This window comes from Quercus lobata, chromosome 9 (genome assembly GCF_001633185.2).
Source record: "Quercus lobata isolate SW786 chromosome 9, ValleyOak3.0 Primary Assembly, whole genome shotgun sequence".
Lineage (NCBI taxonomy): Eukaryota > Viridiplantae > Streptophyta > Magnoliopsida > Fagales > Fagaceae > Quercus > Quercus lobata.
In genome coordinates this window covers 16,677,177-16,797,120 of record NC_044912.1, presented here as the reverse complement: position 1 = coordinate 16,797,120, position 119,944 = coordinate 16,677,177, and the positions used below count along the sequence as shown (strand labels likewise).

Below are 119,944 nucleotides of genomic sequence, written 5' to 3'. Positions count from 1 at the left end.
AACCTGACAGGATTTGGGATGGGTTGGTGCTTTTGGTATTAGGAACCCTAACATGATCCGACTAAATAATGTGATTACTAATGTTTCTAATACTAACAATATTTACAGAAATCCTAGGGTCCCTATAACCCTTAACTGCCAAATTTTTCCTCTTTTTTGTTAGCCAAGACTTTCTCTTCATGACCTTACCCTTGTGTATTATAAAAATCTATGTAATCTAAGATAGTTTGAATCTTATTTGGGGCCTTTATTAGTATTGTTAGATGGTTTAAGTATAACTAGTTATGGTGTTATTTGGTTGACATGGTATTTGATGAAGTGTCATGTGAATTGAATGATTATACTGTTGAATTTATGTTAAAATAAAATACAATAATCTTCTAATATTTTATTGCTTAATGTTGAGTAAATATTAGATCAATCCCATCAAATACATAAAATAAACATATTGGTTTGGGATGAGTTTGACGTGTATATTCTTAACCATTTCAAGTTTGTAAATGCTTAGCCTAAATTTGACCCGTTGCAAGTTCTATGCTACAAAGAATTTGTGACAATTGAAGATTTGCTTGTGATTTGTTACCGTATATGATAATTGATAGTATTAGTTGCACTGACTTGGGGGCCTGGTTAATAGGTAAAGTTATTTTTTAACTTTAAGGGTTTGTTTGACTACCGCTTATTGCTAAAAATTAAAAAATTATTGTTGAAAACACTGTAGTAAAATAATTTTTAATTGGCAAAAACACGGTAGCAAAAACTCTTCACGCGTTTTTAGTGTTTGGTTGGTCCATGAAAAGTGCCATGGACCAGTCAAATGCAAACGCAAACGCAGAATCATTACAAAAAAAATGCACACTAAATACTCCTCTTTTTTTAAGTAAACATCAACAAATTGAAAACAATAACAAAACGATTCTAGTACAAACTCTATTAGAGCAGTTTGAATTCAAATGAGAAATAACATAATCAAGGGGAAATATGTGCAACCCATCTTAGCAAGCGTGTCTGCACAGTAATTGCTCCCTCAGTAGATGTGTTGCAATGCTTCGTGTTTGATTGTTTTGTGGTGGACTTCTATTGGTTGGTTGCTGATAATAATGTGATATTTGATTGTCAATGATGACTCTACAAATAGTGATAGGCAATTTATCTTTAGTGAGACTCGAATTAGTAGGGGATGGGCGACAGATCATTGGATTCGACCCACGTGTCTGACCTGCCATTGCTTTGGTCAGTAGCGGGTTCTTTGAGGAGAAACCTGATAATTAGTTCTTTTGCCTCTTTCCCTACAATAGCCAGTGGAATTTGCAGCAGTGGGAGAGGCATTCAATGCTGGTTAGGTTGTTATTTTGCAAGGGATGGCTAGATATAATCTTGGAGGTTGAGATCTGGCAGTGACGATCTTGGAGGTCAAGATTTCCCTCGCCTTTCGTCATTTCCCCCCTTACCTATCGATGCATTTGCTGTCGCCGTTAACTCACCAACCAAAAATCCGACAGATCTGACCGTCAAACTCTTTGACTAGTTCGGTCAATTACTCGGTGATGATTGGCTGGTAAAGGTTTGTTTCCTTTCGAACTTGACGTGATCGGATTGAGTGACAGGTTTAGGATCAACCCAAATCCAACCTACTTGTGATCAACCCGACGTGTTATGGTCTCTCTTTCATTTTTTATATTTTAGTATTACTGTCACAACCTCTTGGCCATATCATTTGTGATAAATATGCACAATGAACCGCTATAGTGCTATACACAAACCATAATGGTGTAAAAAAAAAGCTCATGTAATGTGACCTCAAAGTAAAGAGCAGCTCTCCAACCCAAAAGATAATGGTGGGAGAAGCTCCAAAACAGCCAAAGAACTTTGTGAAAATTAGCAGATCCTTTATTGAAATGATTCAATGTTACTATTCCATGGGCATTTTTCTTTGGACATAGATAAGCTAGCAAATAGGACATAATCGAATATCCCCGTCTAAGATTTCCACATGCAATCCAAATTTGGAGCATTCCGGCCCTAATAAACAAATGGATCCAAGTAAACTGGAGAAATGCTTACATTTCAAATTGCAAATGTATATTACGGTATATCCTACTAGCAAAAATTAAAAAATTAAACTTTTACGTCATAAGGAGAGTGCAAGAGCAACTCCTTTTTCTGCTTGAAAATTTTCTTTTTAGAAAATAACAGCCAAGATCTCTGTCACGGAGAATAGAACTGTAGTTAAAATTAGCAAAGACGAAGCGCAGAAAATGATTCCAATTACTCCCAAGTAGAAACATTATTGACAAATAATTGCAGTCCATACTAGCACCAAGTAGTACTTTGTGTCCCCAAGCTCGAGTTCCATCGCTTCCCTTGTAATTTCCTATACAATATATAGGTCATATTCTTACATGGATTAAATAAAAATTATATGTTAATAAAAAAATTTCTACTATTATCGTAGAAACTATTTCAATGATTAACGAGTCGCTCAAAATTTGAGAAATAGAGTTTAAACCACATATTAAAATATGGGAAAAGTTAATGGATGTCTTAAGGACATTGGTTTAGGGAATATTTTTAGAAACTTATGATAATAAACTATAAGGCTCTGGGCAGGTTGTAGAGTTTAATCTAAAATAAGTTATCTTAATATTTAATATGAATGTAGACACTTGTCATAAAGAGAAGATAGTCATTTACTCATTTGATACAATCATGCTTTTTAGAACCCAATTTTTGTAATAGTAAGTATAGGATGGGTTGGTATATTTCAATATTAAAATAATTAAAATTAAAATTAATTAATGGGTATTGCCTAAGTTTTAGCTAAGAATAATTATCTAATTAAATGGGAAGAAGTGAAGGTTAGGTTAGAGTCCTTATTAGTTCAAGTGCACTTTGAGTTAACCGATGGAAAGATACCTTGAAGTCCTTGTTAATGAGCATCCCTACGGTGCAGAAAAGAGTTGCAAAAAACCACATCACCATCTGAATCTCCATCACAATATTAGTGGGACGCCGCAATTGCCATTTGCCTATACATAATAGGATGCAACTTAGTATGAAAAGTACTTTCATGCTTGGGTTATTTTGAAGCTTGAGCTCTAACAGGTCCTTGTGACACACACACTCTTTCTCTTCTTTGCGTGGATCTTTGTGGGTCTTTGTATGTGTGATAATTGATAACTGATAACTGATTACTAGTAATTAATACACCTCTAAAAAGTCTCTGTCTTTAATTTTAGGGTAGTGTCTCTTATACACATTTGGTTGCATATACTATACACACAATTATATTTTTTGAGTTGAAATTGTGTCTTGAAATCACAATTTTAGTTCAAAAAGTTTTGAATTGAAATCGTGACTTTAAAACATGATTTCAGTTCAAAAACTGAATTGTGTATTTTGTGTGTTAGGGTAGTGTTTAATAGACCTGATCATTAATTATTAATGGAGGGTTGGATTGAAACCATTAGGAAAATACTAAAACTAATAAATTGGCTTTAAGAATGCCACAAATGCCTTGTAGGCAGTGGTTAAGGTGTATTTAATGTTTTATTAAATAAAAATTTTGTAACTTTTTTTCAAAAACAAAGTTAAACTTTACACATATATCCAAAAAAAGCACACAAAATTTGTGGTTGTAAGCCAATGAATAATTAACAAGTTTATTTTATTTCTCAAAAAAATGTGCATTACAACACATAATTTAGCATTTATAACTAATTAATATTTGAATTGTCTTTTGTGATGGGTGACATATTTGTTTATAAACTCTACGTAGTATTCCTGAGTCCAGACATTGCTCAAAAGTCAAAGCAATTAAAATGGGTGGTTAAGATTTTAGCAGTTAAACTTATGGTACCCAAAAAAAGGTTGTTGAAGATGATAGGGGGCAATTCAATGAAGAAAATCTCAGCCGTGTGAACCCCTTACAATTGTTGAATACACTTAATGCAAGAGGTACTTCTAAGCTATATTTGATAGTATATATGTTTTTTTTTTTTTTTTTAAATAATTGTATTGAGTGTTTCTTGTTTTCACTACATTTTCATTTTACGATTAAGATTTTATTTTATTTTTAATTAACTTTCATACCTTTGAATTTGTAATATTTAAGATAAATCATGAAATGAATCTACATGAAATTGAGAGAATACAAAACTTTTAGGAGAGACAATGTTGAGCAATTTACAATTAACTACCAATAGTAATACTTGTTGAACACAAACAGTTTTACACAGTATTATGCGGTTCAAAAAACAACTAAGATCATGACTTTTTAAAGTCATGGTTTCTAACTTGGAAATCATGAATTTAATTCACTGTCTAAGGGTTTTTTATTTTATTTATTTATTTATTTATTTTTTACAATATAGAAATTCTACTTTAACCTAATCTAAATGTATACGTGTGTGAAACTTCCTTCTGAAGATTTGAACCCCAACTCTTGTCTCCCACAACTACAAGCACTTATATTTGTGGAGTGACCATCGTACTAAGAATATGCGGTGGTCCACGGTCTAAGTTATTTGTTGGGTTGTGCATAAAACTGTGTAAATATACTGTATAATACACGTCCCTTCTAATAGACAGTATACAGGCCAACTTGTAACATACTTCCAATGCAAATGCCAGCATTCAATTACAAGCGATTCCAATGCAAATGCAAATGTCGTTTTGAATTCACCGACATGTCATGGAATGAAATTAAAATTGTAGTATTTTATAACGCATATAAGCCACATAAATAATTTCTGCCACCAATTAGCATCTTACAAAATATCATTAATGGCCTTGTATGAAACATTTTTGGTTCCTTCGTGCCATTATCACTAGGGGTGCATACTGGTCCCACTATTCAATAAGTTTTGCCAATACATGAAAATAATTTGTGTCTTAAAAAGCAGGAGAACCTTTGACAGGGGAAAGCTTCTGCTTAGTACTATAGTAAACTGGACGAATATGAGGCCGACACTATACTTGGTCATCATCGGTCGAGTCCGCATTGGAGTACTGGATGCAAGCAAAGCAAAAACTACTTAATTAAGGTTACCACTTCTCAAATACTAAAAAAATATTGAATGGTTGTCCATTTTTATTTTTTTTTAAAAAAGTTTTTATAATTATTGAGAGGTTTACTCATGCTGTTGTTTTCATTGTTATTGTTATTATTATTAGGATTTGAACCAATGTCATATCTTTACAAATTGAGTTAACTTGAACTCAATTCTATAAAAATAAAATAAAATGAATATGTTAATTTGAACTCAGGCATTCAAGCTCAATTTATGACCAGAGAACTCATAACAATTAGAGCATTCACAATAGCCTCACAGCCCCTGCTACACTTTTAAGTGAAATTTGGTCATATTTGTTACTTTCACTAATTTACTATTAACAGATGGACAAAACTTAAGTATAGTCCTTTAGATGTTGTTCCTTAGTTTCCAATCTTAAGATTCAACTATGTGGCTATTTAACTAAAAAATACACTTTCATTTCATGAAAAAAAAAAAAATCTACATGACAAAATCTTAAGAGGGGAACTTAAGAAATAGTACATAAGTATTGTACCTAGGTTTTGCCATTAATAGATAACTATATCGGTCTCAATACTCTATTCCTAACTCATTTAAATATTATTTTTTTCTCTTACTAAAAATCAATCTAAATCCAAATCAACCACCACACCCACCTCACAAATCAAACCAAATATCAACACAAACCCACAAAAAAAAAAAAAAAAAAAAAAACCTTTAAACACCCAAATTTGCCACTACAAAAACCAAACCAAGCTAGTCTATTTTATTGAATCGTTGAATCGGATCAAGAATCGTGAGATTCTACTTTTATTGGAAAAAAAAAAAAGAGTATAGACAATGTATATCAAATAATCATTTAAAAAATATTTGATCATAGTTGCACTCAATTCTCTTTGTCCACTTTTTGATTGTCAAAGTTCAAGATTATCCACAATCTTTAAAAGTTCAGCAAAGTCATCGAATGCAAGGGTAATACCCCAAAATATAGCACCACCTTTGACCTATATATATATATATATATATGCATAGGATAATAAGAATTGTATACATGGAAGAGTCCAGTGTGATTGTCGTCCTTCCCACAACTAAGCTACCATTTTGTTATCTCTAAACTAACACATAGTGCTTTCCTCGTTTTACAATTGTGTCAAGCAACCCCAAGAGTGGTAAAGAAATTCTATACTCTATATAGGAAAATTTGAATGTTTATGTTTATGTTTATATAGTTTTTAACTCTCAAAAAAATTGTTTATAAAGTTTTTATTTTAAATATTGTATTTAAAAATTGGTTCTTCATTTTTACCTTAAAAAAAAAAAAATCTAGAAAAGCTTACAAAAGAGTTGATTAAAAAATACAGTGGTTAATTGGCATTTTAGTTGCCAACTTGGCTAGGTGGCTAACATTACTAATTACAACCCTTGGGACATGCATAAAGTGATGGACTAAGTCAGAGTTGACTAAGTTAGACCAATCTTCCAACAAAACTCTCTTCTGCCAGTTGGGTGTACATTTTCTGTTGGATACAAAAACTGATCTTCTACTATCACTGAGAAACAAAAGGAAGTTGTATCCCAAGTCTCTAGCCTTGATGGCAGCTTCAAGTATAGCTTCCTGGATTGTGATTGAATCTTAACCCTTTAATATTTTTAAAATGGTATATGAAAAGTGAACATGATTGTTAGAATTAATTAAGCATCTAATGATAAAAGACAACAGCAAAACATTTAAATATTGAAAAATAAAATGCCATTAAGCACAAACCTAAATAATAATAAAATTATACTTATATAATTTTTATATATGTATATATATAAGCTAACTTTGTCAATAATTGAGATTTAAATAAAAATAATTACCTTATTTTGTATTTTTGATAGCTAAAAAATTAAGTATAGTTTTTATATTTATTTTCTTCTCGTAGGGAGTTCAGCCTCTTAGGGGGTGTTTGATACCACAACTTAAATAATAGTTTTCAGTTTTTAAATAATATTACACGTATTTCCACATACTTTTTCACCCACATGTATTTTCAAAAAAATAAACAACGTTGCTAGAACAACATTACCAAACGGGCCCTTAATATTCTTGAAATAGTATTCAGTTGTGGTGATTAATTCATAACAAATTCCCATACACTCCTAAAGAAGTATGAAAAATAATCTAAATTTTTCATTCTTTCATAACACGGAGTTGTACAATACTATAAATGTCCATTTCAAAAAATATTTATTATTAATTTTTTTAAATTTTTTTATGGAAGAATTAAAAAAAAAAAATCATAACTACATTGTTCTTGGCACTTAACAACAACCACAACAAAAATTAATAGGAGGAATAAATGATTGAAATTAAAACAAGATGATTAAACTGACTGAAATTAAAGTCATTGAATTCATTTCAATTTTAGCATAAATTAAATGGGTAATTTGTAATTTAGCATATAAAATTATTATGTTTATGTTTATGAACTTTTTTATTTAAATGTTGTATTTAAAACAAATTGTTAATTTTCTCATTCACGATCAAAATGCTAAACAAAAATTTCACATTATTTGAACCCATGAACTTCCTATTGTCGTTTTCCATGTATAAAACTGTGAACTAACAAACTTTTTTCCAAACTACAAGCACATAAAACTACTGAAAGATAATTATGCTTGGATTAAGCATGAGATTTGGCATTTCTTCTTATTGTGTTATAATTTCATGCTTTGTGTAATATCCCCTATTGAAATGATCAATGGATGATTTGCTAAACAAAATTTTTCTCCTTATTTAAACCTAGATTATATGCGGGCCAACTACTAAATAGTAATGAGATCAAAATGGTTGATATATGAGCTGGCATATGAGGATGCAAGTATGTATGGATGGATATGAGTTGTTGTTTTCTTATAAAAATCAACCTTTAAATACCCAAATTTGCCACCGCAAAAACCAAACCAAGCTAGTCTCTAATATGAAAGTTGGTGGCAGTAAGATAGAAAACTCAAATCTCCGATATGCGACCTCCAAGCGTGGCAATTTGTGACAGCGACAAGCACCACTAGATTGTGACTAATTCCACCACCACCACCACCAAGATGGAGCCTGAACTTTGGATTTGGGGAAGCTAGCATACAATGAGGGAGCCAAAAAATTTTCACAAAGGACTAAATTAAATTTAAAAAATTCTTTAAAAAAAAAAATTCATGATAAAATTCTTAATTAACATGAAATTCCCATATTGTGTTAATCAATATCACACATTTCTAAAGAAATGTAAAAGGAGTTACATCAAGTGATTGAGCATGGTAGGAAGTTCATTATGCCATTTCCTGTCCTGTCTATGGAATTACATAGTGCAAATATTGCCTAAGAGCTTTATTGATAGATCTAGACTTCGAGGCCCAATAAATGGATTGGAATGCTTCCTTATCGGAACCTACTTCTTCAAAAATGTGATCCAGTGGAGAGAGACACGGGGAGGTGGACATGGACAAGAAGTGTTTGAGGATGTATTGTTGGACCCCTTTAGTGTAACATCTGTCATTCCATACGATGTGCCAAATTCCAACCCACAACGCACGCTTACTATTTGTTGCTCTTCATCAATACTTGCTCTCCCTCTCAAGAAAATCTATCATGTTTTTGTTACATGTATCTACATTCTCACATAGGATGGGTCAATCTCCTACTACATTTGACTACAAGTAAGGCGCCCTTTGCATCTCACAACACGTTCAAATTCCAAACAATCAATTCATTTGGGAAGGGCCCAAATGAAATTTAATAAGAGTGGATTAATTTGTTTGGTAGTTCTTTTTTTTTTTTTTTTTTTTTTTTTTTTTCCTTCAAAATCTTAGGGTTTTGGTAAGTATGTTTACATACATTTAAAAAAAAAATCTTATTAGCATTATAAAACAAGGATTTTATAAAGCACACGCCAAAAGATGTAAATTGAGTACTTCTTTTGGAACAAAGTGTCTCTGGCTAGGAAGCAGATTAATTTCTTAATTTCTAGATCAAGGACTTGGGGTTTCTCTAAGAAAATTAATTCCATGCAAATTAGTGAAAGTGTTTGCAAGAATACATAATGGTTGGAAATTGAATACAAAAATTAGGGACATAAGCTTGTGCAAAGGGCAAAGTGGGTTAATCACTAGTAACTAGTAAGCCATTAAGATAATGTTTGAAGCTTCTCTTTAAGTTGGGCCCTTGCCTTTGATGTTCCCTCATTATCCTATAATGGTCTTTAAGAGCATTCCTTAGCACCCCAAATACTAAAAAAAGATCTACATCTTGTGAGCCATAACTACATTTGCTTTTACTTGTTACTACACTAAACATTAAAAAATTGTTCTTAATTCAATTTTCTTCCTCTTCCATGCATAAAGAAATACTAATAAAGAATTTTTTAAAAAAAAGAATATTTAAATGAAGTGGTATAAGAATAGGATATGGGATGTAAGCTATATTGTTAAGTGGTATATTAAAATAAATAAAGTAGTTTTTTGGTATGCTAAATACTAACTTATTTAGCAAACCGTGCTAAATTTTTAGCAGAATGGATGTGAATACTCTTGCTCCATATTGTTGCTTCCCTAGTAGGAATCCTCATTGATTATTATGTTATAATTTTTTTGGTGTATGTAACATTTTTGAAAATATAAATCAAACTAGCCTTTTGTCACATATTTAGTATAAAAGTTACCAAAAACTATATCTTTTTATTAAAATAAATAATGCAAATAAGATACTAAAAATTATAAAATACATAAACAGGTAGCGTTGAGTCAATTTTGTTGCCACTGCTAGCACCATAATATTTCATTACTTAGTAACGTCTCAATTGTAGCTTGCATGGGTGATTGTAAACTAAAGTACACTTAGAATTGTTTTCATTCTGGCCATTTATGTTTTAAAATTTTATTTTGGTCTTTAGTGTTTGATTCTACTTTTCTTGCAGTCCATTTATGTTCATAACATGCTCATCCATAATATGATTTTCTCATTACAATAATGAAATTATTGCATTTCACAACATTTTAGTGGTATTATTTTTTGAAAGAGTTAAACATGAAAGGCACTTATCGACTAATGAAAATGCCAAGTGCCTTATAGTTGTGGGATGCAAAAGTCTATTATAGGATGCAAAAGGCACCCTACTTGTAGTCGAATGAGAATGTACCGAATGAGAATGTAGTAGGAGATGAACCTATCCAATGTGAAAGGGTGGATACATATAATGGAAACATGATAGCTCAATTAATTAACACTTCTTAATCTTTCCAAGACCTTCATGGTTTAAAAACCCTATCCTTGTTGTAATTGAATTATCAAAAAGATTACTAACAAAAATAGATCCAATATGAAATCATAATAAAAATGAAAAGCCAGAATAAAAATTTTAAATTGTAAAAAATCAAGGAAATAAAAAAGGATAAAGTTTTTTCCCAAACTAAATGTGAATTTTGAAAAGCTAATCGTTGGATTACATGTTCTTTATATTCTTAACACGCATGTCAAATTTTATTCAAATAAGATATTATTTACTATTTGATCAATAAACATATTTTTTAAGTATAATTTTTTATCACAAAAATTTGAAATTTAAATATGTGATGATATAGCTATTTATCTTTGATTTTCTTAAAATTTTGTAAGTATAGAAGTTATAATAAGTATATGTAATTTAACGATTAAATTTTTAAAATTGTCATATAAAAAAACATAGGAAGAGTTTGAAGGATAGTTTGGGAAAAAAAAAAAAAAAAAAAACCCAAAGTGTAAGGGAACAAATTTTCTTTTGTTTTCAAAAACTGTATACAGATTTTTTTTTTTAAAAACTAATCTGAATGTATCTGCGAGCGTTATTTTTAGCCACGAGATACTTCTTCTTTCTTTACTTTTTTCTTTTTATTTTTGGTAACTTGGTTGAGCTAAGCAGCTGAGTTCCCTTTGCGTGCTTCTATCCTATGATTTGAACATTGCAGTGAAATAATAAGAATCGTTCTATTATTATCTACGTAGCTCACTCACTCGCTGCTAAGATTTCAAGAGAATCAAACCAGAGACTTCCAGTTCATAGTTGTTAGCTTTTGTCGCTTGGTATGTTCTCTCTCTCTCTTTATACTTGGTACACTGAACTCCGAAGCATGTAAATATGTCATTTGTTAAGAATTGGATGGACCCAATACCCAGAAATCGCTCTTTTTCTTTCATATTTTTGCAATGGATTTCTTATTCGGAATTGCACACTACATGTCTGATGAAAAGCCTGGTAGAATTAGCACCCAAGTACGGAGAAATGGGGGTTTTGTCTTTATTTTTAAAAATATTTAGGACAATGGATCTGTTTTGGAATTATTTAGCTTTTGAAACTCAATTTTAACAAAATTAAGTTTCATATAAAATTTGGTATCCTCAAAATTGAATTATGTGTATATTTTTAAGCAACATATACATAGAATTTAACATTGATAATGTTATTTTAGTAATATTATTTATATTTTTTAAAAATTTATGCGGTGAAAAAATGTATAATATTAAAAATTTAAAAAATTTTGTTTGGTAAATTACACTAATTACTCCAGAGGTTTGAGATAATGCCAAACAGGCCCACAACTTCTCAAAACTAACCAATTTGGTGCAAGTACAGCTCTCGGCGGTGAATCAGACTTTCTTTAGCAGGTGATCAGACTTTTTGATTTGGTATTTTCTGGTGCGTTGGATTTTTTTTTTTAACACACCATCTCTTTTGTTTGGGCTTCTATTTTTCTGGGCTTTGTAAAAATATAGGGCCCAGCCAAGTACTGTAGAATCATGATCTAAAACTCTTCATAAACAATTGCAGAGAGAGGTTGAGGTTGAATGAGTGAAAAATGGAGCTATCGTCGGACTGGAAATCCCTCTTCCCAATATCATCAGTTTTCAAACCTCCACTTCTCGTCACAGATTCAGACTCAGACTCAGACTCAAAACCCATATTGGGTCCGCTCTTCTTCAACCCTAAACCCAAAACCCTTTCTCTTCTCTTCACCTCTCCATCTCTCCCAAACGCCGCACCACCTTTCCTCCAAACTCAAACCCACAACCTCCTCTCCTTCCTTCGCCTCCCTCTTTCCAACTCCCTCCTTCTCTTCTTCCCCACCGGTCCCAACTCCGACCGGCTCGGCTTCTTGCTTCTCTCTATCAAAGCTTCCCGTTTCGACACTTGGGGCGCCAAAGACGATGACGTTTTACACGAAAGTACCGGGTTCGAGTACCGCATTCTCAGGATCGCGGTTAACCCCAACCCCAACCCTTTTCCCTTTCAAGGTAATAATTATAATCATTCCACTGCTGTTGGGTATTTGCTGGCTTCTACATTGTGCTCTGTGCATTGGTTTGGTGTTCAGGAAATTCATAATTCTGGTAAATTTCCCAGAGTTTCTTATTTAGGTTCTAAGGTTTTTAAGACTAGTTCTGTTGTGTATGCTTGTTGGAGTCCGCATATACCCGAGGAGAGTGTAGTTTTGTTAGAAAGTGGTGCTTTATTCTTGTTTGATTTGGAGTCTTGTTTTGGAAGAAGTAGGACTTCCAATTCCAATGCGCGTTTTAGAGGGACTAAGTTGTCTGTATCGTGGGATGCTGATGCTGATTCCGGGAACTGTAAATGGTTGAGCTGTGAATTCAGTTGGCATCCTAGGATTTTGATTGTTGCCCGGTCTGATGCTGTTTTCTTGGTCGATTTGAGGTTTGATGGGTGTGCTGTGAGTTGTTTAGCTAAGGTTGAGATGTTGAGGATGTATACTTTGGTTCAAAATGAACGGTTCCTTACGTTTACAATGGCGGGATCTGATGGTTTCTGTTTTGCATTGGCCTCAGATAGTTTGTTGGTTCTTTGTGATGTGCGGAAACCAATGATGCCGCTGTTGCAATGGGCTCACGGTCTTGATAATCCGTGCCATATTAATGTATTTAGATTGTCGGAATTGAGATCAAACTCAAGGGATGATAAATATAGGTGGGCTTCTGAATCGGGTTTTTGTATTATATTGGGATCTTTTCAGAATTGTGAGTTTAATCTATTTTGTTATGGACCTACTTTACCAACCTTGAGAGGATCCATTGTTTCTGAAGTTTCGAAAGTTTTGAAAACCCATTATGCGTGGGAGCTCCCTTCAGATCTCTTATTGTCGGGTCGTGAGTGTCAATGTGGAAGTTGTCTTGTGAGAGAGGAGATTTTGAAGGATGATCTTCCTGAATGGATTGATTGGCAGCATAAGAAAGAATTGGCTTTGGGTTTTGTCATTTTAGACAAAGATCTATCAGCAATGCTTTCTGAGTCGAATGAATTTGGTGGTTTTACCTTGATAAGACTTATGTCATCAGGGAAGCTTGAATCACAAAGCTATTGTGCCTCGTGGAAGTTGAAAGAACTTCACATAGAACGGTTCCATTTTAAAGATAATTCCCTGTATATTATGGATGACGAGGAGTACAAATTTCCTAGAAGATTTAAGTACGTGAAACTTGATAAACTCTCTGCATATTTGAATGGTAGTCTAACTGAAGTCCTGGTTTCAAAATTGAAAAAGCCTTGCAAGGGTCCTCGAGAGAAGGAATCTTTTAGCTCAGAATCTCATGAAATCTTGTGTGAGAAGTTGAAGGCTTGTGGGTTTGGTCGATTGAGATCGTCTCCTGCAGTTTCTGTTATTTTTAATGACATCAGCTTGCCAGCAAGCATACATGAGGTTGCTTTGAGAAGGTTGTGGGCAGGCCTGCCAATGGAACTCTTACAACTGGCCTATTCCAACTACTCAGAGTTCCTTGAGGTACTTTTGGACCAGAAAAAAGTATCTTTGGAATTTCTAGTTGTCCCTGACCTACCTCAATTGCCTCCTTTCTTCCTAAGAAGGCCTTCATGCCGTAGCAATAAGTGGTCACACAAAGTGCAGCAGGATGATGCTCTAGTGGGTCCAGTACTGCCTCTTCCTATTTTACTTACACTTCATGAGTATCGTAATGGCCACTCAGAATCGGAAGAAGAAGCAGGTGTATTTTCATTAGAGAGGGAAATTAGCCTGCAATGTGATGAAATCAAGCAGGTGGCCAGTGAAATGGCCTTGTCAGATTCTAGTTGTGAGCTTCTTGGCGACCAAGCTGTCTCCCTTGCTGATGAAAGAGAAGATATGTGGGGCAGTTCTCAAAAACCAAAACCTTTTTGTATATACCATCCAGTTGCATTTAAGTGCTCTGCCATGGATCACGCACAAGACAATGTCTTTAAGGATGAGAAATTTGATAACCTGATTTTTAAAGTGCCTGAGAAGAAGCATGTTCCTAATGGCTTGGTGGAAACCGTTGGACCAGAACTGTTTGATGATCTCTGCCCCGCTGATTTGAGATTTGATACTTCTGCCAAGAACTTCGGGCCAAATGAATTAAAGATATACAAAGTTTTGAAGAAGAAATGGTCTAAATGGCAAGACGGATTTAATTTATATCAGCAATTTTGCACAGAGTCTAAATTCCAAAAGCAATCGGCATGACAGTTAGATTTTCTCCCCAAATTTTGTAAACATTCCCTTCCCAAGTTTTTTTCTCCCATCTCTTCTTCTTCTTTTCTTTATTTTTTTTCCCCTCCTTTTAGTTTTATTTAGAAAGAATGAGGAAAAGATTACATGTGATCTGATGAAACTTCAGAAACTGCTTTTGTACAGAATACATCAAGAAAGATTTTTTAGTTTTCTGAGAATCAGAAGATGATTTTAGTGATATGATGGCAGCTCTGAAATTTTTTTCATTGTTGTGATTCTGTAAGTTCCTACCTTTTTATGTAAAAATATGCCAGGCCATGTCTGTTGGTGTACACGATATCTTTTGGCCCTTGTCTGGACATGCACCAGCTCATTTTGACACTGGCTTTTGATGCATTACAATTTTGGCCTTCTCAGATACCAAAAGGGGTTCAGCCAGGACAACTTCTGGTTCTAAGAGGTAAAGTTATATTGTCATCCCCACCCTAAACTCTCCCCACACCACACCACACCACACCACCCCCCACCCCACCCCCCCACCCACAAAAAAAAAAAAAAAAAAAAAAAAAAAAAAAAAAAAAAAAAAAAAACTATGCTTACATTGTAAGTTGCTGCAGGACTGCCAAAGCGTGGCTTTCTTGTAGACCATGGAGATCAGTATGTTCGCTTCCATGTTAACTTTCCCACGTAGGCTTCTTACTCTTTGTTGGTTTATAATTCTAGCCTAAATGCTCAAATATTCTGTTGCTGCCTATTTCTGCAATAGCTTTCACCCACAGATGATGATGTTGAACTTAATGTGTATTTAGGGGAGTTATTTTTTCTTTGTGATTTTGTATGAATGACATTCTATAATGGTGTATTTGGGATTGTAGCCTTTGTTTCTTGTTGTGTTCTCTTCCTGGCTTTTCCTTTTTATACATCTTTTGTATTTAGGATAGCATCTTCTTTTTTACTTTTTTTTTTTCAATAATAAATTCTAATTTCTTATCCCAAATAAAAAATGAAAACTCTTAACAGTAGATGGAGTTCTAACTTTAAAGTTTTCGTTAATCAAGGACTTGCTAAACATACAGTCTATGTAGATCACACACTTGAAGTGGTCCAAACTTGGGTGCTAACTTATTTATTTATTTATTTTATTTTTTCTGTTGTATTTGGGGGGGAAGGGGGGGGGGGTGTTGCTAGGTTTGGTTGTTGTTGTCAGTCATAACTTAGTTGCAACAGAGATATCTACTGGAAAATTGAACTTCTGTTTACCTCGACTATACTTTTCAAGAGGAAAGTATCTTAAGACAAGAAACAATTATGGAAGAGACCTTTTGTATACGTGCATCATCTCTTTGATAAGTTCCTGGTTATTCAAGCCAATGATTCTTGGCTCAAATAGATCTTCTTCCTTTCACAAGTGTGAGTGGAGGGCAGGATCATGGGTTCATACCCATTGGGTGTGAGTGTAACTTACCAATAAGAAAAAAAGGTTCCCGGTTTTTTAAACACGATTAACGTTAGATGGTATCTTGTGACAATGTAAAACTCTCAATAATAGTATCTTACAAGACTTTGAAAATCCAACCTGGTGCCTCTGAATCTGATGTCAAGAAGGCTTTCAGACAGCTTGCTTTGCAGGTTTTTTTCTTTTTTATTCTTGGGTTTCTTGGTTTAGTTTGGATTTTTTAAAGTTAAATCCTAGGTTTGGTTAGGATTTTTTTTTTTAAAGACAAAAGAAAAAAAAATCACCTTGGCTTATATTTATATAAATGAAATTTCAAAATTTGATCTTTAAGATTGATTTTGTTTTGTTCTTTTTTGTTTTTTTTTTTCATGTCAAATAGAACTTTCTCTGATTGATTTAAAATTGTGTTTGTTTGTTTGTTTTTTTTTTTTTTTTTTTGGCACTAGTATCATCTGGACGTATGCAGAGGAAGCATTTGTGGAGTGCAGTTTCACAAAATCAATGAAGCTTATGATGTACGTAATCCAATCCTTTTATTTTTCTTTGTTTGATTTTTCCTTAGTAATTTTTGGCTTAATCTCATCTTACACTTGAATATTGATATTTGATCTAAGAAATTTGTGATATTATATATACATATATCTGTCTGTTTCAAAAAAAAAAAAAAAAAAAAAAAAATCCAAAGAATTGTGATATTATATACATGTCTGCTACCTTACCTTTCCGATAGTATTGAGAAATTAATAACTACGGTATCACTTTGTAATAAGAATAGTTATCGAAAATTTCTCTTAAAAGCTTTGTATTGGTTCCTAGCAAAATAAAATTGGATTAAAAATGTTTGATTGCTGATGCATGATTGCTTATGATGAAGAGAAGCCAGTTATTAGAGCCATGGTACCTCATAATGTTGCAATGTTTTCTCTGAGTTCTTGAAATTGTTGTGACTAATAAAGAAATCGCTTTGCTCATGAAGTTGGGATTGGTCAAACTGGAACCAAGTTCAACCAGAACTAGCTTCATGTTTCTGCTTGGCTTGTTTACATGCCTTAAGTTTTGCCTCTAATTTGATTTGTTTGTGCATGTTAGTTACTATTTGTGACCCCATTCCTTCCTGCAAAAAAAAAATTGGGAACGATTTACGTGACTGATTGTAAGGGGCATACTATATTTTCTAGGCAGGCTCATCTTTGTTGTGCCTTATACCTCTTTTCTTTATTATTTTTGTCTTGCAGTGTGGCTAGGTTCCCCAATAAGAGCTCTTAGGGCATACTTTTGATTATTGTTTCCATTGGAGTGTACTTATGTGAATGGCTGGATTCTGATCACTTGAGTTTACTAATGTCTGTAATATTATCACCCATTTTTATGAGGACTGTCAGATAATCGGCTCTTTGCAAAGACTGATATTGTGTTTTACATTCCCAATACTATAGTAAAGCAAAATTCTTCATCAAGTTTTGTTTTTTTTGTTTTGTTTTTTGTTTTTTTTTTTTTTGTTTTTTCCTGTGATATTTTGAAGTTCTGGAGCTAATTTGCTTCAGTGAGCTGTATTGACTCACTTGTGTTCTGTTTTATTCTATTTCTTAGTGAAATAAATGAATGCTAGCGTGCTATGCTTGAAGAATTAGCGGAGGAGGAAATAAATTCCTCAAACAGTGACTCAGCTGAAGGAAATTGGTGAGTTTTGTTGTTGTTGTTGTTGTTGTTGTTGTTGTAGGTCCTCATAGTGTGTGTAAGATGCTTATCATTCTTTTGAACTTGGATACCTGTCATGACTATATGAATGGTGTAAGTTTCCGCTATAAACCAAGTCTAGGCATAATGTAATTGTGTGCATAAACCACTGTTGTAGCCTTCTTACATTGCATACTGCATATCTTATTCTGCTTTATGTGAGAGCAGATGAGAAGCTCAAACCATTTGTGCGGGATTCTTATTATCATCTTTCATAAACTGGTTATTACTTGTTAGGAGACCGCTTTGTTTCATGTGCATAAGCCTCCACTCGGGTTGTAAAGAGGTGGTGGGGTTTTAGGTTTAATTTTCAGCATCCAAAGGCAAAATAAAGACAGTTAAAAACAACCATTACATGGAACCATTGTTTTCAGAAATCTTCTGTTTGGTTCAGTGGGTATCATCATTGATACTGACCTTTGTCTCTTTTATTTTTGCATACTAGCAAGTATTAGTAGCGTCATCGGATTGAAGCATTCAACTTGCATTCATATTTTGAATAATTTTGCTCAAATTACCAAAGATCAGTTGGGTGAATGTTTGACTAGAGATTGTTAGCTCCTTTAGACACTCTTCTGACTGTAATGAAGATCCTGAAATGGATAACAGGCTTTACCAGCAGCTATCTACTGGTTGAACTTACAGGTGGCAGCAAATTCTTGAACGTATAACGGGTCCTAGGTTTATGCTTGAACTATCTCTTTTCATGTTGATCCTGCTGTTCCTGAACAAAACCATGGGCTGGTAGCTGACCAAGGTGATTTTGATGAAGATATCTGGACTAAGCCTTAATGAAACAGGATCGCTGCCTATGTCAAACTTCGGACTTTTGTTGATAAAAGGTTCACAATCACTCCCTATACATTTTTTTTCCCATTCTCAATGTATTTGCAGGCTCAATTTTTGCTATTGAATCCCTTATTTTTTGGTTTCAGGCCCGGTTTGTACACACATACTATTGTTGTATAGAACTAGTTATATTTTGATTATATTATAATAATAATGTTCATCTACTTATGTCTGTCTTCCATTCTTTTCAGATCTTTCATTAAGATTTCCTTTTCTACTTTATAGTTTTTTGTATAACTCAGTTCTACTTGTCCAAAAAAGAAATAAACTCAATTCTGAAGCTAAACGATGAGTAATGTTACCGATTTGTTATGCCTTGAAAGCCTTTTTTAGTGGTTCTCTCTCTTCTTTGGTGTTGGGTAGAAGGTTCAAGTTGGTGGTTGGCACCAAAATGGATTTTGAACCTTGGTCAGCCAACGAGGTCTTCGAGGCTAGGCTGTATTTTTTTCATTTAGAAAAGCAGTGGGGTACATATTGATGAGTAATGATGAATTAAGAGCCTATTCATCAGTTCCTTAAACAGCTATACTTAACAAAACGTGGCCAATACCTGATAGGGGGATTGCAAAAATTTCTTGGTTGGATTGGAGGATTGCAAAATTTGGAAATGGAAAGTAGGAATAACCCCTAAAGCTTCTAGTACACATACTTTCTATTTCCAAGTATGACCATTTCTAGTAAAACAATAACGAAACAGTTCTAGTACAAACTCTACTAGAGCAGTTTGAATACAAATGAGAAAAAACATAATCAAGGGGAAATATGTGCAACCCATCTTCGCAATCGTGTTTGCACAGTAATTGCTCTCTGTGTAGATGCGTTGCAATTCTTCATGACCGCCAAACTCTTTGACCTGTTTGGTCAATTACTCGGTGATGATTGGCTGGTAAGGGTTTGTTTTCTTTCAAACTTGACATGATCGGATTGAATGACAGGTTTAGGATCAACCCAAATCCAACCTACTTGTGATCAACCCGACGTGTTATGGTGTCTCTCACATTTTTTATATTTTAGTATTACTGTCTCAACCTCTCGGCCACATCATTTGTGATAAATATGCACAATGAACTGCTATAAACGATCCATAAAAGATAATGGTGGGAGAAGTGAGTCATGTGATGTGACCTCAAAGTAAGGAGCAGCTCTCCAACCGAAATGGTAATGGTGGGAGAAGCTCCAAAACAGCCAAAGAACTTTGTGAAAATTAGCAGATCCTTTATTGAAATGTGTTTCAATGTTACTATTTCAGGGAAAGATTTCTTATGTATTTAACAATCCTGAGCATTTTGCTTTGGACATGGATAAGCTAGCAAATAGGACATAATCGAATTTCCCCTTCTAAGATTTCCACATGCAATCCAAATAGAACCATAGTTAAAATACCAGATAGCAAAGAGGAAGCGCAGAAAATGATTCCTATTACTCCCAAATAGAGACATTGGCAAATAATTGCAGTCCATACTAGCACCAAGTAGTACTTTTGTGTCCCCAAGCTCGAATTCCATCGCCTCCGTTGTAATTTCCTATACAATTACATAGGTCTTATTCTTACACGGATTAAATAAAAATTATATGTAAATGAAAAAATAAATATTCTACTGTTATCATAGAAACTATTTCAATGATTAATAAGTCACTCAAAATTTTAGAAATAGAGTTTTAACCGTATAATAAAATATGGGAAAAGTTAATGGGTGTTTTAAGAATATGGTCTAGAGAATATTTTTAGATACTTATGATAATAAGTTACAAGGCTCTTGGCAGATTGTAGAGTTTAATCTAAAATAAATTATCTTAATAATTAATAAGAATGTAGACACTTGTCATAAAGAGAAGATAGTCATTCACTCATTTGATACAATCATGCTTTTTAGAACCCAACTTTTGTAATAGTAAGTATAGGATGGGTTGGTATATTTCAATATTAAAATAATTTAAATTTAAATTAATTAATGGGTATTGCCTAAGTTTTAGCTAAGAGTAGTTATCTAAAATGGGAAGAAGTGAAGGTTAGAGTCCTTATTAGTTCAAGTGCACTTTGAGTTTACCGATGGAAAGATACCTTGAAGTCCTTGTTAATGAGCATCCCTACGATGTAGAAATGAGTTGCAAAAAACACATCACCATCTGAATCTCCATCCCAATATTAGTGGGACGCCGCAATTGCCTATACTTAATAGGATGCAACTTACTATGAAAAGTACTTTCTTCAAGCTTGGGTTATTTTAAAGCTTGAACTCTAACAGGTCCTTGTAACACACACACACACTTTCTCTTCTTTGCGTGGATCTTTGTGGGTCTTCGTATGTGTGATAGCTGATAAGTGATAACTGGTAATTAATACACCTCTAAGAAGACCCGTCTTTAATTTTAGGGTAATGTCTCGTCCCTCATAAAGCAAACGTTGTGAGTCTTGCAACTAATATTTATTCCCTTACCTTTCATAAATATATATTGATATTTAATAATTGAATTATAGTTAGACTTGTTGGTGCAAACACAATAATAATAGAAATAACATAAAAAGAAATTGAATAATACTTTTAAATATTATTAATTTGAAGAGAAAGAAAATATACAACATTATTTGGACTGAGGCGTGACACTCGCTTTCTTTAAGGAGATTCAAGCCATTGGTTGATAAACTTTGTAAGTGGTATAGACCTTCTCTGACTTGTCCCTCCTAGGGATACAATAGCCCAACAGGTGTAATTCTGACACCCCACTAATACGAGCTACAAATTTTATTAAGAGTTTTTTATTCAACCTCTCCACATTATAGGATAGATGCACTTACATCATAGGGAGGAACAATTAAAAAATTATTTACAAAATAAATAATTAAAATAATAAATAGTGCATTTCTTACGACTATCATATGATTCGTTTTTCTCCTTGAACCCAATTTTAAGGATCTCTGGTCCTTGGGTTAGGTATCCTCATACATGGCTCATTAATTTATGGATTTTAGTTCCATTCCTCTCCCTCTCAATGTATTTCAGATCCTATCTTTTGCTAAGGCCTTGGTGAATGGATCTGCAAGATTATTATTAGATTTAATATAATCCACAGTTATGATGCCACTACTTAAATAAGATCGTACGATACTGTGCTTTCTTCTTATAGGTTTGGATTTACCATTATAATAACAGTTTTTAACTCTACCATTGCGGCAGTATTATCACAATGAATTAATATAGGTGGAATTGGCTTTTCCCAAAGTGGAATTTCATATAACAAACCTCTAAGCCAATTTGCCTCTTCACTGGCTGAAGCTAATGCTATTAATTTAGCTTTCATTGTTGAATTAGCAATTATTGTTTACTTTTTAGATTTCCAACAAATAGCACCATTATCTAAGGTAAAAATATAACCAGTGGTAGAAAGAGAATCACTTGACAAAATATTCCAATCGGCATCTTTAAAAGCTTCAATCATAGTAGGATACTTATAAAATAAGCCATAGCTTTTGGTACCAATTAAATATCTCATGACTCGCTCAATAGCTAGCCAATGATCTTTACTAGGCTTGCTAGTAAATTTGCATATACAATGTCAAGTCTAGTACAATCAATAGCATAACACAAACTACCAATGATGCTAGCATAATCCTTTTGATTAAAAATCTCATTATCATTATTCATAGGAAATAAATGAACACTAGAAAAAAAAAAGTAGCTACACTTTTGTGATCATGAAAATTATATTTTCTCAACATAATGTGATTGATCAAGAAATATTACATCACATGTTTTTGTAATTTTCATGCCCAAAATAAAATTAGCCTCACCAAGATCTTTCATATCAAAATGACTTTTAAGCTTATTTTTCGTCTCATTTATAACATGCATATTTGAGCCAAAAATCAATATATCATTCACATAGAGGCTAATAATAACATGTAAATTATTCCATGATTTAGAATAAATACATTTATCATGTTCATTTGATTTATAACCATTCTTAATCATGCAAGAATCAAACTTTTCATGCCACTGCTTAAGTGCTTGTTTTAGGCCATATAGGGATTTAGTTAGCTTATATACCTTACTTTCTTGTCCAGGCTCTACAAAGCCTTCAGGTTGATCTGTACAGATCTCTTCCTCTAGGTCCCCAGTTTTTACATTCATTTGATGAATTTTCAAATCAAAAATTGCAACAATAGCAATTAACAATCTAATAGATGTAATTCTTGTTACCGGAGAAAATGTATCAAAGAAATCAAGATTAGCTTTTTGTTTAAAGCCTTTTGCAACAAGTCTATCTTTAAACTTACCTATTGATCCATCCGGTTTCAACTTTTTTCTAAGGACCCATTTACAACCTATGGTCTTACAACCAGGTGGAAGATCTACTAATTTCCAAGTTCAATTAGAAATTAGAGATTCCATCTCATCATTTACAGCCTCTTTCCAAAATATAGCATCAGGTGATGTTAAAACCTCTTTTAAATTTTGGAGATTTTCCTCAATGTTAAAAGCATAATAATCAGGACCAAAATCCTTTTCAACTTTATCTCTTTTACTCCTTCTAGGTTCCATTTCAAAATTTTCTTGATTTTGTAAGTGTGAAGTAGAAGAACTAGGTTGTGACAAAATATTTTCTTCACCCCCACTATTTTTCAATTTAAAAGGAAATTTTTCTTCATGAAAAATCGCATCACCAGATTAAAAAAATTATTTTGTTTTCAAGATCAAAAAATTTATAGGCATCAGGTGGTCATCCACAGACCTTTATATACACACCAGGACACCCCTATTTCGAAGTACTTGAAAAATACAATTCTAAATCTCTTATGCTTTAAGAGTTCTTAGAGATCTTGTGACGTGTTGACTTAATCATTGAAGGGTTGTCGGCTAGTAGGCCGATCCCACACTGATGCTCTCTGAGAGTGTATTCATCTTTGCAAGTCTTTAGGAGCTCTCCATTTTGATTGTTGGCTCACTGACGATTTTTAATACATTATCACTAGGCAAGTAGAAAAGGGAGATGAAGACTTTGAAAAAAAATTAAGGTTATAAATAGATTCTCAAAAAAGAAAAGAAAAGAAAATCTTTATAAATCAAGACACACTTCTGACTAGGCTTAGTAGGGGGTAAGTCTCCTTAATGACTGATTTTCCACTATACTCTATTTAATACCTCTATTGAGTAAAATTTATGTAAATATGGGACAACCTAGTTCTAAAGTGACCACCAAGACCCTTCTAGCTTAATTGACTCTATACACAAAGTACACAGGGGTCTAGGAGGGACAAAAGGGTTTGAGCTAAACATATTATAACTATCTAAAAAAAAAAAGTTCTAAAGTGACTAAACAAACTTAGAACACTACCTTAGCACAAAGTAAAAAATATTGATAAATTTCTTACAATTGACAAGTGTAAAATTTTACCTTTTGAATTGGACTTTCTTATTCCAACTTTGGTTATTCTTTTCGCAAGACTTCTAGCCTAAAATTATTTGCAAAAAAATGGATTCATCACTAGAGCTTTTTGTTGGGGTCATGATCCTCGTGTGAGAAAACTTCATTTCCTAAATTGGGATACAATATGCAAGTCTAAGAGGGAGGGAGGGAGGGATGAGAGAGGGGGGGGGGGGGGGGGGGCGCGGGCGTTCGGACTTTAAAAACTCAGTATTTTCAACTAAGCCATGTTTGCAAAACAATATTGGAGAATCATCCATAACCCAAGCTCACTGCTAGCTAAAACCTTCAAAGCAAAATATATCCCTAGAACAACAATTCAAGACTGTGAACGCAAATCACATCATTCATGGATTTGGAGATGGCTATTTGTAAAAGGTTTTGATATTCCTTACAATCATTCCTCATGGTTCCATGGTTCACCACAGCCTCCCAATGGGGGCAACTTTTATTTAGGCACTGTTACTGATCTCATCAATAACAACACTAAAGACTGGAAGCCCGACTTAGTTAGGCAAGTTTATCCCTACTTAACTAGCAAAGAGGTGCTTAAATATCCCCTACCAAAGACTGATAATGGCACTGACAGATTGCTGTGGAGGCATTCATCCACTGGTGAATACCAGGTTTAGAACCAATCATTAATTCAAGACCTTTCCAATCATTCCATCCATGAGCAAAGAGAACAAATTATTCCTAATAATGTGTGTGGAATGTCGTTTGGAAAATCAAAGACCCTATTAAGATTATTACTTTTATTTGGAAACTTCTTCATAATAGTTTGCTAGTAAAGTTCGTTTTAAATAGGAGGGGAATTCCTACCAACAACACATGCCCCTTATGTTATGAAAAGGAGGAATCCATATCTTATCACTTCTATATTGTCCATTTGCAAGAGCAATTTGGCATGGATCAAACCTCTCAATCCATACCTCAGAGTTAAATCAAATAACAGCCAACCAATAGCTATCTGCTTTCATTTTGAGAAGAGATCTAGTGGACCCTGAGAAGAATATATATCTTCAATCTCCTTTCACTACCCTATGGACTTTGTGGAACCATAGAAACCAGGTGGTTCATGAAGGGATAACACCAAATCCTATGAATGTTGTATTCACCTCTCAATCTTTTATTTGCAAGTATCAGGAGGCTTTCGACAAAGAACAACCTTCTTCCCAAGAACATCGAAAGCTCAGTCACAATTTTAGTTCCAACAGGGAATGACAACTTATCGCCAAAGTAGCAGGTTCCAGGAAAAGGAAACCCAACAGAGGATGATATGATTATGAAGCAAAAAAATTTATTGGGCAATATTAACTTCAATTTGGGGGGGGGGGGGGGGGGGTGCTAGTAGTGCTGTACCAACTTACCCAGCAAATGTTAGAGACCTTGGTTTTTTTAAAAATGATCCTTACAAATTGCAAAAGAATAGAACAAGTTTGCAATATGAAAAGTCAACCACAGTGGTAGGAACAAAGTTCATGGGCTCACACTTGGAAAAAAATGAAGAACAGGAATTTTGTTTCATTAAAACTGAGTAAACGAACATATTACATTTACAAACAAACAGCTTTATTGAAAACAAAATCAACATGTAAAACAGTGCAAGCATTCATTGTGTATTCTTTAGTTAAAAACTGAGTATAACAATTTCCAAATACAGCACAAAGCTTTGAGATGCATTGTACATATTCTTTATCTTGATCCAAGCAAAGTAGGACATCCCGAGTATCACCTTCGAAATTTTCCACATGCAAGCCAAATTTAGAGATTTTTCTCCAGTTATATTATCGAATTCGAGTGAAGCGAAGCCATGCTTAAATACCTTCAAACTTCAAACATATCCTACTATATGTGAAAAATCAAGAAATACAACTAGTTTTGTTATCATGGATTGGGAATATCCTGAGGTACTTGTGTCTCTACCAGAATCTGCTTCTTTTTCCTGTCATCTTTTATCTCACCATAAAAGTATGAAACAAATCCCCATAGAGAAAGTGCAAGAGCAACTCCTTTTTCCGCTTGAAATTTTTCTCGGTAGAAAATAACTGCTAGGATCTCTGTCACTGGGAGTAGAACTGCAATTAAAATTCCAGATAGCAAAGACGAAGCACAAAAGATGATTCCCACTGTTCCCATGAAGAAACACTGACAAACAATTGCATTAAACACTATCACCATGTAGTACTTTGTTTCCCCGAGCTCAAATGCCCTTGCTTCTCTTGGAATTGCCTACAAAAAAATAGAATTTACTCTGCATGAAATATTCGTAGCGACAATATTATGGAATTAACTTGTTAAAATTTCACTTGGGTTGGATTTAAACTACATGTTGGTGATATATACCATCACCATTTCTTTACTTAACATACAAGCCACAACTCTAGACAGTGTTTTATTAGGAGAACTTATTGTGTTTCCAACATCCAAAATTTCAAGAATGTGATGTTTGAGAATGTAATTAAGTTCACGTTTAGCTTAATTAGGAATTTGATTCAGTTGAGCAACAGCCACTAGCTACTTCCGTACACAACTATAGATCCATTCTTCATACATGATGCAACTTCACAATCCTTCACATAGAATGGTTTTGCTATTGTGAACACTGTTCATAAGTGGCAAAAGTCACTAGAAGCTCGGCCTAATATGTGAGTTAATTGATTATCACCCATAACTCAAATCTCATAATACAAACTCAATTCCCATAACTCATTTCTCTAACTCTATTTTTTTTTCACTCACTCTAAAAATAACTTGTTTGGTTTTATATCTTGGTGCATATCTCCTCTCTATAATTCAAATTTTTGCATAAAGTGGTGGAGGCCATTGAAACCTATAATTCAAAAACATCCAAATTGTGTTTTTTAGTTTCCATGACTTAAACTCAAATTTTTGAGTTTTGAGTATGAAAACTCAATTCAAAAATCAGTCCAAACAAGTTGAGTTTTGGTGGACCTCACATTCTTTTAGTTTGGGGCAAAAAACTGAGTTATATAATTTAGTTTTCATCCATCCAAATACCCTTATTCTTCTAAGAATATCTTTAGGCTTGTAAACCTCTTTTTTTGGGAATGCTTACATAGACACTAATGGAAAAAAGTTTTTAGTGGTAGGCATATATATATATATATATATATTGGTGCTTTTTAATTAAATATCAATATAAAAAGCCCACTAAAGTAAAGCCCATTTTTAGAATCTTATAGTATTGATGACATAGTGATTTTTTTATAAGTAGTAATGTAGTAGTTCCATAAATTGACCCATGATAATCAAAGCATATTGGACCGACCTTATCCACATATTTAAGTAGGGTAAAAGATTAATACATTAGACTGTTCATGTAAGACTTCTGCATAAAGAGGTCGCAGTTCCAATCATTAAAGGAAAAACATTGTATAATATTAGACTACTTATGTAAGACTTTCTACATAAAGAGGTGGCACTGCCACTCATTAAAAACGACAAACTAGGGGTAATTTTAAAAATTGCAGCACCAACCAAACCAACCATGCTTATACCAGGCTGATCACTTCAGGCAATGTTCAGTGACTATTTTTACAAATGCAATGGTGTTGATGCAGACATTGATAAGGGGTTTGAAAAATGGATAAAAAATCACATTTGATTGCCTACCAAACCCCCCCCCCCCCCCCCCCCCACAAAAAAAACACCCTTCTCTCTCTCTCTTTCTTTTTATATAGGATTGTAGTGGCAGAGCCAGGATTTCAGTTTGGGGGCAAGATTGAAAAAATACTAAAAACAAAAGTAATCTAAAAATATTAATCGATAATAATAACATAATAAATAGACAATTGTAATTACAAGTATATATTTGATATTATTAAAACAAAGAAACAAAAACAATCAATCATAGTTACTAACAATCAAAGTGTGAAATTAATTTAAATACATAAAATTTAGACATAATTTGATCACTTAAAATAAATTAAAAAAATAAATCAATCTACGGAAGTTAACTATGGAACCTACTAATTGAAATGTCATACAAACACAACTTTTTCATAATAAATTTTACAATTGTTAAAATAGTGGACTATGAGTTGTGAAGGAAATTGAAAGGTGGAACTTGTTTTGGTAGCTTAATTCGAGGACAGCTGGAACCTCCAAAGAACAGAGAGAGAGAGAGAGAGAGAGAGAGAGAGAGAGAGAGAGAGAGAGAGAGATAGGGAAATGAATAATTCTATTGATCAATAGCTAACAACCATTTACAATGGTCTTGCCTTATACAATTCCGCTTTGCAACTCACTGCAATGCCACTGCCTCCACAACCAACTAACTAACTAACTCCATAACCAACTAACTCTAACTAACTATCTCCACTATTAACTAACTAACCCACCAGCAACTAACTCACATAGCCACACAATTAGCTAACACAACACAACTATAACATAGTGAATAGTACATCAATGCATAGTAATAGTATTGCATTAACAATGGTCCTAACAATTACCCTCCCCCCCCCCCCCCCCCCCCCCCCCCCCTCCCCTCTTTAAAGCACCTTTCCCACAAGGTGAGGAAACTAAGATTATAGATCATACAAGATCTCCTAAGTAGCATCATCCTTGCTTTCACCCTACCATTGAACTAAGACTTGAGTTATAGTCTTGCTCCTTAATTGATGAGATCTTGTAGCTAAAATTTGAACTAGTTTTGGGGTAATGATCAAATCAGCATTAACAGTAGGTAATGTAGGCTTAGGCACCACCCGATTTCCCAGTTTGGCTTTGAGATTGGAAACATGAAACACAAGATGGATAAGGGAACTAGTAGGCAAATCCAACTTGTAGGAAATATCCCCAACCTTCTGCACAATCTAAAATGGTCCATAGAAACGAGGGGCAAGTTTACCAAGCTTCTTGTGATGCACAGAAAATTGCTTGTATGGTTGTAGCCTCGGGTATACCCAATGCCCCACCTCAAAGGATATCTCTACCATTTTTTTGTCAGCATACCACTTCATCCTCTCCAAAGCAGCACGCAAGTTCTGTTTGAGTAAAGCCAACAACTACTGCCTATCCTTAAGCAACAAATCCACAGCCCCAACTCTAGTTGTACCAGCCACATAATCCATAACCCGAGGATGAGGATAGTCATAAAGAGCTTCAAAGGGAGAAAACTAAGATTGCAGATCATACAAGACCTCCCAAGTAAGATTGGTGAGGAAACTAAGATTGCAGATCATACAAGACCTCCCAAGTAGCATCAGCCTTGCTTTCACCTTGCCATTGAACCAAAACTTGAGTTATAGTCTTACTCCTCAACTGATGAGATCTTGTAGCTAAAATCTACACTAGTTATGGGGTAATAATCAAATTAGCATTGATAGTAGGTAATGTAGGCTTAGGCACCCAATTTCCCAATTTGGCTTTGAGATTTGAAACATGAAACACAGATAAGGGAACTAGTAGGCAAATCCAACTTGTAGGAAATATCCCCAACCTTCTGCACAATCTGAAATAGTCCATAAAAACGAGGGGCAAGTTTACCAAGCTTCTTGTGATGCATAAAAAATTGCTTGTATGGCTGCAATCTCAGGTATACCCAATGCCCCACCTCAAAGGATATCTCTGCCATTTTTTTGTCAGCATACCACTTCATCCTCTCCTGAGCAGCACACAAGTTCTATTTGAGTAAAGCCAACAGCTACTGCCTATCCTTAAGCAACAAATCCACACCCCCAGCTCTAGTTGTACCATAATCCATAACTTGAGGAGGAGGATAGTCATAAAGAGCTTCAAAGGAAGAGAGCTTAGCTGAAGTGTGGAAATTGGTATTGAATCAGAATTCTGCTAAAGGTAACCATTCAACCCATGTATTAGGCTTATCAGCTGCAAAAGCTCTTAAGTAGTGCTCCAAACTTTTGTTAACTACTTCAGTCTATCCATCAGATTGGGGGTGATAGGAGGAAGACATAGCTAAAGTGACCCTTTGCAACCTCATCAATTCCTTCCAAAAATTGGACGTAAATACAAGATTCCTATTACTAACAATGGTGGAAGGCATATCATGCAATTTGAAGACAAACTGTAGATAGAGATTGGCAACCTTGGCAGCAGTGTAAGGATGGGAAAGGGGCATAAAATGGACATACTTAGTGAGTCTGTCCACCACCACAAACACAACAGACTTCAAATGAGACTTAGGCAACCCTTCAGCAAAATCCATGCTCACATCCAGCCAAGGTCTTTCTGGAATGGATAGGGACTGCAACAACCCAGTAGGAAAATAAGTTTCATGCTTCAGCTTTTGACACACATCACATTCCCTTACATATTACTTCAGATCCTGCCATAGGCCAAGCTAGTAGAAATCCTTCTAGAGCCTATGCAAAGACTTTACATATCCTAAATGACCTCTTAATGGACTATCATGCACTTGCTGCAACACCACAGACTTCAAATCCCTATTAGAATCACCCAAATACAATCTGCCATTGTAAGAAAGTAAGCCATTGTAGAAAGTAAAACCTTAAGGTACATCAGACCCTGACTGAATAGCATGAATAATAGCTTGGATTTTTGAGTCAGTAGCATAACTAAATTTGAGATTGGACAACCAAGTAGGGGTAGGAAAGGATATGATCTATAATGTGCCTTTAGAAGCAGATGAAACAACTGATTCACCTTGAGGTACCAATTTCCTCACCATGTCTCCTTGAAAGGGCATCAGCCACAACATTATCTCCGCCTTGCTTATATTCCATTATAAAAACATACCCTAGGAGCTTAGTAATCCACCTTTGTTGGGCTGGAGTTCCTACCCTCCACTTCAACAAATATTTCAAACTTTGGTGATCAGTTTTAATGAAAAATGACCTTCCTAACAAATAGGGCCTCCATTTATTCACTGCTACCACCAAGGCCAACAATTCTTTTTCATAAGTGGAAAGTGAGAGCTTATTACCCTTCAATGCCTGGCTGTGGAAAGCAATAGGCTATGATCTTGCATCAAAACAGCTCCCAACCCTAGACCAGAAGCACCACACTCCACAGTGAAAGGCTTGGTGAAATCAGGTAGAGCTAACACAAGAGGGCATGAAATAGCATCCTTAAGCTGTTGAAAAGCTTGAGTAGCTTTAGGGGTCCAAACAAAAGGAATCTTTCTTCAATAATGCAATCAAGGGTGTTGCAATTTGCCTATATCCCTTCACAAACTTCCTATAGTATCCAATAAGGCCAAGAAAGCCCCTTAAAGCCTTGACATCTTTAGGAATAGGCCACAACTGCATAGCAGCAGTCTTCCTAGGGTCAGTCTTCACTCCCCCACCAGAAATAAGATGGCCTAGATACTCCACCTCTTCACAAGCAAACATGCACTTAGACTTCTTGGCATACAACTGATGCTTAGCCAAAGTTTCCAAAACCAATCTGAGGTGACTAGGGTGATCAGATAGAGAACTACTATACACCAATATATCATCGAAGAAGACAAGAACAAATTTCCTTAAGAATAGCTTAAAAATAGCATTCATCAAGGATTGGAAGGTGGAAGGAGCATTGGCATAACCAAAATCTCATAGTGGCCTTCATGGGTCCTAAAAGTAGTTTTGGGAATATCTTTCTCTTTCATTCTAATTTGGTGGTAACTAGACCTCAAATCCAATTTAGAAAATACATAGGCACCACATAATTCATCCAACAACTCATCAATGACAGAAATAGGGTATTTGTCCTTAATTGTCTCTTGGTTTAAGCCCTATAATCAATACACATCCTCTAAGAACCATCATCTTTCCTAACCAAGAGAACATGTGAGGCAAATGGACTACAACTATTCCTAATGGAGCCAACAAACAACAACTCCTTAACTATCTTCTCAATCTCATTTTTTTGATAGTAAAGGTACTTGTAAGGTCTTTGACAAATGGCTTGAGCTCCTTCCTTGGTGTTGATTTGATGTTCATGCCCCCTAATAGGAGGTAACCCCATAGGAGTGGCAAAGACAGCATCAAACTCCAACAACAGCTCAGCCATCTGCACAGGAATTTTGGGAGCACAATCTGTAGAATGAGAATCAGTAGGGACTGAAATATGCAGAACCAACCCTCTCTTCACAGATTCCTTCAAGAACTCTGTACCTTCTTGAATATTAGTACCTGCACCCCTCAACCCTTGTAGCAATAAAACTTTTGTTCATAGGAAAAACACATGGTTAGTAACTTGAAATCTCATTGAATGATTCCAAGGGTACTCAACCAATGAGTCCCTAACACCAAGTCACAACCTCCCATAGGCAACACATGTAATTAAACCAAGAATTGATGCCCTTGCAAAAAGATAGGAACTTCCTTACATAGTCCTTGAGTTCTAATCACATCACCATTAGCCACTTTCACTTCCAAAATCTGAGAAGTATCCATAGGAATATGCAACTGAGGAAGTAAGGAAGTGTCAATAAAATTGTGTGTGCTACTTGAATCTATAAGAATTACAAGGGACTTATGCTTGATCCTTCCCATTACCCTCATAGTACCAAAAGTAGGGGTATCATTCAAGGCATAAAGTGTAATTTGAGCATTCGCAGTATTATTTTCTTGATTGTGTAAGGTGGGATCAGAAACAGAAACCCCACTACCCTCATCCAATCCAGTAATATGTACCCCTAAATTAACTTCAGGCACAAATTCCACATAATCAAGAAGGAACAACATAGCATTTTTACATTTATGACTAGGACCTCACTTTTCATCACGATTATAACACAATCCTTTCTTCTTCCTTTCCTCCATTTGAGCAGGTGATATTTTTTTGATTGGTAATCTATTATTCCTATTATCTACCAAAGGAGGAACTTTGGGTGGACCTAAGATTGAGGCCTTACCTTGCTCCAATTGGACCTTAGAATTCCTCTTACAGCTCCAGTTGTACTCTTCCTGAATCTTGGATAAACCAAAAGCCTCATTTAGTGACTGAGGATTAAGCATACGAACAGGAAGCCTTATCTTATCCTTCAACCCACTGAGAAAGCAACTCAACTTGTGTGATGAGGATAACCCCTTAATCCTATTAGATAAGACTTCAAATTAAGCCTTATACACTACCATAGAAGTTGTCTGCCTCAGCCTTGTCAACGTTTCCATGGGATCATCATATGTAGTCGAGCCAAATCTCACATGCAGAGCCTGAACCAGTGACTCCCATTCACAAAACACCCCTATTTCTTCACTTTCTTGGAACCAATCAGGGCTTCACCTTCCATATGAAAGGAAGCTAGCATCAACTTCTCTCCAATTGGAGTATTGTAATACCTGAAATACTGATTTGCCTTATACACCCAACTTGTAGGTTCTTCACCAGAAAATCTTGGGGAATCCAACTTCATGGGGCGAGAAAGAGGCAACAATGCAGAACTAGGGTTATGATTTTCCCTAATTCTCAAAGATTGGGAAGAGCCACCTTGATCTAAGGAACTCAATTTTTGCAAAATTGATGTTAATTGTTGGCTCATCTCATTCAAAGTTCTCGTGTGAATTTCTTGTACGGTTCGCATCTCTTGTAACTCCTTAGTATGATGATTAGATGTGCTTCGAAGTGAAGTAATGGCTTCATTGGTTGCAACAGAGGCATGAATCTCTGCCATGAATGCTAAGGAAAGCCAAACTTTGATACCAAATGAAAGGTGGAACTTGTTTTGGTAGCTGAATTCGAGGACAGTTGGGACCTCCAAAGAACACACACAAAGAGAGAGAGAGAGAGAGAGAGAGAGAGAGAGAGAGAGAGAGAGAGAGAGAGGGAAATGAATAATTCTGTTGATCAATAGCTAACAATCATTTACAATGGTCTTGCCTTTATACAATTCCCCTCTGCAACTCATTACAATGCCACTGCCTCCACAACCAACTAACTAACTAACTAACTCCATAACCAACTAACTAACTACCTCCACTATTAACTAACTAACCCACCAGCAACTAACTCACATAGCCACACAATTAGCTAACAGAACACAGCTATAGCATAGTGAATAGTACATCAATGCATAGTAATAACATTGCATTAACAATGGTCCTAACAGAAATAAAGTGGTGGGTTCATCGATGTAAGTTGTTCACCCTTCACAGTTAACTATTTTCACAATTGTGAAATTTACTGTAAAAAAAATTATGTTTATGGCATTATAATTATAATAAGAAAAGAAAAGAAAAATTCGAATAGGGAAGAAAAGTACTGTAAATAGTACAGTGGATGAGACAAGATCAAAACTACTTAAAATAAATACTATTTAAGAATATTAAAATAGGTGAAAGTGATTGTGTGAGGGAATTAGGAAGCTTTTTTTCCATTCTTTCTTTTTGGTGTTAGGGCTATTTCATAATAGTGAGAGTGTTTTTTATAATTTTTCCACTGACAGAGGGCAAACTACTTAAATACACATCACATAGCAGGTATCAAGGCATTTTTTAGAAGAGTCGGGGAGGGCAATTGCCCCCTCTTGCCCCCCTTGGCTTTGCCCTTAGGGTTGGGTTTAAGTTATACATATAACTTTAAGTAATGTTACACTAACCAATAATTTGTTATAGAATTCATATTTTGAAAATCATACCATTAATTACATGTTCTATATGTTCTTAATATTCATGCAAATTTTCATGTCAATTGAATGCTATTTACCATTCGATCCATAAACTCATCTTTTATGCATTATTTTTAACTACAAAAACTTAAATTTAAACAATTGATCGATGACATGTCTATTAATCTTTGATCACCTTTAAATTTTGCAAGCATGAAGAATATATGAAGATAATGTAATCTAATGGTGAATTTGTCAAAATTTGCATCCAATTAAAAAATATTGAGTGGTGGAACATTACTTAAAGTTACACATAATATAACTTAAATCCAACCCATATGTGTGTGTATTTGTGTGTGTGTGTCAAAAAAAGAAGAAGATGACCTACTTATTAAATTCATGTAGCTTGCTTAATAAACAGTTGTGTTGGGTTGACACAAACACGATTTATTTCAATTTTTTTAATAAATTGTTATATTTTTTTTGCACATATACAACTCATTTCAATTCACTTAAATAATAAGACATAAAATAATAATAATAATAATAATAATAATAATAATAATAAAAATTATATTTTATAAGCTCATAAATTACAATTATTACAGATAAATTCTACGTAAATTCTATTTTGTAATAACATTAATAGAAGTACTAGCAACATTCAATCTAAAAGGTTTTATTTAACCTAACGAAATTCCACTCAAATTTACCAATACACAATTTAAAGAAAGATAAAATGAAACATGCGTTTATTTAATTTTCTTTGTTTTCGATAAAAAGGTTAGAATTTTAATATTGTCAATGATAAAGTTTTCAATATTAACCAATAAATTCTTTTAATTACTTAATTCCATATATAAAAATATATAATTAAAATTTAAAATTTTATTGAATAAAAATGACATTTATTTACATGAATTAGGGGAAATTACACTTTACTCCCCTAAACTATACTCCTTTTTACACTTACCCCCCTAAACTATTATCCAGGTATGAATATTCAAACAGTGTGTAAAACAGCTTGAACATTTAGACTTCCAAATTATAAATTATCAATTCAAGCTTATTATCAAACAATATATATGCGGAATATGAACATAAGCTTAAAGCAGAATTGATAAAACAATCCAAACCAAATAAAATCATAATCACAGCAGAAATTAAATGGCACAGATTAAGGGAAGAGAGAAGTAAATACAAAGACAACATAGTGATGTGTTATCGAAGAGGAAACCGAAGTCCTCGGCATAAAACCTCTTTGTTGCCCTTTAAGCGGTCAATAATCTACTAGATAATGAAGTTGGGATATATGAATAGCAGAAGATCCTCCAAGCCTTAACTACCCAGTGTACCTAAGCCCTCCAAGCTTCTTGCTCCAACAAGGTTACGCCGAACCTTTGTCTTCTCTAGCTTATCGGATTCCGCTATAGTCCATGGCATCAACCAATATTAATTGGTCCCTTCCTAATTGCTTCCCAAGCACCAAACAGCCTCCTCATAGATATAGGTATGATGAGAAAATGTTTTGGGTAATGTACCTCTCAAGGATGTAACAATGGAGAGAGTGATAGTAAAGGAATTTGGAGAATAAAAGGATAAAAATTATGGATGAGTCAATCTTGTTTTTCTCTAGGGTTTCTCTCTCAAAATTCTCTCTGAAAGTTCTCTACATTTCGTGGGTATAAGGGTCTATATATAGTAGGGTGTGTATGGAATGCGAAGAGTCAGTTTTGTAACAAATAGGGTGTTCTAGCGACTTGGCCTCACAACTTGACTGAGTCGCGAGTCAAAGTCGTGAGCTAATTCTCTGGCTAGACTGGAAGATTTGTCCTGTAGTGCAATAGTTGGCGTGACTCTTCAACTCCCCTGCATGCTTTACACGTGTGCCTGCTTTGACGACTTGCCAGCTGCAAGCCAGTCACGAGGCCCTGCTGAGTTGCACACTTTTGTGCTTTTCTTCACACTATCTCATACACTACCCTTACATGATTCCCACCTAAATACAGGGTCTCTAAATGTTGAATTACAAGCAAATTGGCACAGAATAAAGCCAACAAAATGGTTGATTAAATTCAACCTTACAAGGTAACACTTTACACCTCATCCTTTGAGTAATGTTTTAGCGAAGTAGTACGTGTGCATTATCATAATTTAGGGGAATAAAGTGTAAATTTTTATAGTTTGTAAGGGTAAGTGTAAAATGTGTCATATTTTAAAGGGCTAAAGTATAATTTCCGTCCATAAATTAAATAGGTTCCTGTCAAAACCAGTTAATCCAATAATATTTTGAGTTATTTTAGGTTGTAGGATAATACAAAAAAAAAAAAGAAAAAGAAAAGAAAAGAGCTAGCCAATTTTTTAACCAATTTGCATCGAGTCAACCCACACTGATATAAATTTATTTAGACTAAACATTAAATAGCAAAAAAAAAGAAAAAAAGTCATGTTTATATTGGTGGATTATGTTAAATATTGTCACCCCTTACGATGAAATTTGAATATGAAATGATTTTTCCCTCTTTTTCAATGGCATCGATCTACCAATCACATCACCATTAAGAACAATGCTAGTACTACAACAAAACTTACAATTTTGCCATAGTTTACTCACATGACAAGTTGTGAATGATGGAGTTATAAATTTACCACTTTTACTCAACTATTGACAACTTGTTACGTAAACAAGTTGTGATAGAAATTATGCGTTTTGTTATGACACTACATTATTCCAAAATTTGACTCTCCAACCTTTGGGGCGGGGAAGTGATTTCCCATTTTGGGGAACTCATTGTGTTGATGTGATATAAAGGGGTTTTTAAACTGGAATGTGATTTACCTCTAGTACTTTTTAAATTGGAATCTCCTCTTATTTTAATAAGAGATCGTCACGTCACCCACTAAGTAAATAAAAGTTGGAGATTAAAAACTCACTATCACTTGTCATTGTATATTTAAAACAAAATGACATGTCCAGTTAAAAAAGTACTAAAGGTAAGCCAAACCCGATATTAAAGATCCTTAACCCATCGAACACCTCTCAAAATTTATAAAGCACAAAATTCCAACAATGTTTTAATATTGGAAAAAGTAAAAAAGTAGTAGGGCAGTAAACGAACTGAGCTTTGTTGAGTAGTACATGTTTAAGCCTTGCTCATTAGGAAAAGTCAAAAGTTTAAGCTTGAATTGAGCTTGTGACAAGCCTAAAAATGATGTTTGAACTTGAACTTGTAGGGAAGCCAAAAAACTTGAACTTGGCTTGGCTTGACTTGATTAATTAGTCAAGCCAAGCTCAAACTCGAGCTCAAGTCAAGCTTTCAAACTCAAGCTTAAGTCAAGCTTTTGAGCTTGAGATCTAAAAAAATCACATTATCAAATGCTTAAATCTCTGAAATTAAGAAAAAGAAAATAAATTACTTATTTTATCATGCGTCTAGTCCTACTTATGATTTGCCATTATTTAAATTAAAATTTTAAATAATTAAATTCAATCATTCATCATTCATTGTCTATAGTTTCAACAATTATTCAAAATACAATTTTTACATTCACGTTAGATAGTGAAGAACTAGAAAAATACTTGTTTGTAACTACTATGGATGAAAAAAAATACTAACATGTTTCATAACTTTACTTTAGATGATTAAGAAATATCATATGTGGCCCACTTAATTAATTAATTATTTTTTAAATATAATTATAGTCTAAAGTGGTTCTTGGTCAATTTAGAGGGAAGAAAAAAAATTAAGGTAATGAGTAATGGTTCCATATTGGCCATGTCATTATTAAAATATATGTAATAAGTATATTTAGCTAACACATATAAACTTATAAATGAGTCTATACTTGAATTGTTTTGTATCAAGCCTAATAGCTCATGAGCTTGTTTATTAAATGAGACTAAAACTAAGCTCAAGCTTGACTTATTTATAAACAAAAAAATATGAACGAATTTTTTATCGAGCCGAGCATGAGTTGTTCATGAATGATTTGGTTCATTTACAGCCCTGAAAGGTAGTAACGGGAGTTTGCGTTATGATAGAAAATGAATAACAATTTTTTTAATCACAGTATAGTAAATTGAAATATTAATGTCATTTTTAAAAGTTAACTTTTCAAAGCCATGAGAAGTGTATGTGACAATTTTTGCTTTATAACAAAAATTATAAGACAATTTCAGTTATTAACTTATTATTATTATTTCTTGGATATATATATATATATATTTTTTTTTTCAGTAAACCATTTAAAATTTTTTAATATAAAAATTAAAATATAATTAATTATTTTGACAGTTTTTTCAATTTTTCATAATTTTTTTTTTTTTAAAATGATTGATATGTTAGGGGCATGCATATATATACTTTTTACCGTAGGATGAATACTAATTTTATTTATTTATTTAAGTTTTTTTTGCTGACGTGTGATGAATATATATATATATATATATATTTTTTTTTTTAGACGAAGAACGTGGGATGAATACTTTTTTTTTTTATGCCCAAGAAAGTTCTGACATAATGCAAAGTTAAAACTATAGAAAATTAACTTGTCCTATACTTTAATAAGAAAAGAAGAAAGAGAACAAAACTCGTTGTCCTATTCTCAAAAAAATATTGGTCGATGAAAATAATTAGGCCGGCGAAGAAAAAGAGAGGCTAAAGACGGACTGACAGAGACATATTAATATATACTCAGAAGAGTCCGAATTAGTAAGACTTTTTATACCATATTCTTACCTAATTTAATTTTATATTAAAATATTATTATAAATTATTAATTATTCAAAATTTTAAACTACTAAAAAATTTAAATTCAATCCTTTAATCATAATTCTGTCACATACCTGGAAGTCTTTGTTAATTAGCATCCCTATGGTGCAAAGAATAGTTGCAAACAAACTGATCACCATCTGAATCTCCATCACCAATGAATAAGTGATGGCCTGCTTGGCCTTCCTGTAGGTCAATTCCACCAACGGCAGCACAAACCCATATAGTGCTGAAGCACCTAGTGTCATGAAGAACCCAGAAAAGTACTCCTTATTAGTTTCACCACTAGGACGATCATTGCTCGTATGTAAAGCCAAAACACCAGCTCCAATGGTGAGCAAAACCACTGCATTTATGGAATAGGAAGTGAACTTTTGCTTCACTAAAAGGAAAGCAAAGGCAGCAGTGAAAGCAAGCTGTGAGGCAATGATTAAAGAAGAAGTTGAGACGGGAAGGCGAGCCACGCCATAGGCGTAGAGATAGTCAACAAAGCCTGTGAGGATTCCTATAACTGCGGAGGCAATGAACAAAGGTGGTTTCATGAAGAAGAGCTTGGTGCTTGTGCCTTGTTTGGCTCGGCGGTTAAAGTATGTGATTATGAGAGGGAAGAGAATGATAGGCCAGCCACCAGTTTGAAGCCAACTTGAGAACCAAACTCTTTTTCCGCCATGGATGAAGTAAAGTCGCATTATTAGTGGGCCGCCACCGCCTATAGATAATAGGATACAGCTTAGTATGAGAAGAACTTTTTTCATGGCGGGGTTTCCTTGAGCTTCCAGTTCCATGATTGTAGAACTCTCTTTCTTGTTCTCTGCGTTTGTGTGTCTCTTATCTCTATGTAAATAATAAAGTACGGGTGAAAAAGGAGACAAAAGACAGGTTAAGATTGGTTACATTTTTTTTTTATTTTTTAAAGTTTCTAAAATTATTTATTAAACTAATATTCTTAGGGAATTTGTTAATTTTTTCCTTTTTATTTTCTGGTAAGATTTAGGTACATTATTTAGGTGATGTTTTTTAGGTTATCATTTTAGGATATTATCATGTGAATTTTTTCTCATAGGATGAAAATGTATTTTTTTTAGTTAAGTAGCTGCATGACTGAATCTTAAGATAGGAATCTAAGGAACAACATATTAGTTTATATATAGGGTTGTTTCAAAGGGTGTGTTACGAACTTTTCTTCACAACAATTTGAACAAGTTGGTTTGATTGAAAGTGACTATATATATATATATATATGTTTAGCTAAAAAAGAGTGACTATATTTGAGGCAATAAATGTAGTGATATATCCAATTTCACAACATGTTAAAGTGATTTTTTTGTTTGTTGAGAAGAGCATGTTAAAGTGATTGATTGGTAACTCGTAAACAATTTTTGTTCACTATTTTTTATTTGGACCTATCCCTCTTTCTCTATCATTCATATTTGACCATTTCGATCTACTGTTTTTTTATTCTTTTTAAAATTAATATGGATTTAGATATGATATAATGCTTTCACTCCATCTTTAATTTTCATCAGTTGTTTGATCACGAAACTCCTAGAATTGTTGTCGAGATTATTGAGATTGAGAGAAAAGAGAGAGCAAATATAGAGCATAAATAGAATTAATGTAGAATTGGCTTGATGACCTAAGTCCACCACACACAAAAATTGAATGTATATTTTTATAATGTTTTTTTTTTTTGGGTAAAATATATTTTTTATAATGTTGAACTATATATGACAATGGAACCTAATATTATAATAAGATGGATACATCATCATTATCACGGATCTTCTTATTCTCCCCCCCCCCCCCCCCCCCTTTTTTTTTAAATTACTTTAGTGACTTGTTCTTCTTTTCTTCTCTTTTGTCTTCCTAGTTACACCATTATTCATCTCAATTGTCAACTTCCTTCGTATGGTTCGTCAGATTTTTTTGTTCCTTGATTTATTTTCTAGTTTTCTGCATCATTATATATGTTCAAATCATGTTGGTGTTAGATCAGGAAGTGTGGATGATTATCACTATCCTGTCGGGGTTGGAATCACCAATACTGACAAAGAGAAAATAAATCTAATGTTGACAATGTGTAAGGAGTAAGGAGTCCAAGTCTTTTATAGACTCCTAATGACTGTCGGTAACAATTATGTCTCCTGTTAAAAATGCATTTTATCTAAGAAACATAATCTGTCAATATAAACTATAAATGTTATAATTCAAGACACACTTCTGACCAGGCTTAGTAGGGGGTTGGGAGTTCAAGTCTCCTTAATGACTGATTTTCCACTATACTATATTTTATACCTTTATTGAGTAAAATTTATGTAAATTGATAGGCCACAAATTGAATGATCTCGTGTGATAGAAATTAATTAATTAATTAGCCAAGTTATTAATTAATCAATTTATCATACAAACGTAGCACAAACAAATCTCTAATAAACTAATAATGCAGCGAAAAATAAATAACACGGTGATTTGTTTACGAATGGAAAAAACCTAACGGCAAAAATTCCACCGAGTGATTTTCAGGTCACCACTCCCGAAACTCCACTATTATCACAATAAGCGGTTACAAGTAAAGGAATCCCAAGTACCTTACCAACCTACAATTGAATCCTTACCCCAATACCCAATTGGACTTGTTCTATAGTAACAATTCCCCTTTCAGATGCACGACTCCCAAGTACGCGACTAACCAATTGCATGGATCCCAGTACGCGACTTCAATTACCAACTAAGAAGGCTGTTGGTTGCAAAGTTCTTCAGTTCATACACACAATGAAGATCAAGAAGATGCTTGGTCACAAAACCCTTCGGTGCATATACACAACAACTTCTTCAAGAGAAAGAGATGAACTAGGGTAAGAACTTCGTCTCCGGTCACAATTTGCTTGAACAGAATTTGCTCAAAACTTGTGCAACCTATGAACTGTTTGATGGCTCTTAAAACAATCACTTTATTTGTCTAGGGTTAGGAGAAAAGAAAGCCCAGAGACACATTCACGGATCCCAAGAAAATCATATTTGAATTCTGAAAATCTTAAATCTCGACAGATAGAAGGTGTCGAGCGGCTGTCGAGAAGGTGTCGAGTACACCGAACTTTGAACAGCTTTCTTAAGTTCGATAGATGCAGCTATCGAACCAGCTGTCGAGTTTTAATGAATTTGCACTATCAACTTGTTTTCTTGAACAGACTTGAAGGTTTCAATACTTGATCTTGAAACATGGTTTCTTGAAGTATTTAAACACATCCTAAATCTACCTAAATACAAGTACAATGCGTTTTGTTAAAGGATAAGCCAATTACATAAAATCATGACATATGTTCTTAATCTGAAACACATATGTCCTAACATAAATATGAGACGACCAAGTTCTAAAGTGACCACCAAGACCCTTCTAGCTTAATTGACTTCATGCACAAAGTACTTAAGGGTTTAAGAGAAATGAAAGAGTTTGAAATATGGGGTTAACAATAAATTGTAACTATCTAAAAGAAAAAGTTCAAAAGTGACCAAACAAACTTAGAACGCCACCTTAGGACAAAGTAAAAAATATTGATAAATTTCTTACAATTGACAGGTGTAAAATTTTACCTTTTGAATTGGACTTTCTTATTACAACTTTGGTTATTCTTTTTGCGAGACTTCTAGCTTGAAATCATTTGCAAAAATAAAAATGGATTCCATCACTAGAGCTTTTTGGTAGGTTCATGATCCTGGTGTGAGAAAACTTCATCTTTTGAATTGGGATACAATATGCAAGTCTAAGAGGGAGGGAGGGATGAGAAGGGGGGGGGGGGGGGTTGGTGGCTTGAACTTAAAAAATTCAGTATTGTCAACTAAGCCATGCTTGCAAAACAATACTCGAGAATCATCCATATATAACCCAAGCTCATTGCTAGCTAAGACCTTCAAAGCAAAATATATCCCTAGAACTGCAATTCAAGACTGTGAACCCAAACCACATCATTCTTGGATTTGGAGAAAATATCATCAAAGTGAGCATACTTCATTTTTGGAAACTTGACTTTAAAGGCTTGATCTAAGTCATCAAAATAGTAATTTAGCAAGATTTGGGAAAGAAACCCAAATGCGCAGTCGTTTTCAATAAGGGGTGCCTGAACCTAGGTGCCTATAATGGCACCTCGACCACAAGGCGGCTAGGCTTGGCTTGTTCCTTCTGTAGCTCTTGATGGCTTTTCACTCGGGCACTTAATTGAGGGTGCCCTTCTCTGCGCTCACCTGCCCCTTGCTGCAATCAAACTCAAGGAAAGCCTTTTGACAACCTTACTAATAGAAAGGGGAAAGATGCACTCAATCCGTTGCTTGTTGCTCCAACTTAGGAGTAGGGGCTCAACGAGCCTTGGGCGTTGCACGAAACCAAACTGCCCCCCCACCCAATCAAGTACTAGTTGCCGAGTAGATAGAACAGATTTGGACGCAGCTCTTACTCCACGGCGATATGCAACGAAGTTCAGTTCATGAGACCGCGGCGGAGTGGAGCAGCCACCACATTAGCAGCGCTTGGGATGATTTTAGGCGCGGCATACATTAGTAAGAAAAACTCTTTATTAGGGAATTAGAGATGGCTAGTTGGAAAAGGTTTTGACATTCCTCTCAATCATTTCTCATGGTTGCGTGGCTCATTACGGCCTCCCAATGGGGGCAACTTTTATTTAGGTACTGTTACTAATCTCATCAATAACAACACTAAAGCCTGGAAGCCCGGACTTAATTAGGCAAGTTTATCCCTAAACTAGCAAAGAGGTGCTTAAATATCCCCACCAAAGACTGATAATGGCACTGACAGATTACTGAAGAGGCATTCATCCACTGGTGAATAGCAAGTTTAGAAAGCGTATGATCTGTTAATGCGAGACATTTTCAATCATTCCATCCATGAGCAAAGAGAACCATTATTCCTAAGAATGTAAGTGAAATGTCATTTGAAAAATCAAAGTCCCTATTAAGATTATTACTTTTATTTGGAAACTTCTTCATAATAGTCTGCTAGTAAAGTTCATTTTAAATAGGAGGGGAATTCCTACCAGCAACACATGCCCCTTATGTCATGAAAAGAAGGAATCCATATCTCATCTCTTCCTATATTGTCCATTTGCAAGAGCAATTTGGCATGGATCAAACCTCTCAATCCATACCTCGGAGTTAAATCAAATAACAGCCAACCAATAGCTATCTGCTTGCATTTTGAGAAGAGATCTAGTGGACCCTGAGAAGAATATATATCTTCAATCTCGTTTCACTACCCTATGGACTTTGTGGAACCATAGAAACCAGGTGGTTCATGAAGAGATAACACCAAATCCTATGAATGTTGTATTCATCTCTCAATCTTTTATTTGCAGGTATTAGGAGGCTTTTGACAAAGAACAACCTTCTTCCCAAGAACATCGAAAGCTCAGTCACAATTTTAGTTCCAACAGGGAATGGCAACTTATCATCAAAGTAGCAGGTTCTAGGAAAAGGAAACCCAACAATTGGGCAATATTAACTTCAATGGAGGGGCTAATAGTGCTGCACCAACTTACCCAACAATTGTCTAGAAAGCAGTAGTGGAGGCCTCAATAAAAGCTAGAGACCTTGGTTTTAAAAGAAATTGATTCCTACTAATTGCAAAAGAATAGAACAAGTTTGCAACAAGAAAAGTCAACCAAAGTGGTAGAAACAATCCATGATGACAGACCTGCAACATCTAGCACAACTTGGTTTAACCATCCACACTATTTTAGACTTAGCTTCTTTAGCTATTCGAATGCCGATATAGTATTACTGGGGTATCTCTAGTAGTTCTGTAACGATAATTTAACCTCTTCTTGTTAATGTTTTTCGTGGTATCAAGAAAAAAAAAGTTTGAGTTGGACTTGGAGGATTGCAAAATTTCATAAGGGTGATATTTGAATAGGAAAAGTAGACACAATCCATAAAACTTTTACTATTTCTACTATGAATGAGGAGAGTAGCAGTATATAAGATAATATATCTTATTTATTTATGAGAGAAACCATGATAGAATGGTATCCTACATTCCTACCAAAGTTCATGGGCTCACACTTGAAAGTAAAAAAAAAAGAACAAGAAGAATTTTGTTTCATCAAAATTGAGTAAACCAACATATTACATTTACAAACAAACAGCTTCACTGAAAACAAAGCCAACATGTAAAACAGTGCAAGCATTCATAGTGTATCTTAAATTAAAAACAGAGTATAACAATTTCCAAATACAGCACAAAGCTTTGAGATGCATTGTACATATTCTTCATCTTGATCCTATTAACCACTCTTGCTATCGCATGAATTTGCATATTAGATAAGCAAAGTAGGACATCACAAGTATCACCTTCGAAACTTTCCACATGCAAGCCAAATTTAGAGCTTTTTTCCCCGTGATATTATCGAATTCGAGTGAAGTGAAGCCATGCTTAAATACCTTCAAACTTCAAACATATCCTACTATATGTGAAAAATCAAGAAATACAACTAGTTTTGTTATCATGGATTAGGAATATCTTGAGGTACTTGTGTCTTTATCAGAATCTGCTTCTTTTTCTTGTCATCTTTTATCTCACCATAAAAATATGAAACAAATCCCCACAGAGAAAGTGCAAGAGCAACTCCTTTTTCTGCTTGAAATTTTTCTCGGAAGAAAATAACTGCTAGGATCTCTGTCATTGGGAGTAGAACCGCAATTACAATTCCAGATAGCAAAGACGAAGCACAAAAGATGATTCCCACTGCTCCCATGAAGAAACACTGCCAAATAATTGCACTCCACACTATCACCACGTAGTACTTTGTTTCCCCGAGCTCAAATGCCCTCGCTTCTCTTGGAATTGCCTACAGAATAATAGAATTTACACTGCATGAAATATTCGTAGCTACAATATTATGGAATTAACTTGTTAAAATTTCACTTGGGTTGGATTTAAACATGTTGTGATATACCATCACTGCTTCTTTACATAACATACAACCCACAGCTCTAGAAAATGTTTTATTAGGAGAATTTATTATGTTCACGTTTAGCTTAATTAGGAAATTGATCCAATTGAGCAGCTACCACTAGTTGCTTCCGTACGCAACTATAGATCCATTTTTCATACATGATGCAACTTCGCAACCCTTCACATCAGACCGTCTTGCGCTTATAAAAGGTAATTTTTATACTTTCAATGATGAGTTTTTCAATATTACTAATAAATTTTTTTTAATTACTTAATTCCATATATAAAATTTAAAATTTTATTGAATAAAAGTGACATTTGTTTACATAAATTAGGGAAAATTACACTTTACCCCCTAAGTTATACTCTTTTTTACACTTGCACATCTAAATTATGAAAATGCACACTTTATCCTCCTAAACTATTTCTCAGGTAATACTTGTCCCCCTAAACTATGTGCATTTTCATAGCATAAGGGAGGTAAGTGTAGAAGGATGTATAATTTAGAAGGGTAAAGTGTGTATTCTCATCATCTATGAGGGTAAGTGTAAAATGGGTCATAAATTGGAGGATAAAGTGTAATTTTTCCAATAATTTAAATAGGTTCGTATCAAAACTGGTCAACCCAATAATGATATGAGTTATTTTAGGTTGTAGGAAATACAAAAAATACAAAATTAACCCATTTTTTAATCAATTTGCATCGAGCCAAATCACTGTGACATAAATTTATTAGACTAAACATTAAATAGCAAAAAAAAAAAAATCATGTCATGTTTATATTGGTGGATTAAGCTAAATATTGTCACACTTTACGAAGAAATTTGAATATGAAATGATTTTTTTCCCTTTATTCAATGGTGACAATCAATTGATCACACATATCAAGAACAACACTATCATAATAAAACTCACAATTTTGCAACAATTTGTACAAATGACAAGTTGTGAGTGATGGAGTAGTAAACTAACCACTTTTATTCAACTACGTACAACTCACCACATAGACAAGTTGTAACAAAAACTACAAGTTTTATGGGCAAAATTTAAGTACAATACTTAGATAATGTTCTTTAGGTTTTCCTCTTAAAATTCAACCATGTCACTATACTTAATTAAAAATACACTTCCTTCTCATAAGAAAAAAAAATTACATAACTGAATTTTAAGAATAGAGTTTAAAGATCAACACCTAAATTTTGTTTGGGTTTATTTTGACACAAGTATTATTCTACTTTAGACTTTCTAACCTTGGGGGGCGCTGAGGTGATTTCCATATTTGGGGAACTCATTGAATTGATGTGATATAAACATCTTGACCCATCAAACACCTCTAAAGGACTTGTAAAACACAAAATTTCAACAATGTTTTAATATTGGAAAAAGTCAAAAAGTAGTGATTGGAGTTTGTGTAGAAATTTTTTTTTAATGATTTTAGTCAGGGTATATATAAGTAAAATTAATTTTTAATCATTGTAAATTGAAATATTATTGTCATTTAAAAAAATTAACTCCTTGAAGCCATATGACAAGCGTATAAAACAATTTTTGTTAAAAAAAAGGTATTAGACAATTTTTGTTATTATTATTTTATTTATTTCTTCGATGGATATATATATATATACACACGTGAAATGACTACTTAATTATATATATATATATATTTTTTTTTGCTGAAGTGTGATGAATACTTAATTATTATGCCAAAGAAAGTTCTGACATAATCCAACGTTAAAAATATAGAAAATTAACTTCTCCTATACTTTAAGAAAAGAAGAAAAAAAACAAAACCCCTTCTCCCATTCTCAAAAATATATTGGTCAACGAAAATAATTAGGCCAGCGATATTAGAGAGGCCAAAGATGGGCTGGCCGAGACACTAACATATACCAGAAGAATTTGGATTTCACAAGCCGTAAATTAAACTCATGGTTTATACTATTTAATAGATTTTTATTTCAACTTTTTACTTAAAACGTAATATATTATAATACATCTAATAATATTTTTATAAACTTTAAATTAAATTCGATTTTCAGATAGATAGTAATATTGATTTGGTATGGTTATATTTAATTTTTAATATAAATTATCAGTTATTCTAAAACTTTAAACTAAATTTTAAACTATTAAAAAATGTAAATTCCATTATTTAACTATAATTATATCACATACCTGGAAGTCTTTGTTAATCAGCATCCCTATGGTGCAAAAAAGAGTTGCAAACAAACTCATCACCATCTGAATCTCCATCACCAATGAATAAGTGATGGCCTGCTTGGCCTTCTTGTAGGTCAATTCCACCAACGGCAACACAAACCCATATAGTGCCGAAGCACCTAGTGTCATGAAGAACCCAGCAAAGTACTCCTTATTAGATTCACCATTAGGACGATCATTGCTCGTATGTAAAGCCAAAACACCAGCTCCAATGGTGAGCAAAACCACTGCGTTGATGGAATAGGAAGTGAACTTTTGCTTCACTAAAAGGAAAGCAAAGGCAGCGGTGAAAGCAAGCTGTGAGGCAATGATTAAAGAAGAAGTTGAGACGGGAAGGCGAGCCACGCCATACGCGTAGAGATAGTCATCAAGGCCTGTGATGATTCCTATAACTGCGGAGGCAATGAGCAAAGGTGGTTTCATGAAGAAGAGCTTGGTGGTTGTGCCTTGTTTGGCTCGGCGGTTTAAGTATGTGATTATGAGAGGGAAGAGAATGATAGGCCAGCCACCAGTTTCAAGCCAACTTGAGAACCAAACTCTTTTTCCGCCATGGATGAAGTAAAGTCGCATTATTAGAGGGCCGCCACAATTGCCTATAGATAATAGGATGCAGCTTAGTATGAGAAAAACTTTGTTCATGGCGGGGTTTCCTTGAGCTTCCAGTTCCATGATTGTAGAGCTCTCTTTCTCGTTCTCTGTGTCCGTGTTTCTCACTTTCTCTTATCTCTATCTATGATAATATATAATAAAGTAGGGGTGAAAAAGGAGACAAAAGAAAGGTCAAGAATCAAGATATTTTATTGAGGAGGTATGAATGGATTTTAAAGGGCCTTTATATTGGAATATTTGAGTATTTATTTTTGGATCCGTTAGCATTTGTTAACGATTATTTTTTTTAAAAAAAAAATTGATACGATTTTAATTGGAAAATATAAAAAGTTATAACAAAGTTTACATAAAAATTTCTAAAATTATTTATTAAACTAATGTCTTTATAAGGAAATTTGTTCACTTTTTTTTATTATTATAAATTTTGAATAAAACTTAGGTACAGTTCTTAAATGCTGTTTCTTAGATTTTTCTTTTAAAATTCTACCATGTAGATTTTTTCTAATGAGTAATATTACAGATATAAACTATTTTACAATATTTTACAAATTGCTGATGTGGTTTTAGTATTTTTCAAATAATTATTGTAAGTAAAAATATGATATTAGTGATGGGCCCATATTAGAACTAGTAAGAATTTACGCCACATCAGTAGTTTGTAAAAATGTTGTAAAATAGTTTGTGTCTATAACATTACTCTTTTTTAATAGGATGGAAGTGTATATTTTAGTTAAGTAGCCGCATAACTGAATCTTAAGAAGAGAATCTAAGATACTGTAACTAAGTTTTGTCTTTTATTATTTATATATAGGGTTGTTTCAAAGTGTGTGTTACCGACCTTTAATTCGACCACAATTTGAACAAGTTGGTTTGATTGAAAGTGACTATATATATATATATATATATGTTTAGCTAAAAAAGAGTGACTATATATGAGGCAATAAATGCAGTGATACATCCAATTTCATAACATGTTAAAGTGATTTTTTTTGTTTGTTGAGAAGAACATGTTAAAGCGATTGATTAATAACTCATCAACAAGTTCTGTTCACTATTTTTTATTTGGACCTATCCCTCTTTCTCTATTATTCATATTTGACATTTTCAATCTGCTAACTTTCATATATATGATGTTAAGAACATATAGAATATATAATCTAATGGTGAGATTTTTAAAATATAAATTCAATAACAAATTATTGGATTGTGTAATATCGCTTAGAATTACACAATTTATAACTTGAATTTAAGCTCTCTCTCTCTCTCTCTCTCTCTCTCTCTATATATATATATATATATATATATAGTGAACTTAGGTATGTGCGGAGTAGTTTTGATATATCTAACATGATGGTGATTTGTACAGTTATCCACGACTTAAGTACAAAAAGAAACGGCTATGATGTGTGGCTAACAACAATTCAAGATTCCGTTGGGGCTTCTTTCTTTTAGGTGATTGCTTGTCGTCCTACTAAAGCAATATTGTGGTCGATTCTTGGGATATTATTATTATTATTATTTTTTTATGGGATTCTTGGGATATTATTGGTTGTTTGTGCTAACTAGAAAAGCTTTCGGAAAGTTAAAATAATAATCATAATGCTAGGTCCCTGTCATTATTTACCATTAGGAACTTTTTTCCATTTCTGATTGATTTTTTAATATATCCGTAACATTACCTTTTCTCTCTCTCTCTCTCTCTCTCTCTCTCTCTCTCTCTCTCTCTCTATATATATATATATATATATATTACCTTTTATTCTTTTTAAATTTAAATGGATTTGGATATGATAGAATCATAGAATGCTTTCACTCTATCTTTAATTCCCATCAAATGTTTGATCATGAAACTCCTAGAATTGTTGCTGAGATTATTGAGATTAAGAAAAGCGAGAGCAATTATAGAGCTTAAATAGAATTAATGTAGAATCGGCTTGATGACCTAATTCCACAACACACAAAAATTGAGTGTATATTTTTATAATGTTTTTTTTTGGTAAAATATATTTTTATAAGGTTTTTTTCTTCTTCTTTTGATAGGTATATTTTTATAAGGTTGAACTATATATGACAATGGAACCTACTATTATAATGAGATGGGTACATCATCATTATCACGGATCTTCTTGTTCTTTTCCCTTTAAAAAAAAAATAAAAAAATTTACTTTAGTGACTTGTTCTTCTTTTCTTCTCTTTTGTCTTCCTAGTTACACCATTATTCATCTCAATTGTCAACTTCCTTCGTATATGGTCCGTCAGATTTTCTGTTCCTTGTTTTAGTTTCTAGTTTTCTGCATCATTACATATGTTCAAATCATGTTGGAGTTGGATCAAGAAGTGTGGATGATTATCATTATCCTGTCGGGTTGGGAATCACCAATACTTGACAAAGAGAAAATAAATCTAATGTTGACAGTGTGTAAGGACTAAGAAGTCCAAGTATTTATAGACTTCTAATGACTGTCAGTAACAATTATGTTTCTTCTCTTAAAAATGCATCTTATCTAAGAAATATTACCTGTCAATATATATTAAGGGAAATTACACTTTACCACCTTAAACTATACTCCGGATTACACTTTGCATCCTAAACTATTCGAATGCACACTTTGCACCCTAAACTATTATATTTGTTACACTTTACACCCCGATGTTAATTTTATTGTTATGTTGGATGGAAATCTTGAGTACATGACTTGCACATGTGTATTGCTTAAGTGGCACAAAGTCAAAAGACCAAAACCCCCTCTTTCCAATTAATTAAAAACAAAAAGTTATTTCTTTATTTTTTTACCCAACTCTCTCTTTCCCTCTCTTGTGCGTGCGTAGCAACTCCTCTTCCCAAATCAAATCATCAATGGCACCACTACTGCTCCACTAGGACCACCACTGCAACGAATGGCCAACTTGACCTCTTGAATATAAATGGTTAAATGGTCTTTACAAGAGCCACTGAACATGTCCCTGAGGGAAAGTGAAAAACAACCTTTTCCTTAGTAGTTAATATGTGGCTTTGCCAATTCCACGAGGCTGCCAATTTTATGGCACTGGATCTTTAATTAATATTAACTTGTAAGCCATATATCAGCTTTTTGATAGCCACTTACTGCAAAAAGGAGTGCAGACTTACCTTGAACTTAATTATAATATTCAATGGAAAGACATAATTTCAAATGCTCACTTGATGGTGGAGTGGTGGTGGTGCCATTGATAATTTTGTTTTGGGGATTTAGGGTTTCACAAATTTTGATTGGAGAGAGAGAGAGAGAGCTAGGTAAAAAATAAAGAAATAAAATTTTGTTTTTAATTAATTGGAAAGAGGGGTTTTTGGTCTTTTGACTTTGTGCCACTTAAGTAATACACATGTGCAAGTCATGTGCTCAAGATTTCCATCCAACATAACAGTAAAATTAACGTCGGGGTGCAAAGTGTAACAAATATAATAGTTTAGGGTGCAAAATGTGCATTCGAATAGTTTAGGGTGCAAAGTGTAATCTAGGGTATAGTTTAGGGTGGTAAAGTGTAATTTTCCCTATATATTAAAGAGATGGATTCAAGTTACACCTGGTGTAACTCTAAAGTGTTACACCTTTTTTAAACCATTGGATTTAAGTAGATCCAACGGTTAAAAAAATGCACTCATTAATGTTGATATTCTGATAAGGATCTCATTTATTATCCTTATTTATAACATTCCATATTTGTCTCTAATACCAAAAGTAGGTATATTTTTCACTCTGCTCTCTCTTTCTCATCCACTACATGTTTCTCTCTCCTCCATTGCTCTTCCACCTCCATTTTTATAAGGTTCCACCTCCACCACCACATAGAATCTGATACAAAAAATCTATGTATCACTGAATAGATAAATTTCTTAATTAATCTCACCATTTCCACCTTGTCAAGAAACTCAGTCTCATATAATATATTGACCGTTGGATCTACCTACGATTATAATATTGAAGACTCCAAGTCGGTCAAATATTCCTATTATTCCGTCTTCGAAAAGATGAACTGAACAAAATATATATAGTGATTACTATCGGAGATAATGCTGCACTTTTGTACATTGTATACAATACTCACTTTATAAGCTTCACCGTTTCTTGCGGAGTACATGTAATTTAATAAGAATGAAGTCAAAATTAACTCAAAAGTAGAAATTAAGAATTAGATCTAGGTGGTGGTTGTGGTTCTAAAGAATCTACGCCCTGTCAATTTAAATGTAATCGATCAAACAGCAACAGTTCACCCAAAACCATCAAAATTTTTATTTTAATGAATAAATTCAACCATTACAAATATTATATTCAATAGAAAAATACATATCCAAGGCTTTATGCCTAGCACGAAATATATAAAATTGATATATAATTCATTTAATTGAGGCAGAAATTATAATCCTTCTCGCCGAATTTTGTGTATTCCTTTGGATTCTAATTCTAAGAAACTTCTTGGCTCTTGCCTGTGATCAATCATCACTTTTCATATGAAGTGAATTGATCTTCATTATAAAATGTGTCTGAAAACGAAAAGTACCCTTAAGAAACAGTAAATAGACACTCTTAAATAATTGTTCTCACGAAGATAAAATGTGTGTCTATAGTTGTTCTCAGATTTTGAAGTTTTTTTTAAAGTTCCATTATTTTTTTTATTTTAAGGAGCAAATTGAAAGTCATTTAACTCTTGTTATGGGTAGTTTTGTGAAATCAATGAAAATGAGATTATTTTTCAATTTTTTTGTTAGATTTTGTTGAAGAAAATATTATATGGTGGAAAACAATAAATAAGGAGAGAGAGGGAATGCTAGTATTAATTAAGTAATAAGATGGAAAGCAATAGCATTTAATAGTGTTTTTTTAACCGTTAGATCTCTTATAAATCTATGGTGTAAAAAAGGTGTAAGTTTATAAGAGTTACACTAGGTGTAACTTGGGATTCAGATCTTCTAGAGTTCCTAGGGTACTCTACCAGGTAAATTTCTTTAAATCCTCACCTCTCATTTAAAATTAATGGTTTAAGATGCTGCCACATCAACATTCCACTAACTTACTCTTTTTTACTCTTTTAAAAACACAAAAAAGGGAATAACTTTAAAAAGCAGCCGTGATCTTTTAACGTTAGCAAACGGTTCCAACATTTTTTTTTTTTTTTCTCTTTGGATGGAAACGGATCCAGCTTTTTTTTTTCTTTTTTCTTTTTTGGATGGAACAAACCTCAAACCCGGGAAATTCATCATCCCAAAAATTACTCCCGCCATTTTCCCATCTGAATCCAAAAGACAATCCTAGGCAAGAAGAAACCAGACTTTCTTTTACATCTGAAGCCGTGATCTCCTACAGCCTTGAAATTTTTAGTTCTTTCAATCACAAATGATGGATCCACCCAGCTCAATCCCTTCAAGCCGTCCATGGATGACCATTGAAAGCCCAATGGAGGCCAGGTATATTAGCTATCTTACTCTCTCTCTATCCTCTGTTCTCTGTTTATTGTCTACTGAGGATTAGTTTCTTCCTTTCTCTTTCTTTTTTTTTTCTTTTTTTTTTTTCGTTTTTTTGTTTCTTTATTTCATACCTATGGTTGATATTAGATTTTTATTGTTTTGCAATTTCACTACTGCAAAACTGTTTAATGATTGCTCATGAAGGGCTGTGTTTTTTTGGGGCTATATCCTCTGCCTGCAAGGTGTTTGATAAATGTTCAAGATAAATTTTGACAATTGGGACCCCTTTAGATACTATACTGTCAGGGCCCACACACAAGCTTGGTTGTGCATGTGTTTCAATATTTAATTCTGGCAATGTTAAATTTACAAAATATAGGAGATAGATAATGATAAGGCAGGAATGAAACGTACCTCATCCTTTTCTATTGTTGCATCGGCAATTGTTTGCACGTCCTCATGCACATCAAAGTGGAAAAGCTGCACAGAACCCCCCCAAAAAATGATAAATAAGTCACCCCAATCAAATACAAACTATAAACCATCTAATAAGAGAGAGAGTTAAAGAATTGTTTAAAAAAGCCCACAGCCGCTTGTTTTAGTTATAGAGCCCAATTTCTTCGTCATCTGCAAATGAATTAAGTTTTGATATAATAAAACTTGACTAGCAACTAAAAATCCACCATCTTACAAAATCTTCTCATTTATCAGTCATATACTGCTGCATAAAACTTTATTTTTTACGTATAGATTAAAAAAAAAGGGCCATGAGTTTTTTTGCACTCTTCTTCTGCTTGTAAGCAATGTTGCGTGTGCACCACAGAAAACTTGAACTCCATTCATTTTTATTTTACTTTTTGTTGTTTTTATTGTCTTTTAGAAGCCAATATATATCTACTGGTGTAACCAATTTGCTCTGTGTTTTTGCTAGTTTTTCTAATGATTTGCAAGCTATTGGATTTGGAAATCTGCTTTGGTGCTTTTCTTTTCATGTTATTGGGTTTAGCTATTGCCATGATTGTTTCAAACTTGTCTATTTATTTTGAGTATATTAGTAATGGGACCTTGGTATATTAGTAATATTTGAATTATTCAGTTTCAGTTAAGTGGAATTGAGTTTTATTTTTTATTTTTTTTTGGTTGTATTTTTATAGGATGATGGACATTTCTTGTCAAAACAAGGATACCATAAATGATTGTACCCCAAAGGTTGGTATGGAGTTTGATACGTTAGAGGCAGCTTGGATGTTTTGGAAAAATTATGGAAAACAAATGGGGTTTAGTGTTCGAAAGCATTATACAAATAAAAGTAAGATAGATGGAGAAATAACATCGAGAAGATTTTTGTGTTCTAAAGAGGGTACTCGTAAGCCTGATAAACGAGATCATCTAACCAGTCAACCTCGACAAGAAACAAGGACTAATTGTCTAGTACGATTGGGTGTTTCATTAGTTCGTGAGACCGGAAAGTACAAGGTGTACGATTTTGTATCAGAGCACAACCATGTTCTTCATCTTGCAGCAACTACTTTCATGATGCGATCAGAACGAAAGATGTCTGATGTCCAAGCTTTTGCTATTGATTTAGCTTATGCTTCTGGAATTAAGCCTAAGGAGATACATGAGTTAATGAGTAGGGAGGCTGGTGGAAGGGCTAATCTTGGCTACATTGGAGTTGATCAAAAAAACTATCTTCGAACTAGACGACAACGAAGCTTGATATATGGTGAAGCTGGTAGTTTATTAAGGTATTTTCAACAACAATTGATTCATAATCCATCGTTCCATTATGCTGTACAGTTGGATATCGAGGAGCAAATAACTAATATATTTTAGGCTGATGCTAAAATGATAATTGATTATGCCCATTTTGGTGATGTTTTTAGTTTTGACACTACATTTGGCACAAACAAAGAATTTAGACCTTTAGCTGTGTTTATTGGTTTCAATCACCATAGAGAGATGGTGATTTTTGGGGCTGCACTTTTATACGATGAGACAGCTGAATCATTCAAATGGCTTTTTGAGAGTTTTTTAAAAGCACATGGTGGTAGAAAGCCTAAATCTATCTTTACTGATCAAGATTTAGCTATTGCAAAGGCATTAGCTGAGGTGATGCCGGAGACATGGCATGGATTATGTACTTGGCACATAATGCAAAATGGAATCAAGAAATTGGGAAATTTGATGAAGGATGGCTCATTGTTCCTCCGAGACTTTAAGGACTGCATGTATAAGTATGAGAATGAGAGTGAATTTGAAGAAGCTTGGAATAAAATGATTCAGACCTATACAATGAAGGATCTTAGTTGGTTAAATGGTATATACAAATTGAAGGAAAAATGGGCTAACTGTTACATGAAGAGGGCAGTTACATTGGGAATGCGAAGTACTCAGCTTAGTGAAAGTTTAAATGGGGATTTGAAAGATTACTTGAAATCAAATTTGAATATGGATGATTTTTTTGAGCATTTTGAGATGGTAGTAGGGCAGAAGCGGGATAAAGAGTTAGAGGCTGAGTATAATGCTAGGGAAAAATTGCCTCCTTTGTGCTTGAAGAATTCACCTTTATTGAAGCAAGCATCACAGGTGTATACCCCTACAATATTTAAAGTGTTCCAAAATGAGTATGACTATGCATCAGCTGCAATAATAAAAGATCGGAATTGTAGCCAACCAGTGCATGAATATACTGTTATGCTTCTTGAGAAAGTTAGAGAATATAAAGTATTGTGTAGTCCTATTAGTAGAACAATCTCATGTAGTTGTAGGAAGTTTGAAACATTTGGGATTTTGTGTTGTCATGCTTTGAAGGTTTTTGACATACTTGATATAAAGATAATTCCTGATGCTTACATTTTGAAGAGATGGACAAGAGAAGCAAAAAATGGGTATATCATAGATAGTATTGGGAAGGATGTCAATGGGGATGTTAACTTAAAAGTTACATAACGGTATAGAAGGTTATGTCCCAGGTTAGTTAGATTAGCCTCACGAGCTGCTGAAATCGAAGAAGCATATGCTTTGGTAGAGAGTGTTACAAAGGAATTAGAAAAGCAAGTTGAAGATATTGCCATGAAATTTTCAAGTGTGAGTCTTGATAATTCTAAAGATCAAATGTCATTGGGTGGTAGTGAAATTGTGGATCATGGAGAACCTATAAAGAATTTAGTTGAAAAGGTTAAAGGCCTCAAAAAGAAAGAAGGTTGTAAGGGTCGAAAAAGATGTAAAAGTTGGGTTGAACAACAATCAAGGAGAAAGAAAAAATCTTCAACAAAAGATACTGCTAGACAACAATTATCCAAGGTATGCTCTTGATGCAAAAAATATTGACAAATTTACATGCATTGTGTACAAACAGTTTATTTTTTTATTCTTGGTTAAACTAATTCCTTATATCTTACCATACAGGAAAACAATAACTCTTCTCTCATAAATTATAATAACTCTATCTCACTTGTGCAATGCTATTCACATAAGGTGAGCAATCTTGTGAGTTTGTAGGTAAGCAATTTTAAAGAATTTTTATTGCTAAAAATTTGAAAGTTTTAACGAGAACTATTTGTGATTTGTGATATAGGAAACTGATCAGGCACCTAATTCAATGGCATGGATGACATATGAAGGTCTCCAAGGAAATAGATGCCAAAACAATTTCATTGAATCATTAACGGTGAACTTGTTCATTCAGCTTTTTTAAGTTATTAACAAGTGGCATGTTCTTTAATGCAATGACATAGATGACACAAAATCATTATAATTTCTTGCAGGGAATGGATGTTGGGTTTGATCAAGCACAAGTTCCTTTGGGTGACACAACAAATAATTATGATGCTCACATGAATTTTCTTGGTAAATGATTAACAAATGATGGAAAGCTTTTTTTTTCTTTTTTGCCTTTACAAAGTTATCAAAAGATAACCTTGGGTTTTTGAAATATGTATAGGTGTGTGATTTTGATGTTGCCAATGCTATGGACGTTGAAGAGGAGATAGGCCTTTGTTAATGCCGCCAATGTTACATTTTTCTTTTGTTAAGATTGTCCTTGTTGTAAAAGAGAAGAGGGGATAGGCCATTGTTAATGCTGCCAATGTTCATTTTTCTTTTGTTAAGATTGTCTCTGTTGTAAAAGAGAGGAGGGGATAGACCATTGTTAATGCTGCCAATGTTACATTTTCTTTTGTTAAGATTGTCCCTTTGTAGAATAGGGGATAGGCCTTTGATATGTAGCATTTTCCCTTCTTTAAAACAATTGTACCTTGTGCAAAGTTCAAACTTCTAGATTTTAAATCAATATTATTGGCAATTTGAATGTCTAGCAATAAATTACATTATATTACATGTATAGTTTACAAGCATCTATGAAATAACAAAGTAAGATAAAACTAATAAAATTGATATTATTGCCAATAACTATTCATTACATATCGCTTTCAAAAAAAAAAAAAAAAAACTATTCATTACATATCTATAACTATTTAAACATTGGTAATATATGAAGTATTTTAGCCACTATTGGTACATATCTATAACTATTGAAACATTGGTAATACATGAAGCATTTTAGCCACTATTGGTACATATTCTTCTTAAATTTTTTTTTTTTTTTGGGATAAATACATATTCGTCTTAAATATTGTGATCTTTACTACTGTCTTTTTTCCAAAGAACTAAATCCTAAAAGCCACTGTGGATGCTACTCAGTGATAGCCACCCGCATAATTAGTGTGCAATCATAGATCATCAACATCCAAGCTTTCAAGTGAACCTGAAATTAGAATCTGGAAAAAAAAAAAAGTGTCAAAGTTGGACCGTAAAGATCAAATAAGTGTCAAAGTGTCAAAGAAGACTCAAAATTATCATTTGAGTGAAAATAAAGGGTAATAAGCACTAATCAACAAATTTCATCATACAAATTTCATTGAATCCATGTGAAGAACCAATCAATTCAAAAGTTCTAGATTTAGGCTATTTCCAAAAAATTAAAGTTCTAGTTTTCAAGAACCAAGCTTTTTCCACGTGAAGAACCAGTATTCCTTCTTCCAAAATTAATACTCTTAAGTAATGAGAACTTTCTCCAGAAGCAACAGATTATAACCAACAAAACTCCAATTCCAGCAAACAAAATGGTTGTAATCAAAGAATAAAAATGTTATATGGTGACATGAGAGTAACTTAAACTATCTATTGATAATGTCTTGAGCCTCAATAAAATTGCATTTTCTTGTGGTGACATGAGACTAACAATAGAGAAGAACATGCTAAGGATGACTTGGCTTCCTGTACCTTAAAGCAGTTCAAGGGAGTGAGGCTTTGATTCACATGAGATAGGGAGCCATGAAGAAAAAATATGAACTATAATAATTTAGTTACTGTATCAATGGATTCCGTACATTATATAGGATGATAATTAAAAATAAATAAAAAATAGAGTAAATGGAGTTACCAAAACTGATAGCAGAAGCTACAGAACCTTATATCATTGCATGAATAATACTCTAATAATTTGATAATTAGACAACACACCATAAGAAGGGTAAAAAAAGGGCTCATGAGTCTATATTGAAGACACATGACCACTTCCATATAGAATCATTTGAATTCTATAGGATATACCGCCCAAGCAAACACATGGATATATTAAAATCAACAAAAATTTTAATTAAAGAAGTATAATAATACCTATCACCATCACTTTCAATCTTTGACTCCTTGTATCAGAAGCTACAAATTAATGGAATGGCATAGTAAACTTGGTATCAATATCAACAATATATTTAACAAAGAACAATATATTTAACCCGAGTCTAAGGTTGAAATGCAATTTTCAAGTCACCACATTGACAAAAATTGTAGAATAGTTCCCTCTAAATCTTTCACATGGAATGGTCCACACCATGGAGCCCAAAACTCAACAATACGTAAAGGGGTCCCAATTGTCAAAACTTATTTTGAACATTTATCAAACACCTTGCAGGCAGAGGATATAGCCCCAAAAAAACACAGCCCTTCATGACCAATCATTAAACAGTTTTGTAGTAGTGAAATTGCAAAACAATCAAAATCTAATATCAACCGCAGGTATGGAATAAAGAAACAAAAAAAAAAAGAAAGAGAAAGGAAGAAACTAATCCTCAGTAGACAATAGACAGAGAACAGAGGATAGAGAGAGAGTAAGATAGCTAATATACCTGGCCTCCATTGGGCTTTCAATGGTCATCCATGGACGGTTTGAAGGGATTGAGCTGGGTGGATCCATCATTTGTGATTGAAAGAACTGAAAATTTCAAGGCTGTAGGAGATCACGGCTTCAGATGTAAAAGAAAGTCTGGTTTCTTCTTGCCCAGGAGTGTCTTTTGGATTCAGATGGAAAAATGGCAAGAGTAATTTGTGGGATGATGAAATTCCTGGGTTTGAGATTTGTTCCATCCAAAAAGAAGAACCAAAAAAAAAAAAAAAAACGTTGGATTCGTTTGCTAACGTTAAAAGAAAAAGAAAAAACGTTGGATCCGTTTGCTAACGTTAAAAATCATGGCTGCTTCCTAAAGTTATTCATTTTTTTTATGTTTCTAAAAGAGTAAGTTAGTGGAATGATGATGTGGCAGCATCTTAAACCATTAATTTTAAATGAGAGGTGAGGATTTAAAGAAATTTACCTGGTAGAGTACCCTAGGAACTCTAGAAGATCTGAATCCTTAAATCTTTTATCTTCTTCTATAGTCATTAAATTTCATTTTAAATCTTCTGTCTTGTCTTACTAACATGTGAAAATTGAGCTAGAAATGAGCTAGATTTTCTAGCTAGATAAAATATGACTTTCTTTGAATGATAGCATGTGAATAGGTCTAAAGATCGATGAGTGTGGACTATGAGTTGTATACACATGATTGTAATTAACAATGGTTAAAATGACTATTCTGTTGAAGTAACAAATATAGAACTAATACAATTCGGTGGTTGCATGATATAAAATTGGTAGAAGTCCGCAGAGGATTAAATCTTCTATCTTCTTCTATAGTCGTTAAATTTCATAGTCTACACAAAACATGGTAATCAGAACATGGTGAATCAAAATGCCGAGCTCGTCCATTTCCGTGTTGAAGAACTCACCCAATACGCTAATAATTTTGCAAATTGTCTTGTCTTACTAACATGTGAAAATTGAGCTAGAAATGAGCTAGATAAAATATGACTTTCTTTGAATGATAGTATGTGAATAGGTCTAAAGATCTAGAAATGAGCTAGATAAAACATGACTTTCTTTGAATGATAGTATGTGAATAGGTCTAAAGATCGAGGAGTGTGGACTATGAGTTGTATACACATGATTGTAATTAACAAGGGTTAAAATGACTATTCTGTTCAAGTAACAAATATAGAACTAATACAATTCGGTGGTTGCACGATATAAAATTGGAAGGAGTCCGCAAAGGATTAAATCTTCTATCTTCTTCTATAGTCGTTAAATTTCATAGTCTACACAAAACATGGTAATCAGAACATGGTGAATCAAAATGCCGAGCTTGTCCATTTTCGTGTTGAAGAACTCACCCAATACACTAATAATTTTGCAATCAACTTGGTCAGAGTGGGGGCTTTGGAAGCACTTTTCGTGGGATGATTCCAGAGAATAACCCACATAACTGCCTGGGCACTATGTGGCTGTGAAGAGGTCACACTTTAAGAACATTGAAGACGTCCAACAATATAAGGTAGCAAAAAAGGAGCTACCTACGTTTTACCATTGGCTTTCATTTTCTTTGTTTTCTTCAAGTTTCACATTTATGTTTTTTTACTTGCTCTGTTTTGCTTTTAATGTCAGGCTGAAAAATTGTATTTGGGAATGCTTCGCCATCCAAACGTGGTCTTACTGATTGGATTTTCTGAAAGCCAGCACAATCTGTTTCTTGTTTATGAGCTTTTGGAGGGTGAAACTTTGAAAGCAGCCATTCCTAGTAAGTTTCATATATATATATATATATATATATATGGTTTTTTGTTATATGAATATAAATCATCTTTGTTGTTTATTGTTTCTATTTCCTTTGCACAGAAATTACTTAGACTATTAGTTATCTGAACGAATCCGTTCAATAATTTGCATTTGGACCTTGATGTCTTTATGCTAAAGATAATTGTGCACGTAAAACAAAGTAAGCTTTGCCCAGTGTTTAATTTCCAATCATCAATGTATTACTAAAAGTTGAGACGTAGCATTTAATGTTGCTACTCTCACATTGCCACATCAGCAACCATGTCATTTCTATCTTCTTTTCTAAATTTATCCTACAATTTTAAAATAATTTTTATCAATTTTAAATACAGATAATTATAAAATAATTTTCATCCCTATCTTCACCATAAAGCCCACTTCTTACAAATTTAATCAATATATTACTAAAAGCTGAGACGTAGCATTTAATGTTACTACTCTCACATTGAGCCACATCAGCAGCCATGTCATTTCTATCTTCTTTTCTAAATTTATCCTACAATTTTAAAATAATTTTTATCAATTTTAAATACAGATAATTATAAAATAATTTTCATCCCTATCTTCACCATAAAGCCCACTTCTTACAAATTTTTAATATCACATAAAGCCCAAACCCAAAGCCTTTTCAAACCCTATGCTTTCACGGTTGCAACTTTTTGTTTTTCCTTTCCTTTTGTTGCACACGGTTTTAATTTCCTGTCTCCCACGTTTTAGTTCTTTACCCTTCCCCACCTTCTCTGTTCTACGGTTTCACATTTAATCATCGCCAGCCTCTCTCCCTTCTAACGGCAACCTCTCTGTTTTACTTCCTTCCTATCTTCCTCTCCTTACAATATATAAATACTAATAGCAGCTAGACGATTCAGTTGAGGTATCTCTAAATCCAAGTTTCTTTTGTGCTCTATTCTTTTGCATGATTTTTTTTTCCCTTTTTATTGCGTCTTTCGTTCTGTGGTGTGGATGATTATTATGTTAAATTTAATTACTTTATAAATCATTTTTCTTAGTGTGTTGAATTTTTGATTGCTGGGTCTTATCTTGTGCGATTCCAACGACTTAGTGTGACTCTGATTTATTACTGTAGTGTTGTGGTGTTTGCTTCTACTGTTTGTTTTGTATGATTGTATAATATATTGATTGGGTTTTAGAATCAAAGAAAATTCTTTTCCTGGTGTTTGAATTTTCTGCATAATTGTGTTTATCATGGTCTTTGGTTTAGACATGGTTTGATATTCATGGTTTCAATTTTAAGAATGTGTGAATTTCTTTTATCAAATTAATGAAACTTAAGTCACTGTGCAAGCATTTTTAAGTTGTGCTATGATTGTGTGCATACTTCTAAAGATTGTAAAATCAATTAATATATTTAGGTGTATTTTATTTTTATTTTAAGTATAGGGATTTTGGAGTATTCATGCTTCTGAGGCTGCGCAAGTTGATGATGAAGATACAGCAATGATGAACATTATCAGGTTTGATGATTGGGTCACCATTAAAATCTTAAACTAGACAATGATGGTGAATCTCTTATCCACATCTCTCATTGTTTAGGTTTTTCTTATTCACTTTCAATTTTAAGTGGTGAATCCCTTATCCACATCTCTCATTGTTTAGGTTTTTCTTATTCACTTTCAATTTTAAGTGGTGAATCCCTTATCCACATCTCTCATTGTTTAGGTTTTTCTTATTCACTTTCAATTTTAAATAAATTTTTACTTAAAACTTTGAAGAAACATTCAATGCTTTTTACAACAGGAATCAACTATGCTGATATAACAAATTAGCTTTGGCATCATTGGCTCCATCTGACGAATCAGTACCTAGCAGCTCTAGAAAGAAGAAGTCCAAGTGATCACTGCCATGTTCATGCAATACAAAATACACCATTGTTTCTGCCAGAAAGGGTATGATCAATTTGAAAATATTACATGCTTTTAATACTGTTGGAATCATAGACAGTGATTCAGGCTTGAAATATGTTTATTAGAAATTCTATTTACATCATGTATAGAAAGTAATTTGTACAAGGAAAAGTTATAAAGTAAATGCATAATATATTCCTAAGGTAATTGCAAAGAACAAAGTCAGACATTGGGCGTGATATTAGGGGGCAATCTGTCATGCTTTATCTGTGGTAAATTAGCTCCTTGATTTAAGCATTGAGGCTGAGAATTTGGCTTCTGTTTTTTGCCATATTGGAATTGGGGCATGGGCTGCAAGTGTGCTTCATTACTTAATATAAATCTTTCTTCTTCTAATTTATATTTGATATTTGAATTGCCAATTATGTTGCTCCTTAAATGTTTTTGAAGTGACGTGGTTATACATTTTTTTTTAATCTTTTATAGGATTAAATTCATTTTGATCTTATTGATACCCTTCAGACTTCACTGTGAAGCTTAGAAAGATTAATGGGTTTGAGACTTTCTGTCAAATTTCTATACTCTCACTGTGACTTGAAATGTGTGAAGATCATTAGTAGGACAGAATAACTTACACAAAAAAACCATCAAGAGAGACGACCAATTATCCAAAAAAATTAACAATTTAAACTAAATTCCTCCCTTCCCTGCCTATTTTTTATGTGAATATTTATCTTTCAAGTGGTTTGTTCTTTAAAATGGAATTAAAAATTCAATGATTGAAGTGTGTTTAAGGGCCACTCTCACTTGATTATTTAGCAAAAAAGAATGTGGGTCTTACTTAACTTTATTCAATGTGAGTTTAATCTTTGTGCAATTAGGGTCAAGGACTTATCATCTGTGCAAAATGAACAATGTTGTATGTCGAATCGTTGAGATGAAAAAATATAGCATTTTTATTTTTATACAATATTGTCTAATAGTTGCTTCTTCTTTTCTCCGGCAATAGATTTAAACAATAATTCAACAAGTATGGGCACAACTAACTAAACGGAAACTAAGAGATTTTATTAATCATTCAATTTCTTATTGGGGTGTACTTCTCTGTTGTTGCCTTTGGAAGGAGAAGCAAACATTTTTTTTTTATTGATCATATTTTATTAGAGAAGATGTCTAATAGAATGTTGTCTTTATGTAGTGCTTTTGGAAGGAGAGAAATGCTAAGAAACAAAGTCTGCAACAACATTGAAACAGATGAAAAATTTTCCTATTCTCAAGTAAATCATGGTCCTCACGAAAGCTTCAAAGTCTAAGAAAGGCAAATGGATTGGTGTTTCATTTTAGTGTAAGAATTTGAAAAAGTTCCAATATGTTCATGGGCTGTCAAAGTTGAAAAGTGCATAGGAAGACTACTGCTATATTGTTATCTTTGAGGGTTCTCCCTATCAAAGTCATGAGAGAATTTGTAGAACAAGCTTCTTTATTTTTTATTCTATATATATATATATATATATATATATATATATTTATTTTGGACTTTAGGTTTCATGTAAGGTATTTATTTTGTCTCATAGATGTTTGTTGTACTCTGCTTGGCATATTTTTAAATTGGTACAAACTGTTGAAACATAAACTATTAGGACCTATAATACTTTTCAAAGTTGCTGTGTCAAGGCCTTAGGCCTTCACTTGGTATCAATTTGGTGGGCAGCAGGTGTTTGTTGAAAGTTGAGTATTGGCACTTGGCAGCTAAGTGGTTTGTAATGTTGTAAGTGGAACCTAAGTTTAATCAAGCACCATGGTCTTCTCTTTTGGTTCTTTGGGCGTCTCTTCAAGTCTTAATTCTTTGCTGACACGCTCTTGCACTTTTGTTCCTAAGAGTTGGTTTGTCTCTGCCTCTCTTTCTATATTGCATTCTGTAGGAATTTTGTTTCATTTTTGATTTCTCTGTCTCCATCTAAATGATTTTTAGTTTTGATATTTGGCTCAAATAGTTATGATTGGTAGGAATAATTGTATTTGGTGAGTGATTAGTTTGTCAAATCTTATTGTCAAATTAGAGGCATTTATATTTTATGGTGATGACCTTATTATTTGAATTTGAGTTTTGATTCCAAGAGTCATGTGGATAAAACAAAGTATTTGAAGTAGTTGAGGTCTCAAAGGATATGCATGATTCTAAAGAGAATTTACCATCTATCAATTTCAATGTCAAAATTCTAAACTGCAAGTATAGGTGCATAATCCAAACTCCGTATGAGTAACAATGATTGTAGTTTGTGAACCAAATATGCTGTGAGAGATTGTAATAGAACTTGAAATTTCACTTTTAACTTTTAATTACAATTGCATTTTTGGTCCATTTTATTGGTTTTTTTTTTTTAACTATTTCTGTTAATAATATTATACTCAATCCATCTTTATTTAATCATCCTACTGTTTGAGACTTCCTGTTATAGAAAACACACAAATTTGAAATTCATACTTAAATTTAAGACCCTTGATAGGAAAAAATTATATTGGTTTAATTAATCATTAGCTTTTAGCTTTATTATTTGAGTTCTTAAAAGAGAAATAGTATTTTTCACTACAGTAAATAGTTTTTTTTCCCTGTGCATTGCCCGGGTCTGCGTCTAGTAAAGATAATTGTGCATGTAAAACGAAGTAAGCTTTGCCCACTGTTTAATTTCCCAACTGTTTTTGCGGCGAGATCAGTTTTTCTTGTGTTGGTACATAGTGTAAAGAATATAGAACTCGGATAAATTATAGTTTTGATTTGGAATGGATTTGACTTACGAGAATTTACAGGATTGACTTGGCTGGAGACCATAGAGATATTAAAAGGTCTGGCTTCAGGTTTGGCTTATATGCATCATTTTCCCATCATCCATGGCGACCTTAAGCCTGAAAATGTTGTCTTAACTGCGGTTAGTGAGGAAGTGAACCTTGAAAATGCTATATATCTGTTTGAATAAAATATTAATAATATTTTTTCTTAAGTTAGGTTTTTATTTTATTTTTTATGCTGAATTAAATTTTCTATTCATGCAGGAGGGAGTTCCAAAAATAATAGATTTTGGTTGTGCTAATGAGGGCAATGGTGCATGTCGACGCATGTCTATAGGTTACCTGCCTTTTGAATCTCTGAGCTGTGGTAATTTATCAATCTCCAGTACTTCTTTGCCAGCAAACATATGTTGACTGTTTCAGTTTTTCTAAAACCCAATCCCCTTGTTATTTTGGCTTACATAATGTTTCCTAAGATGTCAATATGTTATTTTTCTGCTTCTTCATTTTTTGCCCTCCAAAAGTTGCAAATAATTTTGTCTTTGTTTGCATATGCCCTATGGGCCTGCTTGCCCAAGAGTTTTGGTTAGCATTGTTTCGCATTGAGTTATGAGTTGTTGCCATTGTGAAGAGAACCCCCACACATTTCATGGTTACAAGAATAATATTCCAACTTATCCTATTTTAGGCTTTGGGAATGTCTACTTCTATAGCAGCCCAACCCTTCATACCAGATTTCTTCTTCCATGTGTAGTTTAGGTGTTCATTGGCCAGAAGGAAAATTTGTCAGTTATGGCTCTATCTTGAACAAAGGCATTTTGGTACTGCAAAATGATTTCTGCATGATCGGCTTGAGTCAATTAACAAGCACTTTCATGGCTAACTTATAAGCTACATTGCGCATGCCAATTGGACGAAAGTCTTAGAGGTTTCTTGGCAACTCCCTTTTGGCTATCAAGACAATGTGAGTGTTGTTTAGCTGTTTCAGAAGGAACCCTGTGTATAAGAGGATAGAGTTGATGAGATTAGAGAGTTACTCGGCATTTCTCATGTTTGTTTGTAAAAGATAGCCGGAGTTCCATCTGGTCTAGGGACATTGAGAGGTGACATTTGTTAAATGACCGACAGTACTTCCACAGTGAATCTTTTTGACAGCAATCCTGTTGTAAATTTTGTAAGTGCTGGCAATGAAAGCTTTATCAATTTTTGTTCTAGCTATTGTATTGCCCATTCCTCTAGAGTGGTGTATATATCACTATCAATGAAGTCAATCAGTAGAAAAGACTGGATTTGGGCTATGTCTTCTATCCGCCCGTCTTGTGGATCTCTTAAAAGTTTAGATTCTATTGTTACTTCTTCTCATCTGACCTAAATTATGAAAATACTATGTATTCTGTTTTCCTTTGATAATCTAGTCAGCTCTGCCTTTTTGCTCATATTGCTTCTCTGTTTATTAGTTTTTCTAGCTGTTGCTCAGTTCTGCCTTCCTTTTGACTTCCACCAAGCTTGTCAAAATTTGTATGCAATTTTTGAAGTTTGCATGAAGTTTTTTTGATTTCCTATTAAGGATTGCCAAAGACAATCTTGTTCTAGTGCTTTAAGTGCCTTGACAGCCTTTTGAGTGTTGTTACCAGCTTGTTGCCCAGTGAGCCTTGTACTTCGTTTGCCCATTCTCATTTTATGACCTCGCTGTTCTAAAATCTGTAAGGTCTTGTCACAAAGGGGGTCTTTTATATGTATTTAATATCAAAAGGTTCATGATCCGAGACAACAATTGGCATGGTCAAGGCTGCGGTATGAGGGAAACTTGCTAACACCATTCTGAATTAACGAAGACTGTCTATATGTTCCATGATTCTTGTTCCCCCTGCCCCTTGTTAGCCCATGTAAAGTGTCCCCCTCCTGATTTGATAGGAATCATCCCTGTTTGATCCAGTAGATTGTGGAGTTCTCTTGTTTCTTTCAACTCTATAACCTTAATAGAAAGTTTATTTTCCGCTGCTAATATCTAGTTAAAATCTCCTGCCCATAACCATTTCCCCTGTATTCTTCTACTGCATTCACTTAATTTCTCCTAAACTTGATTGGCATTGATAATAGCTTAATTTTGCATTTTTATATCATTATTAGAAAGTATTATCATACTTATTTTGAAGTAATTCATGCATTTCATATTTGGTTTTGGAATAATGTTGAATAATCAATTTTGTGCTTAATTGAATCTTATTGCGTGAATTTGTCTTTTGTAGGAGAATGGAATTAAACAAGTGGATTTGTGCAAAGAAGAAAACTAATGGATTTTACTTTTACAAGGGCCATGATAAAGTTAAAGAAAATCAACTTAATTAAATTTAAGTCCAATTGAAGCAAGGAATCAAAGGAAATTTGCACCAAATCCAAGTCCAATTTGGATTAGGATTCCAAACTGCACATCAGTTAGTATTTTCGGCATAACTTTCGGCTCAGAAGTCCAATTGAGATGATTCAAGTTGGGCTAGAACGTTAACTTAAAGGGCTACAACTTTGTAGTTTGCCAAAAATACTAACTGATGTGTAGTCTGGAATCCTAATCCAAATTGGACTTGAATTTGGTGCAAATTTCCTTTGATTCCTTGCTCCAATTGGACTTAAATTTAATTGAGTTGGTCTTCTTTAACTTCATCATGACCCTTGTAAAAGTAAAGTCCATTAGTTTTCTTCTTTGCACAAATCCACTTGTTTAATTCCATTCTCTTACAAAAGACAAATTCACGCAATAAGATTTAATTAAGTACAAAACTGATTATTCGACATTATTCCAAAACCAAATATGAAATGCATGAATTACCTCAAAATAAGTATGATAATGCTTTCTAATAATGATATAAATATGTAAAATTAAGCTATTACCAATACACATCAGTAGACATCAAAATTTTATGATGTATTCACAACCATCCAATTGTTCATGATAAAATATTTGGGATCAAATTAATCTCCAAATGATGACGTGGACGATCAGCGAATGAAATCAAGCCACGTGAAAACATCAAATGAAGAAAGCCATATGGCAACGTCAAAAGAAAAGACCTATATGGAAAGTTCTAATTAAATAAAATACCAAATTAAATTCATAATTCAACTCTCAATAAATGCTAAGAGAAAATTCCAAATTAAAGACTATAGAGTTACCTATAAATAGAGGCTCCTCATATGAGGAAGGGGAGAACACTAAAAGAGAAAACACTACCGACACTCTGCCAAAATAGAGAGTCATCTCTAAAGTTCACAAGAATTCCATTGTTCATCAAGGCCTATTCCTACTTCTTCAAATCAAAGTTGGGATTTTCCTTTAACCTAGTTCGAGATCAAGTCAATAGCCCTCACATCAAATCAAGCATGTTCAACTATTCATTCAACTTGGAGACATCAAAACACGATTCAAGATCAAACTTCATAACCCCTTCGGATCGTAATGTTTCTTGGAGATCAAATCAGAGGAATTTATTGTACTCTTTCATTGTAAAGATTCATACAGAGGATTTGATTATTTGTTACACTATTTCGTGATCATGTGATTTATCTTTTACGAAAATTGTGTGTATAGGCACATATTCTGTATGAGCTTGTTTTAAGCTGGAAAGTCCATTCTAAGATCTTAAATAGATATTTGAGTAATATTTGGCATAATCCTTGGTTTGTGCTTGAATCAAAGTTGTCAGTTTTTAAACCCCTTAAAACAATTAATTTAACCTAGTTAATTAGCCAAGTTGTTACTTAGTCCAAATTCCAAGTCTAGGTTATCACAATCAAACAATTATATCATGCATAGCAGCGGAAAATAAATAAGACAATGATATGATCACCCAGGAAAACCAAACCGGTAAAAAACCTGGGAAGGATTTAACCTAGCTATCCTCAAGGTAAAAAGCAAATCCACTAGAAAGAATCGAAGTTCATACAAAAGGACTTACAAGCACCCCCGCTTGACTTCCTAATGCTACCAACCAGTAGAACTTATTGACACGACCACGCGCAAACTCCGAATCCACGGACTCCTTCTTTCTTTGGACTTTGCAAAACACAAACACCCCCGTTTGTGACTTTGAGATCCCACTCAAAGGTTTAGCAACACAAACACTCCTGTTTGTGACTCCAAGACCACCCTTGAAGGTTTAGATCATCAACACCTTTGATGACAAGAGAAGGAAGCAACTTCTACAATACCGGATCTTGAGATTCTTCAAAGAATAGCACCGGTAGAAGACATAAGAGAGCTTTTTAGGAACAAAACCCTAAATACAAAAGAGGCACACTCTTTTCTCTCTGAAAAGCCACACAAAAACGTGCTTAGGGTTTCCTTTATATACTGGGAGAAGTAGATTAGAAACCCTAATCCTAAATGGGCTTGAACTTCTGTTTGGGCTTAATTAAAATTCTGCAGATACGACTTTCGATCGGTCAAGCCTGTCTTTCGATCGATCGAACCAGACAGATTATGAAATCTTCTTCCTACAGCTTGTATGTTCTTGAATCTTGACTTGAATCACCTTGAGCATTGTCTAATAAAACCTATAGACTCTAAGATCTATATCTAGACAAGTTTGTGTTCACGATTTGCCAATTGTTCTAAACATTTAGAACCTAACAAAAGTTAATTGTTGTTTAGTTAATGCTTATGATACTCATTTCATCTCTTCTTCACAAAGACAAGACCTTGAAAATAATGAAGCATCTAGAGATGACCAACACATGGCTGCCTGTCTTGTATTAAAGTTGTGCAACCAGGTTGCCTAACAAGAGCACTTGCGCTAAGATATTAGCCATGGTAGGAAGTCTACAAATTATTACACATGATTAAATAATTAGGCACGTGTGCTACAGCTAGTTGGTAGGGCTTGTAATTAGTTACTTCCTAACTAGCATATTAAATGATTTGCCTTTTTTTGTTTGTTTGTTATGGTAGAGCTTATTGAGTTATTTGTTAAGAATGTGCATCTTAAGATTGCTTTTGAGAATTTTAATTTACGGATAGAGTTATTATGTCAAAGCTGTGTGTAATATACTCTAATAGATGATCCTAAATTCTTATTTTGTATCTACTTGCCATATTTATGCTTTTCCTTGCCCTTTTTTTCTTTTTTCTTTTATGTATTCGATAAATTTTTTAAATGAATTTCTATAATTGGTCTTGACAGGGATATCAATGCCATATAATGACATCTATGCCCTTGGAGTGATTACAATACAGTTAATCACAAAGAGGGCTAATTTCATTGGACCAGATTACAAACATGTGAGTACAATAGCGGAGGAGGAGTTCAAAGAAAGTGGACATGTACTTCATCAGACTTTGATAACTAGCGGTTGCAATCAGCTTGAAGCAAAGAAAATCACCAAGCTAGCCCTAAGTTTGACGGCAATAGGAAGCCACCATCCAACAGCTGAAGAGGTGCTCAACAAATTATGTTTCTTGAGAGAGAAGAGAGTTACAAAATGGATTAGAAAAACTGTTGAATTCATTAGACGTTGGTGAAACTTAGGTGTAGATTCATTACAACTTTATTTGTAAGTTTTTGAGTTTGACTAGAGCTGTTATAATGTTAGGTGTTATGTAATTTTCGTTTAGAAATGAATAAATGTATTATGACAATTACTCAAAAATAATTCTTTTTTTTTCTACAATGTTGTGACTCTGAGGATTGAATACTAGTTACCAAAGTAAATCAAAAGCGAATGGATTAATGGTTTATGACATATACAGCCACCAAGTTCAAAAGTGACATTGCTGTGAAATTCTTAGTTCCTAATAAAAACTTACACACACAGTCCTTATGTTCTCTCTTATACTTACTCTCAAAGTGTAATACCCTGTTCCAAAATAAACAAATAAATGTTCCAAAATAAACAAATAAATAAAAAGGAGATTTACTTTTAGGGGTAACTTAGTAATTTCTGGTATTGAAGTTAGTAATATTTATACCCTAATTGTATCATGTAAACCCTAGCCACCCTAAGGATTTTGCTTTTCATGCCTAAGATTTCTAAGTGGAGTTGACGTCCACCACCCTCCCCCTCCTTCCCCTCGCCCTTTCTCCTTTCTAAGAAGCCAACCCGTATGCATCTAGTTAGAAAAAATTTTATCACTAAAAGAACAACACTTTATCCCATGATTCTTATTGAGGGCAGTGTAACTAGATGCTTGTGGGCCATTATGGGCATTACTGATTTGTCCTGTAAGGTTCCTTATTGATGGATAAAAGATGAAGCCAATACCAATTATATGAAGATTTCCAAGGACCTAGTCTTTTCGCGTGTAAAGCATCTTTGCCTTGTTGTCACTGTGGTGTTGGATGGCATTGAGATTTGAGGTCCAAGGATCTAAGTGACAAACTTGTTTGGAATAAATTCTTTTTTTAGTTTGCTAAAAGGGTTTGCATTTGATTGGTCCTGGAAAACTGCAAGGATTTTGAATTAACTTGGAATTGAGGTGGGATCTAAGGATTTTAGAAGAAGTGTTAGGGAGAAGTTCTTTTTGGCATGGCTTTTGGAGATAAGTAACCTTATCCTAATTGATTTTATCTTTGCGTATTTTAACTACTGAAAATTGTTTATAGTTGTTACAATTTATTTCTATTATATTACTGATTTCAAGTAAAGAATTAGCACAAATATATCTGATTACTGAATATATGATGTATTTTATTTAATTTTTTTTAGCTATACTAATTCAAAGTAAAGAATAAAGAATTTCCACCAATAAATATTAGCATTGATTATAAGATTTATTTTATTTTATTGTTTTTTTTTTAGCTATATTGATTTAAAGTAAAGAATTATAGAAATATCACAAATAAATTTGAATATTGAATATACGATTATATATATATATATATATATATTTGAATAAGACATATTTTGTTAGAAACTATGATTTCATATATATAATTATGAACAATTTGACTATAAATTTATTCTGATACCCAACCAATAGGGGTTATTCATTCGTATTCTGATACCCAGCCAATGGAGGTTATTCATTGGTACTTTGATACCCAAACCAATGGGGGTTATTCATTGGTATTCTAATACCCAACCAATGGGGGTTATTCATTGGTATTTTGATACCCAAACCAATGGGGGTTATTCATTGGTAGTCTGATACCCAGCCAATGAGGGTTATTCATTGGTACACGCCCCAAACCCAACTATAAAGACAGGTATGTGACAACCGCCACACGCACACTTATAAAGTAAGCACCCTATAAGTATGCAAGGCCTTCTTAGCATCTAAAATTTATCCTCAAAAATTAAATCAAATAAATCCAAAATTCCTCAATAATTTCATTATGAATAGATCTCCAATAATTTAAAAGGAACAAAATTCAAACCTCATGTACATAATGCCAATTGGCCAATAAATATAAAACTATTAGAAGACCATCCAATCCCAAAATCACTAAGCTTCTTTCCTGCTCACAACACAACATCAAAACTCCCAAAACTTGCTATTTTTCACAATCTGAAACTGGAGGGGAAAAAAGGGGGGTGAGTTGACTACTCAATAAGTAACCAAAGTCCTAATAAGTTCTATCAAGCAGTAGATCTGTCAAGTAATAAGATGTAATATGATGTAATATGAGTCTTCAAAAGTTACAATATACTATGGATTTTCAAAAATAACTAAGGAGTTTCATAGTCTTAAAATAATAAGTTACAAATAGATCACATACTTTAATCTGACAAATATATCATAGATGGTTTAGAAAGTAGTCAGTTTTCCATATATCAAAGCTATAACTTACAATATGTTCCAAAAAAATACATAAGCAGTTTTAATGACTCAAAATAGTTCAAACACTCAAACATTTCCAAAATCACGTATGTAGTTTTAAGGACTCAAAATAGTTCAAATATTCAAATGTAATTCATATTCTTAACAATCTTATGACTATGGTCACGCTATATCCTCGTGACTGGGCAAACAATTTTAATGGTATCAGAGCTTAGGTTATGATCTTGTAGACTTTATGCTAGGTTTTGATTTAGAATGAAATCTGTGCCCTAGGTATTACAATTCCAGTTATTGTTTGTGAAGGTTATTAGGTCATAGATAGTGTTCTTTTGATGACTTGATGAGAAGTGTAAGTGAGGTTCCATCATATGATGATTTGTCAGGTCATATTTGAAGGATTTGATATTTATGTCTATGTGGTTATGCATACGTGACTTATAAATACAAAAGGGAGGATTTTAATTGATATACTTCTATGATCTTATACTAGTATTGAGTGGGTGTATTTTATTCTTGAAAATTTTGTAATTGATCAGATTGGTTATTAAAACTTCTTCTTCCCATTAAAAGGAAAAGAGAGTGAGAAAAGATGAAGCAAAGGAAATCTTCCTGTTGTTTTGTGACTGATCTTTTGAAAACTCATTTGATAGTTTTGCCTAATATAGTCGACCTACCTAAGGTTTGTTTGATCTGTAGGAGATTCTTAGAGGTTTAATTATTGAATGATAGTTTACTATATGTCCTATTCAGAATTTGGAGTGCTTGATCATTATTAGGGAATTGACTATTGTAAAACTTTATTTAGGGGTTAAGGTTTGATGTTAGAGATATGACTCCTTGATTTTAGTTTATATGGAGTAAGGAAATTAATGGATAGTTCATAGTATGAAGGAAAAATTAATTTGTGGTTATTGTAGTTCACATTATATTATATGTTATTATATAAATTCTGAGGGTGTGTAAAGAATTCAGTAATATATTAGTGGACTTCCTTGGATTCTAATGTTAAGGACCGACCTTCTTTTGGATCATTGTTCTTGTTAGGGTTGACCTACATGGATTACCATAGCCTAATTTATGTGTGAGGTTGTCCCTAATTGTTTTTGAGACATGTTCTATTACTTAGAAGTTTGAGGTCCTCAATTTCTTTCTATGGACTTGGAGGATTGTTTAATATCCTGGGGAAATAAGTTTTGATGCCAGAAATGTAATTCTTTGAACTTAACTGATAAGAGTTAATGGATTGGCTCAATAGAAAATGAAGTGGATAAAACACAAGTATGTGGTAGTACTTAATTGGACTAGTGAACCATATTTTTGATTGGATATTGAAGGAGTTGGGATGGCAAGAGAGTTTATTTTGAAAGGCTATTACAATTTGAATTATAGTCAATTGTTGTACCTTTTGTTTTATATTGACAGATGGTTAGTGATTATAATTTGCAATGTACTCTTTAAGTTCTAGACTACTAGGACTATTATTTGTAAGGTTAAAAAAATAAATAAATAAATAAAGGGATTGAGATACTTTAGGGACTATTCCCTTCTAGCTGATTTATACTTAGAGATTTGTTTTCATAATAGGCAATGTAACTATAAGGAACCCAGCTCTTTAATGAGTTCCAGCCCAAGTAACATTTGGAGATTTAAGGTGAATAAATGTTACTTATTTGAGAAGATAAATTATGGTTAAGATAGAGGTTCTATGAAAGACCTTATATCAATGCTCAATTGATTATTATGGTGATTTTGGAATTTCTTTTCTTACAAAACTTGAGGAAGAGAAGATATAGTGATATACGCATATGTTGTAAATTAGTTTTGAACTTAGGAAGGATTGGAACTTTGGATGCACTGCTTAATTTTGAGGTATAGAATTAAATGGATGCTAGCATTCAATGGTCTATGGTGAATCTCAAAATTGTGGATTTCCCTTCTTGTAATTTTTGGAGAATACTTAGGCCTTGGAATTTTGTTGAAATTAATAATTGATGGAAAATCAGTTATTGTGGTTAATCTATACGAATGGGCCTTGGAAATTTTATTCATATTGGAAGGAGCTTAGAGAGCTATTTAGACTAGAGATATGTATATCTTTAAAGAATCTTATATTTTTTTTTCGTAATATGGTTGTTCTTAAACTATGGGTAATTGAGTAAGAGATTATGCGGCGGAAGCATCATGGCTCTATTTGCTTTGGAAATTTTTTTATTTTACAAATTTTGAGGGAGGAAAAGCCTACGCATATGTTGTGAAATAGTTTTGAACTATGGTGATGAGTGATAAATTTGTATAGATCGATACAATTGTGGCATTAGAGTAGTGCAGTAGAAGCGTGATAAATTGGTTCAATTTGTGATGAATTCAAAGGACTGAATTCTTATAAGTGGGGGAGATTGTAATACCCTGTTCCAAAATAAACAAATAAATAAAAAGGAGTTTTATTTTTAGGGGTAACTTAGTAATTTCCAGTATTGAAGTTAGTAATATTTATACCCTAATTGTATCATGTAAATCCTAGCCACCTTTTCACGCCTAAGATTTCTAAGTGGAGTTGACGTCCACCCCCCTCCCTCTCCTTCCCCTCTCCCTTTCTCCTTTCTAAGAAGCCAACCTGTATGCATCCAGTTAGCAAAAATTTCATCACTAAAAGAACAACACTTTATCCCATGATTCTTATTGAGGGCAGTGTAACTAGATGCTTGTGGGCCATTATGGGCATTACTGATTTGTCCTGTAAGGTTCCTTATTGATGGATAAAAGATAAAGCCAATACCAATTATATGAAGATTTCCAAGGACTTAGTCTTTTCACGTGTAAAGCATCTTTGCCTTGTTGTCACTGTGGTGTTGGATGGCATTGAGATTTGAGGTCCAAGGATCTAAGTGACAAACTTGTTTGGAATAAATTCTTTTTTTAGTTTGCTAAAAGGGTTTGCATTTGATTGGTCCTGGAAAACTACAGGGATTTTGAATTAACTTGGAATTGAGGTGGGATCTAAGGATTTTAGAAGAAGTGTTAGGGAGAAGTTCTTTTTGGCATGGCTTTTGGAGGTAAGTAACCTTATCCTAATTGATTTTATCTTTGTATATTTTAACTACTGAAAATTGTTTACAGTTGTTACAATTTATTTCTATTGTATTACTGATTTCAAGTAAAGAATTAGCACAAATATATCTGATTACTGAATATATGATGTATTTTATTTAATTGTTTTTAGCTATACTGATTCAAAGTGAAGAATAAAGAATTTCCACCAATAAATATTAGCATTGATTATAAGATTTATTTTATTTTATTGTTTTTTTTTTTTAGCTATATTGATTTAAAGTAAAGAATTATAGAAATATCACAAATAGATTTGAATATTGAATATATGATTATATATATATATATATATATATATATTTAAATAAGACATATTTTGTTAGAAACTATGATTTCATATATATGATTATGAACAATTTGACTATGAATTTATTCTGATACCTAGCCAATGGGGGTTATTCATTGGTACTCTGATGTCCAATCACGGGGATATAGCGTGACCATAGTCATAAGATTGTTAAGAATATGAATTACATTTGAATATTTGAACTATTTTGAGTCCTTAAAACTACATACGTGATTTTGGAAATGTTTGAGTGTTTGAACTATTTTGAGTCATTAAAACTGCTTATGTATTTTTTTGGAACATATTGTAAGTTATAGCTTTAATATATGGAAAACTGACTACTTTCTAAACCATCTATGATATATTTGTCAGATTAAAGTATGTAATCTATTTGCAACTCATTATTTTAAGACTAAGAAACTCCTTAGTTATTTTTAAAAATCCATAGTATATTGTAACTTTTGAAGACTCATATTACATCTTATTACTTTACAAATCTACTGCTTGATAGAACTTATTTGGATTTTGGTTACTTATTGAGTAGTCAACTCACCCCCTTTTTTTTCCCTCCAATTTCAGATTGTGGAGAATAGCAAGTTTTGGGAGTTTTGATGTTGTGTTGTGAGCAGGAAAGAAGCTTAGTAATTTTGGGATTGGATGGTCTTCTAATAGTTTTATATTTATTGGCCAATTGGCATTATGTACATGAGGTTTGAATTTTGTTCCTTTTAAATTATTAGAAATCTATTCATAATGAAATTGTTGAGGTATTTTGGATTTATTTGATTTAATTTTTGAGGATAAATTTTAGATGCTAAGAAGGCCTTGCACACTTATAGGGTGCTTACTTTATAAGCGTGTGTGTGGCGGTTGTCACATACCTGTCTTTATAGTTGGGTTCGGGGCATGACACAGAGTCTTTCTCACCCATTTGCCCCTCTAATTTCTCTGCTCCTTGCCTGCACTAGTTAATTCAGGTTTATAAATAATTAGTGTTTTTATTCATTTATTTCTTGCATTTGTTTGGTTATGCTAATTTCGTTGTTTCCTACTTGATTGTTTTGGGTTTTGATTTTCTATGCTCTTGTTTAGTATTGGATTTCTGGGGCTAATGTTGCATGGCTTGTCATGTTAGTGGTCTGTATCAGTATTTAATGTATTTGCTTATATAAATTGTTGTGTTTTGGTTAGTGTTTAAGCAAAACTATATCCTAAAGTGGAAAAAGAAGAAAGCATTAAGTTGAATCTTCATTTCGGTATCTAATTGATACTGCAAGCTGAATCTTTGTTTCGACTATAGGCATGTACATTGTGGCTTGGTTATATAGGAAAAGGTTTGGCTCTAAACATGTTTGGAGCCTTGGACTTCAACCATAAATAAGAAAATAATATGTGTCTTGTTATCTTCCTATCAGTGGTTGGAGCCTAATGCTCCAAGCATGTTCTAGAGCCAAACTTTGTCCAATCAAGTCCACAAACATGTTTTGGGATAATTCCAATCAAATCCACAACTTTTCAAAACTAACCAATTTGGTTTCAATCATAATTTAGTCCCTAAACATATGGTAGAGGAGTTTGAGTAATGTTATTTGTATTTTTTTAAAATACGTGTGAGTGAAAAAAAATGTGTGAAAATGTATAATATTGTTTAAAAACTGAAAATGAATCGTTAAACAACTCTATCAAACGGGCCTAATTTTTTAACTCTCCCTTGTCTCTCTTCTCCTCTCTGACCCAAACCTCTCTTCTCTCTTCTCACTCTAACCAACGATACATAATCGACGAAACCAACAGCTACCCATCGGCAGTGAATCTTGGTTTCTGCACTACTGTATTTGAGGTTTGGCTTGGAGTAGGTTTGATTTGGTATTTTCTATGTGGGTTGGATTTTTTTTTTTTTTTTTTTTTTGAATTGGTGGTGGTGGTTTTCTGTTTGTGGGTCTCGTTGATGATGGATTTGGGTTTAAGAAGAGATAGGTTTTGTTGAATTTTCTGGTGTTTCTGGGGTGGGTTTGTGAACCTTGAGTTGTGTGAGTGTTGTCTATTTTCTATGTATGTGAATTGTGGTTTGTGGGTAAGAATTCAAACCCAATCTCTCCTTTGTTTGGATACTTCTTAGATTTGGGCAAGCATTCTTCAAGGGACAATGACACTGATCTAGTGGTGGGGCCATCTCATGGCATCGATAATTACAGATTTGGTTTCAACAGTGGTGGTGCGTGGGTTTAGTGGTTTGGGTGGCTGAAATTGGTTTGGTTTGGCCGTGGGTTTTTGAAGTAGTTTGATTTGGGTAGCTGTGACCGTGGGTCTACGGTTTATGGTTTTAGTTTGTGGTGGTGGGCTTTGTAACGATGGTGGTGAGCCAATGGTTGTGGTCTCAACGATTAGATTTGTGGGTTGTGGTGGTTTTTTTTGGGTGCGATTTGAGTTCGGACTTGTGGGTTGTGTCATGAATTGCGATGTCTGTGGATTGTGGACCTTTGGTGTGTTGTGCTTTGGTGGTTGGGTGTCTTGCCATCTGAGTATTGGTAGTCATTATGGTTGTTTGAGAGGAAAAAGAGATTTGAGATAGAGTGAGAGAGAGAAGAAAGAGTCACAGAATATCTACCTAACTAACGCTATTTAGGGACTAAGTTGTGGGGATATTTGCATACTAACATTGTGAAGGGATAGAATATAGTAAGTTAATACAGGTTTGAAAGATTATTGGAAACTAGCATCTCAAGTTTTACAAACTCGAGTTCCATTTAAATCTCGAGGCTTAAAGACTCGCTTCCTGCTTGTTGAGTTTGCTGAGTTGGACAGGTTTATGCCACATAAATCTCGAATTTTTTACACTCGATTTCAAATAGATAAAAAAAAAAAAGTTCAAACACAAAAAAAAAAAAAAAAAAAAAAAAAAAAAAAAGGAAAGGAAGTAGAAGAAAGAAAGAAAGAAACCCATAAGAAAGAAGGAAAGAAGAAGAAGATCCACAACAAAGAAGAAGACCCACGACACACACAAATCCAGTCTCCATCAAGCACTTCCCAATCGTTGATCTATGGTACAGTTCATGACCTCCATCACCGAGCAAAAGATCTGAATAAATTACACACAACTCTTAAAGATGTGAATGATTTGAAAGAAAAAGCTATGGAAGAGAGATGAACAAGATTGAGACTTTTTGTTGATTTTTCAACCAAAACTACCTCAGCTGGTCTAATGCCTATGAGGGCATTGCTTGCTTTTTGTTGTCTTGGTTTGTATTGAAAAGGGTCTTGTTGCTTTTTGGGTTTTGAAGGGTTGAACATTTGCTGGAGATTGGTAGGGTTGGTTCTTGATTGGAGCTTCTTCTTTCTAAAGTCAAGTAGGTTTTTGGGGTTGACTTGAACTCGAGTCTAGAGACTCGAGTTCCACCTAGATTTCACGTGGAATTTTTATTCACATCAGCTGTCTCAGAACTCTGGAACTCGAGTTTTTAAAACTTGATTTGCTATTGAACTCAAGTTTTAAAAACTCGAGATGCTAGTTTTCCACTTTCTTTCACAACTTGTCAACTAACAAAATTCTTCTAATAATAAGGTTAAATGAAAAAAAAAAAAAAAAATCCTAAGTTGTGCTTGGAACCAAATTGGTTAATTTTGAGAAGTTGCGAACCTGGCATTACCCCAAACCTCAAGGCTAGTTAGTGAAATTTACCCTAAAATATAATACTCCCTCCGTCCTAATTTATTTGTCCTTTTTGAAAAGTCAAACTTTTAAAGAAAACATCATTTATTGTCTTGTATGCCTTATAATAATGTATAAGTTTACAAAACTACCCTTAAATAAATTTATCAGCTTTTTAAAAATAGTTATTCTTAATGAGGCAACTAAAAAGATGCCCCAATTAAATTGATTTTTTTAAATATTAGTTAGTTTTCTTTTCAAATAGTTTTGAAAATAAAGTAGCGGTATAATAGGAATATTAGTAAACTAATAATTTTTATTTTTAGAAACATGACAATATTTTGGGACATCCCAAAATAGAATAGAGAACAAACAAACTAGAACGGAGGTAGTATGATTTTTTTAGAGTAGAACTACAAAGCCTACAATCACTTCCTTTATTTGACTATTAAGTTGTGTCCCTCCAAATGATGAACATACCACTACTTTAGGCTCTCTACAGTTTCTGTTGATACCCCACCCATATGCATAGCACCACCTATAATCTAGAAAAGAGTAGCTTTTTTTTTTTTTTTTTTAAATTGTAGCTCACTGTGTCAATTCTTATAACAAGTTTGCAGTTTATTACAGAAGTTTATTATCATCCTTAAATTCTACTTTTTCACTTTTCTATTATGGGGAAGACGAATTGTTACTAGTAACTTTGCTTATGGTTGGTAAAGGTTTCTAGTGACCAGGTCTATTCTAGTTGTCTTTTGGCAAAGAAATTCTTAGACTCTCACCAGGAAAAATGCCAATAATTCTTCTTAATATTAGTATCTTGAAATTATTAACTTTCTTGTTTCGTCATTTATGACAATGTTATTTCTTAGTAGTCCATGTATTAAATTGTGGCTGATATTTTGGCCCTTTGCTCTGCATAATTTTCCCTCTTCTTTTTAGTATTACTTTGAATGTGGGATCCGTGATAATGGTGTAGACTCTCTTTTGGGATACATGCCATTGTACCATGATATGTGCACTGCTGCTATGATCACTCAGTTTTGCAGCTTCAAATATTCTGACTTCAACCTCTTTTGGGTGAACACGTTTTTGTCTAGCAATGTTTCTTTGGAAAATGGCATATCAGATAGGATAAGAATCTGTTAGCTGTTAATTTCATTATGTCACATACAGAGTAGTTCAATTGATTGGCATAAAGAAATTTTAACATACATTTGCATTTGGGGTTGAAAGATATATCTTGGTAGCATGATGGAGATTGTCTTAAAATGATATATAAGGCAAGTATGATGAAATGTCTAATTAAAGCTGGTATGTAATAAGAATTGAAATCGGATTGTGTATGATTCTGAGCTTTGCCTTGCAATATTGCAGCATTAGATTCCTTTTTTTCTTAAATTGATGGTGAAAAGTTATCTTGTAAAGCAATCGAGAAACAAAGTAAAACCAGAAAGTGTTCAATATCTTCTTGTTGGATGTCAGAGTAGAGCAACATGAATTTTGGCAAGATATTCAAATTTCTACAAAAACAACCTTGAACTACCATCAAACTTACATTCGTAGTCTTTTTTTCATACAGTATCAAGCATCCTACTAAACTAGAATTGACTAACTATAGATGCTTATTTTGCTGATTAACTTGACTACTAGCATTGGTGAAAGTGGAACAAAACTTCTCTATTTGTAGGAATTAGATGGAAGTAGTGCACAGGATCTCAAAGGAAAACAGTTCTTGAAGGTTTAAAAGCCTACCCTTCTCTGTATTCAGGGGAGTTATTGAGTAAAGACAAAATCAAATGTTAACACAACGAAAATTTTCTTAGCGCAATTACAAATAACAATAGTTGTCAAAGTTGAGTTGAGTTATCAAATAAAATAACTATAAAACTTGGTTATTATATGCAACAAACAATTATTGAAATCAATATTTTTATTACCAATATGACTGTTTGAATGCTTTGTTGTACATAAAAGCTAAAAACTAAATGAATAAGTTAAAGGCAAACGGAAAATAAATTCCTCACTCATTAACATAAGCCTAAAAGTAGATAAGACTATTCATAAAAATATGTTTCCAAATGTGGCATTTATTTGAATCAAATTTGAGCCTCAGTACAGGCTTGAAAATTTTCTTTTTCTGCTGCAAGAATGGCCCATGGTCAAATAACCTAGCAAACATGCATCTTTTTACTTGGAGAGAGAGAGATGGAGAAACTTAAAAGGAGAGGATTCGCTGGCACGAGTGTAAATATATATTCTAGACTAGGTCGAAATGAGATTTGAAGCTTAATATAGTTTCGTATTACTGGTCCCAAGTATGTAAGCGTTTAATTTTAATTTAACCACAAGTCCACTTTTTGTAGGTTGAAAATTTGAAATAGAGTTAAATAGTTTTTTTTTTTTTTTTTTTTTGGGGAGAATAAAGCTGTGATTTCTATTAAAGGAGCAAAATCGACTTGAAATACAATATTAAAGTGTGTAGGAACATTACAACAAATTTTGAACGTGTATGTTCTAAATAGGTATGAATACCATAGCCTGATACTTTTTATTTTTTTGGATATTTTGATAGTTACAATAGTTACAACAATGGAAGACTTGAATCATATACATTTCTATTGAAAATATTCTTTTTGCTAACAACATGTCTCATGTCCAACAACTTATTGTGGGCCATTAATATTGTTATTTTTTATTTTTTTTTTATTTTAAATAAAGTTTTAACCTATGGCGTCCGTTTTTTATAATTGTGCTCATTATCATCAGTCCAAAACCCCAATCAATTTCTAAGACATTAATATTGTTAGTTGATACAATGGCATTCTCCAATATCTCCATCTCCATTACTTGGCCTTGAATTTGAAAGTGTGAAACAATATATGAAAACTTGGAACCATCATATTTGAGAATAGGGCATCTTATCCCAGAGTATGTGCCTTTATTTAGATTCTTTCTATTTTGGAAAATTTTATCCAAACTGGATCCATTAAGTCATTGACAATCCTGTTTCACATTTAAGTAATATATAATCTATATTACAAGAATTGGATCAAAGAGCGTCCAATAAATTGATTAGAACTAAAATCCATCCAATCAAAAGAGGATTCTTTATTTGTCTTCCCCTGTGCTTTTTGCAGAAATAAAATTGCTGAGAGATATGTCACTAAATTGTTTCTATAAAACCAATCATTCATCTATAATGATGTTCACTCTTGTTTGGTTTTTGTACAAGGACAGACCACAGATGATCATCTCTTACAGAATGGAGCAGTTCCCTTGATCTCTACTGAGAAAAAGAAAAATTCATGTGTCATAAGAACTGAAAATTCTCTGATTTCAATTTAGAAGTGAGAAGATGCATACTTCTTTATGTCCTCATAATTGCCCAATGCTTGCATGAATTTAAGCCAAAGTGGACCTGTTTCCTGAAGATTCACATTCTTTGGCCCTGAAATGTAAGCCTGAACAACAAACTGTGGAGTCCTTTCCCTATTTACAACCATTGAATGAGAAATGAGTTGCTAGTTGCTTAGGAAATATTATTGCAGACAACAAATCTCACACAGCTAAATGAAACTTTTTGTAGTCAGAAGGCTTACCTCCCTTCATATTCTGATAACCAAACCAAATAGGCTGCACCAAAGTACATAGACACGAACGGCTTGGTTAGATCATCAGCTGAATCAACTCTATAAGCCCTGTAGCCCAATTCCCTATACACAAGAAGAAGTTCAAGAAATGCAGACATTTGTTTAAAATATATATATCACAAACGGCTTTGTTTCTTGTGACAATCACAAGATTTTTTTTATTTTTTTTAAGTCTATCTTTGACAGTCATTTGAAATGCAGGCATACTAGGTTCAAATTACATGGCCTAATTGCATTGATTAGTCAATATCAATCTAGTAAACACTCCACTTGCATGGAAGAACTTAGTCAATACAGACACTAAACAAGGTTAAAATCAAATTAATTCATATTGATAAGATGTCCCAACACCCCCAAAAGGAGCCAAAGTAATCAAATTTCTTGTTAAGATTAGCCAAAAGGTGAAAGTAAATCAGATGCTAAGTATGTTTATGTCACATACATGTAAAGCCAGAAAGCTGTCGAATAGTCAATTCCCATTATTCCAGTACGTGGTCCAACTCCATTTACAAAACGCAGGCTAACAACTTCCGCAAGAGCACAAAGACATGTCTGTACAGAAAGTTAAGTTTCAGGAAAAAACGAATTACCAAAAAAAAAAAAAAATGTACAATAAGCAGAAGAATGGTACGGAAGACATAAAAAGTTGGGATAAAAATTTAAAATATATATATCCAGGAAACTGATACACCAAACCAAAATGCCAGATAGCTTAATTATGTTCTTGGTTCCCTAGCTCCAGGGAATCTCCAAATTTTGTTTAAAGAAAGGAATATTAATATTAAAGTTCTCCATATCATAGAAACCCAGAAAAATCAATGACCTCAACTTGGAAACTGCTAGGTCAAGCCTGAAAGATCACAGATCCAACAGATGACTTTGCAACATGCAGCATTGGTTGGGGAAAACTAATACAGTATAAATTTACAGTTTTTTTTTTCTTGCCCCATCCTACTGCCGATATAGAGTAACACTTCAAGATTTACCATTGTCAAGAAAAATCCTTCAAAAAATACTCTAGCAATATAGTAGAATGCAATTAAAAAATCACCACAGGATACAGTGAATGGGAAGATTGATGCTTGATTTATAAGAAATAAGGAAATATTATATGCTTGCACAATATACAAACAGAAAACTTGAAGTGAGAGCTTGAAAGGGAAAGTGCATTTTCAATTTTACAGTAAATGAAGAATTTCATGAAAAACATGAATACAAATTATTAAATTATCCAAAAAGAAATGAAAATGTTTATTTGGCATATTCTCTTAAACTCTATAGTTTATGGTATGCAACAAGCCAACAATTTGATGAACCTACATTGCACAATGTCACACATGATAAGGGCTAGACATGACCGTAACATACCTATTCTCAAAAATAAAATAAATAAAAAAACTGCCATGACCCGACATGCCAACAACAAAAATCCCTTTAAGGTGAGGGGGGCATGAACCTAACTTATAAGTTGCAATGTAATGAAAAACTAAAGAGACTTGTTTGTAACGAGAACAAATTGAAACATCACACACCACCCCACATCACAATTCACAAGGACTTGAAATATCTCTAACAGGCTAAAACTAAAATAATTAAGAGAAAGAAAATGATCACGGAAATAACTTAGACACAGCATTCTAGAGTGTGTGCATGATGGTCTGCATATGCACATTTTATGCATATTACAAAAAAAAAAAAAAATTTAAAAAACTATATTGGAGTTTTTGCCCCTACAATCTTGTTTTGGAACACTCTCAAACTAAAATATATTGTCAAGAACTCTCATCAATAAGAACACCACTACTACTGGTAAAACCAAATTTTCTACATTATGTCATACACATTTTGAGTATTTTAGGTATGTGTCTGCATCTCGTGTATAAAAGTTCCCTCTGTATCCCACAGTGAGGCACTGCGTCATTCCTCAAATTAGGATTTTCTTTTTCTTTTTCATGCTGGACACTCTCATCTATGTTAAATATGCAGCTGTTTCTAAACTTTTCTCAACCAAAAAAAAAAAAAATGCTGCAGTATCTTACATGTATCTGAAACAGCCATTCTCTGAATATAGGGCAGAATAAGTGAAGACTAATATATATATATATATATATATATATATATTTATCAAGGAGATTTTTCAATTAAGAAAAGCAAAAATATAAACAAATTATAGTAATGAAAAAAAAAAAGGTACTACAATGATCGTGATTATAAAGTCACATAACACCATCTCCATTACAAGATCCACAGAATTTTTCTAGTAAGTGCATACTTACAGGTTTCATATGTTTTGTGAGGAAGTGTTTGGTCAAAATGATTTCTGCAACTGCCTGCAAGAAAATTTCAATATCACTGAGGGTGACATGTTACATTCATATAAGTTTTGATTGTGGAACAGCAATATAAGAATTACGGGTATGATTAAGATATTAAACTGAGCCATTATCATTATCTACATCTTCTCTTAAAATTAAAATTAAAATGCAAATCAGTATAACTTCCCACGTTTTGGCAATACATAATAACTATATTAAGATCAAATGAACTTTATATTTTTGATAAATTCAATACTTTAATGCCCCACTCAGTTACAAACTTTATATATAAAGTCATTCATCAAATCCATCCCATCTATTTCATGAAAAGTAGAATATAAATGTGTTTGCTTATAATTATTAAGCAATTTAGCAAACAAAATCAGAATGTGGTAGGTTAAGTATGAAGAAATTCTTAACAAATATGCATTATTGACCTATTAATTAACAAACTTTAGGAATGTTCACTCTAATGGATTCTTACCTTTAGTTCCACCCGTGAAAGATAGGGTCTCTTTTTGTTATCATGGGAAAAGCGCACTTTTCCCCGTATCTCTCCCGATTTAGTCCACTCTTTCAGGACCTCAGGATGGCTCCACAATTCTTCCATGTCTTCTGGAGAAGCTTTGGTGTCCCAATATGAGTATACACCTGCTTCCTCATCAGAGACACAAAGGAGATTGTCCATTTTAGTAACAAAAATATAAATGAAAGTATAAATGAAAAAAAAAAATCCAAATATAGAGGACTCCTAGCAAGACTAGGAAGTTAATGACAAAATCTGCATGATTTGAAGTTGAAAAAATGTAAGGACAACTAAAGAAGCATTAATGATTAAACGTTAGAACACACTAAATATTTTTTAAAGGGTGCATTGGTCATCCAGGTCATTTGTATTTGTTATGATTTCAGAGATAATTTTGTTTTTCCAATGAAAAATTCTAATCCGTATGAGCATAATTTGTACCAAAGAAGTATTAGTATAATTTGATCTTTAGCAGTCATCTAGCATGTTCTGTTTTGTAAATAGCATCTTTTACTTTATTTGCACTGCATCACTGATCAAAGAATAATAAATACGCACACTAGAACAAGTCAGCTAGCATCGTATTAATGCTTCTTGATTTACTTTACTCTAAAAATTATAGAAACCTCCTTTTTTATCTTTATGTATTCCCATTAAAAGCAGTAAATTGGGAAGTTTATAAAATTACAAAGGAAGTAAAAATGCTAACTTTATTGATATAGAAGTATAAGGTTTAAACAGTGATAGGTAGATTCAAATGTTAAGAACTCTGCAAAATATTGATTATGTTGTTACTAATGACAAGACAAGGAATGGCAGACAATGAGCTTTAGCGCAAACAGCAATTCCTCCCCAATAAGAATGGGGTACAACACAAGATCATGGTTTCTTGATCCATTTCATTTTTCTGTAAATTACCAACCATAAGAAAAAAGCGACAGCACTTTGCTTCACCATCTCCGTAGTTCTTTTGAATTATGACCCATCTTAATATATATATATATATATATATATATATAAAAAATTACAAAAATAGAGTAAAATGTTAAGAACTCAATGATCATAACATGATCAAATAAGCAATTTGAAAGAAAATTGCCTCAAATTCCTATTTTGATTTTCTTTAAGTGGAAGGAAAGTCTACTCCTTATAAAAGAAGTAATTTGGTATTGTATTCATAGAATGGAGAGATGTCTGATACCACTCAAACAATGCACGTTGACAGTTTCAGCTCATATGATACCACTCAAACAATGCATGTTGACAGTTTCAGCTCATAGATAACTATACAAAAGCCGTGCATGAAAAATAAAGTAACTGGATAAAGGACAACCTGTGGGCTTTGAATTGGGTGGAGGGGAAGAAGCATATGGAGGTGAAGCAGTAGCAGAACCAGGTGGAGGTGTAGGAGCAGCAGAAGCAGAAGCAGAAACATCTCGACCATCTTCAAAAAATTTTCTGAAAAAAGATATGATAAAAAAGCAATCAGTTTCAGATAACTCAGAGTTTATTAAAGTGATCTTACAAGACACTGATTTTTCATAAAAGTATTCTACTTTGCAGTAATGCAGTTACATGTGTAGCAATTATAAATATTGAGCATGACATTCCTTAGCACCATGCCACATGCTAACTCACATTTTTTCCGCAATAACTAGATATTAGTGTTATGAATAAATAAATGAAGACAAAACAAAGCTTTTACCCACTCATTGAGAGAAAGGAAAGATAGGAAATGTTCAATCATATCCAGAAAATTTTCATTACTTATTCATCAAACATACCACATACCCACATCCTGGTGATGCACACAACATATTTCCACTGGTCCTCTTATCGGTGATCTAAATATTTTTCAAAATGATAGGCTTGTCATAAATACAAATCATCATAATGAAGAGCAAACAACCACCTGGATGGAAGACTTTCTTTGACACAAAGATACCGTTTCCAATATGGCAAAGTTGACTTATGAGTTGCCTTTTTCGTACCACCTTTATATGCCCTAATTATGAACTCTTCAGTTCTCTCTCTGCAGATAGGAAGCATTAATATCTTATCACTCAAGAAACTCAATATGGTAATCAAGTCAACTATTGCTATTAAATGTCATTTGCACACAAACGGATATATTAGGAGCCACAAACATGAAAGGAAGATGGATCAACCAGACCAATATTTGGTAACTTACTTTTGGTCATAATTTGATAGCCATTTCATGTAGGCAGCACCAAGATATACGCTTACAAAAGGCCAGTACAGAAGCTCTGGATTCCTTACCACTTCATACGACCTGTAACCCAACTCACTGCAAGCAAGTTGCAGTTTCACCCAACCAAAATAATATTAAAAGTGCATAAACAAATATTGTCAACCTTTACACATTTGAAAGAGGATCAGGACATGCAGTTAGTACTTGAACAGCCACTTTGCAGATTCTATTGAAAGTTGCATGATCCCTATGGTAGGCTCCTTATTCTTTTTGTCAGACCGAACAGCAAGAGGCTGTCTGTCGCTTTCAAGTTCAGCAATAGCACATATCATGTCCTGTAACAAGGAAAGGATAGTCAAACATGGAAAACTCAAATCGAATTGCAACTAACACTTACTCGGTAATTTTGAAAAAAAAAATTGCTTCATTTGTCAATTCACGCAAAAGTTACACTCTACTTCAAAGCCATAGATGGAATCAAAAGCAAATTTTTAAGTTTTTGAATTGCACTGCCTGCTTTTGAATTACATAGTGTTTAAGCTTTTCCACTTCTCACTAATGACATTTAAGAGGAAATCCAAAATAAGCCTTGATAATCATGGTTAGAAATATGGCATTAAGTGAAAAGGAGCACAAACTTATGTACTCAAGATTCTTTCATTGTTCTCAACTATAGTATATATATCAGAAAATTAGAGTCATTACTAACATTACAATAGAAGTCAATGATTCAATTTGAATTATATGTTTCTGTAAAAAAGGAAGTCAAAGAAAAGTTCCTTGGAAGACTAGATGGACATCATTGGGCCCAAGTGTGGTCAAGCTGATTGGTGCTTTAACTGGAACATACATTCTCACTTTTGTCACATAATCAGCTCAAAGTTATGAACAACCTGTGTTAGCCACATATGACATGGGCATGCACAGGTGTTAGGCATGCATATTGTAGGAAGGTACGAATACCTAACTCCAACTAACATAGAATCTTACCAGCTATACGTGTGTGTGCAAGCATGTGTCTATGCTTTGCTTTCAATAAACTTAGCCAAAAATTACTTCCAAAAGGACCAGGAAGAGGCCCAAATGCACTTCTGCTGAATACATGTTCGCACTCTCATTTATATTTTCTTTATGTGAAAGATGCATTAGATTGGCTCCAACCTCAAATTTCGCAAAGTTCAAGTATTAGAATCCTTATTTTCATTTCAATTTGAGGATGAAAATTTGATCACCAATGTCTGGTAATGATGAGTATTTTATTAGTCATTTGTATCTTCTTTAGGGGACTAAACCATCAAAATTATATTCTCCATCAACATTCTCTTACTTAAGCAGGTCTTTGATGAAGCATTCAATAAAGATACCATAAATCATTCTCAAACAAAAACCACATAGAAGACAAAGATGCATTGATTCTTCTTCACTAGGACAGCCATGACATAGATTATAAAAGGCAAAGGCTTTAGAAATAAAGTTGATTCACGTTGCTAATTCTGTCAACTTCAAACCTCCCAAAACAAAATTATGGATAATTATACACAAGTAGGTGACCAGTGATAATGGAACAAAAGGAATGCAGAGAACTTTGATCCACAAGCCAAGCCAGGAGACCAGTTAACTTAGAACTTTAAAAACATAGTTTCATCATAATTCCTGGAAGTATGCTAGATTAGCACTGTTCGATCTTCGCCATGGTGATAGCAAAGGCATTTTAAGATGAGTAATTACCTAACATAAATTTGTTAAAGACAGCTATTTTTCCCCAATCAGATGTCAAGAACTTCGAAGATGATATATTTATACATATGCTTAGTCAAGAGGGACAAAATAAGAATAGGTTACGGAAATGACCGTGAGAGAAGAAAAAGAGACTATACATGGATATATCGCATAGACTTAGATATGTGACAAAAGTAAATTCTCATTGATATTGGCCAAAGGTGAATTATAATTATAAAGCTAACAGAAATAAGTAAACAAATGAAAAATAAGAGACTGAAAACAAGGGAAGGCCAATAGGACATAAACAAGTTTAGTAAAAGTTCACTTGTCACAACTTAAGTGATGACAAGATATCGAAAGAACATAAAAGAAGAATATAATCCTGTTTTCTGATCATCTACAAAAATATAAGAAAATATAGGTGCATTTGGTAGTAATTCATTTTCATAATGATGCAAATGGTGCCAAGAGTCTTGTAGTTTAACTAACACTTCCTAAAGTTTCCAATAGAGATTTTTAAGTTTCAAATTCCCCCTCCCCCAACTATTAAACTGTCAAAAATATTATGATGCAAGTGATAACAGATACCAACCAATCAACCATTCATCCTAAGGCCAAACACATATCACAAATGAATACCATTAAAGCACTTTAGTAATGCATCAACCAATCTTAAGGGCAGGAAAGTAGAAACTGAAAAGAAGAGAGATCATTTGCAGACATTAAATCCACACTACGAACAGTTTGCAGCAAATACTAAGCTTTTAGACAAAAAGTTCCCCTGCTTAATCAGTTGACCATTATTTATGGCTTCATAATCTGTTTAGTTTCTATAATCCTGAAACCATCTCCTACGGTGTTTTCTGTAAAACACTGCACTTTTCTTTTGAACAAATGAGAATAGATGCCAATTTAAAGATCCAAACAATGATTTTAAACATTTAAATGCACATGCACACACGCGCACACACACACACATTCAGATATATATTCAAGTCCAACTGATGATTTAGCATTTAAACAGAAGTAACTCTTTGAGTAGGGTGACATTTTTGAAAAGAAGATGTACCAGATCTATCTGTGAATTGAAATGCCTGGAGGTAATAATCTCAGCTACAGCCTAGAAAAATATCATAACAAATTAAAATTAGATAACAAATGTTAATGTTGCATCTAAACATATCACAATGAAGATCAAGAAATATCAACTTAAACTTATCGCATGACCTTTTTTTCCTGAAATATTGGAGGGTTATCATTTCAAGATGAAAGTAAGCTTTCAGAAAACCAAAATATAATTTTGAACCAAGTCAAATCCAAAAGTAAGAATAATATAATTATAGAACATATGTTACTTTAAAAGATGACTAACAGTTACTATGATTTTCTCCATAAAAGAAAGAAATTTGGTTAACCTTCATCTCGATCTGTGTCAAAAAAGGTTGTCCATCTGGATCACGTGATAGGTGAACTTTCTGGTCTCTAGACTCTCCAGCATCTAACCATTCATTGCTTACTTCAGGAATATTCCACATTGCTTCCATGTCGGAAGGGTCAATGCAATCATCCCAATATTTGAAGCTGACAGCCATCATAGCAATACTATGGAATTTTTCCTAAAACATATGACAATGAAAACAAGAGCAATTCAGTGTGCAGTAATGCACAAAGTATTAACAAAATGTATTATATGTGTTTGTATGTGTGCATTACATAAACGAAGGTGAAAGACATATGTGCAAGAAAATAAATAAAAAATAAACCATAATTCCTTCAAATCCACACCTCTAAAAATACAGGTTAATAATTACTAACATAAGTCTGAAGCTTCCCATTAGGTAGTTATTTGTAAGTGGCCCTTAAAATTATTTGCTATCAATGGACCAACAAAAAATGCTCTAAAATAACTTTTAACAACATTAAAAAGGTTGGATAGAATGTGTAATTCTGCCATTAGGTTGTTAAGTACCTCCAAATTTCCAGGGATGTGGAAGCTCATATCAGCTCCAAATTCATGAACGTTCATTAAATTACCTTGACCCTTATTTAGTTCTAGGAAAGAAGAAAGAAAGGAAAATTTTTGCATAAAAAGATAAATCCATTTTCAAATTTCTCCTTCTTCTACCATATTCTTTTAAGAGCAAAAACACTAAGAAGAAAATTGAATACGGATAAACATAAAGCAATCAGGACTTGTCATGTAACAAAAGGAGCCTAAAATTAAATTGACAAAGCCAGATGACCACTTAGAAGAAAGATGTATAAACAACACACTTTCTTTAGGATTGAGAGCACAATACAGGCATAGTAATGAGGAGACAAATCCCAAATAAGCAAATCATTACCCACAAGCAGACCTTCTACTAGACAGAGAGCACGAGGTGCATTTAGATATACTGCAAGCTGAAATCATAACTTTGAACTCTAAATTATTTAATGAAATTTCTGTTTTCCATATAATTTTCTGGGAACCAATATTGATAAATGAAATTCCTCCTTTTTTAGCATATGCGTGTTGGTGTCAACTTCTTTGAAAATCTCTCCAACAGAGAAAATGCCATTCAAAAATGAGAAATTATTCAAGAAGAACCATTATTATTAGTTCACCTCTCCTAGTAGCAGAGGCCCCAAATCCAAATCTATTTGCATTGTTGTACCAACATATTTGAAATTCTCTCTAAATTCCAAACACCCAAACTCCACAACCAATAAATCATGAATTTCAGGTTCCACAAAATCCAGTCCAAATTAAACCCATTTCCCATACACATTCATGCCATGCCTCCATTTGTTCAATCCGCTCATCCCTAACACTAAATTCTGAAAGCCAAATCAAACACCTCCCCCTAGTGATCTCCCCTCCCATAACCTTTATCATTGCAAATGACACAAATCGTCATACCCAATGCACAAAACTCCCACCTCTATGGGGTTTGGGAAAGGCATTGGTAGGCGACCTTATCCTCAATTTTTTGGAGATTCCGGGACTCGAACCCACAACATGTTGCTTTGGATGGAAGGCACTTGTCATCACATCAAGGCCCAGCCTCATGCAAATGACACAATGTCAAAAATAAATCACACCCAAAGTAAATACAACATATTTTCATATGCAATCAAGAAAACAAACATTTTACACAAAATACCAAACGAAGCAACCCCATTGGCTCACACAAAAGACACAGATAAAACAAACCCCAAAAGTGTACAACATGGTTGCATCCCATTATGTTAATACCAAAAACTTTGAAACCCAAAAAAAAAAAAAAAAAAAAAAAAAAAGCAATAACATTAACATCCCAGATACACAAACACACAGAAATGGAGGAGAAAAGAGGAAGAGGGGGATTACCGGAAGGGACTACAATGGGTAGGAGGAAAAGGTTTTCCTCCTAAGCAGCTTGGTTATGAAGAAAACGACAATGAGAATGAAAAACAACAATGACTAAGAAAAGAATGAAGAGAAATGAAAAAAATGGGTATTTTGTGGATGGGGCACTTGAGGTTGATGGTGGACCATTGTTGTTGCTTGCCGGGAATGTTGGTGAAAAAGGACCGTTAGTTGCAGAGGTTGTCAGAGTGTGACACTTGGCTCGCCATGCTGTCCAGTCTTAGATTGTAAGGCAATTTTTTTTTTTTTTTTAGATGAAAGATAGAATGTAAGGCAAATTTGGACATTGATGGTTTTTTTTTTTTTTTCTTTTTTTAAAATAAATTTGTTGATACATAATGTTCGAGAATGTTCCTAAAAAAAATTAAATGAATTAATTAAATACAATAAAATTATGAACACACAAAAAAAAAAAAATATAATTTTAATATATTTTTTTAAGAGGATTGTTTGTATGGTGGTAGGCAAATTTGGACAGTGATTCAATCTTCTTCTTCTTTTTCTTTTTTAAAATAAATTTTTTGATATTTTAAATGTTGGAGTATTTAAATATTATAAATAATTTAAATGTTCCTAAAAAATAAATGAATTAATCAAATACAACAAAATTAGGATCACAACAAAAATTCACAAAAATTTCGAAACATCCTTCAATTTGCATACAACCTCACCACCTGGACTGGGAACAATCAGCAATTTCAATTTTTTATTTTAAGGCATCATGTATGAGGTGGTAGTCAAATTTGAAAGTATTGTGAAATTGTGATGAATTTTTGTTGTGACTATAGAAGGACTTAATTCAATAATAAATTGGTAAATTACATGTGAAGAAGTGAGAATTTCAAGTGGTAATTGAGTTTAAGTGAGAAATTAATATTTTAGTAAAAAGTTGAATGGAAGAGAGAATAAATTTATAAGCGATTGAAATTACTACTTGCCTATAAAATACCCTAAAATCTCATATTTGGGCCATCCAAATATATGGTGTGATGCATATGATTGCAAACTAATAATATAATTGATAGTGGTGATAGATGAGGCTCGAATTCAAGAAAATTGAGTTAGTTACATATGGTCAAAGACTTTTAAAATATATACAAATAGTCAATTTTGTTAAATTAAATATATTTCAAATCATCATCTCAAAAAAAAAAAAAATATATATATATATATATATATTTCAAATCAGATATTTGAGGCCTCAATTAAGTCAACATACAGATCAACAATTTTGACCAATCGCCTATAATGTTTCTACACAAAGTTTTGAACACAAGACTCCTAAAAATTCTGCTATTGTATTTTTTAGATATGATAAAATAGATTCTTACCACCCCATGAAGATCACTATTTATCATTAAATTAAAACATTAATCGCATTTTCTGTGTTGATCTGTATTGCAATATTATTCAATACAGCTGAACAATAGGGAAGATTACAAAACGTGTTTTTAGGAATTTTTCCTAGTCAAGTTTGTTTGTTTGTTTGTTTTTTTAGTTATAAAAAGTGACAAAGAAACATTCAAGTCTAAACTATTTACAGTTAGAAGAATTAAGCGATGTTACTGAAGCACAAAATTCTTAGCTTCTTGGCTAAGGTTTTAGTAATTGGAATTAATCATGTTCTTATCTTTACCATCATTTAAGCTAACTAATTATATTGAAATCATAATAATTCATAAAAAGTAGACCCTGACAACATGTACTACTTTCTAAATCATCTTACTGAATGTAGACTTAAAATCTAAGAAACAAAGATGATAAGCTAAAAATAATAACAATAATAATAAAAGGTGTCTTTCTGATATGCTATAGACTTGTAGTCTAAAATTTTAGCAAAAAAATAGACTTGTAGTCTCAAAGAAGTTTTTTTTTTTTTCTTTGAGAATCTAGTCTCAAAGAAGTTAATAGGGAACTTCTCAAATGTTACAGTATTAGCTACCAATTAGAAACATTTACCATTTCATATTTCATCCTTACGAAAGAGAACAAGTCAACATAAAGCCTTACTCTTTATTTATTTTTTGATTGAAACATAATTCCTAACTCGAAATTACAAAATCGAAACCAAATTTGCTGTACAATTTTATTTTATTTTCATTTTCATTCAAATTATAAAGAAAACAAGTATACCTTATATCTAACAAGAGCATTAATTCATCAAAGGCAAGTTCTTCTATCTTAAGTATTAAAAACATTGCGTGATTCTAATTAACTCAACTAGTAAAATCTCTAATGGTTAAATAAGAGATCTAAGGTTCACTCCCCGCCTACATCAAAAACCGATTGATATTTTGGTCTGATGATAAAGAGTTATTATTAGGAGTGGGCGACATAGGTTGAAACTTTCTAAAAAAAAATTTTATAAAAAACATAAAATTTATAAGACATTAACTTAATTATTTTACTATATAGTTTCCAACTTTAAGGATATATAAATTATTCAATTCATAGATTCCAGTAATCTCAAGAAAAAAAATTTGGTAAGAAGAAGATGAAAATATTTACAAAAATACTAATAACAATAAACAACAACAACAACAATAATAATACTAGTACTAATAATAATCTATTACTGATTAGGAAGTTCTTCCTCAATTGCGAGCTGTTTAAATCCTTAATTAGCAGGGTGGTCTCTACTCATCCTCGATTCGAAGTAATATTTCTTGTTTTGAATTTTCTTGGAGTAAAGCATTTCAAGGGCTTTTTACATATAAAAATGACTTGCTTAATGGTTTTTGAATGCCTCACAAAGCCTATAAATCCTGATTTTCCATGTTCAAATAGTCACTTTAATCTTGATTAAGCAATTTAATTTTTGATATACACCATTGTAAATTTCTTTAAAAAAACCCTTTTCCTTTCTCCCCGTATATGTATTAAAAAATACTTAGTATTTTCAAAAAAAAAAAATAGCAATTAAAAATTTTTTTTTTCTTCCCTTTTTTCACTTTGATGGGAAATCAATCATTTTCTCTTCTATGTGGCACCTATATGAGCAATTTTAACTTTTGTTAATTTTACAATTTGTATTCCTTAAAGTCAAATGGATTCTTTTGATCTATTACGTTGTCTCTAATTTTATATTACACATTCGTGTGTGCACACACACATCATTATGCTCATAATTTAATGTATCTCAATAATGGAAATTTATTTGATAATTTAATTTTTTGTGAGAATCATTGAATTTATTTTACTCACTATCCAATGTCAAATCTTATTTGAACATATTCATGCTGGCAAAGAGATTTAAACTATATTAAAAGTCTTGTATTTCAACTAGTTAATACTTTCTGATCATTTCAAAACATTTAATATTCAAATTTCTCCTCTTTATTATAATTATTAACATATATATATATATATATATCATTTTTATTGGATTTAGATCCTATGCAATTATTATGGATTTTTTAAATGTAAGACATAGAAAGGTGAAAAAAAAAAGTTAAAAAATTTTCTAATTAACGGGCTAAGATTAAAAGTGACTTTTTATCCTTCAATCTCAGTTATTATTTTACTTTTGCATGGTGTAATAATTATTGTAATAGATTCGAATCCATTTTTATTGCCCCACTTCGAATTTCAATACCGATAGAAGAGTGATTGGTACAAAATCAATTTTTTTCCTAAATCTTAAAAAAAAATAAAAATTATTTCTTTCACTTTTCTTTCAAAATTTTGGACTTAAAGAATTTTATATATATATATATATTAACACAATTAGGCCGAGAAGGTAGTGGAACAAAGATTAATTACCTTTGGGTACTAAATAAAAGGTCAATCACTTTAAATTGTAAATGGCATTTTCAGCATAACATGTTTATCTTGGATTGCACAAATATAACAAGTTGAATTTCTACACTTTTTTAAATATTTGATTTTCATTGTAATATTTTTTGCAATTTTATATGAATTACTAAAACATGTCAAGGAGATTGTATGATTTCGAGGCATGATTGGGTTGCATATGAGTGGGACTATATATATATATATATATATATATATATATATATATTGGGTTGTAGAATCCTTCGGGTTTATTAGGTTAGATATGCTAAAAATATCAGAAGTTTTTCAGTGTGAATGGAAGATCCACCACACCTCAATGCTATAATTGAATTCAAGCTGATAGGCCTCCTTTTTAATGGAAATTGTAGCTTCATTCTCACCAAATAAATAAATAAATAAATTATGAAATGCATGGATGTACTTTGTAGACCTTTCATCTCACCAAAGCTACCTATATGGCCAAGAACCTTATAAGTTATAACTCTATTAGTTGGAAACTCCTAATATTTCTGAGACACTTAGATTTAAATTGCCCCACCCTCTAACTATCAATGTATCAAAAAAAAAATATATATATATATATATATATATTCACCTATATGAGAAAATAAAATAAAATAAAACTATGAATCGTTGTATCTCTGTGTTGTTTATAGGATATCGTGGTCTAATAGACAGAGATCATTTTCTGCTCAAATAATTAAACTAAACGATCCACGTAAAATCCATGGCAAACAAAGAATATAGGGGAATGAAATGAGAAGAGGGAGGGGAGGGTGATTTCGAATACATTATTATTAAGTGAAATTGATGAATGGAAAAGTAATTTGGGAATTTTTTACTCTAAATTAATGTTATTATTGGAATTTTATATTAGATATTCTCACAAATGTGTGGTAATTGGGTGGGGCTGTTGAGGTACAATTTTTCTCACATGCCACATGTCTCAATTTCATTTGCCCACTCACCAAAAAATACTCATATAAACTCCAAAAATTATTTTGGACTCTCACAAATATTTCCCATACTATTACCAAAATTGGGCCCAAACAAATACTTCCCATATAATTACCAAAATTAGGCCCACACAAATATTTCTCATATCATTACCAAGATTGGGCCACAAAATTATACCATCTCTATGAAAGACCATACTCATTTATCTTATGGACAAAACCCAAAAAGCCCAACAAATTTATTACAACAACATGACACTCATTACAAAACTCGTTGCCATATGGCACCTTTACAAAATTTGTTACTACACGACATCCATTACAAAGCCTGTTGCTACACATCACCCTTTACAAAGTTCGTTGCTACACGGCACCCATTACAAAGCCTCATTGTAACACGGCATGCTTTACAAAGCCTATTGCTACACAACACCCTTTACAAAACCTATTGGTACACGACACCTTACAAAGCCCAAAAGAAACACCTGGCAATATTTATCGAAGCCCATGTCTGCACATGGCAATATTTTATAAAATCCCAAAATATTATCAAAAGCCCCAAATATTATTTTGGCAACATTTTACGAAAAAACACAATACTACTTTGGCAACATTTCATCAAAAACCCAAAACTATTAATTTTTGGGCAAACAATTATTCTATCAAAGCCCAAATATTATGCTCAAAGCCCAAAGTTAATCATCTTTGGCACAACACATTTTGGCATATTAAATTCCCTAGCAAATATGCAAATTCATGGGAAACATAAATTATTTACGACATATTTATTCTACAAAATTTATGGAAACTATACTTATTTTACCCATAAGAAATTGCAATTGCATTACATCAATTAAAGCCCATGTATATTACAAACCCATGGCACGACTACTTATTTTGTAAGGACATGCAAGCCCAAGAGCTCAATAACAAGGCCCAACTAAAATAATCCAGCCCGTGTGCAAAATCTCAACAACTAAAACTCATGTGGGTGACTAAAATGGTTAGGCCAATTACAATTCAATTTTAGCATAACTAAACTAACAACTAAGACCCACTACAATCACTTTCAACTTGTCAACTCAGATTAGAGGGGGACACTTGTCAAGCTGAGATCAAACCCTTCCTTGGTAAGTTGATTTCTAATCATTTTGACAAGACATAAAGGTTATGCTAATGCATGACAGCTGAAGTCAGCCACCATCTCTCTCTTCTCCAACAAATTCGATCAAAAGGCTAAAGGAAGCTATAACTAGACATTAGAAGTTTCTAGAACTACCACTAAACAGCTTATTGCCTTACTAGAAATATGTATTATTTGGTTCATGAACCAAGCACAAGAACCCTAATAAGGAAACTTAGGGAAATATGGTTTGGATGGCACCAAAGAGATCTCTTGCAGAATTTCCAACAAGGGGCTCCAAGATTGACACCTGGCTTAGGGTGACACAATCTGCCCTAGGAACTCTGATACTAGCAATAGATGACCAAGATCACTAGCCATAATACATGCTCTAGTCACATTAGTTAAGGACAATCTAGCATTTAATGCTAAGTCAGAACCTTTAGCTAATATTATCTGAAATAGCAAATACTTCTTAATGTTAGACATACCATTCTTGGCCAAATTTTAGGATGGATTTTTTGAAGATTTTAGCTGAGATTCTTTGCTAAATACTCCCTTAAACTCAGCTATAAATAGAGTCCCTCATCAATACACCAAAAGAGCGTGACTATTCTCTCATAACTTCTCTACTTACTCTTTTGCTCTAATTATCTTCTCAACTCTTTAATAAGTGTAAGGTTGAATTTATTCAACCATTTAATTGGTTTTATTCCGTGCCAAATTTGCTTGTAATTCAGCATTTAGTAACCCTGTATTTAGGTGGGTTTGATGTAAGGGTAGTGAGTGAGATAGAGTGAAGATTGCTCAAGAGTGTGCAAGAAAACAGAGACTCGCGGCTGGGACTCGCGGGTGACTCGCGGCTACAAGCCGCCAGAAGCAGCACACGTGCCAAGCATGCTGGAAGATGAACAGTCATGCTAGCTGGAGCACTACAGGACAAAACAAGACAACTGGCCATACGATTATCTCGCGACTGGATCTCGCGACTTGGTTAAGCCGCGAGGTCAAGCCGCGAGCCACCCCTGTTTTGTAAAACCTGACGTTTCACATTCCTCTCCCACTCTAGTATAAATACCCCTTTTACCCACGATTGAAAGAGAGCTTCCAGAGAGAATTTTGAGAGAGAAACCCTAAAGAAAAACCAGATTGTTTCACCCACAATCTCTACCTTAGAGTCTCTTCAAATTCCTCAACTCTCTTTCTCTCCATTGTCAAATCCTTGAGAGGCATTATACCAAACCTGGTTCTCACCATCATCATCACTGTGAGACAGTTGTTTGGATTTCTGGGAAGCAGTTAGGAAGGAACCAATCTTCATTGGTTGATGCTATGGTCTAGTAGCGGAATCCGGGAAGTTAGAAAAGAAAAAGGTTCGGCGCAACCTCGTTGGAGGAAGAAACTTAGAGGGCTTAGGTGCACTGGGTAGATTAGGCTTGGAGGGTCTATTGCTGTCCTTGTATCCCAACTGTATTTTCTAGTGGATTGCTTACCGCTTGGAGGGCGGCGGAGAGGTTTTATGCCGAGAGTTTCGGTTTCCTCTTCGATAACACATTGCGTGTTGTTTTTGTGTTTGCATCTTCCTTCCTCTCTATCTTTGCCTTTTCATTTATCTGCTGTAGATTTTAATTTGTTATGGCTTAGATAGTATTTAATCAATTTCATATTATAGCATATGTTAAGTTTCCGCACACTAGTTGTTTGACATATTGCTTGAATTGATTAAGTTGTAATTTGGGGGTCTAAACGTTCAAAGGTATTTTTACACGTTTTTGAACTTTCAATTGGTATCAGAGCAGGTACACTGATATTGGTTTCATTACCATTGTGTGATCCTTGACTCCCTTTTGAGATGGATAGGTCTCAATCCCTAAATGCACCTCTATATTTTGATGGTAGTAATTATGCTTTTTGGAAGGTTCGCATGAGAGCTTTTCTGTGTTCTATTGATGAATCCGTTTGGGATGCTGTTGAGATTGGTTGGACCAAACCTGAGGCAGCCAAATCCACATGGGATAAGGCAGCACTTGCTGCATCTAATGCTAATAGTAAAGCACTCAATGCTATTTTCTGTGGTGTGTCTCCAGATGAATTTCACAGGATTCCTCATATTACCGTTGCCAAAGAAGCATGGGAGATTTTGGAAGCCACCTATGAAGGCACGAAGAAAATGAAAGACACCAAGTTACAAATGCTGACCACTCGGTTTGAGGAACTCAAAATGAGTGAGGATGAGTCTTTTGACTCTTTCTATGGGAAGCTAAATGAAGTGGTTGTCAGCAAGTTCAACTTGGGGGAGAAAACGGAGGACTCAAAGATTGTAAGGAAGATCCTTCGATCATTGCCGGAAAGTTTTCGTGCTAAAGTGACAGCAATTGAAGAGAGTAAGGACCTCGATGACATCAAAGTGCAGGAGCTGGTTGGTTCTCTTCAGACTTATGAGATGTCGCTGCCCAATCAACGGAAGAGTAAATCTCTTACTTTAAAGACCATTAATGAGAAGGTGGAAGATCAAGACTCATCAGGAGAAGATGTGGTTGACAAAGATGTTGCATACCTTGTCAAAAATTTCAGAAAGTTCTTGAAATTCAAAAATAATGGCAAATTTGATGATAAAAGAAAATTCCAAAGTTCTGGAAGGGAGAAGAGGGAATTCAAAAAGAAAGATGGAAAAGAATCCCAATCCACACAAGGTGTCACTTGTTTCGAATGTAACGGACATGGACATTTTAAGAAGGAATGTCCAAATTATTTGAAATCGAAAGGTAAAGTGTATGCCACGACCTTGAGTGACTCGGATTCGTCTGACTCAGAATCTGAAGAGAGCTGTGATGGAGAGGGGAACTATTCGGCTTTTATGACTATTGCTCATGTTGAGTCTTCAGATGAGCTGAATCTGCTTGTGCGAGATCTTGGAGAACATAGTGATGATGAATCACTAGGAATTGTTGAAGAATCGGATGCTGAAGAAGATGGAAGCACAGCAAATCTTCAGGAGAATTATAAACTCACTCTTGGAGAAGTCCGGGAAATACACAAGGGTGGCCAAGGCTGCTGTGAGAAAAATGAAAAAGGCTGAGGAGGACTACAAAAGTCTCCTAATCCGATATAGGGAGGCCAAATGTGAGATAGAAACTCTGAATGGTTAGTTGTCCGAAACTTACACAAAAGTAAGATTTCTTGAGAGTGAGGTTATGCAAGCAAATGCTAAAGTAGAAAGGGTCACCACCAAGAAGTTAGATGATGTTATCTCATCTCAAAAGAGCTTTTCAGACAAATCCGGATTGGGATATACTGGAGAAAGTAGTTCGTCTGGAAATGTCACTAAAGAAGTGAAGTTTGTAAAGGCCAAAGATCCAGTTGTAGCTAATCTTACTGGTGAGAAGCTCGAAGTGGAGGAGAAAAAGAATGTGGTGAACCAACAGATGTTAAATCCCCGTAATCAGTCTGTGGGCAGGTCTGAATCTCGTGCCAAGTCACGTCCACGACCACAAAGAGGTCCTAGAGGAACCTATGTGTGCCATTATTGCGGACTTCAAGGGCATACTCGACCAAATTGCCAAAAGCTGAGAGCAAAGAACAGTGCAACTCCTCAAAGGTCAGGAGGACCTAGAAATGATAGAAGAATTTGGGCTGGAGATCAATCTAGAGATCAGAATGGTGATCCCGGAATGATGAACGTGATGAAGATGATTGGTGCATTCACCAACTGCTTGGAAAGCTTCTCACGAAGGTTTGAAAACCCTAACTCCCGTACCCAATCCTATATGGAAATCACCCCAAACGCAAGTGACGTGTGGGTGAAAAAGGGTACTCATGCATAAGCATTACAACATGTCTATGCATTAATACTTCCTATACTTTGTGACTATGTTTGTTTGTTTTGCTTGCTATTTTTGCTGTTGATTGTTTGCTTGTCTACTTGTGAATATCTTTAATTTTGTCGTATCAATCTTTTTGTTTCTTGTGTCAAAAATCCAAAAATCACATAAAAATTAGAAAATCAAAAAGCTTGATTGATTTTGTTGAGTTTTGTCTCAAAACTTGTTTTGCCTTGTACCTTTGTGCTAATGGCTTTATGCATTTTCGAGCATTGCTTGTTTTCATGCACTTATATTACTGTGGGAAAAATCTTGAAATCTATGTGATTGTTGTAAATAGATCTTCAATCTTGTCATGAATGATTAGTGAATGGTTTTGTTGATCTTGAGACATGCATAGACTTGTGTCTATATATCTTCCCACTCTTTATTTTTGTTTTGCTAAAAAGAGCTCACCAAATGTAAATCTCCAAATGAAAAGAGATATTGAGCTGCAAAAGCCTGTCGCACATTCTAGTATTTGACTAGGAAAAAGGGTAAGCGACCTTATATTAAAGTGAATGTTTATTCAAAAAGCCAAAGGCTTTTTCTTTAAAGTGAAATATCAAATATCACTCTCACAATGAGAGGTGATTGACTCAAAAGATCAAAAAGATCAAATGATATGATTGAAAGTGGAGTCAAATATAAAGCTCCAAATTATGTTATCAAGTTTTTGTGGGAGACCATATATACAAACTTCTATAAGTGAGATGGGTCACATGATCTAGTGCTAATTGTATATGTCTTGGTTGAATTGATCATTGAAACTTCACATTAGACTAAGGACTATCTCATTGTTGATATCCACACACAACACACAAGTTTATACTCTATAAATGCCATATTCATTTGTGTGATTGTACTTAATGAAATGTGTTTTCACATGCTCAATCTTTGTTAATTCAAGCACAAAAAGATTTTTGAGTGTTTTAGGTGTTTTTGGAAAGTATTTTGTTTGAAAAATCTGAAAATTTCAAAAATCCTATTTTGCCCTGTTTTGGCGGCTTAGTCGCGGGTATGTCAAGTCGCGAGCCTCAGTCGCATGTTCGCTAGATGAACAGTCATGCTAGCTGGAGCACTACAGGACAAAATAGGACAACTGGCCATACGGTTATCTCGCGACTGGATCTCGCGACTTGGTTAAGCCGCGAGGTCAAGCAGCGAGCCACCCCTGTTTTGTAAAATCTGACGTTTCACATTCCTCTCCCACTCTAGTATAAATACCCCTTTTACCCACGATTGAAAGAGAGTTTCCAGAGAGAATTTTGAGAGAGAAACCCTAAAGAAAAACCAGATTGTTTCACCCACAATCTCTACCTTAGAGTCTCTTCAAATTCCTCAACTCTCTTCCTCTCCATTGTCAAATCCTTGAGAGGCATTATACCAAACCTGGTTCTCACCATCATCATCACTGTGAGACAGTTGTTTGGATTTCTGGGAAGCAGTTAGGAAGGAACCAATCTTCATTGGTTGATGCTATGGTCCAGTAGTGGAATCCGGGAAGTTAGAAAAGAAAAAAGGTTCGGCGCAACCTCGTTGGAGCAAGAAGCTTAGAGGGCTTAGGTGCACTGGGTAGATTAGGCTTGGAGGGTCTATTGCTGTCCTTGTATCCCAACTGTATTTTCTAGTGGATTGCTTACCGCTTGGAGGGCGGCGGAGAGGTTTTACGCCGAGGGCTTCAGTTTCCTCTTCGATAACACATTGCGTGTTGTCTTTGTGTTTGCATCTTCCTTCCTCTCTATCTTTGCCTTTTCATTTATCTGCTGTGGATTTTAATTTGTTATGGCTTAGATAGTATTTAATCAATTTCATATTACAGCATATGTTAAGTTTCCGCACACTAGTTGTTTGACATATTGCTTGAATTGATTAAGTTGTAATTTGGGGGTCTAAATGTTCAAATGTGTTTTTACACGTTTTTGAACTTTCAATAAGGTTCTGAGCTTATAAGTTCTTATTCTAAAGTTAGTAATTAAGCCCTTCAGCCCTTAGCTCATAAATACCCATCACACTACTACTCATAAATACTTATCTATCTTCCAACAGAAAATCCCAGCAGCATAACTAAATACTCTCTCACTTCTCATTCATACTACCAAAATAACCCCATTACTCACTACATATGCAATTATTATGAGCCTGCCCTAGCATAAAAGTGATCTCTCTCTCTCTCTCTCTCTCTCTCTCTCTCTCTCTCTCTCTCTCATTTGTTATAATGGATCCCATAGTATTTGTCTATTGCTTTACAATTGAAAGCTCTAATGTATTTGTGACTATAGAATTTTTCCCTCATGTTATTATAATGGAGAACTCTCTCTCAATGGGACCCTCAAATAATGACTTTGGAGATGTAGAAACTCTGCCTAATTGATGAAATCACTAATGGCTGAAAGTTTATTCAGTTTTATTTTATTTTACTCCTAGAAAATTTTATTGTTGGAATATTTTATTGCTGGGAAGTTTCTTCATTGTAGTGGGCATTTTGATTTGTGCTGATTTGTTTGTTGTAGGAAATGTTTCAAGCCTTTCCATAATCCTTATTAGGACTAACCTAGGCGAAAAGTATAAAAAATGGAATCTCTCAAAATTTTCATCGTTAGCCCTTGGATCGTGCTTCTAGCAGTAAAATAAAACATAACTGTATAAACCTCCAGTTGTTAGTGATTTCATAAATTGAGCAGAGTGTCTACATCTCCTAAATTGTTATTGGAGGGGCCCATTGAGAGAGGGTCTTCCATATAATAACATGAGGGGAAAATTTTATAGTCACAAATACATTATAGCCTTCAATTGTAAAACAATAGAAAAATACTATGAAATCCATTATGACAAATGATGGAGAAAGCTTAGTATGAGATGAAGGGAGAAAGAGATTCCTACTAGTGTAGCAAGATCACTTTTATGCCAAAGGTATGCTCATAATAGTTGTATGTGTAGTAAGTAGTAGAAGTCATTTTGGTAGTATGAATGAGTAGTGAGAGACTATTTAGCTATGTTGCTAGGATTTTCTACTGGAGGATGGATAAGTATTTATGAGTAGTAGTGTGAGGGGTATTTTTGAGCTAAGAACTGAAGAGCTCAATTACTAACTTGAGAACTAAGAACTTAGAACCTCAAAACTTCATTAAAGAGCTAAAAAGATAATTAGAGCAAGAGAGTAAGTAGAGAAGTTATGAGAGATTAGTCATTCTCTTGTGATGTGTCTTAGTATGTTGATGAAGGCCTTTATTTATAGCTGAGTTTAAGGGGGTATTTAACAAAGAATCTAAACTAAAATCTGTCATAATTAGCAATAAATCTTCAGAAGATTCATCCTAGGATTTGACCAAGAATGGTATGTTCAGCTTTAAGAAGTATTTGTTGTTTTAAGTAATATCATCTAGAGGTTTTGACTTAGCATTAAATGGTAGATTGTCCTCAGCCAATAAGATTAGAGCATGTATTAGGGCTAGTGATATTGGTTATCTCTTGTAAGTATCAGAGTTCCTAGGGTAGATTGTGTCATCCCAAGCCAGGTGTCAATCTTGGTGCTCCTTGCTGGAAACTCTACTAGAGATCTCTTTGGTGCCCTTTAAACCACATTTCCCTAGGCTTTCCCATTAGGATTCATGTGTTTGGTTCATGAACCAAATAATACATATTTTTAGTAAGGTAATGAGCCATTTAGTACAAATTCTAGAAGCTTCTAAGGTCTAGTTATGGCATCCCTTAGCTTCTTGACCGAATTTGTTGGAGAAGAGAGAGAGAGAGTGGCTGACTTCAGCCTTCACACATCAGCCCAGCCTTTATGTCTTGTCAAAATAATTAGAAATCAGCTTGTCAAGGAAGGGTTTAATCTCAACTTAACAAGTGTCCCCCTCTGACCTAATTTGACAAGCTGAAAGTGATTGTAGTGGGTCCCAACTATCAGTCTAGTTGTGCTGAAATTAAATTGTAACTGACCTAACCATTTTAGTCACTCACATGAGTTTCAATTGCTGAGATTTGGCACATGGGCTGGACTATTTTGGTTGAGCCTTGTCACTAAGCTCTTGGGCTTGCATGTCCCTACAAAATAAGTAGTTTTGTCATGGGTTTGTAACTGAATGTTTAATATGTGTATAAAATACTATGAATGTTTAGACCCTTAATTTCCAAATTATCAATTCAAGCTTATTATCAAACAATTAATGTGCGGAATATGAACATAAGCATATAACAAAATTGATAAACAATCTAAACCAAATAAAAACACATCCACAGCAAAAATTAAATGGCAAAGATTAAGGGAAAAGAGATGTAAATACAAGGACAACACGACGATGTGTTATCGAAGAGGAAACTGAAGCTCTCGGCGTAAAACCTCTCCACCGCCCTCCAAGCGGTAAATAATCCACTAAAGAATGTAGTTGGGATACATGAACAGCAAAAGACCCTCCAAGCCTAATCTACCCAGTGTACCTAAGCCCTCCAAACTCCTACTCCAACGAGTTTACGCCGAACTTATTTCTTCTTTAGCTTACTGGATTCTGCTATAACCCATAACATCAACCAATATGAATTGGTTCCTTCTGAACTGCTTCCCAAAGCACCAAATAGCCTTCTCATAGATAAGGGTATGGTGAGAAAAGGATTTGGTTAAAGAACCTTTCAAGGACGTAACAATGAAAAGGGTAAGAGTTGAGAAATTTGAAGAGTCACTATGTGAAGATTGTGGATGAGTCAATCTTGTTTTTCTCTAGGGTTTCTCTCTTAAAATTCTCTCTGGAAACTCTCAATATTTCGTGGGTATAAGGGGTATTTATACTGGAGTGAGAAAGGAATGCGAAGAGTCAATTTTTCCATAACAGAGTGGACTGGCGACTTGACCTCGCAACTTGACAGAGTCGCAAGTCCAAGCCGCGAGCTAACTGAATGGCCAATTTGGACTTTTTGTCCTGTAATGCTACAGCTAGCATAACGGTTCAGCTTCTCTACATGCTTCACTCGTGTGCATCTTCTGGCGGCTTGCAAGCCGTGAGCCACCCGCAAGATCCAGCCTCGAGTCCCTGCTTCACTACACAGTCTTGAGCATTTCTTCACACTTTCTCACACACTACCCTTACATGATTCCCACTTAAACACGTGGTTACTAATTGCTAAATTACAAGCAATTTTGGCACGGAATAAAACCAACAAGATGATTGATTAAATTCAACCTTACAATAATGTACATGGGCTTTTATTGATGTAATGTAATTGTAATTTCTTATGGGTAAAATAAGTATAATTCCCATAAATTTTGTAGAATAAATAGCTTTATGAGAAAAGTAATATGTCATAAATAATTTATGTTTCCCATGAGTTAGCATATTTGCTAGGGAATTTAGTATGTCAAAATATGTTGTTGCCAAAGATTATTAACTTTGGGTTTTGAGCATAATATATTATTGTAAAGTTGTGATTTTCAATTTTGTTATCGTTGACTTTAATTCCGTGTTGAATTTGATTGTATTTCATCAATCATTTCCCTGTATGTTTATGGGATTCAATGTAATGGGTTAGTGCGAGATGCATTGCCAGCATGTTTGTGTGTTTTTCCTCATTTTTTTTACCCACACTATATAAGCTCACATTACCCATGAAATTGTAAGGAAAATTTTAAAGAGAAAATCTTAGAAATCTATTTAAGAGTTAGAGATTACACACCCACAATCCTCTACACATTTCTCTTAGTTTTCCTCTACTTGTACCTCTCTAATTAAACATCCTATGAGAGGTTCTTAGTCCAAACACATATCTCATCCATTTTGAGTGTTGTGTGTTGTCTTGGTGTTCATGGGAAGCATTAGATGAAGCCATTCTCTAGTGGATGCAATTGAAGCTAATTGCAGGATCTAGAAAGCTAATAAAGGCAAGGCTCAGTGAAGTCCGTTGGTAGTTGTTACATGGAGAGTAAGTATAGAGGGTAGTCTAGGCTTTAAGGATCTATATTGTAATCCTTATACTCCAATTTATTCACTAGTGGATTGATTTGGCTTGGAGGGCCATGGAGAGGTTTTTACACTGAGTTCTTCACTTTTCCTCACCGATAACACATTGCCATGTTATCTTGTGTTTGCATCTCTCTTCTCTTACTCCTTATACTTTACATTTAATTGTTAATTATGTATGCCATGCACCAAGTAGTAGTCCTGGTTAATTACGCTTTGTCTCTCTCATTCCGCACTTAGTTTAGTAGATTAAAAGCAATCAAGCCGTAATTTTAAAATTTGAGGTCTAAACAAGCTATAGTAGTTTTACTATAGTAGTTTTACTATTGAGCTTTCAAATATATTTGTCAAATAATATTTGGGCTTTCATGGAATAATTGTTTGCCTATAGTGTTTGGTTTTTGATAAAATATTGTCAAAGTAGTAATGGGCTTTTTGTAAAATGCTGCCAAAATAATATTTAGATTTTTGATAAGATATTGCCAAAAGTGGTATTTGGGTTTTTAATAATATTTTGGGATTTTGTAAAATATTGCCAAGGGCGGACTTGGGCTTTTACAAATATTGCAAGGTATTTCTCCTAGGCTTTGTAATAGGTGGCGATGGGGTGTTTGTGGTGCGTTTTAGGCAATTTTTAGCACCGCACTTTGCTGTGCAGTTTAGCTAAAACTATAATTGCACCGCACCTCATTTTTATGGTCACATGTGTGGTGCAATGCAGTGTATAGTTTAGCCAAAACCATAACCGCACCGCACCTTATTTTTGCAGTCACATGTGCGGTGCGGTGCGGTGTAAATTGAAATAGAATATCACATTCTATCATTGCTAGCTTTCCAATCTGCCTTTTCCTCTCCTTCCTTCTAAGAAAAAAACAAAGTTTATATATATATATATATATATATATATATATATACCCAAATTCAATATCAAACAAAAACAAAGAAAATCCACAAAAATTAAACTTAAATATCTAACATAGGACCCATCAATAAACAAATAATATCTAACTTAAATATCTAACATAGAAAGTTCCAAGTGCCAGTACACCAATGGCAACACAACAATCAACAAAAAAATAAAATAAAATAATTAACAACTAGTGCAACGGCAATGAATTGAACAAAGAAAAACTTTAACAGTAGATTAACTTTATCAACTTGTCCTAAGTGAATAGTATAATTGGCCAATAGATTAACTTTAACAAAGAAAAACTTGAATTGAACACATGAATACCTCAATAGTAGAAGCAACTGGTGCAACGGCAGTGAGTAGTCTAGGTGGAAGTGTGGTGGCTAGGGTCTGACTTCTGAGGGCTGAGAGAGTGATAAGATTTTTATTTTTTATTTTTTTACTAACAGAAGTTACATAACAATGAGATACGGCTAGGGACTAGGGTATTAAATTATTAATGTATTGATCTTTTGTCCTTATTATATATATATATATATATATATATATATATATATAAAAAGGGTGCGGTGCGGTTTTCATATTATAAAACCGCAAACCGCACTGCATCATGCGGTGCGGTACACTATTATTTACGGTGCGGTGCGGTTATGTCATTTTGCGGGCAATTTTGGCGTGGTTTTTGCGGTTTTTGCAGTTTGGTGAATACCCCTAGGTGTCGTGTAACAACAGGCTTTATAATGGGTGTTAGCAACGAGATTTGTAATAAATTGGTTGGGCCTTTTGGGTTTTGCTGACAAGATAAATGGGTATGGGCTTTCATAGAGATGGTATAATTTTGTAGTTCAATTTTGGTAATAATATGAGAAATATTTGTGTGGGCCAAATTTTAGTAATAATATGGAAAGTATTTGTGTGGGCCCAATTTTGGTAATAATTTGGGAAATATTTTCAAATATTTGCATATTTGAAAACCCAAAATAATTTGTGGGGTTTGTGTGGGTATTCTTAATGAGTGGGCAAATAAAATGAGGACACGTGGCATGGGAGAAAAATGGTACCTCAACACATTTCTACATGAATTTTCTTTTCTTTTCTTTTTTGATATTTCACTTTATTTATTAATTGAGCTAAAGTTCATAGTACGTACGAAGTTACTAATTAACCTGCAACCTTTCTCAAATCTCACTATTGACGAGCAAAGAATAATGTTTCATGTCCTATCTGCAATAGTCAAACTGGAGTTGCCATATAGAATTTAATTAAGCACCTGTGGTGACATCTAATCTTTGTCTTGCGCTGCTGTACTGTGCATATATGGATAGATAAAACCAAATCCCTTAAGACTATTGTTGTTGTTGGTCATTGAATGAGTTTATTTTATTAAAGTATAATTATTCTTTAAAAAAAAAAACCTATTTTATAATAAATCAATGCTAATTTTGTATTTCTAAAATAACAATATTAGAGATACAACTTGTTGATGTATGAAAAATTGTGATTTGAGTAATATTATTGTCACACAATTTAATTATCAATACAATTTTATTATGCACTAATCACAATCGACCATGTTAACTATAAAAGAAGAGAAAATCTAGGAACCTAACAAAATTTTCACAATACCTTTATTTTTAATTGTAGTAGATCTAGAATCTTAACATAATATTTTATTTAGTTATATTTTGACCTATGATGGGCTGACACCTTAATGGGTTTGGCTCACTTTCAGTACTTTTTTAACTGGAAATGTCCTTTTATTTTAAATACACAATAGTAAGTGGTAGTAAGTTTAATCTCCATATTTTGTTTAGTTAGTGGGTGATGTGGCAGTTTCTCATTAAAATAAAAAGAGATTCCAATTAAAAAAAAAAGTACGCGAAGTAAGCCAAACCCCATCTTAATTGTTATAAAAATGTTATGACACTTTATTGTGCCTGTGTAACAACTCAAAATAGAAGAAGTGAAAAGTTTAGGGAAAATTATTAGGTACTCTCGGAGTATCATAAATGCGTACTTCCCCCTTTACATAAATGGTGGGTCCCACCATGAATTTAATTAGTGAAACTCACCATTCATGTGAGAAAAGGGAATACACATTTATGATACTCCGAAAGTACACAATAATTTCCCAAAGTTAGGTACCAAAAATTTTGTTTCCTATTAAAGAGATATAAAGTTTATATCAATTTTATACCCTATTAGGAGGTTCATTGTACAACACAATACATATATATAAATTTTTTTTTTTAAAAAGAGGGAAAAGTTAGCAGAAATTCTAAAGATGTTGGTTTATAAACTATTTTTAGAAATGTTTTATGGAAAAAAACAATAAAATAATTTATTTTTATATTTTTGTATTTCTTATAAAAGTGATATTCAAATTTTTCTAATAAATTAACAATTAACCAAAAAACACCCATTAACATGCATTACTCACATAAAAAATGTGAGAGATGCTCTATTATGCTTTCATAAATCTTCAAGTCAAACCATATAATTTATTTATGTTATTTCTCTTCTATGTTTCTCCTTCTCTACAATTCTCATTATTATTTTATATTTCTCCTTTAATTTCAACATTTCCAAAAGTATTGGAAAATATAGGTTGATGTCATTTTCTCAATTATTGAGAGGAAGGCCAGAGTCAGCCACCAAACTCATGTTAAAAAGCATATGCCTTTGCATAAACCTGCCATGCTTTTGCATGATACTCACACGAAACTAAAAGGTGTAGAGAGATTTTTACCTTTTTAGGTCTCCTTCCCATTAAGCACCACGTGCAGCTTCTCAGCTACCCCAAAACACAAACAATGTATGTCACGTTTCTCATCAACAAGTCCCCATCAAAATCCACATGGAAAATGACGCCCCCCAAAGCCTAACCTTATATGCGTTGGCTTTACGTTTGGGTGGGGGGACTTTTGTTGTTTCTACGCGTGATTTATACCTTATTCTTAGAACTCACCGTCCCCACTTGGAACCGATCGACCAAAAACTCATTAAGATTTCTATGTCCACAAATTTTTTCCAAAAAATTTAAAGCAGTAAGTTTTATTAATTCTAATTTGAATTTGTTACTAAAATTATTTAATGAAAAGTTATATATCTATAATATTTTAACAACAAATCATAGGTGATAAATTGTTAATGATTTTAATTTAAATCTACAACTAAAATTACGTTTTTTTCTATCAATAACAACTGGCAATAACATGTCACTTCTAATTTAGGTGAGTTTAGTTCAGCTTTTTGTAAAAGTGCATAATGAAAAAGTGGAGTTTTCAAAAAGTGCATAATTGAAAAAGTGCATTTTCAAAAAGTTGAGTGTTTGGTAAAAGCTGTTAAAAAGTATTTTTTGAAAAAGCTGAGTGTTTGGCTAGCACTTATAAAAGTGACAGTTTAAGGGATAAATTACCAAAAAGGACAATGTATATATAAGAGCATCTCCAGCAGGTTAGACAAATTTTTGTACTGTTTGGACAATCAATAGTGACATTTATTTTTTACCTATCCACTTTTTTAATTTTTATTTTGTAATCAAATTTATTCTTTTTTAATATTTATTTTTTCTTTTTCTATTCATTCTCAAACAATTATATTTTTCAACAAAAAGTGTTACATCCACAATATTTTTTGCAATACTTTCACAAGAATCATAACAAAATCTTATATGAAAAGTTGTTACTAGTTCTAATTTGAACCCATTACTAAAATTATATTTTTACTCATCAATATTTGCTAATTACTTAAAATTTATTATGAAAATATTGTGAAAATATTGTGGTAATATTTTTAAATTGTGATTTCTAATACTTTGCCTTTTTTTTTCTCGTTTCCTTTTCCTTCTTTTTTTTTTTTTCTCTTGTATTTTGTCCACCACACACGTATACATTATTTTGTCCACATCCTCTCCTTTTTCTTTACTTCCACACCTCCACTTTCCAGAAGCTCCTCATTCTTTCATTCTTTCCTCTTTTATTTTTCCTTTACTTCCACTTGATGATTCCAAAGCTCTCCGGCTCTCTCAATTTCTTCTCTCTCTCTCTTTTTATTTTTTTTTTTTTTTTTTCCACTTGATTTCCAGAAGCTCTCCACAAACCACTGTTGACGCTATACACTTCCGCTTCTTGACTTATATGAAGCAAATTGCTCGCGGACCTGAACTGAACATTGAGAAGCCTCACGACCTGAACTAAACACCGTGGGTTCGGTCTTTCTTCGTCTTCCTCTTCTTCTTCTTTCTTTCTGTCTTTCTGTGTGTTTATGGTTGTTTGGCCGTGGGTTTGTGCTATTTGATTTCTGTAGTTTTGGATTGTGGTTTGTGTTTTGGGTAATGATTTTTCTTTGTGTTTTTTGGGTTGATTTCTCATGAGTATGGGTTGGTTATGATTTCTCTATTCTTTGGGTTGATTTCTCACGGAGAGGGCAGAGCAGAGAGATGAGATGAGGGGCGTGAGGTTAGCGTTTAGAGAACTGATATATTTGGGGTATTTCCGTAATTCCATCGATAGCAATGGTAACCCATCAAAACACGCAGTGTGCGTTTTCATTTATGGACCCTCAAAGGTCCATAAAATTTCCGCATTTAGTCCGTGTTTTTTCACTATGCTCAAAACGCAACTTTTTTTTGGGCTTAACCAAACGCAATTTTAGGCCTAGCTTTTTTCAAAAAGCCCTTTTTGGGCTCAAAACGTGGAAACAAATGGACACTTTATTGTGAAAAATAACATTTCTAATACTTTTTTCTCATAGGCAATATCATGTTATTTAAGATTTATTGTGAAAATATTGTTAAATATAACATTTCTTAAAATTCAATTCACTTTGGGTCACGAGATTTTTCAAATTTCCAATGAGTAATGTTACACAAGCAAAAAAATTTTACAATATATTTTTTTTATTAAGTTGGTAAGTTTTCGTTGGTTTTCATTTAGACCCGACAATAACTTCACTTTTTTACTTACCATTAACAACCTATCACATTAACAAATGTCAATTTTTTGTGGCTCTAGGCCTTTTTATTTCCAATGCCATCAAGTAATCTTTATATTGAGGTAAAAAAAATAAAGAGAGTAAATTTTTGATAGCTTTTGAAATGTATATAATAATCAAGTTAAGAGCATATTTTCTGGGTTATAGCCTTATAGCTCACTGAATTTATAAACTCTTTTATTGTCCAATAAGAAATTTAAGATCCAATTCCATTTGCACTAAAAAAGAATCTTTATGTTTGAACCTAATGGTAAAAAAATTATCACCATTATTTCAACTCCTATCATGTGTATATGTTATGTGTAGTAGATGTTGTAGTTTCAATTTCTAGTAGCCAAGAGCCTTTTAACTCAATTAATTGCTAATGAAGGCATCCATAGTTTAAATCTTTACTCTCATAACTATCAAATTATATTAAAAAAAAAATCTAGTATATATATTTTTTTGAAAAAAAAAGGTTAGTAGGATGGCTTTGGAGATTATAAATTACTAGCATGTAACCCTTGCAAACGCATGGATGCATTTAAAATTAAACACAATTTTTATTATAAAAATATAAATAATTAGTCAAATTATTAAGAAAAAATAGCATATAACACACATTAATGCATACGTATAGATAAATTTAAAATTAAACACAATTTTTATTATAAAATATAAATAATTAGTCAAATTATTATTTTTTTTAAAGTAAATGTAATTAGTCAAATATTAAAATTCTTACCTAAATTTAATACTACTTATGATCATTTTTTTTTCTAATTTTTAATAAGATAGAACGTATAATGATTTTTATTAAGTATATGAGATTTTTTTTATTATATTTCATTAATATTTTTTTATGAGAATAGTTTATTAATATTAGATTTTTAGTATTTTGCACTCATTAACTCACTTGGCACAAAGATTAAAAAATTTAAGTGGACACATGGTACAAACTTAAGTGGATAATTATGGTATGGTCCCTATATAAATTTAGACACATGGTGCAAAATTGAATTCTTTTTTTTGTTGAGAAAAGCATAATTGAATTCTAATTAAACTTTCTTTAAACTTTGCCTATTAATATGTACTAGATTATAAGATATACTAAGATGCAAAGTATCATTCATATATATAATTTAAATATTATTGATAGTCATTCTTATATTTTATTAACTCTTTAAAAAGTTTTGTAAGAATATTATTAGGTATAAAATATGTGGGTTCTAGTTAGTTCAACTAGCTAGTAAAGTCTTTAATAGTTGAATAAGAGATCTGGGGTTTAATCCCTGCCTACATCAAAAAATGATTAATGTCTTGGTTTGAAGATTTGCAATATATTTGCTAAAAAATTGCAGGTTTTTCCTTAATAGCTAATTGTTGGGCAAATTTTCAAATCTTTAGATTGATAGCAAGTCAGCAACGAGCCTTTGTTGCTCCATCCCAAAGTCGAAAAGACATTGTCTGCACTTGATTATACAATATTGGATTTAAATTACACACTTAATATGAATATTTATATGGGGAAATGATTCAAACATAGAAAATACAAAATAGTAAAATATTTATATACTTTAATAGGGGTAGATTAAAGAACAAAGAGAGATATAACAGAAAAATTATATAATCGATTATAAGATGACATTACAATTGTAACATTAAAATTAAAATTATAGTGTTACAATCATTGTCACTAATTGGATGCAGCAAAAATTTCTTGTAACATACATAGTTATTTTTACTCACGATTGAGTGAGTTTGAAATTTTAGTTGCATCTCTCAATGCATCAAAAAAGTGGCCTAAAACCTTTTTTTTTTTTTAAGTATAATCTTATTTAAGTCTAGAATTTTAAATTGTGATACATGTTGTTGATTTATTTTATTAATTCTTTATAGTTTACAATTGTTATTCAAGAGGAAAATAAATTTTATACTCAATTATATATTTTGAGTTCTAAACGTATGATCATTACTTAGGGTGAATTTGGTTCAACTTTCTGTTATTGTACTTTTTGAAAAAGTGGGGGTTTTAAAAAGTGCGATATGAAACTAAGTTTTTTGTAAAAGTTGAGTATTTGGTAAAAACTGTTAAAAAATACTTTTTGAAAAAGCAATATATTTGGCTAGCACTTATAAAAGTGGCAGTTTGAGAGGTAAATTATTAAAAAGGAAAAAAAAAAAATATATATATATATATATAAGGGAGTTTATTTCATACTTAAATCAACTACTTTATATACTTACTCAAAAATCAGTTTTTGATTAAGTATATAAGGGATTTTAATTTTAACACACCACTTAAATTAATTTTTTCTCATCAATATTAACTAGTAACAATCCATCATTTAAGATTTATTGTAAAAATATTGTGAAAATATTGAAGTAGTATTTCTCAATTTTAATTTCTTATTCTTTATTTTATTTTTCCATATCTCTTTAATTGTTTTTTCATTCACACGTTTCTTTTATTTATTTATTTTTCCTCTTTTTTTTTCCTCCACACACATAACTCTCTATCTTCACTTTTACTTTTG

At 33.3% G+C, this 119,944-nt stretch overlaps 7 protein-coding genes and 1 long non-coding RNA gene across 28 annotated transcripts; 4 read left to right on the top strand and 4 right to left on the bottom strand.

The window, feature by feature from the left end:
• The first annotated feature begins 10,897 nt into the window (after positions 1-10,897).
• LOC115958896 lies at positions 10,898-18,702 on the top strand. Of its 9 annotated transcripts, none has more exons than XR_004084713.1 (6): positions 10,898-11,130; positions 14,961-15,003; positions 15,161-15,230; positions 16,446-16,514; positions 17,590-17,679; positions 18,346-18,702. XR_004084713.1 is itself a non-coding variant. In XM_031077159.1 (3 exons), the coding sequence occupies exon 3, from the start codon at positions 11,904-11,906 to the stop codon at positions 14,553-14,555; it is 2,652 nt and encodes an 883-aa protein (XP_030933019.1). In that variant the 5' UTR covers positions 10,898-11,130; positions 11,681-11,712; positions 11,876-11,903; the 3' UTR covers positions 14,556-14,783. The 9 variants fall into 9 exon arrangements, 5 of the variants coding, with proteins under 5 accessions (XP_030933019.1, XP_030933018.1, XP_030933017.1 ...); XR_004084712.1 differs by having other exon boundaries at positions 14,858-15,003; XR_004084714.1 differs by lacking the exon at positions 10,898-11,130 and adding an exon at positions 12,258-12,339.
• A 6,900-nt stretch (positions 18,703-25,602) lies between these two features.
• LOC115959259 (purine permease 3-like) lies at positions 25,603-40,125 on the bottom strand. The gene is made up of 2 exons (XM_031077598.1): positions 39,396-40,125; positions 25,603-26,241 (listed from the first exon to the last, which is right to left on the bottom strand). The coding sequence occupies exons 1-2, from the start codon at positions 40,104-40,106 to the stop codon at positions 25,897-25,899; spliced, it is 1,056 nt and encodes a 351-aa protein (XP_030933458.1). The 5' UTR covers positions 40,107-40,125; the 3' UTR covers positions 25,603-25,896.
• A 5,287-nt stretch (positions 40,126-45,412) lies between these two features.
• Positions 45,413-49,210, bottom strand: LOC115959258 (purine permease 3-like). Its single transcript, XM_031077597.1, has 2 exons — positions 48,458-49,210; positions 45,413-46,175 (listed from the first exon to the last, which is right to left on the bottom strand). The coding sequence occupies exons 1-2, from the start codon at positions 49,169-49,171 to the stop codon at positions 45,831-45,833; spliced, it is 1,059 nt and encodes a 352-aa protein (XP_030933457.1). The 5' UTR covers positions 49,172-49,210; the 3' UTR covers positions 45,413-45,830.
• Positions 49,211-54,308: 5,098 nt separating this feature from the next.
• LOC115959524 (protein FAR1-RELATED SEQUENCE 5-like) lies at positions 54,309-58,828 on the top strand. 2 transcript variants are annotated; one of them, XM_031077956.1, is made up of 6 exons: positions 54,309-54,554; positions 55,709-57,860; positions 57,966-58,034; positions 58,135-58,227; positions 58,325-58,406; positions 58,501-58,828. In XM_031077956.1, the coding sequence occupies exons 2-6, from the start codon at positions 57,630-57,632 to the stop codon at positions 58,506-58,508; spliced, it is 483 nt and encodes a 160-aa protein (XP_030933816.1). In that variant the 5' UTR covers positions 54,309-54,554; positions 55,709-57,629; the 3' UTR covers positions 58,509-58,828. The 2 variants fall into 2 exon arrangements, with proteins under 2 accessions (XP_030933816.1, XP_030933815.1); XM_031077955.1 differs by lacking the exons at positions 57,966-58,034; positions 58,135-58,227; positions 58,325-58,406; positions 58,501-58,828 and having other exon boundaries at positions 55,709-57,861.
• LOC115961309 (protein FAR1-RELATED SEQUENCE 5-like) lies at positions 55,713-56,390 on the top strand. Its single transcript, XM_031080308.1, has one exon. The coding sequence runs from the start codon at positions 55,713-55,715 to the stop codon at positions 56,388-56,390; it is 678 nt and encodes a 225-aa protein (XP_030936168.1).
• Positions 58,829-59,143: 315 nt separating the features above from the next.
• Positions 59,144-61,002, bottom strand: LOC115960829. The gene is made up of 3 exons (XR_004085243.1): positions 60,746-61,002; positions 60,237-60,278; positions 59,144-59,335 (listed from the first exon to the last, which is right to left on the bottom strand). It is a non-coding gene; the product is annotated as an uncharacterized LOC115960829 (long non-coding RNA).
• Positions 61,003-63,169: 2,167 nt separating this feature from the next.
• On the top strand, positions 63,170-72,822 carry LOC115960964 (probable serine/threonine-protein kinase Sps1). Of its 11 annotated transcripts, none has more exons than XR_004085265.1 (7): positions 63,170-63,421; positions 63,944-64,022; positions 64,306-64,454; positions 65,611-66,296; positions 67,221-67,339; positions 67,464-67,566; positions 72,377-72,819. XR_004085265.1 is itself a non-coding variant. In XM_031080003.1 (4 exons), exons 2-4 carry the CDS (start codon positions 67,280-67,282, stop codon positions 72,712-72,714), a joined length of 501 nt encoding a protein of 166 aa, XP_030935863.1. In that variant the 5' UTR covers positions 64,378-64,454; positions 65,611-67,279; the 3' UTR covers positions 72,715-72,821. The 11 variants fall into 11 exon arrangements, 1 of the variants encoding a protein (XP_030935863.1); XR_004085267.1 differs by having other exon boundaries at positions 65,611-65,757; positions 72,377-72,818; XR_004085269.1 differs by having other exon boundaries at positions 63,949-64,022; positions 64,378-64,454; positions 65,611-67,339; positions 72,377-72,822.
• Positions 72,823-84,918: 12,096 nt separating this feature from the next.
• LOC115959123 lies at positions 84,919-96,009 on the bottom strand. Of its 2 annotated transcripts, none has more exons than XM_031077427.1 (13): positions 95,797-96,007; positions 93,860-94,060; positions 93,514-93,564; positions 90,927-91,057; positions 90,702-90,818; positions 90,423-90,542; positions 89,844-89,968; positions 88,469-88,635; positions 87,946-87,999; positions 86,112-86,221; positions 85,619-85,732; positions 85,383-85,508; positions 84,919-85,305 (listed from the first exon to the last, which is right to left on the bottom strand). In XM_031077427.1, exons 2-13 carry the CDS (start codon positions 94,037-94,039, stop codon positions 85,275-85,277), a joined length of 1,326 nt encoding a protein of 441 aa, XP_030933287.1. In that variant the 5' UTR covers positions 94,040-94,060; positions 95,797-96,007; the 3' UTR covers positions 84,919-85,274. The 2 variants fall into 2 exon arrangements, with proteins under 2 accessions (XP_030933287.1, XP_030933288.1); XM_031077428.1 differs by having other exon boundaries at positions 84,921-85,302; positions 95,797-96,009.
• Between the last annotated feature and the right edge of the window lie 23,935 nt (positions 96,010-119,944).

Excerpts from the sequence above, each read along its gene's own strand:
- LOC115958896 (XM_031077159.1), top strand. The coding sequence starts at position 11,904 with ATGGAGCTATCGTCGGACTGGAAATCCCTCTTCCCAATATCATCAGTT.
- LOC115959259 (XM_031077598.1), bottom strand. The coding sequence starts at position 40,106 with ATGGAACTGGAAGCTCAAGGAAACCCCGCCATGAAAAAAGTTCTTCTC. Across the intron at positions 26,242-39,395 it reads TAATTAACAAAGACTTCCAG|GCAATTCCAAGAGAAGCAAG; the intron begins GTATGTGACAGA and ends ATTTTTTTGTAG.
- LOC115959258 (XM_031077597.1), bottom strand. The coding sequence starts at position 49,171 with ATGGAACTGGAAGCTCAAGGAAACCCCGCCATGAACAAAGTTTTTCTC. Across the intron at positions 46,176-48,457 it reads TGATTAACAAAGACTTCCAG|GCAATTCCAAGAGAAGCGAG; the intron begins GTATGTGATATA and ends ATTATTCTGTAG.
- LOC115961309 (XM_031080308.1), top strand. The coding sequence starts at position 55,713 with ATGGACATTTCTTGTCAAAACAAGGATACCATAAATGATTGTACCCCA.
- LOC115959524 (XM_031077955.1), top strand. The coding sequence starts at position 56,403 with ATGATAATTGATTATGCCCATTTTGGTGATGTTTTTAGTTTTGACACT.
- LOC115960964 (XM_031080003.1), top strand. The coding sequence starts at position 67,280 with ATGCATCATTTTCCCATCATCCATGGCGACCTTAAGCCTGAAAATGTT. Across the intron at positions 67,340-67,463 it reads AAAATGTTGTCTTAACTGCG|GAGGGAGTTCCAAAAATAAT; the intron begins GTTAGTGAGGAA and ends CTATTCATGCAG. Across the intron at positions 67,567-72,376 it reads TTTTGAATCTCTGAGCTGTG|GGATATCAATGCCATATAAT; the intron begins GTAATTTATCAA and ends TGGTCTTGACAG.
- LOC115959123 (XM_031077427.1), bottom strand. The coding sequence starts at position 94,039 with ATGATGGCTGTCAGCTTCAAATATTGGGATGATTGCATTGACCCTTCC. Across the intron at positions 90,819-90,926 it reads TCTGCAAAGTGGCTGTTCAA|TGAGTTGGGTTACAGGTCGT; the intron begins GTACTAACTGCA and ends ACTTGCTTGCAG. Across the intron at positions 89,969-90,422 it reads AAAGAAAGTCTTCCATCCAG|AAAATTTTTTGAAGATGGTC; the intron begins GTGGTTGTTTGC and ends ATCTTTTTTCAG.